The sequence below is a fragment of the Salvia splendens genome, chromosome 3, assembly GCF_004379255.2.
Source record: "Salvia splendens isolate huo1 chromosome 3, SspV2, whole genome shotgun sequence".
Lineage (NCBI taxonomy): Eukaryota > Viridiplantae > Streptophyta > Magnoliopsida > Lamiales > Lamiaceae > Salvia > Salvia splendens.
The window spans coordinates 14,368,104-14,487,565 of NC_056034.1; the positions used below are offsets into that span (position 1 = coordinate 14,368,104).

At 37.7% G+C, this 119,462-nt stretch overlaps 14 protein-coding genes and 1 pseudogene across 20 annotated transcripts; 7 read left to right on the forward strand and 8 right to left on the reverse strand.

Moving 5' to 3' along the window:
- Positions 1 to 10,484: 10,484 nt before the first annotated feature.
- On the forward strand, positions 10,485 to 13,190 carry LOC121796625 (annotated as a pseudogene).
- A 264-nt stretch (positions 13,191 to 13,454) lies between these two features.
- LOC121795128 (auxin-responsive protein IAA27-like) lies at positions 13,455 to 15,600 on the reverse strand. Its single transcript, XM_042193578.1, has 5 exons — positions 14,909 to 15,600; positions 14,209 to 14,435; positions 13,993 to 14,131; positions 13,778 to 13,839; positions 13,455 to 13,670 (listed from the first exon to the last, which is right to left on the reverse strand). Exons 1-5 carry the CDS (start codon positions 15,346 to 15,348, stop codon positions 13,633 to 13,635), a joined length of 906 nt encoding a protein of 301 aa, XP_042049512.1. The 5' UTR covers positions 15,349 to 15,600; the 3' UTR covers positions 13,455 to 13,632.
- A 16,734-nt stretch (positions 15,601 to 32,334) lies between these two features.
- Positions 32,335 to 35,438, forward strand: LOC121795137 (transcription factor bHLH68-like). Of its 4 annotated transcripts, none has more exons than XM_042193590.1 (8): positions 32,335 to 32,797; positions 32,902 to 33,145; positions 33,472 to 33,534; positions 33,693 to 33,758; positions 33,995 to 34,060; positions 34,257 to 34,312; positions 34,480 to 34,521; positions 35,078 to 35,438. In XM_042193590.1, the coding sequence occupies exons 1-8, from the start codon at positions 32,658 to 32,660 to the stop codon at positions 35,100 to 35,102; spliced, it is 702 nt and encodes a 233-aa protein (XP_042049524.1). In that variant the 5' UTR covers positions 32,335 to 32,657; the 3' UTR covers positions 35,103 to 35,438. The 4 variants fall into 4 exon arrangements, with proteins under 4 accessions (XP_042049524.1, XP_042049521.1, XP_042049523.1 ...); XM_042193587.1 differs by having other exon boundaries at positions 32,339 to 32,797; positions 34,257 to 34,304; XM_042193588.1 differs by having other exon boundaries at positions 32,340 to 32,797; positions 33,475 to 33,534; positions 34,257 to 34,304.
- A 2,476-nt stretch (positions 35,439 to 37,914) lies between these two features.
- On the reverse strand, positions 37,915 to 43,020 carry LOC121795102 (probable CoA ligase CCL8). Its single transcript, XM_042193549.1, has 17 exons — positions 42,659 to 43,020; positions 41,729 to 41,898; positions 41,280 to 41,453; positions 40,866 to 41,022; positions 40,709 to 40,797; positions 40,427 to 40,496; positions 39,975 to 40,027; positions 39,761 to 39,868; positions 39,585 to 39,683; positions 39,348 to 39,440; positions 39,174 to 39,251; positions 38,976 to 39,074; positions 38,791 to 38,881; positions 38,631 to 38,704; positions 38,368 to 38,547; positions 38,219 to 38,272; positions 37,915 to 38,138 (listed from the first exon to the last, which is right to left on the reverse strand). The coding sequence occupies exons 1-17, from the start codon at positions 42,963 to 42,965 to the stop codon at positions 38,097 to 38,099; spliced, it is 1,938 nt and encodes a 645-aa protein (XP_042049483.1). The 5' UTR covers positions 42,966 to 43,020; the 3' UTR covers positions 37,915 to 38,096.
- Positions 43,021 to 46,745: 3,725 nt separating this feature from the next.
- On the reverse strand, positions 46,746 to 48,397 carry LOC121795148 (protein PLANT CADMIUM RESISTANCE 8-like). Its single transcript, XM_042193605.1, has 4 exons — positions 47,730 to 48,397; positions 47,566 to 47,637; positions 47,260 to 47,472; positions 46,746 to 47,063 (listed from the first exon to the last, which is right to left on the reverse strand). The coding sequence occupies exons 1-4, from the start codon at positions 47,881 to 47,883 to the stop codon at positions 46,990 to 46,992; spliced, it is 513 nt and encodes a 170-aa protein (XP_042049539.1). The 5' UTR covers positions 47,884 to 48,397; the 3' UTR covers positions 46,746 to 46,989.
- LOC121795109 (probable plastidic glucose transporter 2) lies at positions 47,905 to 52,893 on the reverse strand. Of its 2 annotated transcripts, XR_006049403.1 has the most exons (16): positions 52,695 to 52,893; positions 52,190 to 52,343; positions 51,790 to 51,892; positions 51,649 to 51,716; positions 51,432 to 51,564; positions 51,188 to 51,287; positions 50,975 to 51,087; positions 50,655 to 50,748; positions 50,270 to 50,426; positions 50,028 to 50,171; positions 49,884 to 49,957; positions 49,659 to 49,747; positions 49,373 to 49,487; positions 48,886 to 49,242; positions 48,462 to 48,552; positions 47,905 to 47,931 (listed from the first exon to the last, which is right to left on the reverse strand). XR_006049403.1 is itself a non-coding variant. In XM_042193555.1 (14 exons), the coding sequence occupies exons 2-14, from the start codon at positions 52,308 to 52,310 to the stop codon at positions 49,060 to 49,062; spliced, it is 1,494 nt and encodes a 497-aa protein (XP_042049489.1). In that variant the 5' UTR covers positions 52,311 to 52,343; positions 52,695 to 52,893; the 3' UTR covers positions 48,752 to 49,059. The 2 variants fall into 2 exon arrangements, 1 of the variants encoding a protein (XP_042049489.1); XM_042193555.1 differs by lacking the exons at positions 47,905 to 47,931; positions 48,462 to 48,552 and having other exon boundaries at positions 48,752 to 49,242.
- A 3,402-nt stretch (positions 52,894 to 56,295) lies between these two features.
- LOC121795150 (30S ribosomal protein S17, chloroplastic-like) lies at positions 56,296 to 56,903 on the reverse strand. Its single transcript, XM_042193608.1, has one exon. The coding sequence runs from the start codon at positions 56,831 to 56,833 to the stop codon at positions 56,384 to 56,386; it is 450 nt and encodes a 149-aa protein (XP_042049542.1). The 5' UTR covers positions 56,834 to 56,903; the 3' UTR covers positions 56,296 to 56,383.
- Positions 56,904 to 57,844: 941 nt separating this feature from the next.
- LOC121795151 (photosystem I reaction center subunit VI, chloroplastic-like) lies at positions 57,845 to 58,859 on the forward strand. The gene is made up of 3 exons (XM_042193609.1): positions 57,845 to 58,018; positions 58,117 to 58,243; positions 58,570 to 58,859. Exons 1-3 carry the CDS (start codon positions 57,894 to 57,896, stop codon positions 58,747 to 58,749), a joined length of 432 nt encoding a protein of 143 aa, XP_042049543.1. The 5' UTR covers positions 57,845 to 57,893; the 3' UTR covers positions 58,750 to 58,859.
- A 40-nt stretch (positions 58,860 to 58,899) lies between these two features.
- LOC121795146 (rho guanine nucleotide exchange factor 8-like) lies at positions 58,900 to 60,889 on the reverse strand. Its single transcript, XM_042193602.1, has 6 exons — positions 60,772 to 60,889; positions 60,538 to 60,692; positions 60,150 to 60,224; positions 59,803 to 60,069; positions 59,335 to 59,655; positions 58,900 to 59,160 (listed from the first exon to the last, which is right to left on the reverse strand). The coding sequence occupies exons 1-6, from the start codon at positions 60,884 to 60,886 to the stop codon at positions 58,900 to 58,902; spliced, it is 1,194 nt and encodes a 397-aa protein (XP_042049536.1). The 5' UTR covers positions 60,887 to 60,889.
- Positions 60,890 to 61,337: 448 nt separating this feature from the next.
- LOC121796626 (vegetative cell wall protein gp1-like) lies at positions 61,338 to 61,829 on the reverse strand. The gene has a single exon (XM_042195436.1). It carries the CDS (start codon positions 61,827 to 61,829, stop codon positions 61,338 to 61,340), a length of 492 nt encoding a protein of 163 aa, XP_042051370.1.
- A 14,904-nt stretch (positions 61,830 to 76,733) lies between these two features.
- LOC121795133 (hydroxyphenylpyruvate reductase-like) lies at positions 76,734 to 84,761 on the forward strand. Its single transcript, XM_042193584.1, has 3 exons — positions 76,734 to 77,147; positions 77,869 to 78,283; positions 84,730 to 84,761. The coding sequence occupies exons 1-3, from the start codon at positions 76,734 to 76,736 to the stop codon at positions 84,759 to 84,761; spliced, it is 861 nt and encodes a 286-aa protein (XP_042049518.1).
- Positions 84,762 to 86,625: 1,864 nt separating this feature from the next.
- Positions 86,626 to 88,620, forward strand: LOC121795126 (hydroxyphenylpyruvate reductase). Its single transcript, XM_042193576.1, has 2 exons — positions 86,626 to 87,161; positions 88,020 to 88,620. Exons 1-2 carry the CDS (start codon positions 86,739 to 86,741, stop codon positions 88,536 to 88,538), a joined length of 942 nt encoding a protein of 313 aa, XP_042049510.1. The 5' UTR covers positions 86,626 to 86,738; the 3' UTR covers positions 88,539 to 88,620.
- Positions 88,621 to 89,128: 508 nt separating this feature from the next.
- Positions 89,129 to 92,590, forward strand: LOC121795124 (glyoxylate/hydroxypyruvate/pyruvate reductase 2KGR-like). 3 transcript variants are annotated; one of them, XM_042193575.1, is made up of 3 exons: positions 89,129 to 89,628; positions 90,115 to 90,655; positions 91,887 to 92,590. In XM_042193575.1, exons 1-2 carry the CDS (start codon positions 89,188 to 89,190, stop codon positions 90,631 to 90,633), a joined length of 960 nt encoding a protein of 319 aa, XP_042049509.1. In that variant the 5' UTR covers positions 89,129 to 89,187; the 3' UTR covers positions 90,634 to 90,655; positions 91,887 to 92,590. The 3 variants fall into 3 exon arrangements, with proteins under 3 accessions (XP_042049509.1, XP_042049508.1, XP_042049507.1); XM_042193574.1 differs by lacking the exon at positions 91,887 to 92,590 and adding an exon at positions 90,746 to 90,965; XM_042193573.1 differs by lacking the exon at positions 91,887 to 92,590 and having other exon boundaries at positions 90,115 to 90,965.
- Positions 92,591 to 95,161: 2,571 nt separating this feature from the next.
- LOC121795153 (dynein light chain 1, cytoplasmic-like) lies at positions 95,162 to 95,934 on the reverse strand. The gene is made up of 2 exons (XM_042193611.1): positions 95,654 to 95,934; positions 95,162 to 95,560 (listed from the first exon to the last, which is right to left on the reverse strand). The coding sequence occupies exons 1-2, from the start codon at positions 95,789 to 95,791 to the stop codon at positions 95,420 to 95,422; spliced, it is 279 nt and encodes a 92-aa protein (XP_042049545.1). The 5' UTR covers positions 95,792 to 95,934; the 3' UTR covers positions 95,162 to 95,419.
- An 11,498-nt stretch (positions 95,935 to 107,432) lies between these two features.
- LOC121795129 lies at positions 107,433 to 109,248 on the forward strand. The gene is made up of 3 exons (XM_042193580.1): positions 107,433 to 108,263; positions 108,497 to 108,682; positions 108,799 to 109,248. The coding sequence occupies exons 1-3, from the start codon at positions 107,826 to 107,828 to the stop codon at positions 109,078 to 109,080; spliced, it is 906 nt and encodes a 301-aa protein (XP_042049514.1). The 5' UTR covers positions 107,433 to 107,825; the 3' UTR covers positions 109,081 to 109,248.
- Positions 109,249 to 119,462: the final 10,214 nt, after the last annotated feature.

Sequence of the window (119,462 nt, forward strand, 5' to 3'; positions counted from 1 at the left end):
TGTAGTGAATCACGTGCTTCGGGTCAAACATATATTTCCGCAATTGCGACACATGAAAGACGTTGTGCACGTTCCCAAGGCTTGGGGGTAGCACCAAACGGTATGCAACAGGGCCCACTCCTTCGAGGATTTCATAAGGCCCAATAAATCGCGGCTTCAACTTTCCCTTGACACCAAAACGCGTTATCCCTTTTGACGGGGATACTTTGAGAAAAACCTTGCCGCCAGCTTGAAATTGTAAGTCGATTCGTCGTACATCCGCGTATGACTTCTGTCTGTCTTGAGCTTCCTTTATCTTCTCGCGAATTTGTCAGACGATTCTAACCATCTCTTCAACTGCATCGGGGCCAAGTACTCTTCTCTCGCCAACTTCGTCCCAGTAGAGCGGGGATCTACACTTCCTCTCGTACAAGGCTTCGTACGGCGCCATGTTTATCGTTGCCTGGAAGCTGTTGTTGTAGGCGAATTCGATCAGTGGTAGTGCGGACTCCCAACTTCCTCCTCGGTCCAACACCACGGCTCTCAACATGTCCTCGAGGGTTTGGATCGTTCTTTCGGATTGCCCGTCTGTCTGCGGGTGAAAAGCGGTGCTAAAATTCAAACGAGTTCCTAGCTCACGTTGTAGGCTGATCCAAAATCTTGATGTGAATTTCGCGTCACGGTCAGACGTGATCGTCACTGGGACTCCATGCAGTCGCACTATTTCCTTTATATACACTTGAGCTAGCTTGTTTGATCCATAGGTTATGGGTATCGGTATGAAGTGTGCACTCTTGGTGAGTCGGTCTATAATTACCCATATGGCAGTATTCCCTCTTTGCGTTTTTGGCAGTGCTGTCACAAAGTCCATGGCAATGTGTTCCCATTTCCACTCGGGGATTTCTAGTGGTTGCAACTTTCCGTACGGTTGTTGATGGAGAGCCTTCACCTGTTGGCAGGCTAAGCAGCGCTCCACGAATGCCGCTATATCCCTCTTCATACCGTTCCACCAAAAGGACTTCTTCAAGTCTTGGTACATTTTCGTACTTCCTGGGTGGGCTGTGTAAGGAGTCTCATGTGCTTCGCTCATCACTTCGTTTTTGAGCTCCTCGTTGTCCGGCATGCATAGTCTTCTTTTGAAGGTAAGAGCGTTGTCACGTTCTTCACTAAAGTTTCCAGATTCTCCGGTTCGCACCTCTACACGTATTTCCTCTAGTTTCGCATCCATCCGTTGTGCTTCAACAATTCTCGACCTTAGATCAGGTTCAACAACTAAAGTGGCAATTCGCGCTTCCACCGTTTCAGGTGCTCTCACTACTTCCAAACGCATCTTACTAAACTCGCGGACCAGGCTTTCTTCGTTGGTGAGAAAGGTGGCCAGTTGGGAATGACATTTCCGGCTCAAGGCATCTGCCACTACATTTGCCTTGCCAGGGTGGTAGTTGATGCCACAATCGTAGTCTTTCACCAATTCGAGCCATCTTCGTTGTCGCATGTTTAGATCCTTTTGCTCGAAGAAATATTTCAGGCTTTTGTGGTCCGTAAAGATCTCACATCGAACTCCGTAGAGATGATGTCTCCAAATCTTTAAGGCGTGTACCACTGCTGCTAACTCCAAATCGTGGGTTGGATAGTTCAACTCGTGCGGCCTCAATTGTCGGGATGCGTAAGCAATTACCTTGTTGTTTTGCATCAACACACATCCAAGTCCCACCTTCGAAGCGTCCGTGTATACCACGTAGTTCACTCCAGGTTCTGGCACAGCTAAGATCGGTGCACTAGTTAGCTTTTCCTTCAACAGTTGAAAACTTGCCTCACACTCGGGAGTTCAATTGACTTTCACCCCCTTCTTGAGTTGTTGTGTCATGGGTCTCGCTATCTTGGAGAACCCTTCTATAAACCTTCGATAGTATCCCGCCAAACCTAGGAAACTCCGAATCTCGTTTGGTGTTGAAGGTGCTTTCCACTGTTGCACCGCCTCAACCTTAGCTGGATCTACTCGAATTCCTTCTGCCGACACGATGTGACCAAGGAAATTTACTTCCTTAAGTCAAATCTCACACTTACTGAATTTGGCGTACAACTTCTCGCTCCTCAAAGTCTCCAAGGGGATTCGCAGAAGTTCCTCGTGCTCCTATTTATAGAGTTGAGTGGAAGAACAAGTGGGAGAGGAGATGAAAAGGTGAGAGTGGGCGTGTGGTGTGGGTGGCTAGGGTTAGGGAATGGTGTTTGTCTCTATTTATAGAGTTGAGAATAAGAATATGTCCCAATTAATTAGAGAATAATTGGAGAATATTTAAAATAAAGATTGGAGAGATGTGGGGGAAGAGTTGGCGTGAATTTGGGGAAAAAATAAGGAGGATTGGAGAGATGTGGGGGAGGAGTTGGCGTGAATTTGGTGGAAGAAATAAGGAGGATTTTCGAAATTTAGGGCTATTTAATTAGCCTCTAATATAATTTGGGTATCTTCACGGAGCAGAATAAAATAATACGGAGCAGAAAAATAAATAAAAATCCTCCCACAAATATAGGAAATAGCGTGTATTATTCCCCTCAATAAGGAATAATTTCAAATCTTTAATAAAATAAGATAAGACAAGATTTGCTAGGATATTCCAATTAAATCATGGAAAGAAATAATTAAGGGATCAAAATAAATAATGAATAATTTCCTTCTCCCACAAATTAGGAGATTTCGAAATCTCCCTAAGGAAAATAGTAGGGGCCGATTTTTATCAAGAAGGAAATAAGGTAATTAGGCTTTAGGATTTAATTTGGATAATTATCCCAAAGCAAATAATTAAATCCAAGAAATAAAATTCCTCTCCAATAATTGGTAGTGGTCGAAATTTCCATAATAAAAAGAGCAAGGTAATTATTTATGTTCCTAAGTAAAATCTCACTCTCCTTGGAATATAATTCACCGCAATATATATTATTCCCCATCAATTAATTTAAGCCACGTCATAAAAATCAACGAAATTGACTAGGTCAAATCAAATTAGGTCACCAATTCAAACACGTAGCAATTCATCAATTAATTCGACAATAAAAGAAAGTAAATGTAATCGTCTTAGGGTTAGAAAATTAGGGTTCGAAAAGTGGGGCGTCACACTATTCATTAAAAAAAACGTTATTTAGTTGAAAAACTTCAAGATTATATTACAACGACGGCGAATGATTTATTTCATAGTAGAATATTGAGAACAATTCCAAACTTTCATTATTTCTCATATGGATTTTTAGCGTCGCGGATTAGATCAGAATTCGACCAAACTTCATTTTATTTTAATTAACCTTTGAATATTTTATAATTTGAAACTTGTATACTCCCATTAAATGCATGGAATGCCGCTCGTTGAAGTCGTAAAAAAAATTCCTGACTTGAACCAATATCTGATCTCTCTCTTTCTTGTATAATTAGAATATCAAAGTAAGCATGACGATGACATCATGTATTTCTTAATTTTCTTCATTTATCGTGGAGCCGTGTTAATTCGAAATTCCAACTTATTAATTCAAGGGAAATAAATATGTTACCAACCAAAACACAATTTATCGTCGTTATACTTATAATATTTTAAGTTGTGTCATTGAATTTACGTTACATATATTAATATATACAAGTTGCGATGCACGCCCATCGCCCATCAGCCCATGCAAACTAAGGAGTAGTTAATTAGGCCAGCTTTGCACTATCTAAATGAATACTAGCAAAAGTTTACACTAAAAAAATATCACCTACAATACTTACTATGCATTATTAGTAGTTACTATACAAAATAAATGGTAATTTTCGAAACAATAAATAATTATGATATCATATTAAATAATGTTATATTTGTAATTTGATTTTAATTTTCAATCCATTATCCTACGATAGTACTACTACAATTGATTATGATATTTAACTTTATTTATAAGGGCATACAAGTCATTTACAATTAAAGAAGGGATCAGTGTCGAACTATATAAAAGTTTTGGGGCAGAAATGAGATATACCAATAAATCAATCACCATCAATAAAATCTCAGTACAGCGGCGAGCTGCAGCGGCAAAGGCACGGAAGCGCACACACAAAGCACGCAGTGAGCGTGAAATGACCACCGCGAACAAGCTGCTCGAGGGAGCCCTCTCCATACGGCGGTCGCCTCACGCGACGGACGGCCGCGTTCTTCGACGATGGTGCCGGCGACGAGTCGAAGAACCGCAAGCACATTTCAATCGCGATGCGGATCACACATTTCCTCACCCAAACCGGATATGTAGAAAATATCAAATAGGATTCATATGATCCAAGAAGAAATGAAATCAACTTTCATAGAATGATTCGTTCACATACAAAGAAGGAATGAAGGCTATTTATACAACGAGCTAAGAAAGGAAGTAAAATATCTTCTAACTTTCTAACTAACACTTCAAAATATCTAGTGCTGACTAGACGCCTACTCATCAGCTGACTAGATGCTGACGCTGCATCCATGAGGGGAACGTGCCACGCTGTCGACGTCAATGCTTCATCATCTTTCACGTGTCCCTTCAAGATGGATTGTACAAGCTCTCGAAATTCATCTTGCTCAGTATGGAACGAAAGGCTAACGTTCCTAAGGGTTTAGTGAAGATATCTGCTAGTTGAAGGTTATTCCTGATGTGTAGCGGCTTTATCACACCTTCTAAAAACTTCTCTCTCACTGTATGGCAATCGATCTCGATGTGTTTTGTCCTCTCGTGGAAGACAGGATTCGAGCAAATATGAATGGCTGATTGATTGTCACAGTACAATAGAACAACCTTCTCCACCTTTATTCCAAAGTCGCTTAGAAGAGCAACAACCCATACTACTTCACATGTTGCTTGAGCCATAGCTCTATACTCAGCTTCTGCCGATGAGCGGGATATGGTGTTTTGCTTCTTTACTTTCCACGATATCATTGAGGATCCAAGAAAGAGGCAATAACCAGTCATCGATTTCCTTGTGTCTGGGCATGCAGCCCAATCTGCATCAAATAAGATGCTCAAGCTCACTTTGCTGCTGCTTGAATAGAATAGGCCATATTCGGGTGAACCCTTCAAGTATCTGATGATCTTTTCAGTTGTTTCCCAATGTTCATCACTCGGATTTGATACATATTGACTCAGCTTATGCACTGCAAAGGTAACATCTGGGCTAGTAATGCACAGATACAATAGTCTTCCAATGAGCCTTCTATACTTTGATGCATCTTTCAAAGGTGTGCCTGAGTCCAATCTTAGCTTTTTCAGAAGGTCCATAGGCACAACAGAAGGTTTGCAGCCAAGCATTCTTGTGTCTCTCAACAATAAATCCATTGTGTACTTTCTTTGAGAAACCAATATTCCATTCTTGTTTCTTGCAATCTCAAGTCCAAGAAAATATTTAGGAGCTCCAAGATCCTTGAACTTGAAGTGTTGTGACAAGAAAAGCTTGAAATCCTCAGTTATTTCTGGATGAGTAGCAGCAACTAGAATATCATCAACATACACTACTATCCCAAAGAAACCCTTGCTGTCATTCTTAAAGAAAAACGAATGATCAGAGGCAGACTGTTGCAGCCCAAAACCCTTTAGCACTTCAGAAAGTTTCAAATATCATTACCTTGATGCTTGCTTTAGACCATAAAGAGACTTCTTTAATTTACATGCAGGAGTTGATTCTGAATTTGCCCCTTCAACAGACGGCCAAACAACATCATATCCTGGAGGCAAAGTCATATAAATATCCTCCTCCAAGTCACCATAGAGGAATGCATTATGTATATCAAGATGAGACAAAGACCAACCCTTGATAGCAGCCAAAGCAAGAAGCATTTTCATTGTGGTAAGTTTGGCCACTGGAGAAAAAGTGTCTAAGAAGTCCACTCCTTCAAGTTGAGTGAATCCCTTAGCAACTACCCTTGCTTTGTATCTCTCTACTATAGTATCTAGATTTTACTTGACTTTATAAATCCATTTGCAGTCAATGAGATTTTTCCAGGAGGTAGAACAGTGACAAACCAAGTGTCTATTCTTGAGAAAGCTGTCAGTTCATCTTGCATTGTTTGCTGCCACTCTTTGTGTTGGGAGGCTTGGTTGTATGTGGGTCCAGAGACTTTGTCCTTGCGGCAAGGAGTTTAGACATTATTGTATGAGGTGCCGAGTTCGAGTCCTCTTGACATCAGTTGTAATTTCCTCCTTGCTATAGGAGTTTATTTGTAATTTCCTCCTTCATATAGGATATATGAAGTTAATTTTTTTAAAAAAAGGCTTGGTTGTATGTGGTAGGTTCATATATGGCAGACATAAGCACTACGTATTTTAAGTACTCAGGAGAAAGTTTAGATAGGCTGAAGTAAGAAGAAATAGGATATGGAGTAGATGGATGCAACTGAGTTGCAGATGAAATCAGTGAGGTGAGATGGTGGTTTTATGGTTCTGCCATGTCTGGAAACATTTGGGTTGTTTGGAGGAGAGGTGATGGAATCTGTATGTGAGGTAGGAGAAATATGTGAGTTGGGTTCAGAAATTTTTGGAGTTTGAGGAGAAGTGGGAAAAGTTGAAGGAGATAGATGTGAGAATGAAAAAACATCCTCATGAAAGGTGACATTTCGTGTGACTATTTCTTGCATAGAATCCAAGTCAATGAGTTTATACCCCTTATAATCAGAGGGATATCCTAGCAGAGCACACTTAATGGCTCTAGGTGAAAATTTTTCCATTTCCCGTTCCAAAGTTGAGGCATAACAGAGACACCCAATGACTTTCAAATGGGAATAAGATGGTGGTTTTTGAAAGAGAATTTGAGATGGTGTTATATTATCTGGTAGAACAGATGAAGGAACTCTATTTATCAGGTATGAGACTGTGAGAATGCAATCCCCCAAAAAAGGATAAGAAGAAAAGACTGAAACAGAAGGTTGCGGGCAACATTTAAGAGGTGTTGGTGTTTTCTTTCTACCCGGGCATTTTGCTGAGGAGTTTCAACACATGAATGTTGAATAACAGTTCCAAAAGATGAATATAAGGAGGGTATATTTAGCTCTGGGGCATGATCACAATGAATGGCTTTGATCTTTTTAGAAAATTGAGTAAGAACGGTGTTGAAAAACTGTGGAAGTATGGCTCCAACATCATATTTGCTATGCATCAAGAAAGTCCAGACAAATCTAGAGCAATCATCTATTATAGTGAGGAAGTATTTGTATCCCTGAGTAGTGGAGGGGCTAAAAGGTCCCCAGACATCACATTGTATAAGATCAAAGCAACTGATGGCATTAGAATCAGACTTTGAGAAAGACAGATGTTTTTGTTTGGCAAGAGGACAAATATCACTTAATGAATGACTTTTACTGGGAAAATTAAGAACATCAGACATAGATTTTAGCTTTCCAAATGATACATGCCCCAACCTTTTATGCCAAACATCTATACTAGCAACAAAATTTGCATAAGAAACGTCAAAAGATGAAGTAAGAGATGAAGGAATAACAGAACCTTCAACTTTCTTGGAACTAGGAGAAACATCAAGAGTGTACAAATTTCCTAATCTGCTACCCCTCCCAATCACAATTTCCTGAGAACCTGCCTAGATTTTAATGGAATCATGAGTGAAAATAACAGTACACGGCAGAGATGGAGTTAAGGAACTCACTGAAATGAGATTGAAGGAAAAAGTAGGCACATATAGGACTGAGTAAAGAGTGATTGAGGAAGTTAGGTGTACAGTTCCAATATGTGTGACAAGAGCTGTAGCACCATTAGGCAAGTTTACAGAGGCATTTTGGATGGGTGAAGAGGAATTAAAAATGGACAAGTCACAACAAACATGATGTGTGGCTCAAGTGTCTAAGAGCCAAACAGAGTGAGATTTAGAAATAGAACTGATAGATGATTTGGTGAAAAAATAGTACTTGTGAAAGGGACATTATGAGGAGATGAAGGCATATTTGGTGAGGCAGAAGTGAAGTGAGTAGCTGAAGTAGATGGAGCAAAGGTGGCAGCAGCAGCAAGTTGAGATTGAAGCAGATTTATGAGCTGCTGACACTGCTCCTGAGAAGGCATGCTCATTGGTGGAGAGAAAGCAGATTTATCACATGAATCTTCAATGCAATCCTCCACAAAATTAACAGATTTAATCTCCTTAGCACCAACACCAAATTTGTTCTTCCCCTTCCCAAATCCTGGAGGAAAACCATGGACAGTAAAGCATTTGTCAATCGTGTGATTACTCTTACCACAGTGTGAACAAAGTCTCCCCTTATTGTAGGATTGAGATGTCGCAGCGTTAGCTGAATAAGGCTGCTCACTCATAGAAGGAGATATAATCGGAGAATAACCATCAATAGTTCGTTGCCTTTCCTCCTATAGAACAAGTGAGAAAACTTTTGATAGAGGAGAAATCGGAACCATAGAGAGAATACTAGATCAAATCTGAGAGAAAACAGGATTCAATACTATCAAAAACTGCATTGTGCACTCTTGCTCTTGATACTCATGCCACTTCGAGGCACTATTGCATCTGCAATTCGCACAAATGCACCAAGCAATCAGTTGAGAGTGCTTGAATTCATCCCAAGCGATTCGAAGATTGTTTAAGTAGGCATTGACATCATCTTTTCCTTGATTCAGAGACATGATGCGTTGCCTCAATTGATAAGCTCGAGCAGAATCGAGCTGAGAGAATCGGATGCGTAAATCCGACCAGATCTCATGAGCATCTTCAAGGTACATTATGCTGGAGCAGATCTGGGGAGATAATGAATTGTGAAGCCACGATACAACCATACTGTTGCATCGCAACCACGCCGGAAATAGCAGTGTTGACAAAAGCGATCTTATTCTTCGCCAAAAGTGCAGTGTTGACCGATCTACTCCAATTGATGTAACTGGAGCCAGTGAGCACATGAGGAACCAGCTGCAAGCTCGGATTGTCGCTAGGATGAAGATAGTATGGACTGGAAGTATCTACCATTGGAGGAATTTGAATGACATTCGCATTCGCATTGTCACCACGCGACATGATGAAAAGAAGAAAAAGTTATTGATCAGCGGAAGGAAAATCAAATCACAACTGATACCACGTAGAAAATATCAAATAGGATTCATATGATCCAAGAAGAAATGAAATCAACTTTCATAGAATGATTCGTTCACATACAAAGAAGAAGGAATGAAGGCTATTTATACAACGAGCTAAGAAAGGAAGCAAAATATCTTCTAAATAACTTTCTAACCAATGTTTTAAAAACCGGACCGGACCGGCCGGTTTGACCGGTCGGTAGTCCGGTCCGGTTCATCCCTTTAAACCACCACTGCATTGAACCGCCGTGAACCGGTGGAACCGGCCGGTCGGACCGGTTGGACCGTGAACCGGAAACCGGTTTTCTATTTTTTTCAAAATTTTTTAAAATTTGTTGTTGGTAGGGGTTGAACTCATGACCTCCCTTCTAGTTAAGAAGAGCTCTACCACTCCACCACATGGGCTCATTGAACAATTTGAACATTAAATATTTTTATACATTAACCATTAATTTTCTCTACAAAAACTAATAATTCATTTTAATTTTATTATTCTTTAATATAATTGTTAATTATAATATATATAATTATCATCCTTTATATTTTAATAATACTCTACTTACCACCTATATTATTATTAGTACCATATAAGATTCATTATTTACTATAAATAAATTTTTTATATTACATACTTAATTTATATACCCTAGCTATTGACATTAATGAATAATCTTATCTAAACTAATTAATAAGTACTTAATTCGTATTTTATTATATATTATTTTACGAAATAAATTTTCTTAAATTAATATAAACATTATCTATTTTAATACATGAAATATTAAATTTTTTTATCTAGACTAACTAATATTAAATATATATATATATATATCTGAATATATTTACTAAATTTTAATATTATTTATATTCATACATCACTAATTATCTATAAGGTTTAATGTTTTGTGATATATTATTAATTGTAAATCATTTACTAAATTTAATATATTTTTATATATATTTGCAACAATAAAACTGTTGGAATAAGGAAATTAATTAATTGGAGAACAAGAAGGCAAGGGATGAAGATATGACAAGAATAAAGAAGGAAATCAATAAAGATTATGGAAAATCAAATAAAAAAGATATTAGTATAATTAGAATATATTTTCCATGTTTAGCTAGAATTAGAGTCTATATATAGTTGTGTAACCATGAAGAGAATAGAATTCAAGTCATTCACAATGTAGTCTTTAAAGTTCTTCCCGTCTTTTACTTTCTGCAATAATCTTTTATTTTCCGCATTTAACTTTTCAACAAAAACAATTAGACTGGTGGTTCGACCGGTTGGACCGGTTGAACCGTGAACCAGTAACGTCGCCGGTTCGCTTGCCGGTCCGATTTTTAAAACATTGTTTCTAACTAACACTTCAAAATATCTAGTGCTGACTAGACGCCTACTCATCGGCTGACTAGATGCTGACGCTGCATCAATGAGGAGAACGTGCCACGATGTCGACGTCGATGCTTCATCATCTTTCACAGGATATCTCTGGCCCGTTCTCATCATCGCCCTGCTAATCGTGATTATCGTCTCCGTCATCATTGGTTCGCGCGATTTGGTCTGCATCTCGGCCTCTACCTCCGATCACATCTCGCGGCTGAGTTTTTTCGGATTTGATGCGCGGGAGTCGGATTTCGGATCTCTAGGTGTTCCTTGGTGTAAGTTGCTATCTCTTTAGCATCCAACATTTTTTACTTCTAAGGATTGGGAGTTTGGAAACCGAATGTTCACTGACCTATTTCTGAATCTAAATTCTTCTATATTTTTATTTTATTTTTTTGTTGTGGCAAATGCACGTCATTGTCCTTGTGCGTCTCACATTTGGAGAATTATATTTATGTTAGTATCTGGAGTAGATTTGCATTGGTATATGAGGGCTTGTATTTGTGTGGATGGGATGGATAATCACCTAGATTCATAAATTAATGTGTAGGTATATTAGTCGTTGGAGGACTCAAATCTGAGAATCAGATAACCGCAATATTCTTTGTTTGTTGTGAAAGCAATGGTTTTTATTTACTTATTATTTGAAAATTTATGCTGTGCGCAATTGGTGAATGGAATATTCTGAAAAGTTGCTAGAAGTTGTGCCATTTTAGTTTTGTGGGTGAGGTTTGCATCATCACCGGAGTATTAGTTACCGTATTTGTCTTATTATTAGTTTTAATTAGTTACCAAAGCTGTCCTAGCGATAGATTAGTTAATTGTTTATTATTTATGTTCAGTCGATAGTTAGGTAGGATTGCCATTCAGAAAATTGTATTGTAGAACTATTCAAAGTATTCTCATGTTTCTTGAGCAATGATCATGTGTTGCTGATATCTAATTTTGTGATTTTAGAGATATTTTATAGTTGTGGAGGATTTTGTACTCATATAATACTTCTCTTTGTCAAAAGGCACATGGAAAAGATGTAGAATGGACATCCAAGGATTTGCTGATTGGACTTGAAGAGTTCATACCAATATATGAAACCCGGCCCATTCAGAACAACATGTATGGAATGGGTTTCGACCACAGTTTCGGACTTTGGTTTGTCACGAGATCCTTGATGCCACACTTGGCATTCAACTTGGGTTTTGAGGCAAGCAATGCCAGATAAACCTATTGTGTCAATTTCGCCTCGCCATCCTGAGAAGTACCTTAAGAAGGGACCTGCTTATGTTGATGGAAATTGCACATATTTTGCTGGGAAAGACTTTGTAGATTTTGGAAGCATGGATTGGGGAAAAGTGATGAGAAAATATAGGATCAAAGACCGCAGTCGGGTTCTTGTCTTCTTCGATGACCACCAAAATGAACTGAAGAGGTAAGATGTAGTTCCTTAATGGCAAGATTATAATGAATAGCCCCATATAGTGATGTTGCAATTGTGTTATAGCAATCAAAAGAATAGCCATATAAATTCTGATAACTCTCATGTTTTTATGCAACTCATTGATGAGCAGATTAAAACAAGCGCTGAAAGCTAGTTTCAAGCATCTAATTTTTTAAGACAACTATGATACTGGAACTGGAGATCATTACTCACTCAGACAAATATGTGATCAATTTTATATAAGAGGTATATTTTCTTTCTTCTACAGCTTTATGGCCTCCACTTCCTCCTAGGATACATATCTATTTACTTGAACATAGTTTTATCTCTTCCTTTTTTCCTTCTTATTTGTTATTGTCCTTCGTATCAAAATAAAGTTTTAGGGAATCGGTTCAGTTACTCGATGGTTACTTATTCTGATGGGAGGAGGTCTTTTAATCTAGGGTAACAATTAAATGTCTGTTTGAATCTAGTTGGTGTTGGAGATGATCATGAGAAAGGTTATGATAAACTGTGAATCAGTAATAGTAAATTGTGGAGTTGCGGAATGTGAGACTCTTGACAAGCTGGGCGAACTCTCGAGAATCTATATTCAGTAAATAGAGCCAATTGTTATTTGTGCTACAGCAGCAAAGCAAATGTGGTGGTTGTTTTTGTTGCTGTCTAAGGGAAAATTAATGGAGAATATTAATCTTGGAATCTAGAGGAGACCTTCTGGTCTTAAATGTCCATCTGAGCAAAAGACAAGAAGCCAACTGATGTTACCTATATTTTTCTTTTTTCTTATCTCTTTTATCTGTTCATGCTGTATGCCTCTTCAGTTGATATGACTTGTATAGATTGATATATACAGTTAGAATTGTTTCTGTCCTATTGCAGGCGGTGGGCATAGCTGCTTCAAAGATAGTGATGAAGCTAGAATAAGATTCCGGAGGAGGAAATTCTGGGAGAAAGCAGCTGACATAGATGAGCTATGTGGGACAGGAGAGGCATGGCGGGGCGTGAGAGGGCAGATGCGCGATGATTTCAACCACAGCAACAAGGCAATTACATATGGCGAGCATTTTTAAAATAGCAGATTTGTGGAGTCGGTTCTGGACGTTTACTGGGAGCTACCCCCAGTGGCTGGCCCTTCACTTACGCATCAGACGAGATACGATCCAGTTTGTTCCAGAAGCTTGGCTTATCACAGCTCGATCCTTCTGTGTTTAATGGATACACACAAATGGTATACCTTCAGGTATCTAAACCTGAAACATAATCTCTCAGACATGGTATGTTTTCTGCACTTGTTAATATGAATCACCATTTTCCCAACCTTTTTTTATTAGTAGTTCCAAATCATTTGGTGTTTTAGGCGTTCGTTTGTCGAGTGTCGAAAGATTGTAGTTTTAGCTTCCCTCTCTTCGCTCGCTTGTCTTTCTATCACTCCTGAACCTCTTGTATTCAAAGCTACTATTCGATCAGAGTCGTCTAGATTTAGTTGTGTAGAATCAAGTTGGAATTGCAATAGTGATTATATTAAAATATATATTGGTTAAGCAACTAATAAGATAAAATCAGTAAGACCAACACTTGGGATTTAAGAGAACTTAATTTATACATACAATTTTGGAAAAAAGACACATTAGTGGCAAAATATTATAGTCTGCAGCACTTCCATTACAAATCAACTAATAAGGTTAAAGCAGAAAGAAAAGAAGAGAGAAAACCCTTAGAAAATCCGATATTTTCAGTTTTTCCTCATTGCTTCTCTGCCCTAATTTTGACTCTTGCACTTCTGCATGGTTCTTGGAGCTGCACAAATGAGTCACAAAATCAATATATTGCATATTTCAATTCTGTAAGATGGTAATATTATGCTCTGTCAAATATGTTATGCTTTTGAGTGTTATCAGCCGTACCTAACCCGATGGCGTCCGAGCCTTTCATGATCCTCAGCCTCCTGCACGAATCCGTGAACATCCTGCAATCAAACATAAACGTCTAGCTTTAGCAATACCCCAACATAACATTCGTAACAGATGCAAGATTATAGACATTCTATTGTTTGGTAACGAACTTAAAACGTGCAAAGGCACATCTGAACAAGGCAATTAATTTGGGGAAGAGGACTCACTCCCACGGAACATCACCAACGAGCATCCAATCCCCGTCCTTATCTTCATAAGTCAGCACGTATTCAGAACCGTGGAGAAGATCCATCAAGTGGCTCTCGCTGATATGCTCTTTCGCTGCTAGCCCCTGCCCGCATTGTCCTGCAAAAATGTATTTAAGAATCAAATCGTATAGACCAAACGAGAAACCATGAGGACGAGCATTGACTGCACCGTACCTATGGTGAAACAGCTGAACATCTTCTCTAGAGCAGACGAAATCTCCGTGTAGCTGCAGTAAGTTTTGAGATCGATCTTCCTCAAGTATGGAGCACCATCCATGCTGACCTTAACGTACAGGCAGCCCGTCCCCGACTTCCCACCAACATCTTCCTTCTTCGGTGTATTCGTGGCTAGGGAGTTCTTCCGGAAAGATCGAATTGGTGGCCATCCTACTACTTGTGCCCTATTACACATCAAGATAACATCTTATTAAGTCTCTAATTGTAGAACTCCCAAGAATCATAGATATAGATATATATATATACCTAACACAATAGTATATACTATATATGTATATCTAAAATCCAATCAAAGGCCAAAAACCCATCTTCAAAAGCATGTGAGTGAGTGCATAACGACACAAAAAAGAAGGAATCATCCATCAAATAATGCTCAAGGGCATCCACTGATATACAAAGATTCCAAAGCAGAAATTCCAAAATTCCAATTTTCAGACATTAAATTTGATAAAAATAAATAATTTAAGAGTAGTGGAAGAACTCATCAGCCACAAGAGAACAAAACCAAACCTTATCATGGTCCCAAAACAGAGCTAAATCAACATCCACACATTTTCAACTAAAAATAAAATAAATAAATAAATTCCAAAATTGGTTGAAGAAGAAGAGACATGCATGAGGAAGAAGATGAACTCACTTTGAAGCAGGGGCAGTGTTAGCAGCAGCTTCATTCTTCCTCTCCTCAACAGGTGGAATCTCCTGCTTCACAGAGCTCCCATTCAAACCACCTTTTTGCCCTAAATCAACCTCAGATCCGCCATTAATCGACAATCCCCATTTCCCAGCACCATTTATAGCGTCGGCGAATCCCCTCTTGGCGCCGCTTTTCACGCACTTGCTCTCATCCTTCCCAAAGAGGGAATCACCAATTCCAATTCCGATTCCGATTCCGATTCCGCCCTTCCTCTCCGGCGCTTCCGACCCCGGCAATCCCAGCCGGAGCTCGGTCTCTTTTAGGCTGAAAACACCATTTCTCTCCACATTCGAAGCCGCCGCCGCCGTAATTTTATCGGAGCTTTTCTCCGATGGCAGCGGCTCCGATAGCCCTATGTAATCATGCTCTTGAGGTATAGACATCAAAAAAATTCTCAATTTTTTCAGAGAGGAACGAAATTAAAGTGGAATTACGGCGAACAAGTATTTCAGAGAGTGAGCTACGGGTAGCTAGAGAGAGATGGAAGAGTAGAGAGAGAGAGAGAGTATTGTTTGGAAAGGAGAGGTTTTGGGTTGGGTGCCTGAGAAAAGAGAGGTCTGGTTTTTGTTGAAGCAGAAAAGAAGTTTCTTTCTATCGCCTTTCTGTAGCCTTTTCTCGTTTTTCTTTTTTCTTTTTTCTATTTTGGGAGGGATTTAATCATGGCTTTTAAAATCTTGAACGGCCAAATTGCATGAAAAATTATCTAACTTTGTTTAATTTTTTCATTATGAGCGAAAATATATGACATGTTATGTGTTTTAATTTATTGTAATAGCGCATGCATGTTATTATGTGTGTTTTTGGAACAAAATAATTTGTTTTGCTTTTCTTAAACAGTAATAACTCCTCTATATTCTTATTCTACAAAATAAAAATTCTTTGTTATCTGCTTTTGTCTCCTAAATTTGTATTCATCGTCTTCTTTCTAGTACTACTAGTGGTAAATAATTTGTGGAAGATTCGGTTTTTCTCTTAAAACTAATCTTATCCGAATTTTAATTCATTAGTACTCTAAGGGGGTGTTCGGTTGGCAAGATTAAATCTCATGATTAAATATGTATCATATTTGGTTCATAAGATTGAACCCTTCAACTTAATCATAGATGGATAGCCTCATGATAATTAGTCAATAGCCTCCCCTCCAACTAAAATAATTCTATAACTTAATCCTAAATGTATAGTCTCATGATATTAGTCATGACAACCGGACGCCATCTAATAGTACATCATAACTTAATAGTTTCTTTCCCCACAAAAAAGTGGAAGACAAAATAGACATTTAAGTTATGCTATGGATACAATTCTCAAATTAAAATCAAACTAACACATCATTTGCTTTTGACAATTTCGGCAACTGTATTAATCGCACTAAGTTCATGGTAAAATTTACTCCCTCCTTCAAAAAAAATTTATGACATCTCTAACTGAAACATGCACTATTTTACTTTAAAAATAAATAAAATAGAACAAAAATATGTTATAGACTTTGCATATTTTACTTAATATGTTAAATGATTAGAAAATAGTATTTGGATTAATTTTGAGTAACTTAGATACTTGGTTTAGATCTCAGTTAAAAATATATAATATGTAGATATTATATATATGTAGATATGCTGATGCAGTTGGCTAAATAAAATATTTAGATTTAATTTGAATGATATATATATATATATATATATATATATATATATATATATATATATATATATATATATATATATATATATATATATAGGGGTGCATTATAATGATAACCCCAATTTCCGTAATAACCATATAACTAAATCTGGACCACACATTTTTAAAATCACGTGGTCTAGATTCAAACTTAGATTCAAATTTGGGTAAATATGGCATTTCGCTCATGATAAAATTTACGTATCCAAATTTCGCTCATATAATTTCTGAATTTCGCTCATTTTATCATTTTATCAGTCAGTCAAAAGTATCATTTTATCAACTCAGAGTATCATTCTATCCAGCAAAACTATCATTCTATGCAATAAACCTAACATATATCATTTTATCAGTCAGTCAAAAGTATCATTTTATCAACTCAGAGTATCATTCTATCCAGCAAAACTATCATTCTATGCAATAAACCTAACATATATCATTTTATCAGTCAGTCAGTCAAAAGTATCATTTTATCAACTCAGAGTATCATTCTATCCGGCAAACTATCATTCTATGCAATAAACCTAACATATATCATTTTATCATTTTATCAATCAGTCAAAAGTATCATTTTACCAACTCAGAGTATCATTCTATCCGGCAAAACTATCATTCTATGCAATAAACCTAATATAATCGGCACAATACATAATATACAAACCTACAAAGCAGTAAACGTATCATTTTATCAACTCAGAGTATCATTTTTATAAGGTTACTGTCATTTTATCCGCTTAGATTATCATTTTATCAGGTAAAAGTATCATTTTATTAAACAAAAATGTCATTTTATACACCAAAAATACCTATCATTCTATCGGCTGAAAGTATCATTCTACCCGGCAATACTATCATTCTATCGGCTGAAAGTATTATTCTATCCGGCAAAACTATCATTTTATCAGTTTTATGTCATTTTGTCACGTTAAAGTATCATTTTATCAGCTTATATGCAATTTCTTCAGCTAAACTATCATTTTTATAAGCCAACTGTCATTTTATCCGCTTAGATTATCATTTTATCAGGTAAAAGTATAATTTTATTAAACAAAAATGTCATTTTATACACCAAAAATACCTATCATTCTATCGGCTGAAAGTATCATTCTACCCGGCAAAACTATCATTCTATCGGCTGAAAGTATCATTCTATCCGGCAAAACTATCATTTTATCAGTTTTATGTCATTTTGTCACGTTAAAGTATCATTTATCAGCTTATATGCAATTTCTTCAGCTAAACTATCATTTTTATAAGGTTACTATCATTTTATCCGCTTAGATTATCATTTTATCAGGTAAAAGTATCAATTAATTAAACAAAAATGTCATTTTATACACCAAAAATACCTATCATTCTATCGGCTGAAAGTATCATTCTACCCGGCAAAACTATCATTCTATCGGCTGAAAGTATCATTCTATCCGGCAAAACTATCATTTTATGCAGTAAACCTAACATTTATAAGCTAAAAGTATCATTTTATCAACTCAGAGTATCATTCTATCCGGCAAAACTATCATTCTATGCAATAAACCTATCATTTTATCATTTTATCAGTCAGTCAAAAGTATCATTTTATCAACTCAGAGTATCATTCTATCCGGCAAAACTATCATTCTATGCAATAAACCTATCATTTTATCAGTCAGTCAAAAGTATCATTTTATCAACTCAGAGTATCATTCTATCCGGCAAAACTATCATTCTATGCAATAAACCTATCATTTTATCATTTTATCAGTTAGTCAAAAGTATCATTTTATCAACTCAGAGTATCATTCTATCCGGCAAAACTATCATTCTATGCAATAAACCTATCATTTTATCATTTTACGTGATATTTGGCAAAATTCAGAAATTAAATGAGGGAAATGACAGTTTTACCCCCGCTCTTTTTTTTTTATGAAGTAAATCTAAGTTTGAATCTCAAAACTATCATTCTATGCAATAAACCTATCATTTTATCATTTTACGTGATATTTGGCAAAATTCAGAAATTAAATGAGAGAAATGACAGTTTTACCCCCGCGCTTTTTTTTATGAAGTAAATCTAAGTTTGAATCTCAACCGCATGATTAGAAATATGTGTGGTCCAGATTTGGTTATAGGGTTATTACGATATTTAGGGGTTATCATATGATCACGACTATATATATATATATATATATATATATATATATATATATAGGGGAGCATTATTCTCTTATTCAACACTAACATCATTTGTTCTTCTTATTATTAGGCGTTGGATCTTATGCAGCAACGGTCCAGATTGATGCTACCAATTTCTATCCGTGTTGCATTATTGAACCTGTGTGTATGCATTATAAGGGTAAAATTGTAATCCGGCAAAAATTGAACCGCCAGAATTTGGAAAGGCCGAAATTATTGGGATTTGAAACTTCCGTCTCTTCATTCTCTCTCATTAAATGCTGTAAAACCACTCTCTACTCTCTAAACCCTAGATCTCGTTTGCCGCTCGATAGTCAGCGAAATAATCGACATCAATCGTCCAAGATTACGGCACCCACCCTCCACCGTTGCTAACACCGAACCGCAACCGGCGACAATGTACGTGACTTCGCTTTAATAATTTTGTAGGCACAAAAACTATAAATTGGAACATCGATAATTGTCACGGCTCATGAAATTCAGACGGGTTGTTATTGTTTTGGGTATAAATGCATGGATTGTGGTATCCGACTGGGTTTTATTGTTTGTTCTGACATTTCTCTGCATTATATGCCTATATGAATGCATTATACTCACTGGTACAACCTTCAAGCAACTACCGTTGGACATTGGAAAAATAGTAAATGCAATAGTTTTATGTTCATTACTTGAATGAATCTGCACATTATGTCACTATTTTTATGTATTACATATCCTGTATTATGCATCATGTCACTGCTGTTTTATATTGTCAAAGAGTACATGAAATATTTGTTTGTTCATTACCTGATATAATCTCTGCATAATTTGTCTATATGAATGCATTATGTTCACTGGTAGAAACATCAAGTGACTGCTGTTGCACATTAGTAAAATAGTGAATTCAAGTTTTATGTTCATTAATTGATAGTATTTGTATATAACATCAAGTGACTACTGTTTGATGATTGAGGTATTGTTCTTGCAATCCGAGTCCATTATTTCTGTTGTATTGTTGCATTATTTGGTTGGTGTGGTACATTATTGTAGTATGAGTGAAGACTGAATGTTTATTTTCTAAATGTACATTATTGGGTTAATGTTATGCATTATTAGGTTGATGTTGTGCATTATTTAACTATTTCTATGCATTATATACATGTTTCATGCATCAAGTGCCTGTTGTTGTACATGGGTTAAAGAGTGAATGAAATATTTTTTATGTTCATAACTAGCCTGAATCTGTACATTATGTAGCTATTTCTATGCATTATTTATCATGTTTTATGCATCATTTGACTGCTGTTGTACATGAGTCTAAGAGTGAATGGAATATTTTTATATGTTCATTACTTGAGTGATTCTGTTCATTATTTGGCTATTTGAATGCATTATTTATCATGTTTTATGCATCATGTGACTGCTGTTGTACATGGGTCAAAGAGTGAATGGAATATTTGTATGTTCATTACTTGACCGGATATGTACATTATTTAGTTATTTTAGTGCATTATTTATCATGGTTTATGCTTTATGTGACTGTTGTTGGACATGGGACAATGGATGATTGCAATATTCATGGTGCATTTGTTGATTTATTATGAACATTATTTGATTATTAAAATGCATTATGTATCAGTTTTCAGACATTATTTTGATGCTTCTGTACAAGAGTGTATAAGTGAATGCAGTATAACTGTCCACATTATTTTATTCAGTTTGTACATTATGTAACTAATTGTATGTTATTATTATGTATGGTGTACAACATCAAAGCAGCTAAGATTAGACATCGACGAGGCGGTCGATGATATACTGCCAGTAGGAATTGCCCAGAAATTCCGGGAGCGATTATCAGAGGTTGGGACTAGTACAACTCCTGAATAGACGGAGGATAGGAAACCAAGGGGTAGGAACGTCGACCATCTGTATTGTCGACGAACCCCTACCGAGTTTCTGAATTGTATAAAGAGGTTAACTCCACGGCAGAAGGAAGCCGTCACGGAACTTGTACATGAGTCTAAGAGTGAATGCAATATTTGTACATTATTTAGCTATTTCTATGCATTATTTATCATGTTTTATGCATCATTAGATTGCTGTTGTACATAAGTCTAAGAATGAATGCAATATTTGTATGTTCATTAATTGAGTGGTTCTGTACATTATTTGGCTATTTGAATGCATTATTTATCTTGTTTTATGCATCACGTGGTTGCTGTTGTACATACTAGACCCTAGCCCCTAGGCTTGTTAAACCCTTAGGGAAAACAAGAAACGTGCGCCAAACTTCAAAACACGGCACAACTTAAATTAAACGGGTCAGGATAAATATTCATTCCATATTACAAATAATGCATTACAGAAACTAAACTACGCATTATACTATACTAAAATGTACATTATGTATGTCTGTTTTAAAAAATACCTACGCGCTATGCATGTGCAACCCGAGATGAATTACTGCAGCTCGTGTATTTGGACAACGTTTTTTAGACTTAGAACATACTACACCCTAGCCCCTAGGCTTGTTAAACCCTTAGGGAAAACAAGAGACGTGCGTAAAACATCGAAACACGGCACAACCTAAATTAAACGGGTACGGATAAATGTTCATTACTTACCATAAATAATGCATTAATGAAACTAAACTATGCATTACACTACACAATATGTACATTATGTATATCTGTTTTAAAATATACCTACGCGTTATGCATGTGCAACCCCAGACGAATTACTCCAGCTCGTGTATTTGGACAACGTTTTTTAGACTTAGAACATACTACATCCTAGCCCCTGGGCTTGTCAAACCCTTAGGGAAAACAAGAAACGTTCGCCAAACAACGACAGAAGGCACAACTTAAATTAAACAGGTCAGGATAAAAGTTCATTACATATCACAAATAATGCATTATAGAATCTAAACTACGCATTATACTATACAAAATATACATTATGTGCAACCCCAGACGAATTACTGCAGCTCGTGTATTTGGACAACGTTTTTTAGACTTAGAACATACTACACCCTAGCCCCTAGGCTTGTTAAACCCTTAGGGAAAACAAGAAACGTGCGCCAAATATCGAAACAAGACACAACTTAAATTAAACGCGTCAGTATAAATGTTCATTACATATCACAAATAATGCATTACAGAAACTAAAATACGCATTATACTATACAATATGTACAGTATGTGTACATTATGTGGATCGACGACCGAGTTCACGTTCACCAGCACTTCAAAGTCCCCGAGTTGAACCATTAAACTCACCAGCGCAACCTCTTCTACCGCCGCGTTTCGCTCTATCTCACCTCCCTCCCGTCGCTCGAGGACTCCGTTTCACCAACCTCTCCGCCGGCAAAAAATCAAACGACATCGTTTTATCGCTCGACGACAATCAGACGATCCACGACGATTTCCATTGTTGAATAATCAATACAGGAACAACGCTTTTTTAATAATCAATACATAAACAAATAATCAATACAGGAACAAATAAAAACGAAAACAAAACACGAATGCTACAAGAACAACGCTTTTTTACGAGAGAAAAAATCGGAAGAATTTTCTTTCTAATGTCTTCAACAGAGAATGTTTTCAACGGAGAAGAAAGAATTAAAGTTTTGGAGAGGGAAGAAAGATTCGATTAACTCCAGTAGAAAAACTGCTGAGATCTTTTGAGGGAGAAAATCAAGCAACTTACCATAAACTGTAGAAGGCGATGATCACCGTAGGAGAGAGAGATTAAGATTGTCGTGTACAACTACTGACTGCTATATCTCTCAACAAATGGTTATGGGACAAGAAAAATAATAGTGCAGACGTATAAACTGTAAAAAAAGATGATCATTGTGGGAGAGAGACATTAATATTGGCATGTAATCTTTGAAGAATATGCAGAAAAGTTTCAACGGATTTTGGAAAAAGATTGATAGAGGTGATCATGGAAGATACCATAACAGAAAATCATTCCTATACCAAAATTAACCTTTTCCTATTATTTTAATAATTTAAATAATCATAATCTGCTTAATTTTCGTCCATAAGATCATCAAAATCATGGGGCTAGGATTTAGAAGGAAAAAGAACAATAATTAGAAAAAGGATATGAATACATCCCTGTATATACATAAATACGTGATTTGAGTAGATATAATATGCATTGACTCAATAAGTACTAAACATAAAAATAATTATTATTAGAAAGAAAATAAAAACATGAATGGAAATAGTCGGTTTTGCCTAATCTATTATTTATATATTTTAAAGTTACTCTCTTCTCATATCATATAGACACATGCAGGCAACGTGTCAATTTGTAAAATGCCACTTGGGTAAATCAGCTTACATGATGCTAGTAAATAAATATAAACAAAAGATCTCCTCGTAAGGCTAGGGATAATTTACACACATTAGTAACAAAAATATTCGAAGGATGGGTGGTCGGACTTTTCGTTTAAAGAGGAGCAATAACTATAGATTGTAGAGTGGAATTGGGCGTTCAGACAGATTATATATTACACTTTTAATTTTACTAAGTGTTATATGGTTAATTGGAGTGAATATTTGGATTATATGGTGGAATATGATATGAATATATGATTGGTATAAGGGATATATCCGTATATTGTATTGAAATTATTTGGTGGAATATGAAATAGATATGTTATGGATGCAATGAATAGATTTTTCATATGATTTTAGAATTATTTGAATCATTTGATTAAAGAGGATCTGTGATGGTCTTGTCCTGGATCTGGAATCACAGTGGACCTATTGGGACCTTCGGGTCAAATCATAGTGGGACCTTCGGATCAAATCATATTGGGATCTACAGGTCAAATCATAGTGGGACCTTCGGGTCAAATCATATTGGCATATTGAAAATCCCGGGCAGATAACAGACTTGTTCCGTCACAGAATAATAAAAATGAACATAGAGGTATATGCATATGGATGTGAAATTATTTATAATATTTAATGCTTACGGTTATATGTATTGGTGAAAGAATATACTTGATACTTGTGTGATGTGGAATTACAGTTATAGTTTATGTACATCGAGTTGCAGCTCATATAAACTGCTAATATTTTTCTAGAGTAAGATATCAATGATGTGTTGGATGTCGTGAGTTATAAAAACTCCACGTATTATTAGGGTCGGCGGCTAAAATATTTTGGCAATTTTCTTCTCATCGTCATTTTGAAAATAGAAAAATGTATAGCATATTATAGAGATATAAGAGGGGTTGGGACGTGACAAAAATACTAGTAGTTCTATTTGTGGACGGCACTGGTTTTAACACGAAACAAATAGAGTATTAAAAGAGAGAAAAAAAGTGATAAAGTAAGAAATGGAGGTAGAAAAGTGTGTAAAGTATGAGAGAAGAGAAAAAATATTGGTAAATTATGAGAAAAAACTTTTCATTTTTAGAAATGTGATTATTTTTTGTAGACATTCAAAAATGGCAAAAATAAGACTATTTTTCATGGACTGGTAGAGTACTATTCAATGGTGCATCCAATTATCATCGGGTTAGTCGACCGACTCCACTGCATGCCCATAAAAACCGAAAAATTCTATTTGATTCAATTTTTTAAGCCGTTGTCGACTCAAATCTCCATTTCAATTATTAAAGGTTTGAGTTCATTTTCATTCTTCGTATGTCACGTTATTGCTAGTGATGGCATGTCACCTTATTGCTAGTGATGGCTATGCCGCTGCACATCTGTTATCCAATGTCAATAATAACCTTTTTTTACTTTGTTCCATTCCAAGATTGACAAATATTGGGAATTTATAGATGGAAAAAATTATTAAAAAGAAAATCTCTAAATAAATATATTGTGAATTAATGTCATCATCATTAAAAAATGAGAATTAAATGGTAGGTGTTGGCAAACTAGGACCAAAAATTGTGAATTTATAGATGGAAAAAATTATTAAAAAGAAAATCTCTAAATAAATATATTGTGAATTAATGTCGTCATCATTAAAAAATGAGAATTAAATGGTAGGTGTTGGCAAAGTAGGACCAAAAAGAGGAGACAGGATGATGTGTGTTTGCAACGTTTTCCAAACCAGAGAAATACTAAACTCACCCGACAAACCCCACCCGCACCACAGTCCTTTTTTCTTTCTCATCATTATATTTCCTCATTTAATATAATAACACAAATTAAAAGCTAAGCCTGCGCCGGGGACAGAGCCGCGCAGGTTAGCCGAAAAATGCCAAAACCGCACGGCTTAAACGACAGAGAAATTAGCAGATCGAAAAGCCTAGATAGTGATTAATCGGTAAAAACAAATTTATCTATATATGAATTTGCTGAAACAATAAAATTATAGTATTCGAATTTTCATGAAATTTGAGCACCCAAAAGACAAACATTCTCTTCCTTGTTTCAGCACTCGAAATTCACCTGTCCAAATCACATGTAGTATTATTTTATTTTATTTTTTATTTGAAAATATCTACCTTCATATTTTGGGGTGGTGGGGAAAGAAAAGACCCATACATATCTATGCATTTTCATGTAATAGTAGTAATTGGTTTTAAAGTGTTCACTTCATCTACTTGTGTGTATTTCATTAGTAGGTGCCTGATTTAATAAATGAAACTAGAGGCTTGAACAGTTGTTGTTGATAATGAATGTTGAGCATGGAATTGTCACACCACATGGTCGGCAATAGCTAGATTTAATTTAGTTTTAAAGTATCCCATGGGTCACCAGTGAGAATCCGATCCCTTCACCCCAATCTGTGTGAATGTTTATAAATACTTCATTTCGTCTCAATTTAAATATAATATTTTTGACAATTAAGCTATAAGTGTTAATTGCTTCATGCACACTTTTCTCAATACCCAACTTAGGAAACAAATCTCATGGGACAGAGTAGGACACAATAAATAAGATTTACCCGTGCATTAAAAGGTAGAGGCATTGCAGTAATCGTTACTGATAATGCATGACAGACGAATAACAAAAATAAATAGGATTAGGCGAAATTATCGCACTGTGAAATCAACAACAAATTCAAATACTGAATTTAATATATTTTTCGATCCTGATGGGCCAACAATGAATTCGGTTGATCCCCAATTCTGTCAGATCCGGCAAACTAATTATGCACCTCATTTGTATACATTTGATATTTGGATATGATGTTTCTATTTGTTATTTATTCTTAGACCATTCTATTTCATATGGTTAATGTTAATTTATTAACCTATGACATTTAATATATTTGATAATGCACTATGGAGACTTATAAGTAAATAGAATAACTGGAATAAATATTTCACCGCCGACGCGATAAGAAAATTATTTATAAAAGTATCTTCTTTTTAATTTTTTTTAACAAATAAATATATTGGGGTTGTCACATGTATGATGTAGATATGATAATATGAAAATTTAAAAAATAAATGCATAAAATAGGGGGAGACAGTATTGAAGAAGACATAGACTCTTGGAAACGAAACCCTAAAAATAATTTTTGCAAATGCAAAAGGCTGACACAAAAGCTCAAACCAGTATAGAACAATCAACACCACACTTACTGCCCCACTTCCATATTTTATTTATATTTATACATATATTACTATATTAAACACCAGCAGAATAATGTGTCATCCCTCTTTATGTCCCCACCATACCAAAATCTAACATAAATCCTTCTTTACAATTATTTTCTCTATCCAGCATTAAATATCCTTGAGCTTACATTTAATTTATCCACTCAATATCAGTGGTCATACTAATACGTAAATCAATATAATCTCACTTAAAATATTCGCATTTTCTTTTTAATTTATCCAACTCAATAGTTTTAATCAATATTTATAGTTTCCATGAATTAATAGTTTTAATTAATAGCACCGATTGTTATTGATTCATAGACACTATAAATATTGATTAAAACTATTAATTCATGGACACTATAAATATTGATTAAATTATTATTTTTTGTTATTTAATATAATATTCAGCTGAATTGAAGAAGTATAAAAAAATAATATTAATCATCATGGAAAAATAAGAGCTATTCAATTTAGCCTTCGTTCGATTGTTATAATTGCTTGTGAAGTTGACTAAAAATTTGATCCTACTAAACATTTTATATAGGAGTATTTTTGTTGAAATTTTCTAGTAAATTTTGATTGTTTTCAAATTAATAAACGAAAATTATATTAGTCTTACATTATATGCATATTTATTTCAGAATAAATCGTGTTATATGATCTATTTATGATTAAATCTATTAAATATTTATTAAAACTAACGTGTTGTCATACCTTATTGATTAAATATTAGACACTATCAAATAGTGATTATGATTATTAATTTTTGTTATTTAATAATTTTTATAATTAAAAAAATTTATTGATATTTAAAAATTGAAATTTAAAATTTAATATTGTAAAATTAAATCTAATATTGAAATAAAGAAACAAATCGAAGGATGACAAAAGGGAAGAAGAATGATAATTTTGAAATAATATCATATTTAGTACATAACTGAAATAATATCAGATTTAAAATGTTAAAAGTATAAAAAGACCAAATTGCCCAAACCCCCAAAAGGGTATTTTCGACCGAAAACAGTGAAAATAACCATTTTCGAGATAAACTCTTAGTCCAGAGATGTCTGGCGATATTTTTAAAGTCCAAGGACTATAGACGAGATAAACTCATAATTCATGGACCATTTTTGTAGTTCAGTCTTATTTATAAGATCAAATAGTTGATGTGACTTTGTTTAAGTGAAAGTATGAATCGATTTAACAATTATCATTTCTTTGTGTAAAGCATGACAAGATTGGCATGCATAAATGATGATATATTTAGCTGGAACAACCTTTCCATGTCTATTCAATACTATTAAAATTACCATTGAGAAGATCTCACCACACATTGCCCACATTCTCATTTTTACATTACCTCACTCTCTCTATAATATTGAGGAGATCTCACCACTCCACTACCTAGTACCCACATTCTCATTTTCACCTTAGCTTGGTAATATCCACGTTTTTTTTTAGTTTTTGTACACATATGTTCTTATATGTTTGAACATTAGAATGGTTAATGTTTAAGGCTAAAAATTTTAGACTCAATCCACTAGCACAATATATAAATTTAATGGGTTACTAATGACAATGGTATTCTTATGAGTGAATGACAAAGTGTCCGTTGAGTATAAATCCATTCCACATCGGAGTCCGGGGGAAATTGGAAAGTGTATATAATTCATGTACAATCCTAATCAGTTTGAGGTCTTTTGAGAGTGACCCAAAAACAATCTGCGCGGGCTTGATCCAAAGTGGACAATATCAAACGTCTATTGCAGTCGACAATCCGAACAAGTGATATCAGAGCCAGATCGAGTGGGGCCCAGGATGACTCAAGTTCGAGTCGGGCCCGTAAAGTCTCGATGTGTTGTAACAAATCATTTTCATTCAATTTAACCAGCTTATGCGTTTTCTACGTAGGAGTACATATTATTATTTTATTTTTTAGGAGTACATATTATTTCTATAGCTATTTATTTCACGTAAATAGACTTTATTTAATCAATATGCACCTCAAACAAAAAAGTGTGCTACCATCGTTGTAAAAGAACAGAGAGAAATTTCAAAATATTTCTCTTAACTATTAAAGGTGTGACAAAAGAAGATGGAAAAATTGGTGGACAAAAACTTAAGGAAATGGATGATTTGAATCTAATCTTTGGTGACCCACAAAATGACTGAAAATTGACAAGACAATATTAGGTGCGCTTTTAGGCACAAAATTTGGCTGCTATGTCAAAATTCTCATCCATTCAAATTCTTGTATAGTAGCAAATGTGTTTCGAAGTATTAGGAAATTAAGAAAAAAGTAAAAAGAAAAAGAAATTAATAAAGACGTGTTTGTGGGTGTATGTTTATTCAAATCGCAATCAATGTTTTTTAGTACTAGGATATTGATTAGAAATGTTTAAATTTATGTGTGTTTAAGACACGTGTCACCATTTAACTCACATTATAAATGATCAACATTCATCAACCACGCACGAGAGGGAAAAATATTCTCAATTTTTGTGTTGTTTGATATGAGAAGAATTATCCAAAAAAGGATAATTAACTTGCTCAAACGGGAGTTCAAATATAATTTATTCACAAGGGTTACGCACAAAAAAAACGTAATAATTCAGTATAGTATATTGTCCAAAAGAGAATATGAAGAAATGAAGTGCTCTAATTTTCTAAAAAATAGTAGTTGATAGAAATCCACGTGTTTCATTTAAAATCCCTTATGATAGAAGGAGTGATCTATGATATTTATATAGTGGTTTGAGTTTTCTCTTAACTCGAATGTAAGATATATAATTATATGTTATTGTATTTTTTAATTTTAATTGCCAACAATAGTATTGATTTTGTGCAAAAAAATCAGAGATGAGCAAAACAAATTCTGAATACTTGTTTTACAGAATTTCGTTATAAGAGAATTGAAACGTACTCAATACTTATAATTTTGCGATATTATTATACTGATTTAGAAGTTCTCAGAAGAAATCTAATGGAACAAATTTCAAAATTCTAATGATGTGAGAAAATGAGAATATTTTTCAAAAAATAATAATATATGGAAGTAGGAGTGGAATGAGCACTAAATAAGTTATAATGCCTATTGGATTGACTTGAAAATATGGAATAACTGTCACTTTTTTCTAGTATTTAACAGTCAAGACATTCTCATTTTCTTTCAAGTTTGTAGTGCCTTTGCAACTTGTAGCTTTATTCTTTTAGAACTCAATTTTTTTAATAGTATATGTCTTAATAATTTGCACATTTTCACTTTTAAGTATAGCTAAATTAGGGTACTATGACCCATAAAGTGCATTGATATTGAAATTATAGCAAGAAAAAAAAATTATACTCCTACTTCAGTTTCCCACTAGATATAGGAAATATTTAAATATAGAGTTTGTTGGGATTTGACTTTTTTTTCCTCCCCCACTTAATTTCAACTATAAATAGGAAATTTTAATGTTTTTATACATGAAATGTATTTGGATATTAATAGACGATGTGAAAACAATAATCAAACACTAATAACAATATTTGAATATTAGTTTGAAAATTTCAAATATTGAAGTCATTGGTGCATGTGTGTTGCACTAGTGGTAGAGTGATTAATACCAGATATAAAATATTTAGAATTCGAGTCCACCGTGACACGAACTTTAAATTTTGTTTATTTATCAAAATTAAAATAAACGTTGATTTCTGTTTAATCACCAAACGAGAACCTATTCAATAATCACTTTATTTAATTGAAGAAATGAATATGAATTTTATAATTTTAAGAAAAAGGTCGTTAGAGAGTGAAGATAATCATGTTGGAATAGCAAGTTTAATTTATTTTGAATTGGGCCGGCCCACCTGATTGACGGCCCATTTAATTCGCTTATATAGTTTGAAGCGGCCCATACTGGTAGAGCAATTCTTGGCCCTTTTAGGTAATGGGAATATATCCACCACATTTCAATTTTCACCAATGTTGCTATTCCTCAACTTAAAAGGTTACTCCATCCATCCGTGATAAAATGTCATTTTGCTATTTTAGTACGTTCACAATTTAAAATCAATCTGTAGAAGTGAACCTGAACCCCCACATTCTACTATATTTACTTACAATCACATTGCATTATAAAAGTGAAATCCGCATCTCCTTAATATTTTTCATCCAATATCTTTCATATTTCTCAAATTCATACAAACTAAAAAGCAGTACAATAAATCACAAAGGAAGTATTACCTATTTCTCACAAAGAAAAAGCCAATGTTTAAAGTCAAATGGGTGTATTTGCTTTATTACATACTCAAAGCCCAAAGGGAATTTTGCGTAAAATTTTTATTTTATTGTGTTAAGATATAATATCATTATGACACGGTCTAGCTCACAGAAGTTTGTATAATTCTTTAATAGTGTACCTAACATAATCCAACTTTATTACAAATGGTTAATTAAAATGACTAGAAAACCATTAAGTGCTACTTCTAAACTTGTGACTATGAAGTTCACATTTAATGTTGGAATTGACATGAAATATATATCTTTTTAAATTTTTTTCTTGAATGGACTAGCATGAAACTCGTGACACGTTAATTACTATTTGCCCAATTCGGAATTTAACTTATATTGCAGAAACCACTCTTGTTTTAGAAATTATAAACCGATTTAGTCTATAGATCTTAATCGATTGTATGATCGACTTTCATGTTGAAGAATAAATCTTTATAATTAATCAATATATACCGACCATTTATATAATGAATTTTAGTCTCTTCATAATGATTTGAGTAAGTATGTTATTTTCAGTATATTTTTTGTTGTAAAGGAAAAAAAGTTTCCCTCCTTTGACCCCAAATTCTATGAGTACACATTAATATTTATTTTTCTCAAAGATAGGAATCCAATGAGAGACGCCCACGCTCCAATTTTCGATCAAGACAATGATTATTATTATTATTATTATTATTATTATTATTATTATTATTATTATTATTATTATTATTATTTATTTTTTATTTTTTTTTATTATTTTCATTTTGGATATGATTATTGGTCTTATTATATTATAACACTATACTAAATATATTACTATCAATGATCAAGTAGCCAGGTGTGGATGGCTTTAATTCAAAATCATAAATTAGTCTTCCAATCCTTCCACAAATGGTATGCCTTACATATAAAAATCAACACAATAGATTACCAACAACTTTTTTGTACTTATTTTAATATGCATAAGGTCAACAAGAAAATGACTTCCACCAACATAGAAAATATGTACAGCCAAGCTTTTCTTCAATTTTATTAATACTAATCTTAATCCATTACGAAATTCAAAATAATTACTACTATGATTTTTTTTTCTCATCTCTCTTAATAATTACGTCCGCTTCTTGCTTTGCTTGGCTGTTAGTACTGATTTTGTTGCAACATTTTTCGTGTGTGTTCTGGGCTTTGGTTTTTGTTGGACTTTAATTTACTCACAAATACTTTCTAAAAAATCAAATACTAATACTAATCATTATACTACAATAAAAGATGCAGAAAATGTTATTTTCTGTATCAATAGGTAGAGATATATTACCAAAGAACGACCTTTCGTAGTAATAATTAATAAATATTAATATACAATATTTTGTCATTTACACATTTATACTAAGCTGTGTTTGGTAGATTTACTATTAGCCAATCTGCTTATCATTATAGAGAAAGAAATTGGCAATGTATAAACATCACCTAATAAGCCTATCTAGAACAAGTTGTTAAATCCATTCCCTTTAAATATTAGTAGTTACTTAATTTCATTTCTACAATTGAATACAATGTACTCCTATATATTGCTAATATTGTTAAAAATAGAAATGAAAATGGACAATCAAACTCACCATCCCCAATCCCAATTCAAGGAATTTAAAATCCCCACAAGCAATTTGTTTTCTGGCCTCAAAACACTCACCACCACCTTCCTTTGTCATACATACATTATTAAAATAAAGCTAAAGCAAGAATACTAAAATCATAAAATGGCCATTAGTTTCAATGAAGAAAAGAAACAAAAGAGTGGGCTTAATTAATTAATTAACCCCACAAGTATAAAATACTCACACTGGTTTTCTTCTATACTTCCATTTCTAGGAAACCAAACACAGTTTTGAGAGCTTCAGCAAACCCTTGTTTTGGTGTGCAAATAAGGAAATATGACAAAGTTTTGAACTTTCTTATATAATTACATAATTCAGAGAAGGCGGAAGAAAATCTTGATTTCAATTTTGGAGTAACAAATGATGGCTGGAAACCCTAATTGGTGGAGCATGCATCCACAGCTCATCTATGGCGTCTCGAACTCCACGAATCCTTCGCCTTCCGATCTTTACCACCCTAGCCTCGATTTTCCGGTTAGGTCTTGGAGCCAACTGCTTATGTAAGTTACATTTTTTATTTGACCTATTTATTTAAATGCCCTAATTTTGTTGAATAATGTAAATACTAAATATGCATAGTTATATACATTTGTTGAGGGTGTAGGAGTGGTGAAGAGGAGAGATTTCAGCAGCAAAAGAAGATTGAGAAGTGGGAATTAGAAGAAGAAGAAGAAGATAATCAAGTCTTGAATTTGAACCAATCTTTCCCAAGAAACAATATTGATATTGGTGATGTGAAGCCACATATTTATGGCCATGATCAAGATCAATTTCTCACCACTGTCTTGAACTTCTCCGGCGCAGCGGAGAGTAAGAATCAGCAGCACAATAAGGAGCATTCATCTGAGGTGAGAAAGAGACAACTTTTTTTTTTGAAATATTTAAAATAAAAGAAAAGGGTAAAGGGAGCAAGATGGGAAAGAAAGTGAAAAAATTGAGAATCATTTCTTAGGATAATAATTGATGTTTAAAGCCACATTATTACTCTTTAGGAAATTAGCAACAAATAAAAGGTGATTTGATGTGTTCTTTTCATGCCAAACTGGATTAGTCATCATAAAAATTAGCCCTTTTCCTTCAAATAAGGAATTTTATTTGAATTTTTTCTATTGATATGAGCTGATTAATTTATATGATTATGACAAATTAAATTTTATGTGATTTTTATTGTAAGAAGAGTAAAGGTGGGGTATCTAAGAAGGCTAGGGTTCAACAGTCAGAACAACCAGCTTTGAAGGTGAGGAATCTCTCTTTTCTCTTTTTGATGAAACTGACTGCCTTCTTTCTGTCTGCAATTTTTTTTTAATTTTTGCAGAGATTCTTAGACATAAATTTATGGGCATGAAATTATCAATTTTATATTTTATTTTTGTAATTGTATTGGCATTGATGCAGGTGAGAAAGGAGAAGTTAGGGGATAGAATAACAGCTCTTCACCAACTTGTTTCTCCATTTGGGAAGGTAAATTAATTTGTGGTTTTCATTTAATTGATTTAGGAAAAATCCTTTGAGATATAACTATAGCACATTTATAAACATAACTTTTTATAACACAAATTCCACAAAAGTAAAACCATTTTATATCGTGATTAATCAGATAAACATAATGTAGGAATAGAGAGATAGGCTCCTTTAGTTTTTACTTTTTAGAGATTAAAAAAGAGTTTGAAGTGTTGTGTTATGTTTCTCTTTTGCAGACTGACACTGCTTCTGTCTTGTCTGAAGCCATTGGATACATTAGATTCCTTCAGAGTCAAATTGAGGTAACTCTTGCCTTCATCTTTCTCTCTTCCAACACCACAATTTAGGGCACATTTGGTCTGTTCCGCAATTTAAAAAAATTAGTTCAAAAATTGTGAAATGTGGATTTTTTTCAAAAAAGTGATTTATAAAGGGGATATTAGTAAATTAAAAGAAAATCAGAAAATAAATCCAGAATTATGTAATTTTCATGTGCAGGCACTGAGCTCTCCATACATGGGCAATGCAGGACATCACCAACATTCTGTAAATAAGTACCCAATATATAAATGTTTTCTTACACAATTTCCAATGCACGACCAAGATTTTGCACACACTTCACATGTACTGGGAATGTGAATTTGAAAACAATAAAAAATCATTTTGATTAAGGAAAATATTTAATTTAATTTAATTTAATTTATCTTAATCTTGGCTGCAGGTTCAAGAAAGGAATTGTTTGTTTCCCGAAGAGCATTCTCAGGTATTTATGCAAGCTTTATTGGATCTATCACTTCCTAAAAAGAGGCTTTTAATTGGTAATGTGAATTTATTAAGCTATCACAAAGTGGAGTAGTAATTAATTTACTTGCTTTAGATGATTTTTGAAGTTCTTAATTCTTCTGGTACCAAGAAAGTGAGACAATTAGAAGTTACAATATGTGCATTTCTTATTTCTTTCACTATACATCAATTTATTTTTTATTTTGTGGTTCACAAAATTGATTGCGAAAACTTCAAAAATTAATGAAAGAGTGCACAAATAAACTAGTGTTGACATGCTCACATTATATTTATGTCATAATATAAGTCTCGTTAAATTAAATAGTAGTAATAGTGAAAAAATGTGGTAATAATTTCTGGTAATCAACATCAATAAACACAACAAATATATATGACGTTGTGACTGATTATAAACTCTTGCAATTATGAATTGTGTAAACTGTAAACCAATAAGTTTATTTATCAACTTGGTGAAATTAATCACAGATATTCTACTAAATATATATTTTGTTGGAAAAAATAAAAATAATGTTCAGGATTCACAAGGTCGATCAGATTTGAGGAGTAGAGGACTTTGTTTAGTTCCGATTTCATGCACTCAACATGCGGGAAACGAGAATGGTGCTGATTATTGGGCTCCGACGGCGTTTGATGGTGGCTTTTGATTTTTCGACAAACTCTGTCACCATAACATCAAAATCAGGCATTCTCCGAAACTAAGACCGACTACTTTTGATGCTACGGCAGCGGAGCTAGCTCTATATATGTTTATAATATATGCATGCAACTCATAAAAAATAGAGGAATTAACAAATGTTGATTAAATATGTTGTTGAGGTCCTCTTTGTAATTAACCTGAATAATCTACTTTCAAGAATTTATTTTTCTATCTTATCATATGTTGTGTGGACTGGCCAGTTCATCAATCATAAGAGTAGTTACGTTTTTTGTTATATATAATGTTCTATTGGATTTACATGTTGCAACGCTGTATTCGTATGAGATCTTTAGTCTCGATTGTGTGCTAGGATCATTTACAACTTGTGAGGTCGACGACATCTCAGTCCAATTTTCAACTTGTAACAAAAATAAGTGCAATAAATCAATTTACAACTTGTGTAACAGTTTAATTTCAGAGGAAACAAAGCACTCATTTCGCAAAAAAGTGCATGGATCACACGTTTCTGTTTATTTTCTCTATGTATAGTGTTCGTTAAATAAATGCGTATGCCTAACTTTCAAAGTCAACCAACTAACATTAAAAACACATCTTGATTTTTTTTAAATAAAAATATGTAGATGTAATTGAGCACCTTTTCCCCACCACCATCATACTAACATAGGAAATTTCACTAGGATTTGTCTTACGCGATAAGCAATAAAATTAACAAATAAATGTTGTTTATTTACACTCTTCTTAGATATTGCAGCTTAGACTGACGTACTAGATTTTTTTTTATTTATGCCTCGTAATTCATTTCAAATCCCATTTGGGTTTAGTTAATTTTGATAAATTATAATAATCTTTATAATAGTTGATTTTGTAAGTGAACGCATATAACTTCGTAACCACTAGCGAATTTGAGGGGGCAGGGTTTTAGATGAAGCCAAATAATATTATTTTTTATATATTTTTTAATAAATATATTGTGAAATTAATGCTACACATTATTTACATCCAACCAGTGATACTTCTCATTAAAAACCCTAATCTCCCAAGTAATAATGTGACATATGACTGAATAGTAGAAAAAAAAATAGAGCTACAAGATCCACCAACCACAGAACGACACACACAACTAAATGTATAGTGAAAATTAGTCGGTGGGTAGATGGGATAAGATAGCTCTTTGAGTGGACAGGACTCCCTCAGTTTCCTCATAGTTCAGGCGAAACTTTTCGGCATTGGGTTTAAGAAAGGAATGTTGAGTGTGTTAAATAAATAGATAAAAAGATAAGAAAGAGAAAGATGTAGAGAGAATAAAGTAAATAGTGAATATAGTATAAAGAATAAAGTAAGAGAGAGTAAAGTAAGAAAGTATAAAAGATACTATACATGAAAATGACTCAACTATGAAGGAATTTCCTGGAATGGAAAAATGACTCAACTATGAGGGAACGGAGGGAGTACCATCTAATTTGTCCTCTTTAATTGGCTCTACCAATCTCTCCACCAACAATAAAAGATAATGAAAACTTTAGAAATTATTGTAACATCATGACCTATCAAGAGAGATTCAGCGAATTAAGAAAATGAAACTCATGGAGTCGGACACATGAAGAAGATTGTCACCAATGTCAAAAGATAGAAGCTAGCAATGCGATGACTTTCGATAATGAATGACGACCAAAAATGACAATAGGGCCGATCGATCCGGACCACGTCTGGATGGCCATTGGAGACACCTATCCGGATGTCGAATTTATAAAACCTTTCAATTAAAAGTTATAAAAGCTTTATCTTTCGTAACCATGATGTCATAAAATCATCACTCCACATTCTACTGAAAAATACTTTGTAATTCTCTTTTGACATTCCACTTGCAAAAAAGGGTTACCTTTTTATTTTATTTTAAAGAGTGTATATACACACAGTATACTTATAGTACTATTTGTTTAACTACTGTTTAGTTTGTTGGGGTGGGGGATATGTGGCTAAGACAAAGGTCAACACAATCATCAATTCATCAAGTACTAAAATAACATACAAGATGGGCTGTCTGATTTTGCTTTTCAAAAGGGCTTTAATCTTTCGTCATTTTTATATTTTCAATTTTGTTATTTTGGAGAAGGAATAGTGTGACAGCAATGGTTAATGGGTTTGGATACGGCTTAATAATTTTTACTTTATCTAATTTCTTCTATTGATCAAGAATCACACCCCATCCATTGGATTTTACAAAACTCCCCACATTTGTAATTTTATTAAACATCAACCGATCCAACAAATTGAGCAAGCAATTTTGACTATAAAACAGGTCAATTTGGCAAAAGGGGAATATAAACGTCAAAACTTGATCGTTTAAAATCCTCAATATCTTACACCATTATTGCCCAACTAATTTATTAATCACAAATAATGTTAGATATTCGAACAGGCCGATATAATAACCAATGACAGCCCAAAATAGTTTATGTCAAGCCCATTAGGCCCATTTAACTGTTCAACATAATAAAGTTACTAATTTAATGTTTCAAAACCACATTATCGATTTCAGTAATAAAAATACATCATTTCATAGGTAATTCAAACAACATCCAAGCATTTAGTAAACTAATAGTGTTGCAAAAATTTAAAATATCAAAATTCCAATAAAAAAAATGCTCCAGTGTTTAACTGCAATGCCAACACGAAGCTTCAAGGATAGCCAGATTAACATCCCTAAATTATATTTTATTCAATGAGTTACATACCACTTACATATAAAAAAATATTCACCCTAAAATAAACAATTGGGATTTCAACTCAGATCATTCAAAAAAGCATCCAATGCAAATACATTTTGAACAAACCATAGTAAAATTCAAATTTTCACCTTGATTTTCTTCTCTTTATCACTCATCAGATAGCTTCTTCTTGAGCTCCTTCTTGTTCACCTGATATTTAGCAAGATTTCGGGATTAACGACTAATATTGGGGGTTCGGAAGAAGAAAAACCAAGTGAAGAATAGATCACCTTTCCCATAGCATTGCGAGGCAGCGATTCCCACAGCAATAGACGAGTCGGTATCTGTAAAAAGCACCAGCAGTAATAAGCACGGAACGATCCCTTTTAGGTTAAGACGTTTATCAATAGAAACGAGTGCTCTATCTATCGTATGATACCTTATATGGTGCAAGTTTCTCTTTAGCCCATGTGGACAGTTCTTCCAAAGATAGCGCGGGCTTCAACTCCTCGTCTCCTTTCCTTTTAATCTCTGCATCGGGTATCACTATAGCAGTTACAGCTTCGCCATAGGCTTTGTCTGGCAATCCCAACACACAACACTCTGAAATAGTTGGATGCTGCACAAGTAGAGGTGGTTTAACTGTCAAGAGAAATCACTTCAACACGTCCGTTCAAGTAAATAGATGAGAAACAAACCAACCTCTAAAAGAACTGCCTCGATTTCTAGAGCAGATAATTTGTAGCCACCAACCTTCAGAATATCAGCATTAGTACCTGAATTACGAGACAGCTCGTTATATAAGTCATATCATAGTAGAAACCGTTAAGGCTTGAATCTTTGAGACGTTAAATGTGCTTACGTCCCAAGATGATATAGTATCCGTCTTCATCCACTCTGGCGGCATCTCCAGTTTTGAAGAAACCACCATCGATAAACGACTCCTTAGTCACCTGGCAACATCTCATAACGAACTCAGATGAGAAGCCGGGCCCTCTTTTGATCCTTGTTAAATAGTGTTTAAAACTCGAGAGTAGTTCATAATACCTCGGGTAGCTTCCAATATTCCTTGAATAACGAAGGACTTTTTATGTAGAGGTCGCCAGATTCAGCATCAGTACTACCGTCTTCAGCAATGAGCTTGGCCTATCAAAAAGGAATGCATTTTGAGTATGTTTTTTTATTTCAAAGATATAAGCAAAGCATCAACGAGATATCTGTTTTTTCACAACTTAAACTACTAACCTGCACACCAGGAAGTGGATTGCCGACGGTACCCCCCTTCCGCTTGCCATGTAGGGGATTCGATAGTGCCATGACAAACTATAAAATTTGAGACACCAAAGTAAACCAGGAGCCGTTAATCAGGATCAGCAATTATATTCAACCTCAAGAAGTGTTTGTGAAGATTGCACTGACCTCTGTCATGCCGTACCGTTCCAGAAGGCAGTGGCCAGTGATAGATTCCCACTGTTGCATTACCGGAAGAGGGAGAGCTGAAGAGCCACACATCTGTCAATCAAGAGACTTTTGTTCAACAACTTGCAACGACAGGATAAAATAAAAAGGAAACGTCTAACAACAATATCTAGCAGCCGAGGTTTTACCAATATTTCTTTTTTCATGGTTTCACGTGAAAAGAGATAATTGACCTACCATAAGACGCAACTTTCTTGCAGCTGTAGCCGAAGCAGTTTGTAGTTCAGGTTCCATCGATTCATACCCTTGTATTAAACGTGTGTACATGGTTGGAACCTACAGAAGTGAAAGTCAGCTAATATAACATTATCAGAGCGCAATTTCAACTTGATGCTGTAAAATGCTTAACTTACTCCGGTGAACACAGTTATAGCATCGTCGGCTTTCGTTTGGTCTTCCGGGTAAGATTCTCGCCATCTCTGCCAGATTCCCCTTACACTGAATTTCGGCATGAATTCAACCTTTTACAGAAGAGCATAACCCACAACCAGCAGAAATCTCATTATATGATGGAATCATCAAAAAGAGGTTGCAAAGTTTATAACGACTGAATTTCAAGGGCTTTACCATTGAACCAGCGTACAACGGAGCAAGCAGCGCGTTAAACATGCCGTGCACATGTATAAAAGAAGTTAAGACCAACAAACAACACTTGGAAAACAGATCGCTTCACAAGAACTAGCCAACAAATGGAACCTCTCCAAAATGCTCCCTCCGTCCCATTAAAATATGGACATTTGGGATGCCGCGGGAATTAATGCATAATTGGTAAAGTAAGAGAGAGGATGAAACGAGTAGTTAAAATAGTGTTAGTGGATAGTGGGATACCCATTATTATTAGTGTTTAATGGTGGGCCCTAATAGTATAAGTTATTAAGTTGTAAATAAATTGATGTAGAACTTTCCATAAATGGAAATGAGCTATTTTTATGAGACAGGCGGAAAAGATAGGTGTCCCTACTGCTATGTGACGGAGGGAGTACAAAAGAGGTACTATTAAAAGACGCATTTAAGGATATGATGTAGTGGAAGGCAATGCAAGAACTTATCGTCAGATGTGTATCCCCACGCATCAGACAGCATTTGGACCTGATATCACGGGGATATTAGCATCAGAGATTGCTATCTGGAAGTTTATGCGCTGTAATTGTAAAACGAGATACAAAAAGTAAATCAATTTTGAGAAAGAATAATAGAACTAACTTGACAGTATAATCATGACGATAATCATGTCCATTCATGGATCAATAATAGCATGCCAAATTGATATCTTAAGAGGGAAACTGGCATGCAAGAAATACCTGTGATAATATACCTTCGTGTGTGTGCACAGCACCTTTAGGCTTCCCTGTCGTGCCACTTGTATAGATGATCAGTGCAGGATCATCTCCTACAATAAAGCATCGAGTAAATCGTAGCAGGCAGAATAAATACAGATGACCATGAAGGCAAACACACCACTAATCGCATGAGAAACTTCAGTTTCCAGTGAATTATTGTGATCATCTCCAGTCGATGAAACAGGGGGAAGGAGGGAGAATTGAGAAGAAGTCTTGGCAGCAACGGCTTTCATTAGTTCTTGATGATCTTCGGTACTCAGGATCATGATAATATCCTATATCAACACGAGATCCAGAATATTACTGATTGTATGTACACTACCTATCATGTAATTTTCATATTCTCCGGCGACAAATATGATTAAAGGACGTTGGGCCACAATACTATTAGAACTCCCAAGCTAAAATTATGCAAGAGTAAACAGGGTTTAGAGTTGTACTTCAGCGCCGGAAATATCTAATTTAAGAACACCTATCTAGAAAATGGGCGGAGCTAGCAACATGTGACAATACAGGATGAAGATAGACGAACCGCATCATTCATCACATGCAGAAGCTCTGCTTCCGGGTAGCTGAGTGCAAGGGGAACTGCAACACCTCCACTGAACCATGTTCCGAGCACTCCAGCAACAAACTCGGGAGAAGGTTTAGCAACAATTCCAATACGAGCTCCAGCAAGATGGTTGTTTTTCCCAGGGCCATTGACCTACAATATAAGCACGTGTACATCGTATCATAGTCATTTCACAAACTCCCACATCAATTAGAAAAGAAAATCAAATTATCAGACTCTAATAATAAATCCCCAAACACATTTGAAATGCTGTATTCAGAATCTTACTTAAATAACAAATAGATTTTCACCATTTCTTCAAAAAAACATAGAGAAAGTTACTTTTCCTCTTATAAATCCCTAATTACTTAGCAAAATCCATAGCCTGCAGACCGAGTGTGCGAAGTAGAAAATAAATTCGAACTTACAGTTTTTAAATCAGCAGTGGATAAAGTGTTAGATATGTTCTTAGCAGCTTCAACCAGCTGACGATAAGTATGGCTTTTTTTATCCGATTTTATTGCAATACTATCTGGAGATGTAGATACTCTATGGGAAACTTTCTTGGCTAGCTCCATGACTATACTCTTATGTGTAACTGCAAATTGATAGCCAAAAAATGAGACAAAAAACTTTAGTTCAAAAATTTCAGCTACTTCACCAAACAATTCAACAAACTTATACCAATTTGTCAAGAATGTAGACAAGTGGCTTATCTTTATAAAAAACAACCCTTGTCCCTTGATTATTCGACGCAAATGACGAGAATTAAGGATTTCCAAGACGCACTTTACCAAGTTTCATAGAGCTATGATCATGCTCAATTGAGAAGACACACAAACAACAATAGTTCACTATCCAGCCCAATCTCAACTTGAAACTAGAGTAGAATGTTCAGCTAAGTATCAAGTAAAAATTTTGTTTTTATTTTCCGTACATATACTCCCACATACATACAATTCATTAATTTATAGAGTAGAGAGTAAAGGTTCATGATTCTACAAATCAATTCAAGCTCAAGCTAGCCAACTAATCATGACACAATGATTTTAGCCAACTCAACATCTCTTCAAGCCGTTTACAAGTTCTTACACATCAGAGATTACAAAGCCCCACAAACAAAAGACATGCAAATCAACTCAAAATTCTCACTGCATTAACCAAAAGCTACAACATCCACCTATCTCAGCTCCCTCACCCAGAAAAACAAAATCCCACAAAACAGAAATAGCTTAAACAATCGAGAACCCTCTCAATTCCCAATTTTTCTTCCCAAGGCACAACTAGCACTGATCAAATATCACCCATTCCTCTTAAACCATCAAGAAAAGGGCGAGATAAAAGCAAAGAAGGATTACCAGAAGAAAGCAAGCGAGTCTGAGAGGTGGAAAAGTTTGGAACTTTAATAGACACAGAAGTCAAAGAAAGCAAGAATCGGAGAATTGAATGGGAAGAAGAGCAAGGGCAAGAGGTGGTGAGGCTCAACCGGACCAAGTGGTTGGATGTCTTAAATACCCCCATCCAATTAGGTGGTCTGAAATTAAGAAAAAGGTCAGTAACGTATTTAATTAGAACATTGTATCCCACTCCATTTCTTGACGGTGCTACGTGGGCGTCTTCAATCTGGAATCTTTTGTGGCGGGTGGTTCTTGATTCCGGAAGCATGTGTTTTCGCAATGGGGTTTTGAAGTGGCAATTTGTGGAGGCTTTGGAAAGGCGGAAGAACTTTCAATCTTGGGAATTTAATTTAATACTTATACAAATAGAAATAAAATGGAATTAGTGAATTGATATGATATTTAATAATCATAGTTAGGGATGTCAATGTAGCCCGCAACCCGTGGGCTGACCCGAATAGCCCGCCAAATTTATAGGGTTAGGGCTGGAAATTTCTAGCCCGATAAAATTAAAACCCGATTAGCCCGCACCCGATTAACCCGCGACCCGTTAGGGCTAGACCCGAAAACCCGATGGGCTGGCCCGAAAACCCGATAAAATTTCTATTATTCAATTTTTTACTCATAATTCGACATTTTATTGATTAATTTTATAATATAGATAACTAAAAAAATAACTTTCAACTTTATATTAAATATATAAATTATATATTGAATTTTTATTAATATAATAATTGATAAATAAATTAAAAACTTCAAATTCACTTAAAAAAATATTTAAATTTCTACAACATGCATTCAAATTTCTCGAAATATCTCAAATATTAGTATTTGATCATGTTTATGATTGAGTTTGACCATATATCTCAAATGTATCATAATTAAATATTTTACATTTTATGAATATAACTAATTTTCATCGTTATTTATTGGATTGATTGCATGTTAATCTTATCGCTAGCAACCCGTTTAACCCGCTGGGCTAGCCCGAAACCCGAGCTTTTAGGGTTAGGGTTGAACTTTTACAACCCGAAAAAATTCACAACCCGATTAGCCCGCACCCGATTGACCCGCAACCCGAGTAGGGCCGACCCGAAACCCGATGGGCCGACCCGATTGACATCCCTAATCATAGTTTCGGAAATATAGCCAATTTGCGTGTAAAATGAAAAATGTATTGTCCCAATTTATTTGATCTAATTAATGATGATGAATATTGAGAATCTTTCAAAATAATAGGACTACTATATAATTGTAACCTCAATCTATTAACACCGAATTAAAGTATAAATTACACCATAAAATAATAAATAAAAATAAAAATGAAAAAATGTGACCCGAAATACGAAACAATAAATCTTGAAAAAAGAATATCTTATATGTGAATAGCTAATTATCTAATTACACATATGACATTATTTGTTATGGCGTCGGCTGTCGAGTATACAATCTTTTTTTATGGATAAATAAAGATATTGCTTCTTTCCCATAAATATAAGCATCTTTATTTATAGAAAATGTCTCTAACTCATTAGTCATGTAAGATAATTTATTTACAAGTTATATTAATATGGCCCAACATTATAATTTCTTAAACATTTACAATAATTTTGGTCTCACCATCCACTAATATTATTTTAACTACATTTCTTTTCATCTCTCTTTATCAATTTTACATTAATTCTCGTGTCATTTCAAATACATACTATATTTTTATGGGACGGGGGTAATAAACTTGAACTCAATCTTTATCTTCTGACATTTAACTAATCCCTTCGTCCATCAATACAAGACCAAATTTGGGTGGACACGTGTGTCAAAAAATGTAGAAAGTGGATAGAAAAGGTGAAAGATGAGTGCTACTTTTATAGATTAGTTTTATAGTGAAATAAAAGTGAAATAAAGTTAGTAGAATATGAGGTTTAATACCTAAAGTAATAAAAAAGTAAATGGAATATTTATTGATGGATGGATGATAAAAACAGAACTATTATTAGTGAACGAGAAGAGTACTATTATTTAGTTGGGTCAATGCAAAACGCAAATATGCATTTTTTTGCACTCATTTTTTGGGTCAACGCAAATATGCATTTTTTTTGGCACTCATTTTTGAGAAGGTTGCAAACTGTAATAAATTTTTACTACTACCATTACTACTACTATTTACTTCATCTATTCTTTTTGTGGATAAATAAAAGAAAAAAAATTAAAGATTGGAAGATGATAAACTTGAACTCAATCTTTAGCTTCTAACATTTACTTCATCTATTCTTTATGTGGATAATACCTAATCTATTCTTTTTGTGGATAAATAAAGAAAAAATTTAAAGATTGGAAGATGATAAACTTGAACTCAATCTTTAGCTTTTAACATTTAACTATTTCTTTCTTCTCATAAAAATAAGAATATTTAGAAGATACAAGTTTTAATACACAATTAATAAAGTAAAAGATGGAAAGAAAAAATAATTGAAATATTGTTAGTGGATCATAAGATACATCTCAATATCTCATTAGAAAAAAAAAATTGCAAAAAATAAAAGAGATTATTTTTATATGACAAATTAAAATAAAAATGATTTTTACGGACAGATCAAGTACTAATTCAGTTGCTCAACGCAAATATGCACTCATTTTTTGAGAGACATGTTGCAATAAATTTTTCAACTAGTAGTACTATTTCCCTCATCTAACATTTTTGAATTCTTCGGTTCACAATAAATATTTGCAGGTAGTATCATTTATTATACAGGTGGCAAGTGGAAATGATCTTGAATTTAATAATAAATCTGTTTTATTACTATCTACATTTTCGGCCTCTTATTTATAATCAATTCAATAATTTCAATTTGAAACATTGATTTTTATATATGAGAAAAACTTTGGTGAAAGCGTGCACCATTGCTAATACTAATCATGATATTTATGACTTTAATGGTGATATTTAGATATTAAATACAATGATGATTTGAATTTTTGTCACATAGTTTTCATACAAGACGACTCTCTTTATATAATTTAGTAGAGTGATACTAAACAACCGCGCTATGGTCAACCAAGTTTTTCTCTCTTATTTTACCGTGTCTCCACTTTAACTATTCATTATTATTTTTATAAAACGAGTGCTCAAAAGTGACTGAGACTGCTAAAGCTGGACATATGACGTAGTATGCAATAAATTAAAATGATAATAGTGATTCGTGTCCTATTATTTTATTTTAAAATCATTTTTGCAGAGTTTTCTTAGTGTTATTAGAACTCAAGTAAATTATAAAATTAATTTAGTTAAATAATAATGTCATTAGGACTTCTCTAATAAATCAAAAGATTGGATGAAATTAAATCACTAATTGACTTTTGCAATATTTGATATTAGGTACATTAAAAAAAATATTCAATCAAATCATTATTTGATTTATCTATTTTACAACATTATATCCCAATCAAGACTGGATGAGAATAATTCAGTGTATTTACTTTGCAGTATTAAATCTTAAACACTAATGTCAGAGGATTTCTTTCATTGACAAAATAGCTCAAAGAGAGTAATTATGTTTGATCTATTTATTTACTGTGATATTAGAATTCAAGTAAACTAACAAATAAATCTATTCCAATAACAAATTCATTAGAGTTTCTCAAATAAGGTTCAATGAAATTAAATTACTTATTTAATTTGTCAATGTTAGATATGATCTCAAGTGTATTAAAAAATATTCAATCAATATTATAAGAATGCATGGTGCGAACGACCTAATCGAGAGAGGTGGTGGGGTCGGTGTAAGTGGGGCTTTTAACTTTTATGATTTTTTTTAAATTAATCTTATCACTAAAAGAGAATATAATTTATATGTTGCTAAGTTATCCAACTCTCAAAACAAGTATCAAGATGTATCTCATTTCTCAATACTAGATAACATTGAGAGTTAGTAGTTTGGGCTAAATGAACCCAAGTTGAAAAGCCCCAAGTCTTGGGCAGTTTCTAGCCACTTAATCTACTATCATTGTACTGCTGCAAATTGCAAGTGCCAAAAAAATTACAACTACATTAACAACCAAGCAAGAATACACCCCACAAGTTATGGGAATATGATTATTAGAATCGAGAGAGAACATTTTTGTATACTACATATTACAATAGGTAAGATTAAGAAAAAGCAAGAAAATGGGAAGAAAAAAAACAATACAACCTTACTAGAATAAGAAACAAATGCTTGCACAAGAACCATAATTTAGTCCGAAGATAACGAATGCAGATTCCCACAATATTTAAAAAACATTTATTTTACCAACTATTTCGACATAGCTTGAGCCGGAGGAGCCTCATTCCCATACTGGTGCTGTTGAGCAACGATTCCATTCCATCCTGCATTCCATTTCATCACATCAAATACCATTATTCAATTAGTATATTATTAACATCAATTTTCCCACTTCACCTATAATAGATCATGTGAATTGCAATAAAATAAAATAAAGTTACTCCCTAAGGTTTTTTAGACACATACTGTATCACTTTGAGTGGGATAGAAAGAGTTAAAACTGTAGGATGAAGTTATTACCAAGAGTCGGGTCGAGGCCTCTACTCTTGAGTTCCCTCGACTCTTGGCAGAGGGCACAGCAAGGGCAGAAAATGTGTGAAACGACGTCGCTGTAAGGCGCCTCGACTAGCCCATATTTGTTCCTCAACTTGGATCTGTACTTGGATCCCATGATCCATTGGGAGCAAACAGCAGGCATCATCAACATGTATATGAAACTCCCCAATGGACAGGCTGCATCCATTCACCATCACCAAATCAACTCATTTTCTAGCATTTTTTCACTATAAATCTTTCCAAACTTAGTACTATACATAAAGGGCTTACTCATTTCTCCTTCGTCCAAAACCTCGGCTATCTGTCCGAACGTGACACATGGTAATAACGCCGTCATCACAGCTGCCAAACCAAACATATCAAGCCATGTTAACACCACACAAGAATCAAATGATGAAAATGATTAAAAAAAAAAAACATTTGCAATTTATTACCTTGGGTTTGGTCGAGATGGCAGTCAAATAGTCCAGTGCTCCACGGCCTTCCAACGGGCTGAGGCTGCATTGGATGATGAGTTTGAGGGTACGAGCCCACAGCGACGCCCTTCACCGGGCTCTGGACTTCCCCAGCCGTCTCGATTCTTCCCATGATGTGCTAGTACTTACTACTCTTTCTTGATTTGTGCAATGGTATTTTCTTGACCATATATAAAGATGGCAAAAATATTATAGTCAACTAGGGAATTTGGTTTGTGATAAATTTGAATATGTTACAACTTGCAAGGGCAAAGGGTCCCTTGATTTGGATGACATGGTTTGAGTCATCGTCTGCGGCTAATAATCCAATCACATATTTTTTTTATTCTGTCTATTTTCTTTGCAGAAAGCTTACTTTTCACATTAATATCATTTTTAAAAATAATTAGTGATATACATAAGGTCAAAGTCAATGGGATATGAGCTTGCTAGCTTATCCATGTGAAATGAAAACAGAAAATCATGCTTTGATTTTGCGCAATATTCTAAAATCATTTGTTTTCTCATGGAAACTCAACTGCTCTTTCCGAATTCAAACATTGACTTTGAAGCGTACACAACTGTTATTAGCAATAAAAAATGATGAAACACATGCTTCAATGCAAATTATGCAATGAATTAGTATGAAGAAGAAGAAGAAGAATAATTTTAACCTTTTAACTACATGGTGTATATGATAAGTAAAGGTACCTCCAAAAGGATTGCTTCTTCTCTCTCTATCATCTGGTTTGCAACGGGATCCAACGTCGAGTCATCGAGTGGAAGCCATTTTCGCCACCATCTAGTAGAAGGTCGCGTGAGAAACTCGAGCATTGCCAAATTTAACTTTAAATCGTAGCTTTTGGAAACTCACTCTTTCCCAAATTTGGAAAACTTTACATTTTCAACTTGATCCACCGCGACAACAAAATCCAACTTAGTTGGAAAGAGTCATCACAGATATATTGAGAAATCATTATTAATCACCTTTTAAACAATCATATTATAAAAGAATTCATTCACATAGTAGATGTGTTGATTTAATACTACCATAATACCATTATTCAAGTCTAAAAAATAAGAAACTAAAAATGCTATTTATAAAAATAAAGAATTAGTACTAATATAATTTAACTTGAAGTTTCTTTTTCTTCCCCATCAATCTGAAATGGCTGAAACTCTGAAGTTCAATTAATGCACCATGTTTGCTCCATTTCTTCTCCGCCCAAACCCACCTCGCTCCTCCGTGGTCCAGACTCCAGTGTCCGCTGGGGCGGCAGCTTGGCTTACGCTGGCTTCTGCGCTGCTGCTAATCAACCGGAACAAGTGCCATTTCAATTTCTTGCAGTGACTTCCCTTTAGTTTCTATAACATTCTTTTTCACAAAAACTGTAGCCATCAAGCAAAAGGTGCCAAAGATTGTGTACAGAATTTGTGGCCCCAGCATTTCCAGCAGATTCAGAAACAATAATCCAACAAAAAAATTGATCACCTGTACATGCAGAGAAATATGGTATAGTTATTTAGAGTCATCAATTTATACTTATATGCATGCGAAAGAAATGTCTCATCTTAGATAAAGTAAGAATGGAAGATAACATTAATGTGTCAAGTCCATTTACCCAGTGTACAGACATGCACACAGCCATCGCCTTAGCCCTAATCCGGCTCGGTAGTATTTCTGATAGGAGCAGACCAGGGACAGGCCCAGCACCTAAAGAAAATGTCAAGACGAACCTGTATCAACGAAGAAAACAATCGTCAGACGACCACATAAGCTATTCGTGTTTCAGTCCTTTATGTTTGTTTGATATTTGTGATTGATTTCGGATATAGATTGGGGAAGGGAATTTTTGGTCAATGGAAGAATAAAATTTTTGTGGAGTTAAAAATGATGATCATACTCACAGCAGCATTCCACCAACAGATAGATATAAATTTGTGGAGGCAGACATAATATCACTTGCAGCAATAACTTGTAAACCCATAGCTACTACCTGAAAATAAAAATAAAGTAAACATCAACAACAAAAATTACATAGTTGGATAGTCTAAAAAAATGCAATTTTTATCGAGAAAAAAGGATGGTTCCGATTTTTCAAATGAGGATCTGAGGGGGAGAGTTTTACTTGCCATGCCCAAGAAACTCCCAACAAGAAGCAGCTTCCTTCCTAATCTATCCATCAGAATCATGGCAACAATAGATCCTGAGAAAGTGATAAAGGTGACGCGATGGTAATAGGAATAGCCGGAATATATTTGGTGCCACTACTTCACCTGATAAGTTTACAACTCCAATACATATGTTTCCACTATCAGAAGGCACTCCAGCACTCTTAAAAACAGTTGAAGAAAAAAAGAATACAGCATTGATGCCCGATAGCTGCTGAAAGGCAAATAGGGCGGACCCAATGAACACCACTGCATGAAACATAAAAAAGACAACGGTGTTTACAATACAGGGGAGGGTTCAAGTGACAGACACAGAGAGAGAGAGTATCGTGCTGATAGAAATTTACCTTTAAAATGGCGTCCATGGAGTAACTCTAAAAATTTAACAGCAGCCACCTCATCAGCTCTATTATCTGATTTTGACAATTCTGCCATTGCAGATTTAACATGTGCTGCTCCAAAAAGCCTGTCGAGTTCCTCTTCTGTTTGAGCAATTCTTCCTCTCTAAGACAATAAATAAAAATATAAACAAGCAGAAGAAAGACAGTGAGCACAAGCCAAATGATAAGGACAATTGTACCGCACAAACGCAACTAGCAGGCAAAGTTAAAAGAGTTTAACTGGAACCACATCATTAAGCACCCAATTAGGCTATTCTCACTTTATGCAGAAGCATTACATTACACACCGAAACTTTTAGCAGTAACAAGCAAAAGGATGAAATCTAAACACCTTGTAAAGCCAGTGTGGAGACTCTGTAGAGAACTCCATCAAAAGAGCCAGCAAGGCAGCAGGAATAGTAGATACCCAAAAGCAAACTCTCCACCTGCAGGAACCATCATTAAATTAAAATGCTAAAGAATAGGCATGCTAGAAAATTTCTCACACAACACGGTGGAATTTTATTGCAAGAAACAGAATGCATTTGCTGCATCATAACCACTTGAAGTAACTAACTCATGCTGCCTTTTAAGCAGGAAACATTTCAAGGAATAAAGAGGAGGGGGGGGGGATTTAACTAAACTATTACATTCTTAAGTCATGCCGGTTACCAGCTAGTGTCATTTTTAGCAGGAATCCCGATGAGGAGAGCTGTCATAAGTCCAAGGCATGTTGCAATCTGGGTGAAACTCCCGTAGGTGCCCCTCACATGAGCTGGTGAAACCTGCATACGAAAGATGATGCATAGTTAAGGAACGGTTCTGAAGATGACAGGCAGTATCTAAGTATCTTCCGAATGCAAAGGGGAGTCACGTTGTCTGTACCTCTGACACATAGAGTGCTGCAACAGGAGGACCAAGACCCATACCAGTCCCGACAAAGAACCTCCCAAGAAGCATACCCTCCAGACTATTAGTTGTGGCACTGAGAGTATATTGCATTTACAAATTAGAAATAAAATATAGCGGAGAACTGCATCAACTCAACACATAAAGGTGTCATTGCCTTAGTAGATTAAGTTTCTATACCTTCATCTTTACAAGATGAGATGGAAAAAAGAAAGTTCACCTCATGGAAGCACCAATAATCATTGGAAGAGCACATAATTGGAATGCTCTCCTACGACCAAGCCCATCGGATATCCATCCACTGAATAAAGAACCGAGAAGTGCACCAGCTAGACATGTACTCACTACCAAACCTGATCACCGTAAAGACTCATCAGAGGGGGATTTAACGGGCATAGCTGATAAAATCGCATTTACAATATAGGATGTGGGAGCACCTTCAGCCAGCGTACTGCCACTGAAGCCTAGTTCCACAGAGATGCTCTCCAATGTGTCATTAACGACCCTGAATAATGGCCCAGTATGTCAACAAATATGAAAAGGTCCTGGGAGAAAGACTTCAAAGAGATCACACAGACCCGAGATGATAGCCAAACAAGAACGATGAGATAGTTGCCACTAGAATATGTGGCAAAGGACGCTGCCATGAAGGATTGCTAATGTGACCACTTTGCGAGTGACCTGAAATTCCATGTGAGAGGGGAGTAAAACATTGTACATGCTTTTGTCACATAACCAACTACATGTTGACTACTCAATCAACATCAGTGATTATAAACTTATTACTATATCGTAAGAAGCTCATAAAAATGTAGTTTCTCTTGAACTACATGTCTTATCTATACTCAGTTAGCAATGCTTAAAATCACAGATACATAAATCTGTAAGAGACCATTCTATTAGCAAAAACATATGCCAAATTGCCAATCACAGATTGCTATAAAACAAACAGAATTCCGAATATTTGAAGTGGCTTACCTAGTAATCCTTCTCTATCATAATCATAATCATAATCATAATCATAATCATAGCCATTGAGATGTTCCTTTGACGATGTGCGCTTGTGCACCAACACAGTTTCACTGTGGCGCCCTCGCATACCTCAATTCTACTGTAGAGATCAAATTGGCCTCTGCTTGATAAAACAAATCATTATATCAATGAAAATCAATTAAAAATACGTTACACCTAATCACCTAACATTTCATGAAAGAAATCAATCACGCAACATAAAACTTAGAAAAGAAGGAATATCATTTCAAAACCTAACATTCTACTCGAACACTTTTTCGTCAGCTGATCAATATCCATCTCTTCATGAATCTCGAAACCGAAAACTTCAGATAGAATCGCATCAACAACTAAAGACAACGGATCATACATCCAACCGTAAACCTATACGAATACGCGTATCTGAAATATTACATCATATCAACAAATTGGCATGCAAATACAAATACTATTCCGAAATCAGCTCGATTACCTCGCACTGTTCGGCCGGTTGGCGGAGGAAATTGGGAATCAAGCGGCTGAATGATCGTGAGTGAATCCAGAAGAAGAGGGGGGAGAGTTAACGTGAATTTTCAGGTTATTGAGCGACAATGCGGTGGACAACAGCGCAGTTGGAGAGGGAGAGAAGGGAGTGTAGTTTAACGAAGAAACAGAAATTATAGGAGAACTTGTTTAGCGTAATCCCACCTTTTATATTAAGCATACCTTTTTATTTAATTCTATAATGAATATAAAGTTATAAATTTTCATTTTTTTGCAATTATGTTATGGTATTCAATTGAAATTAATATTTCAAAACCAAATACTACATTTCGGAAAAATGGATTAAATTCGCAAGCCTTTCGAAATTAGGGATTAAATTCGCTGACCATATTCAGAATATGGGATCGAGGCATGCGAAAATTTAGAAAAAAAAACAAAATCCCTTATTCTGAAAAATTCGCATGCCTCGATCCCATTTTCTGAAAGGTCTGCGAATTTAATCCCTAATTTCGAAAGGCTTGCAAATTTAATTCAATTTTTTCAAAATCTCTAACAATGAAATCATGTTGTTTTATATATACCGTCATGTTTTAATTAAGCCTTAAAATATACTAATGACATCATTTGGTGGAAAATAAAATATATTATAATCAATTTTTACTTTAGCTTGACCATTGAAAAAAAAATGAAAACTTATAACCATATACTCCATTACTCCTATTATAGTTTTAAAAGTTATGCAACTAAAATTTATGATTTAAACCCGACACCCGCGGAAGACTTCCGGCCTTAATCCGCAAACCTGGTCGAGCAGGATTAGTCGGATTCTGTCAAAGGCGTGTTCGGTACACCTATGGTTAAACCAAGAAAAAAAATTATGATTTAAATGACAACTATTGTTAAAAATTACTGTAGTACAATATAATTTTAATATTTTTCTCAAATTTTCATTTTCTTGGCTGTAAGAGCATCCGCAACGGTGGCGCTGCTCGCCACCGCCGTCCGCGCCGCTGGTACGGACGCCACCCGCCGCAGCTGCGCTCGCGCCGCTGGCACGCCGCTGGCATAGCCGTTGGGTTTAAATAATTTTTTTTTTAAAAAAATCGGTTTTAAATTAAAAAAACCGATAAAAAAAAAAAAAAATTCATTTCCCAAAAAAATTATATCCGTTTATAAACGTTTTTTCCCACTTTTTAAATTTTTTTTTAGTTTTTTTTACCCCAAAAATACACACTTTCATCTATAAATACCCTCAATTTCACTCCCAAAAATTCACATCAAACTACATAATTCTCATCATCATTCTCTCATCTCCATTCTCATCTTCAATCTCTCATATCCATTTTCATCTTCATTCTCTCATACCCTACAACATCACTATGTCCGGCCAAGGCGATAACCCTACGGGCTCCCACGGTTGGAACCCCGAATGGTTCGGTTCACAACCGTTTCCTAGTCCGGAAACGGAATATTCGGCCGTTCCGGGTGGCTACCGTCCATACCCAATCGACGACCAAGGTGCCTCCGAAGGACGATACGGGTGGACACCGGAGCCTAGGCCGACCGCCCCCTCCCAACCTCCGCAAGCTCCTACTCGCGGCAGCGGTGTCCGCACACCGTACACGCCGGCGGAGATGGATAAATTGTTCAAGGCGTACTTCGAAATCTCCGAAGATGCGGCGGTTGGCACGAACCAATCGGGCGATCACTTTTGGTGGCGCGTATCTCGCCGGTACAATGCAAACCGGCCGCCGGGAACGATCGAGCGCAACGAGAGTATGGTGCGCAACTGCATCGGCCGAGCCAACGATGAAATTGGCAAGTTCAATGGCTATTTCCTCCAGGAGTCGCGGAATGCCGGGAGCGGCCGGAGCGAGGTCGACATCATCACTGCGGCGCTGAGCACATACCAATCCATGAACGGTAAGTCGTTCAAGTACCTCAACGTTTGGCAGGAAACGCGGTTCCACCCGAGGTATCTGGGAGGCGTAACATGCTCCTCTAGCGGCTCCTCCAAACGGTCAAGGTCGGTATCCCTATCCGACTCCGCCTCCTAAGAAGTGGCTAGCCAACTCGCCGGAGCTAACTTGGGTAGCCTCGACGCCGGACCAAGCGGTTCCCAACGCCGACCGCAAGGAAGGAAGAAGGCGGCGGCCGAGCGCCGGCGCTCCGCGACTCCATCGGCCCCCGCCCCCGAACCCGCACCCTATGTTCCACCTCCACCCCCGAACAACTCGTTGTGGGCCCTTTTGGCCCAACTCAATATGGCCGATAGGTCAACTATGACCCCCACGCAACTTCAAACGCACGAGGGCATGATAGTGGGTCTCCAAAAACAATTGGGGTTGTTGCCGCCGGATGAGTAGTCTTCCTCGGGTAATATTAGCCAATAATTATGTAATTTTTAATTTTTAGTATTTTAATTATGTAATTTTTAATTTTTAGGATTTTAATTTTGTCTTTTTTATTTTATTTGTATTTTGTAATATTTATTGTGATTTTTTAATGAATTTTAGTATTATGGAAATGTTTATGTTTAATTGAATATTAAATTAATTGTGCTCGTCTTTGCGGAAGAGCACAGTTGTGGTTGTTGTGCTCTTACCAGAGAGCAGGCATGAATAGTACCGCCCGGGCCCACAACCGTGCCTCTGGCAAAAGCATGGTTGTGGATGCTCTAAAAACTCTGGTGATTTTTTTGTGTTTTTGAATATTTTTATGGTTCGAAGAGATTCTTAATTTTCTAGTGTTTATTAATTTAAGTTTCCATCACAATGTAACACAATTAGTAAGTATATAAGCTAATGTGGAAATTTTGGTTATTACTACTACATTCTAAACAAAAGTATTATGTACCAATAATACAAATGACTTTCTCTATCAGGCCAATGTACATGAAAATGTGTGGCCCATAAACACCACTTTGCATTGTGAATAACTGAAGATTGAACACAATTTTCTCTTTTTTTTTGGGTTAAAAATTGGCAGATTCCGATTACAAAATAAACTACCCTGATCTATGATTCATCAACCAAATACTACTCCATCACGTCCACAGTGCAAGAGAAGAGAATTTGGCTGCTAACTTTCTGTCACATTACACATATAGGGAACACATTTTTCGATTTACTCATGAAACAGAAACAGAAACAGAGTAGGAGTATTACGTGTATTAACATTCTTTTTTATTTTTTTGCATAAGTAGCAAGGTAGTGAGAAGATAGAGAACGTCATCATATGCTTCTGTTTCCATTTTTCAAAATAAAAAATCAAGTACTCCTACTGATTAGCAACCATTAACAAAAATTTCTAATAGGCATTTTCATCACAAGAATCCCCAATCAAACCCCCCAAAAAACAGAGCGAAGTCAGAGCAAGTAATCCATCCCCACACTCCCACGAAATCAAATTCAACACAATAATCACCTAAAAACCACACTTCCTAAAATCAAGAATTTGTTAATGATTGCTAATCACCAAAAATTTCTATACTATTTAGCACTTTCATCACAAGAATTCCCAATCAACCCCCCAAAAATTCAAACCAAAATCAGAGCAACCAATCCATCACACATTCCCACAAAATCAAATTCAACACAATAATCACTTAAAATTGTACTCCGTAATTCCCCAAATAGCAATTACAAAAACAAACCCTTACAACCCACGATACAAAATTCAAACTTGGTTCAACTCCGACTCCAAAGGAATGCCGAGACCCTGCGGCGGCGCCCCCTCCTCGTCCGCCTTGGGCTTGAAGGAGGGGCGGGCGGGGACGGGGACGGCCCAGAAGGTCTTGTTCTTGCTGACAGGGCGGCCCTTCTCGAGCTGGACGAAGTCGCCGACTTTGAACTGGTTTAATGGGTCGTGTGCCTGGTACTTCTTCTTCTTCCTCACGCGCCGCTTGTATTTGGGGTGTGGGGCAAGGCGCGTGACCTCCACTGCCACGGTTTTGTCGCTGGTGGCGCACACCACTCTGCCTTGCAGAGTTCTCATTGCCCTGATGACTGGGACGACGGAGGGGGGAGGCGGAGCGATGGAGGCGGCGGCGGGCTTGAAGGGGGCGGTGGCGCCATGGAGGAAGGGATTGGCGAGGGTGAGAGATTTGAATTGGGATGTGAGAAGCATTGTTGATTGATTTTTGGGGTTGGATAACAGAAGAGTGGTTTTTGTGTGGGAAAAAAGACGAGACAAGATAAAATCGCTTATTCTATCCAGCGATTTCACTTGCTGAGCTGAGCTGAGCGACTCTTTCATTTATTTCACTTGGATTTAATTAGTTTGAAATTACTAGAGATTAATTTATCATAAGAAAAGACAAGTCTCATGAACCAAGATTAATTCTAAATTTCACTATTCTAATCTTAATATTTTATCTTGTCTAACCTATGGCCATCTCATATATTCCATTTATCAAACATAAGTTCTTGTGAATTTATTTTAGGCTGAATTTATCATTTTATTCAATTCTATGATCTGATTAACAATTAGTTCCACTTAGAATTTTCGCAATGAGTTTGATTCGATGATTACGCCTGATTAATACTACTATCAAATTATTCTAAAATTATGTGAGACTGAATTAATTAGAGATTATTTAAGATTAAGTTTAATATGAACGAAAGACCAAAAACTCATAAGTCATAAGTAAGAATAATCTCTAATGATATAATCTCATAATTAAGTATTGAACGATATAATTCATCGAAACCATATTCGTAAGACTCAATTTTATCTAATTCATCAAACCGAACATTATTATAGTGAATAAATTGGATAAGACTAGTTGAATAGCCGAACTAGTCCACCAAATTGGATATTGGAATCCAACTTATCCAAGAATTTTTCATTTCAATTAGCCTACATTACATTACTTTGAGTGATTAAATTGATAGGAGGTCATTGAAAATAGTCTAAACTAATCTACTACTACAACCATTTACTTCATACAATACATATACGTATATTAAATTCCAACGAATATAAAAGAAAATAATTTTGAAAAGGATTGGGTTATCCAAGCCGAACCCAAGTGGCACCTCATAAGTGGATCCCAAATCTCTTGAAGGCAAACCATATTCCCACGTGGCATAACGGCATCCAATCAAGACAATAAAACACAATCAAATTGCCAAATAAGAATCAAAGTAGTTTTTTCAGTTGCGTTCGTCTAAACCAAGAAAAAAAGATGGCTTCATTAGCACTTGCCGCCGCCCAGCCCACCGCCGTAAAGGGCCTCTCCGGCAGTTCTCTCTCCGGAACTAAACTCCAAGTCAAGCCATCTCGTCTCACCTTCAAGCCCACCAACTACAGGTAAATGTAGTCACTCATTACTTGAAAGTTTTCACTCATAAATGGTGGATTCTCTATTTGGAAAAAGTGGAAATCTTGAAACATAAAGTTGTTTGTAGGAGTGGTGCTGTGGTTGCAAAATATGGTGACAAGAGTGTCTACTTTGATTTGGAGGATATCGGCAACACCACCGGCCAATGGGACTTGTATGGATCAGATGCACCTTCACCATACAACTCACTTCAGGTTTGTGTGTTTAATTTCATATAGGTCGAATTCCCGAAAAAATCATGAAATTTGATCACACTGTCCGCAACTTTTGAAATTGGGTGGAAAAAACCATAAAGCTTAACATTATTCGCAATTATTACACGGCGAAATATTCAAGTCACTTACGTGTACTATTGTTAATGCAGCACATATGTGTCTCAAATTGTTGACGTGGCTGATTAGGTGTTAAGTGTGTCGCAAATTGATAAAGATCCCGAATACGAAGATTTAGACCAGATATTAAAATTTGATTGTGTGATTAGGAAGTTTGTTCAAGAATCTCCTTTTTTTGTGTTGTGCAGAGCAAATTCTTTGAAACATTTGCTGCCCCTTTCACCAAGAGAGATTTGCTTCTCAAGTTCTTGATATTGGGAGGTGGTTCCACTCTTGCCTATGTGAGCTCCCAAGCAACCGGAGACGTTCTTCCAATAGTCAAGGGCCCTCAACTTCCACCTAAGCTCGGCCCGCGTGGCAAAATCTAATCTTGTGGTATCCCAAAAAATTCTTGGATAGTTTCATGTATGATTTCCACATCTTTGTAAGTGACATCTTAAATCTACTTGTCACAATGTCAATCATCATCTTCATCAAATGTTGAGTTACTATTTTAGTACAAATCAAATGTTGAGTTACTATTTCTTCGCCTCTGCATTCTCGTCGTTGGCCTTCTTCCCATCCGCCTCGCCCTGCTGCTCCGTATTCGTCTCCGCGCCATCCACCAGCGTCTTCGAATTAGACTCTGTGTCCACCTTTATGGACTTCGTCTTCTCCATATTGGCCGAGCCCTTCGCCTGAGCGTCCGCGCTCATCACGTCCTCGATTCTAGACAATACGGTGAACGCCAACGTCTCCAAGATCCTCGAGTAGCTCTCAAGTATCGCGTACCCTACATCCTACAATAATCACACAACTCAATCCGAGAAAAACCCTAGTGATATTAATTCAACACTTTCTTAGATAATGAAGTGCTGGTCAGTTGGTAAAAACGCTAGTGATAATTCAGACATTTTCTTAGACAATGAAGCGCAGATCAGCCGATAAAAACCCTAGTTGAGTCACTTTCTTACTTTGTTGGACTCGATTTTGCTTATGTCGAGATCTGATTGAGGGGTCCCGGGGAAGCGATGCTTGAGGATGAGTAGAACGGTTTCGGCTCTATCTTCGAGAAGCTCCCTCTTCTCCACGCTCACAGCAGATCCCCACGGGGCCTTGGTGTCTTTAGCATTCATTTTCCTCTTCCATATCACGACAGACGCCTCGATCTTGTTCTTGAGCTCGACGATCTTGTGCTCAGACGTTAAGTCCAACGACGACAGCAAGTTGTCCGGATCGAAGAAGTCCTCTTGGATCATCTTGTATATTGAGTCTCCAAGACTTACTCTCCCATTCTATGATCAAACAGACACATAATGACTTGAAATTCACAGATAATAAATTATGTTTAAGAAATTAGGTTTTTTTTTGGCGATATTCTCTCTTGGTTCGGTCGTTCTTGCATAGACGAATCAAGAATGAACGGGCCGCCTCGTACGTACCTTAGGGAGAGCATCAATGTAGGCATCTGGGATCTCCATTTCAGTGAGGACCTGAGCATTGATGGCCATGGCTGCTTTGAGGACTTGATTCACTGAGTCCTTCTGATACTGCAGCCATTTTCTGTTGCTCTCGGACAGCCCGTTGGGGGGCACCTTAGGCACGGGGATCCACCATTTGTCGTCGCTTCGTTGGGCCTTCTCGCCCTTGTCGTCGTCCTTTGATCCGTAGTAGAACTCGTGTGGCTCCTTGAAGTTGTCCAGACAATCCTGCCCATGCATCCATAGTGAGTTCAAAAACCCTAGTGAGGAAATGAGAAAAAAGGTGGAGAAGATGATGGGGTCTTAACAAGAAGCATTGTGTCGAGCTTCCGCAGAGCTGGAATGTTCGCCTGAAGGTCGTTTCTCTGTCTCGTCGCCATCACCTGCAAAACGGAGGTTACTCGTTAAACCACGATTTCGAATTAAAAGAGAGATAATTACAAGAAAAGACCGATCTATTCACTTTATTAATAACCGAGCCGGATTTGATGTATCACAGAACTATAATAAATACACCAACATTTATCATCAAATTTGAAAAGAGATCACCAACTCTACTTTTTATGGGTAAATAAACAAATTTTGAAGAACTTGAACTTGAGACGTTTGACCTCGAGCATTAACCATTTCACCACTAAGCAAACACAGGCACACACAGATCATTAACTCTACTCGGTTTCTAAAGAGAGAGATTACCTCAAAGGTGCTTCCATCCTTGTTCTTTTGTATAACAGCAACGAATTCAACGATGGAATCTGTGACAGAGAGCAGCCAGTCTATCTCCTTCTTCCACTTCACTTTTGTATCCGGCGCCATCGGCTCCAATTTCTTCATTTCTCCATATGCAGAAGCTGCATTTTCTCATAGTTTAATTAAAGAGATGATCACCAAGAAATTTTAAGATTTCCCTTTTGATTATTCAATTTATACCTGCTAAGTTTGTGATTGCATTCGACAATGCCAACGCGGATGAAACTCCTTTCCCCCTACCGGACATGTCCTCGCCGAGTAGCAACTTGGCAAACTTCTCCTTCATCATATCCATATCTATTAACACCAATTAGTAAAGTAACCGACAAGATTAAAAAATGAGTAAAATATAAGAACAAAGAGAAAAAGAGAGTGAAGTAAGAGTATCTATTTTCAAAAAATGAGACTGTTTTTTTTTTGTTGAGACAAAATGAGTATTATGCTTGCAATGTCGACTTTAGGTAACAAAATGAAATTTGAGGAAACATAACCATCTTTCAATTAATGCACTTATGCACTCATTATTCTCTGACGTGTTATAATAACGTCACTATCGTTAATATATTTTGTTAAAAAGTTGGCGTTACATGCATATTTTCAATTCAATAACTATTATGCTCTAAATCCTAATTTTTGGTTAACAAAAAAAAATTGAGGGTGTTAATTTTGCAACAAATTGAAAAACGTGATGACATTATTGCAACGCAATAACGTCATCATCTTTTATTTCGTTAAAAAATGACATTTCACGCATGATAATTTTTTCGATTCAACAAATCGAAAAAGGTGGCGATGTTCTTGCCTGTAGGCTTCTTCCTCACCGGCGGCGGCGGGCTGGGCGGGGGCGCCTCTTTAGCGGCGGCGGGTGTAGGGGGAGCGGTCGTGGCCTGGGAGGCGGTCTCCGCCGGGGGAGGGGTCGTGGCCGGGGCGGCAGCCGGGGCAGTTGCTGGGGTGGCATCGATGCCGCCAGCCCGGGACGGCTTGACGTTCTCTGTCCGGCTGAGGATGCCGCCGAGCTTGGGGCGTACCTGGACCGGGGGCAGAGGCTCTTCGGGCAAAGGGGCGGAGGCGACGGGGATTTTGCTATCGTCGTCGTCGGAAGGCAAGAGCGGTGAGATTGTTCCGTTGTTTTCGTTGAGGCTGCGGCGGAACTTGCTGGCGCCGCTCTCGAGCATGCCCCTGAACCTCCCTAGCTTCGATGATCTCGAACTTTCCTGATCTTCTGCACCCTCCTCCATTGCTCTTACCATTTTATGTATAAATCTCTAGCCTCAATTTCGAATCAATGCATTCATCCATGTGATTTTGTTGATGATGATTTCTCCTTTCCAAACAATGTGAAGATTTGTTTTTTCCTACTAAATATAGGGTTTTTTTTGAAACATGAAATTTTGCAGGAATGATGGAGAATGGTTTTCTTGATGTTGTTTTTGGTATGTCTTGTGTGTGTGTGTGTTTAATCTCATTCATGCATTAGCCACTAACACCAATATGCCAAAATACACACACATATAAAAAATTGGTTGTATTTGGATGGCTATTATTATACTCCATATATATATATATATATATAACACATAACTCAAAACTAAATAGAAATAGTTTATTATATGAACCATTAAATTCATTGTTACTTCATTATATTGTTAGTTTAATATAGGAAATATATGACCTACTTCATTTTAAAATCTAAATTTCCTATAATGAACTAAAATGATATTGACCTTATGTAGTTATGTGTTGTTTTATAATGACCTATTTTATTTGGAGTTCATTGTTAGGTAGTTTTTAGGTCATTTTAGAAAGGATATTGGTCAAAAATGATCTCCACATTTTTCCAATCCCAGTTTTATAAAATAATCTAAAAACTATAACTAGCAATGACTTCTATGTTACATAATAGTTTTATTGTTCAACATTAAAATGCATACTTGTTAATTTTGATCTGTATCCATAGTTATATTTAGCTACTTATATTTTAGTAGTATGATTTATTTTCATAGTTTTTATTACCCACATTATCCATCCACCAATGGCGAAAGCCAGAATTTTAATGATGGGGGCTCAATATATTGTTAATAATTATGAGATATTTTTAGTATTAACTACAACATAAGTTGTTGGGGCTGCGATAATGGGATTGTCATAACAACTATTAATAACATTATTCTTTGATTACTAATTACGGATCAAACCAATGACGTCGTCAACTAAGGCGAGTTGGATTGCCAATTGCGCTACTGCATTGCGATGTTTGAACCTCGATATGCATTATATATATATATATATATATATATATAGGAAAATGATCAATACAAAACTTGATCTCAATACAAAATCCAGACTAAATCCTGGCCATGAGATTTGACAATCCAATGGTCAATAATTAAACAAAAACACGGAGGGTCATTGTAAAGCAGTTTTAGGTCATATTATAAACTTTGGGTTTGAGGTCATGTTAAGATCATTTCATGTCATCCTTACTATAATGACGTAAAAATAAGCTTACAATGACCTAAAAATGACTTTTGTATGCTTGGTTCTGCATTTTTGTATTAAGAATGGTTTTGCATGGATCAAAACCCAATATAGGAAAATGATCAATACAAAACTTGATCTCAATACAAAATCCAGACCAAATCCTGACCATGAGATTTGACAATCCAATGGTCAATAATTAAACAAAAACACGGAGGGTCATTGTAAAGCAGTTTTAGGTCATATTATAAACTTTGGGTTTGAGGTCATGTTAAGATCATTTCATGTCATCCTTACTATAATGACGTAAAAATAAGCTTACAATGACCTAAAAATGACTTTTGTATGCTTGGTTCTGCATTTTTGTATTAAGAATGGTTTTGCATGGATCAAAACCCAATATATATATATATAGGGGAGCGTTATTCTCCTATTCATCCCTTAGATCATTTATTCTTCTTAATATGGGCCGTTAGATCTCATTCATCAACGGTCCAGATGATCTGCATTATTACACTATAAGGGTGCATTATTCAATTGAAAATTTGCATTATTACACTATAATGGTGCATTATTAGTCGGTGTGCATTATTCAACTGAAAATCTGCATTATTAAATGACATGTGGCACCAATCTAACCGTCGGATGACAAAATCGTGGGGCTGAGATTAAAAAGAACAAAGAACAAAAGATACAAAAAGGAAATGAATACATCCCTATATATATATATACATATATATATATATATAGAGTAGTAATCTATGGCAAATGATCATTAACTACATAACTAGAGAACAAATTACAGCCACAAGATCAAGAAAATCAAGGGTTGGTATTAATACATGTAATTTTTGAATTTAAGGAGAAATTAGTTTCCTCAATTACAAATTTACTCCATAATAACAAGACGGGGGTATAATGGTCCTTGCATCCAAAATTACGAACCGAGATCACATATTCTTTTCATTTGGAGTTTAATTACGACTCGCAGATCAATTCAAGCTCAGCTCACTGTACTCCAATGGCGGCTGAATCCCCAATCGATTAACACTGAATTAAGCTGGTCTCGGTTTCAATTCACTGATTTCAATAAAATTTATCGATTCAATTCGTCGGAAATCGGGTTTCTGTTTGCTGTTTGTTTCTCTCTTCGATATGTTTCAATCGAAGTGAGAGAATATAGCGATTGGCTCCATTTCAAGTCAGCAGCAGGTGTTTCCGACCTCCATGGTGCTGCAGGAGTTGCGGCGCGAGAAGAGAGGTTACGAAGATGAAGAGCAGCCATGAATTAGGTTTTCATTCTGCATTTAAATGTCAGTGTAAAATTAGGCGCAGAAGATGAACAATATTGCCAAAATGGATGAATTAGATTGGAAATAGCATCATCTCGGTTTTAATTCAAAAGTTGTCGCATGTTTGTAATTAATTAAAATTCATTTTACAACAAAATGCTTCAGCGTCATTGAATCCAATACGAAACCTAAGCAACATACAGAAAGAAAACTCATATACTCCAACACGGCTCGATTATTACAAAAACAACAGTAAAGTAAGATTATGCTAAGAGTGATGTGTTTTGCAAACAAGAGTGAAGTAAAATCATGCTAAGAGTGATGTGTTTTGTTAACAAGAGTGAAGTAAAATCATGCTAATAGTGATGTGTTTTGTTAACAAGAGTGAAGTAAAATCATGCTAAGAGTGATGTGTTTGTTAACAAGAGTGAAGTAAAATCATGCTAAGAGTGATGTGTTTTGTAAACAAGAGTGAAGTAAAATCATGCTAAGAGTGATGTGTTTTGTAAACAAGAGTGAAGTAAAATCATGCTAAGAGTGATGTGTTTTGTTAACAAGAGTGAAGTAAAATCATGCTAAGAGTGATGTGTTTTGTAAACAAGAGTGAAGTAAAATCATGCTAAGAGCGATGTGTTTTGTTAACAAGAGTGAAGTAAAATCATGCTAATAGTGATGTGTTTTGTAAACAAGAGTGAAGTAAAATCATGCTAAGAGTGATGTGTTTTGTAAACAAGAGTGAAATAAAATCATGCTAAGAGTGATGTGTTTGGTAAACAAGAGTGAAGTAAAATCATGCTAAGAGTGATGTGTTTGGTAAACAAGAGTGAAGTAAAATCATGCTAAGAGTGATGTGTTTCGTAAACAAGAGTGAAGTAAAATCATGCTAAGAGTGATGTGTTTTGTGAACAAGAGTGAAGTAAAATCATGCTAAGAGTGATGTGTTTTGTAAACAAGAGTGAAGTAAATCATGATAAGAGTGATGTGTTTTGTAAACAACAGTAAATGGTTTTGATAGTTTTAATCGATGGATTTTTGTAATTTTAGATTTCATAAATAGTTTAATTTTGTAAATAATAACAGAACATTTCTTTTAAATCATTCGAGCTATTGGCTATTGCCCATTAGTTTTAAGGAAAATTCACGTCATTTTTTCATTGGAAAAATGCACCACATGTGATTAGAATTCAATGAGATACATGGTAATCACTTATTTGATAAAATCTTATGGAAAAAAGTGGCAATATTGTAACTTTTCTCAGTATTTGATAATTACGTGGCTTCACAGAAGATAACTGAAATCAACGGATTTCTACAACCACTAGTCTGTTTTCTTCCTCCTCCCCTCTCTCTGCAATCTCTCTGCAAAATCTCTCTCTCAAAAATCACAAACACACGCAGAGAGCTGAATTGAGTAGCTCCGCGTCCATGGCGTCAAGCAGCTACACTTCTCTGTGTTCTTCTCCCCCATCTCTCCCCACCAGACTCTCGCCATCCCCAAAACAAAGCGCCACATCTCTGAAGCTCAATCACACCAAAACCGCCTCATTTCTCATCGCATCACCCCTGCCAAGAGTCTCCAATTCCTCGAATCCCAGCTCCAGAAATTGATCCCATATTTAATTTTCATAATATATTTTACGAAAATACCCTTGGCCTATTTTATATTATTAAAATAAATAATATTTATTCCATTAAGATGTGTGGCTGAGATTTGTTCTCTAGTTATACACTTAAGATTAGTTATATGTTGATCACTACTATATATATATATATATATATATATATATATATATATATATATGGTCTTCATCTACCAAAATAACTCCTTAAGTATAGAAATACAGACTATATATATACTGTCGGATCTGGAGATTAATGACTAAGATTTGGAGTGACTCCTCATTTTTTATGGGTCATAATAAGACCGATCTGTGTCATGTGCGGGGTAATTTAGGAATCGAAAATATTAGGAACCGTCGTTCCGTTTTTTAGGCGCTGGTTAATTGGGATTTGGGAGTAATTACTGCACACGCTTAAGTTGGTGCTTGGATTCCCACGCCATTCAATTTCACTCTCATTAAACAAAAACTCTCCAATTTCCCTCAAATCTTCTTCTTCTACCGCCAAATCAACAAAAAATCCTCCAACAAAAAATTGTCGCGGCTCAAAATCGACGTCTCGTCCACAAATTCGTCGTCTCCTCCACAAAAACGTCGCCTCTTCCAGAAAATCGACGAAGAAGGGGAACCAAATACCTAATTCAACAATGGTCAACACTCGAGCAACTGGATCTGCTAGTCATGACGAAAAAGGTTAGTAAGTTTTTGTTACCCTTGACTTAAATTTAACAAAATCAGGCCAAACTTTAACTTCAGTTCGTTGTTCGACACGTAGTGTATCAGAGAACGAACGCGAAGAAGAAGATACATCGGATCCCAAAAGCACCGAAAGGTAAGTCGATTTCACATTCTGGGATTTGGATGCATGTAGTTTTGTTTTGATTTTGGAACTTTTGTATTTAATTGTGGTTTTTTGTTTCTTAAGCAAAAGGCCAAACTTCCACAAAACCCTCAACTGAAGTGATTCCTGCTAGCCATGACATAAATCAAGGTTAAAGTTATATATTTGAACACTGTTGTGTATGAGAATTATGTAATTTGTAATGGTGCAGTGACAATGTGGAACCCAGGGCCAGCTTATTTTGCACGATGTGTAACCATATATTTCCATGACCCAAATATCCGTTTAGTATGACCCAAAAGCATAGCTGATAGTTTTTGGTTATTGTTAGTGTATTCTCCGGTCGTATGACCTAGGGCTTGCTTATTATGGCCCAAGTTAACCATATGTTTCATGACTCGAATATTCGTTTAGTATGACCCAAAAGTCGTTGTTGATATTTTTCGTTATTGTTAGTGTATGCTTTGGTCGTATGACCCAGTTTTAGCTTGTTATGACCTGATTTAACCATATGTTCCATGTTTCAAATATTCGATTAGTATGACCCAAAAGCATATTTTATGTTTGTGGTTATTATTAGTGTATTCTTCGATCGTACTAATATTTGGAACCCATGACCAGCTTATCTGATATATTTCATATAATTGCTCTTTTAGTTTGATGTTTGATACCATTATCCAAAGTATTCGGTTCGACAAACATAGTGAATTGTAGGGTGGTCTCGCAAGAAGAATCGGTGTGAAACAAGGAAACAGAACTAACATAAATGAATTACAAAATTTTGTTGTTACACCACAGGCTGGAGTAAACAAGGTAATTCTTGTGTAATAATTTTTACGTTTATTGATTAATGCTATAAATAGGGTTCTATAATGGTATTATCGTACGATATGTAGAAATTATTATTGCAGATCTATGACATACGTAAACAGATATAACATATTGCATGTTTTACAGAGGACGTTTTTTTGTAAGTATTTAGCAATGATTGGTTGTCACAATCAATGCAAATCAGTGATCAACGTACCTATTCAGAGGTTGAAGATGAGTTGGAGAATGACAAACAATGTTGATGACAACGGGGTTTATTTGCTTAGACACCTTGAAGTCTACATGAGTGAAAGAGAGGGTCAATGGAATTGTGGACTATCGACTAAAAACAAAGGTGTGATTCAGTATTTAAGAGCTAAATACAACCGTGTGTTGATGGTGGCATGAAATAATCATAGCGCGTTACTGAATAAAGAGGCGGCATCTAAACATTATGCAAAGGAGAACAAGAAAAAAAGATCAACGTAGAAAATATGATAGCTAACTATGGATCTCGCCAAATGGTTATGTCGTAACTTAAATTAGTGAAACATTTTGTTCATTTCTTTAAAGATAGTATTTCTCTTGTTTTTGAATAATGTTTATACGGCGGCTGGATGTCATTGGTACTATATATTGTTTCATCTATAAGATGAGAAAAAATTCCATTACAATGACCTTTGAATGCTTTCCTCTTGTTTCTTGTAGACGATAGCCCATGCGATGAACATTAATCGATACATTGGGTCATAATAAATGAATATGTGTGTCATAGAATTGTTAGGTTAATTTGTGTCATAATATACCAACAGTCGAGGCATGGCGTAAAACTATTGAATACCAGAATGCCTCATATAATTTGATAGATATGTTTGCATGAAACAAACTGATTAGTAGTACGAACGAAGAATATTCTCGTGTTTTGAACATATTAAAAAACCAAATACGCGATTCTACTCATGTTTTAAACATATTAATAAAGCTAGTACGATTGAAGCATGCAAAAACAATTATTAAAAACAACAGTTATGCTTTTGGGTCATACTAAACGATTTTATGTGTCATAAAAGTATGTGGGTATATTGGGTCATAATAATGCAATATTAGAGTCATGACGTAAAACTACTGTTTTATATGCCAAAACTTAATCTATTCTTTTGGGTCATACTAGATGAATATATGGGTCATGAAAACTTAAAGGTAAACTGAGTCATAATAATCCAATGTTCCAGTAATGACATAAAACAACTGAGAAACAGAATGCCTAATACAAATATGAATGAACTCAGTAATTTCTAACACGTGACATTGCAAATAAAATGGTCTCCAAAAAAAACTTAAACTGACGTTACTTCAAAAAACAGAATACATTGTATCAAACTTCAGAATTTCTTCTAGACCGCCGCTTTTCTTTCTCTTTGAATTTGTCGCAATTCCTTGAATTGTGGTGACCCCACTCCTGACATTTCTTGCATTGACGCAAAGGCTTCCTCTTAAGCTTCAAAGCCTTCTCCACTCTTGAGGGGAGTCTACTACCACATCCCTTCGTGCTGACGACTTCGGGTGGTTGAACATCTACTTCCTGGTGTGCCTCAGCCCCATAAAATTCCTCAATTAGTTTATTCTATAGGGCATTCTGGTGTATTTAAATCTGTAATGATTCATAATCAGAAAACACCGAAAAACTAACGATTAAGAAAAGACAAGTTTCCATCTACTGGATGTAGAATGATAAATAGGTCATAATATGAAGAAATCGTGGCATACAACTCATACAACTATCTTATACGAAAATGGGTCATCCTATACACAAATCGAAGCATAGCGGACAAATCGATCAAATAATATAGTTGAAAAGATTCATACAACCGAAGACGATGACATACACAGATACAAATATGTGAATCGGAGCATAACAAACAAATTAAAATAAAAAACATAACCATAACCTGTATTCCCAACAACGTCATCGTGGTGTGATTGATTATCTACGGGCGAAATAGAATGTGCGTCGGATTCCATTTTTGGAGGTGCGATCTACCAACATGGATGATATAGAATTGAAAATGGAACAGATTAATTTGGAACACGGTTGGAGTTGGGATCTTCCAACGACGATGATATAAAATTGAGAATGGAAAAGATTAATCTGGAACAATTGTAATGGAAGTTTGATGGTACAGAGGCTGAAGAAGATGAATATACGAAGGAGAAGAAGTTGAGTCAATTCAAATCATAATTGACGCATATGATTTGTTAGTGGAAAGAGAAATGGCAAAATTATAGGAGATGCCATAACCAACGAAATGTGGCTAATGACTTAATTAACCTTATTGGATTTTTAGTGAATAAAAGAATAAGATTTAAGGAATTAATTGAGTCATTAGATCTTTTAATATCAAGATGATCTCGCCAGATCCTAAGGCTGAAAGTTGGTCTGTATTTCTTTGTTTAAAGCCATACTTGTTTTGATCAACATATATATATATATATATATATATATATATATATATAGGGTTTTGATCTATGCAAAACCATTCTTAATACAAAAATGCAGAACCAAGCGTACAAAAGTCATTTTTAAGTCATTGTAAGCTTATTTTTACGTCATTATAGTAAGGATGACATAAAATGATCTTAACATGACCTCAAACCCAAAGTTTATAATATGACCTAAAACTGCTTTACAATGACCCTCCGTGTTTTTGTTTAATTATTGACCATTGGATTGTCAAATCTCATGGTCAGGATTTGGTCTGGATTTTGTATTGAGATCAAGTTTTGTATTGATCATTCTCCTATATATATATATATATATATATATATTATTCTCCTATTGCCCCCTTAGTGCCTATTTCCTTCTTAATATCAACCATTAGATTAGAGAAATGGACGGTCAAGATCAAAATTGGGTAATTAATCCCGTGTTACATTATTGGTCTTATTTTGTGCATTATGAGGGTACAATAGTAATCCAATAATGGCTGGAACGCGTTTCAAAACGGAAGTTCCGATAATTAAGCGGGAGACCTTCCATCTACTCACTCCATCCCATCAACCCACGATCAAACCTTTCTCCCCTAATTCAAAACCCTTGAAACCCTAGCCGCCCCTCAACACCGAGAGAAACCACCTTCACCATCGATTCTCACCATGAAAAGCTCAATCAATCGCCGATACAGACTTAGAAAGCTGTGTTCTAAGTTCGCGCGCGCCGTCGGTCGTCGATTCAGTTGATCTTAACCAAAACGGTGTGCCTCTAAAGTCCAGATTTTTAGTTATAAATACTCCTATTCGCCGATTGTCGAGTTCTAGGAGGCGATATAGTAGACGATTCACATTTTTTAGTGTTTATTTGAAATAATGCTCATGAAATTTGGTTGATGTTTATAAAAAGTTGAATTTTTTGGCGTTTGATTTAGGGTTTTTTACATTAATGAAGTATTTAGTTGATTTTGGAGTTATATTTGGTTTTCTGTGCGAATATTGTGGTTGAAATCTTACTGATGTGGTCGATGTTCTTGTAAATCATGTGTTTCTATGCATTTTATTTTCGAATTTGTACATTATTGACTTTTGCAGTTGATTTTTGAGGTAAACCTGTTTTTTTTGGTCGTTTTGGTTGATGAAAATGTACTGATTTTGGTCGATAAGCTAATCGGTTTTTTTATTTTGGGTTGTCTTGCAGATACAGAATGTGGATTTAATGCATTTTTATTCTATTCCATGTTGCAATGTGGATTTAACATTTTCCCCTTGGTTGATGCATTATGTGACTTGTGTTGTACATGGGTCAAAGAGTGAATGCAATATTTGTATGTTCATTACTTGATCGAATCTGTACATTATGTAGCTATTTCTATGCGTTATTTATCTTGTTTTATGCATCATTTGACTGTTGTTGTACATGAGTCTAAGAGTGAATGCAATATTTATATGTTCATTATTTGAGTGATTCTGTACATTATTTGGCTATTTGAATGCATTATTTATCATGATTTATGCATCATGTGACTGCTGTTGTACATGGGTCAAAGAGTGAATGGAATATTTGTATGTTCATTACTTGACAGGATCTGTACATTATTTAGTTATTTTAGTGCATTATTTATCATGGTTTATGCTTTATGTGACTGTTGTTGGACATGGGACAATGGATGATTGCAATATTCATGGTGCATTTGTTGATTTATTCTGAACATTATTTGATTATTAAAATGCATTATGTATCAGTTTTCAGACATTATTTTGATGCTTCTGTACAAGAGTGTATAAGTGAATGCAGTATAACTGTCCACATTATTTTATTCAGTATGTACATTATGTAACTAATTGTATGTTATTATTTTGTATGTTGTACAACATCAAAGCAGCTAAGATTGGACATCGACGAGGCGGTCGATGATATACTGCCAGTAGGAATTCCCCAGAAATTGCGGGAGCGATTATTAGTGGACGGGACTAGTACAGCTCCGGAAGAGACGGAGGATAGGAAACCAAGGGGTAGGAACGTCGACCATCTGTATTGTCGACGAACCCCTACAGAGTTTCTGAATTGTATAAAGAGTTTAACTCCACGGCAGAAGGAAGCCGTCACGAAACTTGTAAATGAGTCTAAGAGTGAATGCAATATTTGTACATTATTTATCTATTTCTATGCATGATTTATCATGTTTTATGCATCATTGGACTGTTGTTGTACATGAGTCTAAGAGTGAATGCAGTATTTGTATGTTCATTACTTGAGTGATTCTGTACATTATTTGGCTATTTGAATGCATTATTTATCCTGTTTTATGCATCACATGGTTGATGTTGTACATGGGACAAAGAATGGTTGCCTATCCCCCAGACGAATTACTGCAGCTCGTGTATTTGGACAACGTTTGTTAGACTTAGAACATACTACACCCTAGCCCCTAGGCTTGTTAAACCCTTAGGAAAAACAAGAAACCTGAAGCAAACAGCGAAACACAGCACAACTTAAATTAAACGGGTCAGGATAAATGTTCATTACATATCACAAATAATGCATTACAAAAACTAAACTGCACATAATATTATATAATATGTACATTATGTAAATCAGAAAAAAACCTACGCGCTATGTATGTGCAACCCCAGATGAATTACTGCAGCTCGTGTATTTGGACAACGTTATTTAGACTTAGAACATACTACACCCTAGCCCCTAGGCTTGTTAAACCCTTAGGGAAAACAAGAAACGTGAACCAAACATCGAAACACGGCACAACTTAAATTAAATGGGTCAGGATAAATGTTCATTACATATCACAAATAATGCATTACAGAAACTATGGGTGTCGAAATGGGTACCCGCGGGTACCCGTACCCGGAGAACCGGGTACCCGTACCCGTTTGTAGCAAAAATCTTTGTCCCGTTACCCGACCCTCACAGTGACGGGTACCCGCCTTGTCGGGTACGGGTATCCCGTATTCGACAGGCGGGTACCCGTACCCGACCCGTTTAAAATATATTCATCACGTTGTCCTAAAAATCATTTAGATTCGAATTCGCCCAAACACTTACCCTACCTCATTCAAAACTGAAATTCAAAGTTAGCACCAACAACTTCTCACTAATAATATTACCCAATCAATCAATATATACATAACACCGAGGTTCATAACACATATTATAGTTTCCCATGATATATTCTTATATTAACATAATAGTATCAATTGCTGACAACCAACTCACCATGCACCAGCTTGATAAAAAATTAATTTATCAAATACTCATCCAGCAGATAGGTTACGTGTTATAATTCTAAAACTCATCCCCAAATACTTGCCACCTAAATCTATATTTTAATGCATAAAGAGGTAGCATGAAAGAGTATGCAATATTTTGTAAACACAGAACAACATCTTGTTTCAGTTTTAATAATTTCCAACGCAATTTCTTAGGAATTGGGGCAGCAATCTGGAAGTTATTGACTTGAGCCCTTACCTTCTTCGCGGCAGGGGTCGGCGGCTGATGTGGGCGGTGGCGGGCGGCGGGTGCGGGTGGCGGCGCGGGTGTGAAGAGTAGACAATTTAGGGTAATGGACAAAAGACTTCAGAGTTAATCCTAAAACGTGTATTAATTAAAATTACGGTAATGGACAAAAGACTTAAACAGATATTAATTAAAAATTTAATACAATATTTATATTTAAACCGGTACCCGTACCCGAACCCGTTCCCGCTTATGTAGGGTAGCGGGTACCCGAAACCCGACGGGTAATGGGTCGGGTGTGCGGGTACCCAATACCCGCTACCCGTTTCGACACCCCTAAACTAAACTACGCATTATACTATATAATATGTACATTATGTAAATCAGTAAAAAAAACCTACTCGCTAAGAATGTGCAACCCCAGATGAATTACTGCAGCTCGTGTATTTGGACAACGTTATTTAGACTTAGAACATACTACACGCTAGTCCCTAGGCTTGTTAAACCTTAGGGAAAACAAGAAACGTGCGCCAAACGTCGAAACACAGCAAAGTTAAATTAAACGGGTCAAGATAAATGTTCATTACATATCACATATAATGTATTACAGAAACTAAACTACGCATTATACTATACAATATATAGATTATGTATATCTGTTTTTAAAAAACTCCAACGCATTAAATTCCAACGCGATTAAACTCCAACTCGATTGACGATCTTCACAAACTCGTTCATAATTACTCATCGTCGATTGGCCACTTCAATCCGGCTAATGTGCTAAAAGAATGAGGCATACTCGCAGTCATTCTTTAAGTCCTCCAACCTATACATTGCAGATCACGTATTATGCATTATACAGACAATAGAATCCATTATGCATTATCATTTGGTGCATTATATGTATCCGGTTAACGCCAATAAGGTATGCTTCATACTCGCGGGTAGTCATTGTTTCCTCCATCCTATACATTTCCGATCACGTATTATTCATTATATACTCAATACAATTCATCATCCATCATCACTTGGTGCATTATTTGTATCGTTTTAAACTACTACCCTAGCCACGCCGAGAGCTAAACCCCGAAGGAATGATTCATAATCGCGTTCCCTCATTATTTACTCTATCCTATGCATTGCAGTCCACATATTACGCATTATATAGTCAATAAAATTCATTATCCATTCTCATTTGGTGCATTGTTTGTATCTATTTAAACTACTACACTAGCCACGCCGTTATCTAAACCTTAAAGGAATGATACATAATCTCGGGCTTTCAGAGTGGTTTTGTCTCTCACCCTAAACTACACCACTAGCCCCCAGAATTGGGAAACCTAGACCATAACATGAACCCCAAACGACAACAAATCAAAACTGGACATCATGTTTTAACATGTTATCACAATACACGAAATACGTGCTCAATAAGTAGCAAATACAAGGACTGATCTGAATTGGTATAGAGACCTCCGATACATAAACAAATACACGCATACGGAGAAAAAACGATTGCACTACCTTTTTCCATTATTGAGAGAAAAATGATTGGTACAACGCCGGCGATAAACGATTGTAATACCGAGGATCCGGCAACCGAGAGGTGAGAATTTCAATGTGTGAAATACTAAAACGAAAATTGCAGAGATAGTTTACGGAGAAAATGCGTCTGGAACGCATGAGAATAACACAAAAACTGCAAGATCTTCAAGGGAGGAAATCAAGGAAATTTCCATAACCAACAAATTAGTGTTTCCGTATTATGACCTTCCTCGAATTTTGATTGAATAAAATGTACTGATTAAATTCAATATTATCGGCCATATGATGGAGGAAATAAACGGATGAGATCAAGAAGGAAATAGGAGGAATGGAAAAATGAAATGAATACATCCCTATATATATAATGGTTTCGGAATTGGTGGGGGACCATGGGCCCCCCTTAATGGCGAATCCAGGAATTTTAATTTGGGAGTACGAATTGTACAACAAATTAATACATAAAATAAGTACTATTAAAAATATAAAAAAATTAAAATAGCAAGAATTTGAGGTGAAAGTTGGGCTACAAATGATACTCACATAAAATAATAAAAAAATACTTAATAAAGTATAATATAAAAATCAAAGCAATTTAAAAAATAAATAATAGAACAAATTTGAAAAACAAGAATAATTTTGAGGTACAAGTTGCACTCAGTTAATGTTACATAAATTTACAAAAACAACAGCGTATAAATAATAAAACCAATGCAATTAAAATAATTAAATAAATAATAGAATATAATATAATATGAAATATCAAAACAATCAAAACATACTACGACTACTCCCTAAACAACCTAATAACTGAAAAATGTAAGTGCATAAACAGAAAATAAGTGCAAATAATTACTATTGGATGACTAATAAAAATATCTATATAACTTAAAAGGAGTCTAAACATAATTAAAAAATTATTAAAAAGAATGGTAAATAGTTGAAAAGATTCTTTGTCTAAACATATCTAACACATACCGAGAGGAATGATAGAAACAGTGAAATTACTTGCTACTCCCGTCGGGTTTCAAACACGGGGCAGAAGCCATGCACTGAGAGCGTTTTACCATTGGACCACCAATGTTAGATGAAATCAAACACAAAAAAATAGTACTCCCTCCGTCCCAGGTAAGATGACACATTTTTCTTTTTAGTTTGTCCCAATTAAGATGACACATTTCCTTTTTTGGAAACTTTCTCTCTCCAATTAATACACCCAACCACTTTTTCTTACTCCTACTAATATATACTCTCTTTATTTTAATACTTACACTCACGTTTTCTCTCTCCAATTAAACACATTAACCAATAACTCCTAAAATTTCGTGTCGGCCAAGAAATTTGTCATCTTAGCCGGGACGGAGGGAGTATTAGATTTGTCACGTTTGGGGGTACAATGGTACCTCTTGTTCCCAAGTGCGTCTGCCAGGCCCACTTGGACCCAACGCGGCTTCGCCACTGCCACACAGAAATTTTGGAGAATCATCTCTATAACCACCACGTGAAGCCATACTCTCTATACTCCATTAAATTATCAACCAAACCGCCACGACAATCTCTCAACAACCACTTAAACACCATCTCCTCCGCAGTGGAAAATGGATGGAATCGGTGTTTTGATGATGCACCCCATGAACAACTACCTGGAGCAAGAGCTCGACAAGCGGTTCAAGCTCTTCCGCTACTGGACCCAACCCAATCCGACCGAATTCCTCGCCGACTCGATCCGCGCGGTGGTCTTGAGCTCCAGAGCCGGCGCTAGGGCCAACCTGATCGACGCGCTGCCGAATTTGGAGATAGTCTCGAGCTTCAGCGTGGGATTGGATAAAATCGACTTGGCCAGGTGTAAGGAGGAGGGGATTAGGGTTACCAACACGCCCGGTGTGGTGACAGATGACGCGGCGGATCTCGCCATCAGGCTGATGCTGGCTGTTCTCCGTCGGATTCGCCAGTGTGACAAGTATGTGCGGAGTGGGGATTGGAAATTCGAGGACTTCAGGTTGACTACTAAGGTGGCATTGCTTTCCCATATTCTTCGAGCGCTTAAAAATAAAAACTATTTTTATTTTGATCCATCCTTTAAATATAAAATAATGTACTGTTGTATTGTTATGCATTTTCACATCCTATGCATGCTTTTGATGCTGTTGAAGTTTAGGGTTTTTTACGAATTTTATACATTTTCCTTTGGACTGTGTGCCGGTGTTATCAGTTACTACTTTCGTCTCACACTCATATTCATTTTTGGGATGTTATTCAATGGCGGATCCAGAACCCAAAAATAAAAGGGGTGGAATTTAATACTAATAATATTAATATAATTTAAATGGTTTTTTCTTTTTCTTTTCCTTATGTTTCATCTTTTAATTTCAACTCAAAATAAGATTATGATGATTTTTTTAATGAGATGTATAAACCGCACATAGTACATAGTATTATTCATCTAATACTTGAAAGACTTATTACTAATTACTAAACCATTAATATGACTACTTGAAAGACTAATAAATGAATGGGGGCTAATATGTTATTTTCGGCTCGACTCGAGGAGATTTTAATGCTCTTCAGACGGTCGGGAGGGGGTGGCCGACCCCTCCCACTCCCCCTTCAATCCGTCACTAATGTCACTAACTGTTTTTTACTTTATTCTCTCTTTATACTCTCTAAACATTGTTTTCTTAAATTTTGTGCTCAAAAGAAACGTCTCGTTTATGGAGGCTTTTTGTGATGCAGTTCAGCAGCAAAAGAGTTGGCATCATAGGATTAGGCAGGATCGGTGTAGCAGTCGCTGAGAGAGCAGAGGCGTTCGGCTGCCCCATTAGTTACTACTCAAGATCGAAGAAAGCCGGTGCCACAAGCTACACTTACTATGGCTGCGTTGTCGAACTGGCATTAAACAACGACGTCCTAGTGGTAGCTTGTGCCCTGACTCCAGAGACGACCCACATTGTGAACCGGGAAGTACTCGATGCTCTGGGTCCAAAGGGAGTCCTGATCAACGTCGGGAGGGAACCCCACGTTGATGAGGCCGAGCTAGTGTCAGCTCTTGTGGAGGGCCACCTGGGTGGCGCTGGACTTGATGTCTTCGATAAGGAGCCTAACGTGCCAGAGCAACTTTTTAGGCTCGATAACGTAGTTGATAAGGCTCGTTTCATGCATTGGTTTTAGATCAAAACTCTGTGTTTTCGGTGCACTAATGTATGTTTCTAAGTTCAGGAGCATGAAAAATCTGCCAGACCTAGGAAGCGCATATAAATTACAAGGGGCCAGGGAAAAGGAAGAAAATGAAGTGAAAAACGCCAGCAATTTACCTGCCCGAGGAGATGAAAATGAACGCTGGCAGAATACAAAAATGGAGCAAGGAGCAAGGAGCAAGTATAAGGATGAAGGGAAAAAAAGACAAATTATGAAGAGAGAGTGCCCTAGGGATTGCTGCCTAAATAAAGGGACGACCCCTTTTGGAAGAGGAGCCTTCTTTATAGCATTTTTTCGATCTTTTCGCTTAGTCTCCTTAGTTTCACTCTCCAATCACAGTTCACTTCACTTCACACGCACTTGGCACTTATGGGGTGACTTCCGGCTACCGTGGTGGTTCCTAGCTAGTTTCTGTGGTGTAACACCATCCTCACGAGGGCGAAGATACAATTTGCTTTTATTTTCCGTTGTTTATTCTCGCCGTGAAGAATGCACAACCACTGGAAGGAACGGCAGGAGAAATGTCAATGAAGGCGTCGTCTTCAAACCCTATCGCCCAGAAACCGCCGTTGGTACCACCACCAAAAATTGTCGAGCCTGCGAATGCCCAAATCACGGTGCCTGCAACTGCTCCAACGTCAATGCTAGCACCAACCGCAGTCCCTCCACTGCCAGAAACCAGTTCGAGCACCTACCGCTACGGTCACTCCCACCTCCACCACGATGACCGATGAGTTCGACCCAAAGCAGATTATGAATGAATTTCTCCAGAAATTCGGTCGTGGAGTGAGGGCGAGTGATCTTTTCGCTCGAATGGCGGCTGCATGTCAAGAGGAAGAAGCCACCTCAACCCTCACCCCACTCGAGATTCTACCCAGACCCCAAACCTTGATTGAGACACCTACTTCTCAAGCCCTATGCACACTAAGAAACCCAAGACCCTACCGAACCCCCATATCGAATCCACATCCCAAGAAATAACCCACACAGTACCAACCCCCATATCGAAACCCAAGACCCTACCGAACCCCTTGTGGAAGAAACGAGAACACTAAAGAGGGGGGGATAAAATCAAAGATGAGGAGGGAGTGAAACTAACTGAGGAGGGTGATGAGGGCGATGAGGGTGATGAGGAATGGGATGAGAAGGAAATGAAACTGACCGAGGAAGGTGATGGGGTGATGAGGGTGGTGAGGCAGGGAATAACTAGGAAGTCGAATCTGAGGGCGAGGGGGTAGGAAAACAAACGGAAGGAGGCAAGAAGGATAACGAGATACAAGAGCAGGTTGAGAGTATGGTAGGTGAGGAAGATGAGGGGAATGTTGAGAGCGATGTGGAGTCTGATAGGGTTGATGAGAAGGAAGAAACAACACCAGTTGTCGAGGAGGAAACCGGAGATCGAGATACAGAGATAGGGAACCCCAGTTGACTAGAGAACGGTTAGGAGACAGTCACGTCGGGCTAAGAATTGGGAGAACCCAGTGCCGGCCAAACTGCAATGGGAACTGAGGCTGAGCGACTCCGAGGAAACAGGGGACGATATTCCCCAGGCCCAGGAAACTCCGGAAGGTGCAGAGGATGTCTCTCCAGAGGCCCTGGAGAAGAGGTACGAAGCAGAAAGGAAGCGTAAGGGGAAGCAAGAAGCTAAGCCCCATAAGAAGACTGTGTTGGTCGATGAGGCCACTCCAGAGACAATCCTAGTTCCGTTTGCCTCACCGACTGAAGAGGAAGAAGCACAAAAGGAATCTGAAAATGAGACCGAGGACCCCCAGGAGGAAGAGGGTGTGTTCAAAAAGATGGAGGTCCTTGTTACTAGAAAATTGTTGGAAGCGATGGTCCACTTCGAGGACCCCAAATAGAGCATGGCGTGCGAGGGAAGAGTGTCGAATGGGAAAGTGGCTAAGTCAGGAAAAAGTCTGTGTTTCTCAGACCTGAGGGATCTAGGTGTGGAGGAGAAGTTCATCTCCTATTTCAAGAGCATCGGGTTCGAGTGGTCTGGACCACTGCATGGAAGAGGTACCGGTGGCTCTGGCAAAGGAATTCTTCACATCCTTCAAATTCAAATCTACCACAGATCCCGACGCAGACTCAATTACATTCCGACTATTCAACAAGGAGATGGTGATGAGTATCAGAGAGTGGTCACTGAGGATGGGGCTATTTACGCCCGAAGAGGATGAGGAAGGGGCCTGGAACGAAAGAGAGATTGAACCACCCAAGAAGACAAAGGGCTTCGTAACTGAGGAGGCCTGGACGATGATTGCCCACAAGAAATGAGGAAAATTCAAGACAAGCTGCTCTAAAAGAATACATATCACTGACCAAGTCCTCCGCCTGGCGCAAGTATACATCGGATACAATCTGCTGGGTCAAGTAGGCGCAACTCTCACCACTCCAGAGTTGTACTTTATGTGGTGCATGCTTAAGGGCGTGAAGGTGCATCTAGGTTATTGGATGGCCCAAGCATGCCACCTGGTCAGGACCCACTCAGATCGCCATCTCTACACTTGCAACCTCCTAGGAGCCTTCATCAAGAGGAACGTGGCCATAAAGATAGCTGATTCAGTCACCCACATGCCCCTGTGCGATGCCTCAGGGAGTTTCGATCTCCCCTTTCTTCAACAAGGGACTCACCATAATTAAGGATGACGAAGTCCGATTCTATGAGGTCGGGAAATAGGAGGGGGTGACAGTGAAGACCGAGAGAGAGGAGGACGAGGCGCCAGCGAAGGTGGCTGATGATGGGTGGAAAACCAGGATGGAGGAAATGATGTTGAAGCAGGGCGAGAATGCAGTGGCTCAGAGGGGACTGATGGAGGTGCACACAGAATGACCCAGGCCGTCGATGTGATAATGAGAATGGTCGTTGTGGTCGAGCAGCACATCCTCTCGGCCCAGCAGCGCATGATTCCTAAAGTGCATGTAGAGCCCAAACAGCAAGCCCCAGGAGCCACCCCAGTGAAGCCAGTTTCCAGCTCCCCAGCAACTACTCTAACCAAGAAGAGGAAGGATGATGAACCAGCACCACCACCACTTAAGAAAACAAATATGGTAGTGAGGAAGTCTGTCCCCTTAGGGACCAGAGTCAGAATTGATCGCCCCCTATACACCACGTAATTTTAAGTTTCCGTTTTAGTTTTTATTTTTAATTAAGTCGTATATATGTTATGTGCCATCTCCCACTTAGGCCATTGCTGGGCCTAAGTGTGAGAAGTTTGTGTGTCTATTATGTGTTTTGTTAGTCTATATGTTTTAGATATACGCTCTGTCAAGGATGTTATGTTTTTGATTTCTGTTGTTCTGTGTCTTTTCCCACTTAGCCCAATGTTTGGTCTAAGTGTGAGAAGTTTGTGTTTTTCTTGTGATTGTTTCTGTCTGTTTTTGCGTGTGCACTAACTGCCATGTTTTCCACTTCATCGGGAATGCTTGGGAATAAGCAAGAATGAAGTGGGAGGGGGGGTTTGTGTGATAAGTGTCTGAGCATGCATGTTTCTACTAGGTCTAGGAGTCGGTAGATTTTTTAGATTCTATGTTTATCCATAACTGGTGAAATAAAAAAGCAAGTGCCCCTTAATGAGAGTGATTGAAGAGAGAATACATGTCAATTTGTGAAACCCTCTTCTTTAATAAATTGAAGTCATTTTGGACGAAGTGAGGATGATTGAAAAAGCCTTAATTTAAGCCAACTGTGAAGCCCTCTAAGAGTGAGTTAGAAGCGTAGAGTAGAACACTTTCTACTAAACACTAAAAAAACAAAGTGGCTGCCATTGATGCTAAGAGAAAAATGACACAGGTAGTAAGGACTAAAGGCAATAGGGATAGCCATTTGAGCTCAATTCTTTCGAACCTGCTGAACCTGCCTCATTGGAAAGGCACCCTTTAGTGAACACTTTGGGCCTACACTGAATTTTTCCTATTTTTTTGGAACCATTAGCCTTCATGCCATGTGAACAAGGGGACATGGATGGAGCAGCTCACCATTTGGGGTACGAAATAGGATGATAGAATAGGGGAGAAAAAGAAAAAAAATTAAGAAAAGAAAACGGGTAGGAAAAGTTGTCACTTGACCCAAGAAAAAAGAAAAAATCAGAAAAGAAAATGGGCAGGAAAAGTTGTAACCTGACCCAAGAAAAAATATATATGTATATAGAAAAAATTAGCAAAAAAAATAGAGAGAAGAAAAACAAAGGGCAGAAAAAATTTTATCTGACATGGTGGAAAAGAGTAGAGAATAAGGCTAATTAGCCAGGGAACATCTCCAAATTTTGGGAAGTTAGAATTGTACATAGGGAGGTTGTTTCCAATTTTTTTGTCCCAAAGTTCACATGTCCGCAGTATGTTTTCACTTATACTTCTTGAACTTATGACCCATAGGACTCTCACCTATATACATTGTAATCCCCTAGCCCCATTACAACCTAATGAAAGACCTTAAGGAACTATTCTGTGTCAGTCGATCTCAAGGCATTAAAGTGGTATGGCAAAATAATGAGTGAATGATCCTAATATCCCTGCTGAGGAATGAGTGATCGAGTGAATCCAACGGATGGTAAGGACTAAGGCTATCTTGACGAACTGACAACCTGACCAGATAGAAGAAGGGATGGGGATGAATCTGAGGTTGTAGAGGCTTGAATTGACCTTAATCTTGTGGGGACGGCTGCTAGAAATTAAACCAGTTTATGCATTATGTGTCGATGTGATTTTCTTTGTTTTGTTGTTTTCTGTATGTGTTTTTGTGTCTGTTTTCTTTGTCCAAGTCTTTTTGTGGGTCTAGGAGTTTATATCTTTTTCTTTTCCGTAGGGTCGGTTAAAAGGGGAACCATGCATCGAAACTTGCCTTATTTCTTTTTTCTTGTCTTTTATACTTGAGGACAAGTATGGTTTAAGTGTGACCAGTTTGATAAGGCTCGTTTCATGCATTGGTTTTAGATCAAAACTCTGTGTTTTCGGTGCTCTAATGTATGTTTTTAAGTTCAGGTGCTTGAAAAATCTGCCGGACCTACGAAGCGCATATAAATTATAAGGGGCAGAGAAAAGGAGGAAAATGAAGTGAAAAACGCCAACAATTTATCTGACCGGGGAGATGAAAAGGAACGCTGGCAGAATACAAAATTGGAGCAAGGAGCAAGTATAAGGATGGATGAAGGGCAAAAAAGACAAATTATGAAGAGGGAGTGCCCTAGGGATTGCTGCATATATAAAGGGACGACCCCTTTTAGAAGAGGAGCCTTCTTTTTAGCATTTTTTCGATCTTTTACACTTATTCTCCTTAGTTTCACTCTCCAATCACAGTTCACTTCACTTCACACGCACTTGGCACTTATGGGGTGACTCCCGGCTACCGTGGTGGTTCCTAGCTAGTTTCTGTGGTGTAACACCGTCCTCACGGGGGTAAAGATACAATTTGCTTTTATTTTCCTTTGTTTATTCTCGCCGTGAACTTCCTTGCCGGAAGCTCAGCGACTGCTTTGTGTTTTGGAATTTGTTCTCGTGGATATAGTAGTTTCTACTTTTTGTTTTACTATGGTTTCTGATGTTTGATGTTGTTCTACTGATTTTGGATGCTTTTCGCAATTGACTGTTGCATTGGAATTGAGATTGGTTGAATATGAGGTTGTTTGTTGAGTGGTTGTTTGAATCGAAGTTCATGTTCCTGGATCTGAAGGTTGTTGGGTTTGGATCGGTTGGATCTGGAAGGGATTGTGAGTCGGAGTTGTGGATCTGATACGTGGTGAATTGAATCTGCATGATTATGACATTTTTACTATTGTTCTCGCATCTGCTAGGCCCAGTAGTTTAGATTTGTTGAGTTTAGCCTTTAATTCCTTGTTTAATTTCAGATCTGGAACTTGCTCTATTTTTATGATATTTATTACTCTGTTTTATTCTGTTTTCCCGATTGGATTCCTGAAGAAGATGAAGTTTGTTAGTAGTTAGGATCAAATCTGCGATCTGTCTGTTTTCTCTGCCTTGTCCTTTACTTTTCTGTAGTTTTTTCAGAACCTAGACACTTAGGGAAATTTGGTCCCCACTTTCCTGAACATGCATGTGCCGTACACACCCGTTTCCTGGACCCAGTAGATAGAGTAGTTAGCTTTCATTTCCTAAGTCCAGTAGTTTAAAATTCTCGACCCACTTGTTGCGAGGCAGCAGTCGAACCCTCCCAAAACCCTCCAAATGTATGCTAACTCATCTGTCCTCGTGGGATCGATTATTTACTTCTCTATACTAGCCAATAGTGTAGTGGGTTGAGGTTTTTGAAGCGGAAAAGTGTGTGTCCAACGACCGAATTCTGAAGGTTCCACGATCTCCTAGACCAGGATCTAGTAAATCCTCGGGACCTAGGGGTTTGTGATATATCAATAGCACATCGCACTATTCTTCTACTTCCAGTAGTCCTGTTGCCGCATGTTGGGAGTGGCACCTAGGAAACGCGTAGAGCCATGGCTGACCTTGTTCTCGGAAATTTGGAAGCTCAGTTTTCCAGCAAAGCTTTGTTAACACCTGTGGTTTAGATTTTAGCTCTATTTATAGTAGTGCAAAGGATGATCTCACATTTGGGGAATTGTTCAATTCAATTGGTAATGAAATTTGGAATAATTTATCCTTTCTCAATTCTTTTATAAATTTTATCTTAACCTTTCGAATGTTTATCTATTACACTCTGATAAATTCCAATGAAGTTTAGTCGTGTACTTTTTTAGTTATCTAGTTAAATGACTATGTATTTTTAATGTTGCTTTTGGTATACTATTGTTGTTGTTTATTTGTGTGTGTGTGTGTGTGTTTAATCTCATTAATTAATGCATTAGCCACTAACACCAATGTGCCAAATTACACACACATACAAAAAATTGTTTATATTTTGGATGGCTATATACTATGGATGTTTGTGTTCCTTCTATTTGTATGGAGTAGTTTGTATCCTAAATCATCGGTTCTTGAAATGAATACTATAAAATAAACGAATTATTTGAGACCAAGCAAAAAATTTCAAAATATCATATTATTGGAATCTGAAATTCAAACCATGACAAATATTGCATGTGGTATAAAAAATTAAAATGATACATGTTGGAGTCACATCTCAAAAAGTGGTCTTAAAAAATTGAACAACAGATACATTTGTTAATTTGTTCATATTATTTGAGACCAAGCAAAAAATTTCAAAATATCATATTATTGGAATCTGAAATTCAAACCATGACAAATATTGCATGTGGTATAAAAAATTAAAATGATACATGTTGGAGCCACATCTCAAAAAGTGGTCTTAAAAAATCGAACAACAGATACATTTGTTAATTTGTTCATTTCATTATCCATGCCTCGGTTTTACTGGTTGAATCTTATGAACTAAACACACTATAATATTTAATCTCGGGATACAATTTTGCGAATCGAATACTCCATACAAAATTGACTACGTCAAAGAAAGAAACGCTTGCGTTGAATATCTTATTTTCAACCAAGTATTCTACTAACTTCTTTTTTTTCAAAATCCTTTTCAACTATCTTAAAATTAAAATAAAAAAAATGAATACAACTACGAGTGGTATAACATTTTGGTTGGTGGCCACCTAACCCAAATTCTTCATCACCAACCCAAAATCGGAAATACGAAGTACTCCATCAGCTATATATATATAAAGTGCAATTATACATGTGATCATTGACTCGATTCAAAAGGAAATTCATTTTAGCATAATGGAGTATTTTAGTTTTTTTAACTACTGGAGTACTATATATTAGTAAAAAAAATATAAGAATTTATGTTGCTTGTATTTTTGATGTTTTACCCTCGAAAAAAAAGGTGTACCGATAAATTATACTACATCCGTCCCACAATAATGGTCATTCTTTTCCATTTCAGTTCGTCCCACAATAATTGTCACACTTCATTTTTATTTTAAATGATAAGTAGGTTTCACATTCCACTAACTCATTCTACTCACATTTTATTATAAAACCAATATAAAAAATGGGTGTCACATTCCACTAACTTTTCCAATCAAATTTTCTTTACATTTTTTAAAACTCGTGCCCACAATAAGAGTGACAATTACTGTGGGAGGGGGGAGTAATTCTTTATATTAGAATCCTCAATGATTTCTTGGAGTATGAATATGTGTGAATCGTAACCAAACCAATTTAACCAATGCACTAATCTAAAAATAATTCCTTGATTAACAATGTGAAGGTCAAATAATGGTTTATTTATTCAAAAAGTTTAATACTAATGATAGGTTTACTAACCTAAATAACAGTCTTTGTTCTTTGACTCACAAACAAAACCGAGCCGAGCCGCATTTCCACGTGCTGCCATTTCTACATAAACCAATCGATCCCGAAGTCCTTCAACTACCACTCAAACACCATCTCCCTCCTCCTCCTCCGCGGCTAAAATGGATGCGATCGGCGTTCTGATGATGGGCCCCATGAACAGCTACTTGGAGCAAGAGCTCGACAAGCGGTTCAAGCTCTTCCGCTACTGGACCCAGCCGAATCAGACCGAATTCCTCGCGCAGCACGCCGACTCGATCCGCGCGATGGTCGGGAGCTCCGGCGCCGGCGCTAGCGCCGACCTGATCGACGCGCTGCCGAAATTGGAGATAGTCTCGAGCTTCAGCGTCGGATTGGATAAAATCGACTTGGACAGGTGTAAGGAGAAGGGGGTTAGGGTTACCAACACGCCAGATGTGTTGACGGATGACGTGGCGGATCTCGCGATCGGGTTGATGCTGGCTGTTCTCCGCCGGATTTGCCAGTGCGACAAGTATGTGAGGAGTGGGGCTTGGAAATTGGGCGACTTCAGGTTGACTACTAAGGTATTGCTTTCCCCTAATTTATCTTGCTTTTGATGCTGTTGAAGTTTATGATTTTGTTAATTTGATGCATCGTAGTATTACATTTTGGAATTGGATGATTGATTTCACTTTCATTAGGGATTGAGAGCAGTTTTCTTCATATAATGTTCATGATTAATGATTTGTGTGAGAGCAATACTTTCTTAGCTTGTTTGCTTGTTGTTACTGCTCTGCAACTGCAAGCATTAGATAGTATGGGGTAAGATGCTGATTTTGGTTTATATGAAGATTTTCAATTCTGAAGAACGATGCTTTATTCTTATATGGATTTTGACAATTTTTTGGATGAATCATTTCATATCTTTCGTTCCTCTTTGCATAGGGTGAACTAGGAGAAACTTATGTATCCTTCTTGAGCTCTTATTATGTGAGAACATACTTATGTACTTCCTTGGTTGCTATTCATCTGCGTATCATTCCGTATTCGAGTCTAGGTATCCATAACCGGTAGAATGCATTGCCCCGAAACTCTCTCTATTCATTGGATGGAGGTCATGACTATATCCCGTTGCATGCTTTGTTTACTGATGAAGTAGAATGAGTCTTGGTGCAATCTTTCGTTTGTAAGTTTTTATTGAGCTTCTTCATTACGTAGTGATGCTTCATGCAGAACTGCTTCAAGCATTAGGAGAAAGGCACGCATTAGTTTGCGAATTAGTGTCGTTTTGGGCATTTTTTTCGGATGCAAGTGTTTATATATGGTCTTTATCATTCAATTGGACCACATTACCTTTTTGGGCTTGCTTCCGTTGGTGGAGTGTTGGTCTTTGACGGTGATTCACAGTCGCATTTTCTCAATTAGTCCATCTTTTGATGCAGTTCAGCGGCAAAAGAGTTGGCATCATAGGATTGGGCAGAATCGGGCTAGCAATTGCCGAGAGAGCAGAGGCATTCGACTGCCCCATCAGTTACTACAGAAGATCCAAGAAAGCTGACACCAACTACACGTACTATGGCAGCGTTGTCGAACTGGCATCAAACAGTGACATCCTAGTGGTAGCATGTGCCCTGACACCAGAAACAACCCACATTGTGAATCGGGAGGTGCTCGATGCTCTGGGTCCAAAGGGAGTCCTGATCAACATCGGGAGGGGACCCCATGTTGATGAGCCCGAGCTGGTGTCAGCTCTTGTGGAGGGCCGCCTGGGTGGCGCTGGACTTGATGTCTTCGAAAAGGAACCTAAGGTGCCGGAGCAGCTGTTTGGCCTCGAAAACGTAGTTCTGTTGCCGCATGTTGCGAGTGCCACCGAGGAAACTCGGAAAGTCATGGCTGACCTTGTTCTGGGAAATTTGGAAGCTCACTTTTCCAGCAAAGCTTTGTTAACACCTGTGGTGTAGATTTTACTCTACTTATATCAATATCATAGTGAAAGGGTGAAGTGAACTCATAAAATTCAATCGAAAACATCCTTAGTCATCATTGTTGAATAATTTCACATTTTCAATTCTTTTCATTATCAATAAATTTTATTCTAATCTTTTCAAATGATTATCTATTATATTCTCAAAAGAATATACATTTTGAATAGAAATCAGGGTTAATTGTGGGTAAAATTACAAAGTTTCACTCAAATTCAAGCATTTTTTGCATCTTTTAAAATTTGAATGACAAAGTTAAAACTTCCAATTCTCTACTGACGATGTTTTAGGCAAATGCGATGTTGAATTGACGCACACGTATAAAATTTATTTTGATAATATGTATGAATAGTACGTATGTGTATTAATATTATGACGTCGATGATTTTCATATGTAAATTTTTTATAAATTGATGAGATGGCACAATTAAAAATTTACAAAAAATTGTGATTAGCTCTTTAAAATTTAAAAAAAAAGATATTAACTAGATATAATTTGTTTTACATGGTAGTAAATTTTTAGAGAAGAAATTATGATTAATCATTATTTGTAGATATCACAAGTCATAACTAATCCCTCTCTCAAAAACCCGCGAAACCCAACTGCAATCCGCCAAACAGAGTGAAAATGGAGACTGCTTCAAATCCAATCGGCGTTCTCCTACTCCGGCCGCTGTCGCCGTACATCCAGCAAGAGCTCTCCAAACGCTACGCCCTCTTCAAATTCTGGGAGTCTCCGCCGCATCTCCGCCGCGATTTCCTCGGGGAGCACTCGAGCTCGATCAGGGCGGTGGTCTGCAACGGCGTGCAAGGCCCCGACGCCGAGATGATCGACGCGCTTCCGCTCCTCGAGATCGTGGCCAGCCACAGCTCCGGCCTCGATAAGATTGATCTGGATAGGTGCCGGACGAGGGGCATTAGGGTAACTTACACCCCCGACGCGTTGACGGATGAGGTGGCGGACATGGCGATTCTGCTGATTTTGGCTACTTCGCGCCGGATTTGTGCGGCGGACCGGTATGTCAGGAGGGGCGAGTGGAGGAATTCTGATTTCAAGTTGTCCTCGAAGGTGAATTTTGTTTTTCGATTTATTTCGATTGCTATTGCGATAGGATTTGGGGATTTTAGGAATAGGGTTAGCTTGATATTTTGATTTTATTTGCCGTGTGTTATTTTTTCCTCGAATTTTTCCCTTATTGCACTTTCCTATAAACATGTACTACAAATCATTCTGTTATTTACAGTCACTGGAATTTAATTAACATTGATTGAGATTTTTGTGGGAAATGAAAAGCAAAGGATGAATTTTGAAGCTTCAAATAGAATGATGGCTTTGAGATTTTACAATGTTGAGATGATATTTTCATTACTGCACGAATGAGTTCTGCTTAGGCGATTGGATTTGAAAATGAGGCGTTTTTGAAACTTTTGTTGTGATTTTTAATGGTAAATCGGCCATTTTGTGTTCGAAGTTTTCTTGGAAGGTTTATGATGATTATTATGTTAGATCAATGAAGTAGTAATCTTGGTATCTGTTTCCTTCACATTTCATTAGTTCAGTGGGAAATCAGTTGGTATTATTGGATTGGGAAGGATTGGCTCAGCCATAGCTAAGAGAGCTGAAGCTTTTGGGTGTCGAATCGGATACCACTCTCGTTCACCAAAACCAGATTCAAGATATAACTACTACACTTCTGTCACTGACCTGGCCTCGGACTCCCAAATCCTTGTTGTGTCGTGTGCACTAACGCCTGAAACTCACCACATTGTCAACCGTGGTGTCATGGACGCGTTAGGTAGAGATGGGATTATCATCAACATTGCAAGAGGCTCCCACATTGACCAAGCTGAGTTGATCTCTGCCCTTGCTGAAGGCAGGTTGGGAGGAGCCGGTCTAGATGTGCTGGAACACGAGCCTGAGGTGCCTGATCTATTAGCTCAGCTTGACAATGTAGTCCTCTCACCACATGGCGCAGCTAGCACATATGAAACACGCAAGAGACTGGCGGACCTCATCATTGGACACCTGGAAACACATTTTTCAAACAAACCGTTGCTTAATCCTGTCATCTAAGAGTCGCACCACAGCTGATAAGGTATGGTTTCAGCTAAACTCACTTAACATTAGACAAATGCATGCTTTTTGTTCATGAAATATGTAAGTAAATTATAATTCTGTTTATTAGTTCGTATTGTATACGTGGTCGGGACTCAATGGTGATTGAAGATGTGAAGATTGGATCAATAATGATAGGAGGTCGGTCCATACGACTACTGATTTAAGTAGGTTGTATGATTCTTTAGTCACACTCACTACTTCTGTCATCATCCAAAACACAACATTGAGGGGATTTGTTTTATGCTACCTCATGTGCTTCTACTGAAACAACTATTGATTTTCAAGTATTCTATGATCTTCTTGACTTGGTCCCCCCCCCCCCCCCTCGTTTTGCTATGAACTCCATTGACACCAAAAACTTTTTAAAAAGTTAATGGTTTAAGATCAAACCTAATAGATCACTTTATCCCATTGTCGTCTTAGTTTACTCTAGAGTTAATTGTTGGAAATAACATTGTTTATTGCCACTTCCACGAGATTCTAAAAATGTCGAAATTATAATAGATTTTGGGCATCTTTATAGTGGTAGTTTTAGACAGAACATGATGGTAAAAATTTTGTGTTATTAATAAAAGGATAAAACAGACAAGTTGTAACTAAAACATTTTTAAAATTCATTTAAAGGCCTGCATATTCAGTTGAACATGGTGTTATCTTGGATAATTAATCATTTCCTTAAAGAGACAATAGTAAGTTTGCCAAACAAATTTGTTGAAGATTTCTTCTGACAATACAGTTAGTTGTGCCACGTGAAGCTTTAGAGCATCCGCAACGCGGCGTGATATCATCCTGCGTTCCGTGCCGGAGGGACGGAACGCCCGCGAGACGCGTTGCGGCACTCCGTCCCGCCCCGGAACCGTACCCATCTCGTCTCGTAACCCGTCCCTGCGAGACGCTGGACGGGCTGTCACGCCACGCGCCCCTGCGCCATGCGTGACGCCCACTAGCCGGCCCGCGGGTAGGCGTCGTCACGATGACGCAATAAATCTTTTTTTAAATTCGAATTAAAAAAATAATAATTTTTTTATTAAACGGTAATATTACCTTTTATATCCGTTTTTTCTCTTTTTTTTAAATTTTTTTCTTTTTTTACTCTATAAATACTCCTAATTCATCCTCATATCACACACAACTACACATCTATTCTTCCTAAATCAATTTCATTTCCTCTCCAATTTTCATCTAACATCTCATCACAAAATGTCCAGCGACAGCAACTCCGGCGGTGGCGGCTCCGGCGGGTGGGATCTCAACACGTTTAACGATTGGGAGACCATGTACAACACACTGGGTGGTTCCGGTTCGTCGACGTCGGGCACCCAGGGTTCGGCGACGCCGGGTGGGTACCAACCAGTGTTGTTAAAATCGCGCCCCGAGCGCGCTTGGGTCGCGGGTCGCAAGGGTCGAGACCGACATCGCCCCGATGCGGCGGGGTCGTGCGAGATCCGTGGAGCGACGGTGGGGCGCGCCTTGGTCGCCTGGGTCGCCGTGGGTCGCTTGGGCCATCTGGGTCGCCGTGGAGCGAGCCGATTTTTTCTTCTCCTTTCTTCATCAGCCACCACTCCTTCGACGTGGGTCTTCTTCAGCAAAAGCAAAAATCACTTTATTCTTCAGCCACCACTCCTTCGACGACTCGACGTCCAGATTTTCAAGGTTTATCTATATGTACAAGCATCAAAGTTTTTTTGTATTCTCCTATTTTCCATCGTTTTTCTTGGGTGGACTCAAATTAAAGTTTGGCTTTTTTATCTTTCTTGCATCGGGGTTTGTGAAAAAAATGAGTGTAGAGGTTGAACATGATTTGGCAAGAGGAGAATGAGAGTTGGTACAGGTGTAATCTTGTCCAAAATCCCATAATCAGCTTGTGGAGTTTTGATTTGAATAATAAAAAAGGTGTCAGGATTAAATATTCTATAAATTGTGTCAGCTTTCGTGAAGCAAATCAAGAGAGAGATAAAAATTTACAGAGGCTTCCGTGAAGCAAAGCAATTATGTGTTACTTTTTTCCAACTTTTTTTCTCTCATATTCCATTTTTTACAACATGTTTCTTGGCCTTTTTGTTTTTTTAAAGCACTTGTTCACGAGGTCATGTCGGATGAATAAAAATAATTATTAGTTTTATTAGTTTTTCTATCAATAGCAATTTCATACATTGTGAATTATCATTAATTATAAATAAATGATTGTTTCTTTCTACATATCATTTTTATACAAAATGTCTCAAGACCCCGCTAGGAAATATGCAAGAGCTGATCCGAATACCAGATATAAACTTACATGCAACTTTCTACATATCATTTTGGAACTTTGATGATTTTTTATAATAAAATTCAGTTATTTAGTTATGTTATGTTGTTTAAAATTTTATATTTTTCGTCTAATCTTCTTTTTTTAATATGGAGTAATGATGTATGTAGATTTATTTGATGTGATAAACATTCAAGCAATAAACTTATAAAAGAGATACAAATATAATCATCATTCGGCTATTCTGGCGCCCCGATTTGTGGGTCTCTCGCCCCGTCGCCCCATTGCCCCGCGACCCGGGGTCCCCCCTCATCGCCCCGGGGCGCCCCGCGACCCTAACAACACTGGTACCAACCACCCACTTTTGACGTGGATGCATACGCACGTCCCTCCGCCCCGCGGTATTCGCAGGGATTATCCCAGATTCGGGAGGATTTCCCCGTTGAACCCACTCTGGGAGGAGGCCGAGGCGGGCGAAGCTCCAGGGCGGAGTCGGAGGCGGGCGAAGCTCCAGGGTGGAGTCGGAGGCGGGCGAGGAGGAGGATCTAGGCCGGCATCCGTACAGCAACAACGAAACGATGGCGGTGTACAACGCTTGGATCACCGTCTCGTACGATCCCGTCGTCGGGAATCAACAACCCAACAAGTGCTTATGGGAAAAGGTCACCGAGATCTACCACCAGATGAAGCCGAAAGGGTCTCGGAAGCGCACATATAAGATGCCCCGCTGTCACTTTGGCCGAGTCGACAAACAGGTCAAAAAATTCTGTGGCATCTACTCGACCGAAGCGGCGCACTACCAAAGCGGAGCTTCGGGAGCCGACATTCTGAGGGCGGCTTTGCGCTTCTACAACCAGGACACCGGTAAACAATTCAAATATGTTGATATTTTGCAGGTCGTCAAGGACGAGGAAAGGTGGGCCGGCGGTGTCCGCTCCAGCTCGGGCTCAACCTCAAAGCGCACGAAGCACACGGCGAGTGGCCAATACGCATCTGGTGACAGGGGTGAGGGCAGCGGCGCACAAGAGGGTGCACCGCAGGAGTTTGTGGGCACGGCCAGCGATGCCGCGGTATCCAGCCATGGGCGCCGTCGGCCGCAAGGGACCAAGGCGGCGAAGGCGGCTAGAGCGAGGAAGGGCCGAGGCGAATCAAGCCAGGCGGCCCCGGGATCGGGCTCGGGGGTCTCGAACACCCTTATGGCGGTGTACATGACCGCCACAATGGCGGACACTTCCCGTTTCTCGCCCTCCCAATACCAAGCCTGGTGGAACGGAATTGTGCATATGGCAGCACAACTTGGTCTTCCGCCTCCTATTGCACCTCCACCGCCTTCAGGGGATGATTCGCCGGCGGAGTAGTTTTTTTATTTTCTTTAAATTTGTATTTTAAATTATGCAACGTTTAATTTTTTAGGATTTTAATTGTGTGTTTTTTATTTTTTAAAATTTTAAGTTGTAATTTTTTTTATGTTGTGTGTTTTTTAATGAAGTGTGTTTGTTTTAATTGAATTGAGTTGGAAATAAAAATAAAAAATGAAATTGAATTAATAGTAATTTAAGGAATGGTTAAGGAACGGATAAGGAACGGAGGGTTGCAGGTTCCGTTTCTTAGTTAAGAAATGAAGTAAAAAAGTGCATTGAGGTTCGCAAATAGTAGTTTAAGGAACGGTTAAGGAACGATATAGCAACAGCGCCGTGGATTGCCATAGGGACTAGCTAAATATTATACTACCATTTCCCACAACAGAGTTCATTATTCTATTGCAGACATAAAATGGCACTTAAATCTAGATTTTGTCGTCATTTTTTAAAACCGTGCTCCAAAAAACTAGTAGCTAGGAATTAGGATGGGCACTTAGATCTAGATTCTTGTTGTCATTTTTCTAATCGATTCTCCAAAAAACTAGCTAGGATGCTAAGTTTCACCTTCTTGAAACTTAGTTTTTACAAAGAGAATTGATGTCTGTCTTGTATTCCACTCCACTCCACTCCCCCCACTCAGTCACAGCAATTGGTGATTTGGAATCAAATTAGATGCCAAGTGTAAACATTTTGTGTTGTGTTTTTGTGTCGGCAAAACAGAATATGGAATCACATCATTTACAAGTTGAGTTGTGGTGCAATGTGTGCACAATGTAAAAGATGTAGGTAGGAATAGGAATATAGGATGCAAGAGAAGAGACTGATGATTGCAAGTGTTGAGCTTATCCACAACATTCATCTTCTAGATAAAACATTCCACAAATATTTTCCAGATAAATGATTTATAGAGCTTCAAGACCTTTCTGATCATACAAACCTCAGTCAAATTTCTTCTCATGAACATGCCCAGATCATTATATCATATTTTGTTACAGCCTAAACTTCTGCATAAGAGGAGTATCAAAAGGAGTTCCTCAACAGCAGAAAAAAGTTAGAAAAGGAAATGAACACTTTGTCTTCTTTCCTATAGTCCTAACACACATTCCACAACACCCTCTGTCTCTCTCTACCACTAGGAAGCACCTTTGAAGATGAGGAAGTTGAGAGTCTCTAGTGTGAAATATATGAAGCTCCCTTTAAAGTGAGTGAAAAAACACCCAAAGTTGGATCCCACCACACACTGCCATCCACTCCCATACTTCTTGTCGAACTCCTGCAACCAAACAGACCTTCAGCCCTCAGCACCCAACATAAAAAAAACTGAATCTTGAAATACCCAAAAACAGAAATTAGAAAAATATCTGACCTTCTTGATGTGGGCAGCTATGGATTTGCATTCAAGAACATCGTAGAGATCCAAAGCCTGAGAAGCAGATGCCATTGCCTGGATCTGCATCTTCAATGGCATATCTGTGTCCTCAATCAAAGCTTTCCCTTCCAACATCTTCCTGCAAAACTTAAATCCCTCTTCGACAAAACTTTTCTTTGTTGGTGTTTGAATCTCTCTCACTCTCTCTCTGTGTTGCAGAAAAGAAGAGTAGTAATGATTTTATAGAAGGTATTGCAGGAGGATTGATCATAATCTACTCAAAGCCTTGTAAGTATTAATGCATTTAAAATATGTGTGAGATATTGGAGTGATTTGGCACATTTCCCAATTATTTTAAATGTCCTTTTTCTCCCCTCTTTAAGGACTTTATTGGCTTATTCTATTCTGGGACTCTCTTTTATGGCGTCATCCATCAAAGAGGATAACGATGTTAGGGATAAAGCTGGTGAGGCCCAAGAGCATCTTTAACGCAAGGGGCCGGGCCGCATCTCGCGAGTCCCGGCCCGTCCCGAGCGTTGCACGGAGGAGAGTCACGGCCCAGGCCCGTCCCGGGGCCGCGTTCCCGGCCTGTCGCGCGTCCCGCGTCCCGGCCTGGGACGGCGTTGCACGGTGACGGGCCGCAACTGTAGAGTCCCGGCCCAGCGTTACACGCTCCTCGGGCCGGGCCGCAACCAATTTTTTTTTTTAAATTCGAAAATTTTTTCTATAAATACTACTCCATTTTCATACACATTCAACTTCATATTCAACTTCAAATCTCTTCCTTGAATTCGAAAAAATGCCTCCACGTCAAAGAATATTCGAAGATCAAATGTCTCGGTCGTTAGCAGAGGCGCTACCGGCAATCCAAGAAGAAATCAACAACGAAGTTGAACGCTACCAAGCTGTTATGTTTTTCTGTTTTTATGTATTTTATTTTCAGTTTTAAAATTTCTATGTTGTAATTTTGCAGTATTCGATGAAATTAAATTTTCCGTGTTATAAATTTCCAGCGTTTTTTTATTTTACGAGTTAAATAGGTTGGAGTTGTGAATAGTGTCATTTATTAGTTGCGGCCTGGGCCGCAACCTGCAGGGTTACAGCAGTTGGGTCCTGGGCCGCAACTGTAGAGGAATGATGACGTGGAGGGGACTTAGGGCCGGAAATGGGGACGGGGTTAATGATGCCCTAAATCAATCCTACCTCTCTTTTTTTTGTTTATTAATTTCTATTTTATTGCCACTATTTTGGAAAGATCAAGAGCATCTTCATAAAAATATTTCTTGCTTTTTGTTTGATTTATCTCAATTGCCATAATTTTTGAAAGATTAGCTGAAGATGACTAGAGTGAGAAAGACAGAAATTTGGCAACTGCCAAGTCTCCTAATGAAACAAGTCTTGCTTGAAGACCACGGGTGTGGAAATGCGACTTCAGAAAATCTTATAAAAAGCACAAAGTTGGTTAGGATGGTGTTCTCGTAAGATTGAGTTTTATGAATGTTGTTCGATATTGTGGATACGGCCTTGGGACAATATTAATCTTGGGTCAGCTTAATTTTGAGTAAACTATGAATTTTTTTTTATCTTAAGCAGTCAAACCAATTGTATCTTAAAAGAGTATATTGTGGAAAGGGAGAATTTCATTCATTCAACGTGTTCGATTTACAGAGGCATATACACGGTATTAAGTAGTGGAAGAAATAGCTAAACATGGTAAAGATTTACCCTAACTAATTTCCCCTTCTCCACGGTAATTCCCTAATCTCAGGGATCTTTCCTTGATTTTATTTTATTTACTTTCCAATATTCCCCCTCAAGTTAAGTAATGAGATCACTCATTCTTAACTTGCCCAATACTTCGCGGAAGCTTCTTGAGTCCACAGCCTTTGTTAGGATATCGGCTAACTGATCTTCAGACTTTACAAAGGGAAGTTCTATGTTAAGGACCTAATTCCTTAACGGAGATCGGCGGTTGTCTGCTCGGCGATCAAGGGATTTTTCCGGCGTCTCGAGAGGAGATCGGCGGTGGTTCTAGTGTCTTGCTGTGCGCGGAACTCCTCCATCGGGCAGCAAGACACTAGAACCACCGCCGATCTCCTCTCGAGACGCCGGAAAAATCCCTTGATCGCCGAGCAGACAGCCGCCGATCTCCGTTAAGGAATTAGGTCCTTAACATTCTACTATTCTGGCCTCTATGTTGTCTTTGATGAAGTGCATATCCACCTCTACATGCTTCGTCCGATCATTCTAAACTGGATTCTCAGATATACTGATTGATGCCTTGTAATCGCAGAACAACTTACACGACTTTTGCGAATTCATGCTTAACTCCATCATTAGCTTCTTCAACCATAGGATCTCGGTTAGGCCACTCCTAATCCCTCGAACTTTGCCTCGGCACTTGACAAGGCAACCACTTTCTGCTTTTTGCTCCGTCAAGTGACAAGATTCCCTCTTACAAAGGTAAAGTACCCCGCAGTCGACTTTCTATCTTTTGGATTTACAGCCCAATCAGCATCCGTGAAACCATGAATCTTTATGTGCCCGTGGTTTTCAAACATAATCTTGTGTCCAGGTGTCCCCTTTAGATATCAGACTATCCTCAGAGCTGTTTTCCAGTGAGCTACTTGAGGTGCATGCATGAGATACCTTGTTCGAGGAGTTGGCTCAGCTCCTTCAACTATCTGTAGTCCATGATTCTACACCATGGGAGTGTCATCCGGCTTACAGACTAACAATCCTGTTTCTGCCAATAAGTCGAGTACATACTTTTTGTGGTTGATGAAGATTCCCTTGCTTGGCCTCAACACCTCTATTCCTAAAAAGTACTTGAGTAGACCCAAATCTTTCATTTGAAATTTTGCAAACAAATTTTTCCTTAACTGATTGATTTCCTCTGCATCATCTCCAGTAAGGATCATATCATCCACATAAATAATTAAGCACGTAATCTTTCCTTTCCTTTTCTTCAGAAATAGCGTGTGATCAGAGTTACTTTGCTTGTACCCATACTTCTTCATCACATCTGTGAACCTCTCAAACCATGCTTTGGGCGACTGTTTGAGTCCATACAAGGTCTTCTTCAATTTGCAAATCTTTCCTCCTTCAAATTCCCCTGTAAATCCAGGTGGTGCCTCCATGTATATAGGTTTTGACAGCTCCCTGTGTAAGAATGCATTTGTCACATCAAACTGGTGTAGTGGTCACTCTCTGTTTGCCGCTATCGAGAACAACACTCGAATAGTACTCATTTTTTCGACAGGTGAGAAAGTTCCAACACAGTCAACTCCGTAGGTCTGAGTGTACCCTTTTGCTACCAACCTTGCTTTATATCGTTCAATGGACCTATCTGGCCTTCTTTTGATGGTAAAGACCCACCGACATCCCACAGTGTGGATTCCCTCAGGTTTCAGGAAAACTTCCCATGTTTTGTTCTTCATTAGAGCCTTCATTTCTACCAACATCGCTTCTCTCAAATGGGTAATTTTCATGGCTTCCTCTGCGGTTCGAGGGAGCTCCTCCTCTTCATAAAGGGCTGTTGCGAATGCCCTTGCCATCTCACTCAAGTTTGCTTTAGCCAAATTTGCCATCGAGTACCGGCTTCTCGTGTTAACCTTGCTGGGCTATAACGCTTAGGCGGTACACCACGATTGACTCTTGGAGGGAGTATGTATCATCCAGTGTCACCATCAATTGCTGCATTCTCCTCTTCACCAGAATTGTTAGAGGTAAGAATTGTACTATCTGAGCTAGTTTCAGGAATTACCTCAGATATCACTGGAGGAGGACTTAACTGCGGTGTAGGCGGCTGAGGAGGCTCTACAGCGGACATGATCAGCTCGGCGGTGGCACTAGCTTGCTCTGTTGGTTCCACAGTCGAGTCGCATGAATGTGGTAACACAGCCCAAGGAAATGGTCTAATACAATCTCTCGGATTCTCCCCTGACTGATACAACTCTCTCCATGACCCCGAGTTTGGGTGTAGAAAAAATACTCACATTCTAGAAAGTTACAGTTCATGGTTGTAATTATTTTTCTAGAAACTGGATCATAACAACGATACCCCTTTGATTAGTCCCATACCCCCAAAAAACGCACTTAAATGCACAAGCAGAAAATTTACTTCTTTCATGTTTAGGAATATGAACATACACGGAGCATCCAAAATTCTGAGCGAAAATGTAAGAGGTTCTACAATTTTTGCTAGGGCTGAAAGTACTTGAAGAGGTGTTCGCATACCCAAAATTTTGGTACGAAGACGATTAACTAAGTACACAGCAGTAGCTACAGCTTTAGGCCACAAGAATTTTGGAACAATTGAATCAAAAAACAGGGCTCGAGTAACTTCTAGGATTATCCTATTTTTTCATTCTGCTACTCCATCTTCGGGGGTATATGGACAAGTCGTTTGATGAACCAAGCCTTTACTCCTATAAAACTCTGTCATTTCTTTATTAACAAATTCCCTACCATTATCAGATCGAAGTATCTTAATAGTGGTTTGGAACTGCGTTTGAATCAAGGTGAAGAAAATAGCAAATTTTTCAAAAACCGCCGACTTATCCTTCAAAAAATATATCCAAGTTAGTCTAGTGCAATCATCCACAAATATGAGAAAATATTTAAAACCATGATCACCAGTAATAGGCGCTGGGTCCCACACATCAGCATGTACTAACGGGAAAATATCCTTAACCCGTGTCTCACCAGACTTGTAAGATTGTGTGTGGCTTTTTGCCAAAACACATGATTCACAAGAAATATCTTGAAACTTAGAAAAATTGGGAAACAAAGTTTTAAGATAATCCGAGGATGGAGTCTCAATCTGCGGTGCCACAACCAGACTTCTCGATTAGCAAATCTGTGAGCAAGCATCGTTGTACCACCTTGTAGAGTAATCTCATCCACATAGTAGAGGCCTTGACGCTTAGTGACACGCCCAATTATCCTACTCGTCATGATATCCTATAATACACAGAAATTGGGATGCATCATTAATGTACAATTCAGTTCTTTGGTCACATGACTAATGGACATAAGCTTATGGGACAATTTTGGCACATAAAGACAATTGGAGAGTTTTAAGCTCGGTTAAATCTCAATAGTCCCACTCCACTAACAGTCATGAATTCCCCATCAACAGTTTGAATTGAGCTTTTGGTGGCCTCATTAAACATAGAAAAATCCTTTTTATCATAGGTCATTGTATTCGTAGCCTCACAATCAAATATCCACCCATTTTTCTTAGAATTAGTTTTACTCTGGGCCATACATGCAATAGAAATTTTTTCTAAGGGCGCAAACGGGTTCGGAGTCACAAATGCTGTTTTTGGCAGTTCTGGGGCAGAATTATGATTTATCACATGTTTAGGGCTAATTTGAACACATTTATCTCTATAGGGGGCAGATAAGGGTATAGGCGTATGATGGGGTATGTTTTTTGAAACATAATAATTTGAAGGACCTTTCTGCAAAAATATTGGTGGATTAGGATTATCAAATCTCAATCCAATACCTCCATGAGCGGCGCCCCCTTTTCTCTCGGCGAATGTTGCCCCGCCGATTACCTCCGTCAATTCCCCACGTCTGCCGCCCCCTCCGTTCCGGGAGTCTCCATCTCCGGTTCTCGGGCGAGGATTGGTGGCCTCGCGGTTGCCTCCTCCTGTCGGGAACAATCCACCGCCGCTGCCATCGTCCATCCCGATTGCTAATCGGGCTTTCGCCTTTTGATTTTCATCCCACCATTCGGGAAATCCAACCAAGAGAAAACATGATTCTCTGGTATGTTTATGTTTACCGCAATGAGAGCACCACAACTTGGATTTGTCCGGTTTGAATCCTCGTCCCCTGCGGTTGTGTCCGGCGGCGCGTTGCGGTGGTTGTTGGTTGATGCGTTGTTGCTGTTGGGGTTGGTTTCGGGCAGTGAATCCTAGCCCCACTCCGCCCGATGATGAGTCGTCACTGACTGTTCCGGTCGAGGGATCTGAGTTTGCTGCCGGCGGCATGATTTTGAGCCGGGTAGCTTCTCGTTTCACCCACCCGTATGCAGTTTTGATTGAGGGCAGGGGTTCTCCTTGAGGATATCGTGTCGGATTCCGTCATACCGGTCATTCAGTCCGGTGAAGAACTTAAACAAACGCTTTGTTCCTATGTAGGTTCGGAATTGCCCAACCCCTTTGTCACAGCAATCAATAGGGCGATTCTCGCATCGATCTATCTCGATCCAGATCCCATGGAGACGACGCCAATAGGTTTCGAGCCCTTGTTCTCCTTGCACTATCTTACTTGCTCTTTCCTCCAAGTCGTATAATAGGTACGGATCAGCGGTGCTCGCAAACGTGACAGACAAGCTTTCCCACAGGGCCTACGTTGTTTGGTTGTGTGCGAAGTCGACGATGATATCGGTTTCGATATTGTCGATTATCCAAGAGAACACAATCATGTCGGTCTCTTCCCATTCGGTATAGCCTTTCGCCCCTAGTTCCGGAAGCACAGGTATACCCGTGAGGTGCCGGAGAGCTCGTCTGCCCACAACGGCTATCCTCATTAGTTTCTGCCAGAGAAGGTAGTTGTTTCCATTGAGTTTGACCGCCAGAGTAACATTCTTACTCATTCTCAATCTTGAATCGTTGTTGTTGTTGGGTTTCTCTTCATCGTCTGAATGATCTACCATGGCCGAGATTTGGTATTCTCAGGTTGTGATGAATCTTATTCTAAGCCTTGCTCTGATACCATGTTAAAAGAGTATATTGTGGAAAAGGAGAATTTCATTCATTCAACTTGTTCAATTTACGGAGGCATATACACGGTATTAAGTAGTAGAAGAAATAGCTAAACATGGTAAAGATTTACCCTAACTAATTTCCCCTTCTCCACGGTAATTCCCAAATCTGAAGGATCTTTCCTTGATTTTATTTTATTTACTTTCCAACAATTGGAAATGAGGAAAACAATACTGAGTTCTTGTTGTATGTTTTGTCTATGTAGTATTAAATGTAAATAAAGTAGAAAAATTAAAAACAAGATTTTTATTGAGGTTTTAAAATAAATAAATACGACTACGTGATAACATATTTCATAATTAGAGTTACAATTTGTGACGTTTAATAATAAAATGGACAATATTAGAGGATAATCTAAGCAATGGATTTAATAAATCATCAAAAATCATCAACGAATGAGTTGGAAAAATTTTAGAACACTTGGATATTTAGGTTTTGATTTGTAATTACAATTATCTGAATTTTAATTGGTAGAAAAGTTAGTACACTGGTCCATGAAAATTGAAGCCAGAAGAAACAAAAGGATGATAAAGAGGTTATGGACGAAGTCAGATTAGATTAGTCATTTCAATATTTGCATTTCAGAATATAAAATTCATTCTCTCACTAATTATTGGGCATCAATGATTGCACAATCTTCTTTACTTAATATCTTATTCTGTACTACAGGTCATTCTTACATAGTTCATCGGTCTATTGAGATTATTTTTTTTAAATTGAATTCAATTAAGATAAATTTCATCATAAAGTTAAGAATCACATTAAATCTAATTTAAACTCTATCTACAACTGAAATAATCTAATTTAATCTATTAAATCGAACATTTTAGAACCTTCCAAGGATATATTAGACTCATGTGAAAGTGTACGATAATGTCTATATACACTAGGTTACTTTGAATTGATGATTAAACTAATTATTAGTCTATATGAATTGGATTTTTGCTAGTAAAAGGCAATGGTACGTTTAGGTGGGGCCGGAGTCTACTTACACCGGCACATAAAACTAAAAAATTTCATTAAATTCAATCTTTGAAGCTATTGTCAATCACGGGATATCACAACTCCACCTAAATCCATCTTGGGGTTGACTTGCATTATTATTTGTCATTTGTTATTAGTGACGACTGTCGCACCGTATTCGCCTTCCAATCACAACGATAATCTTGTTCATTGTGTCGGGCAGTTCACATGATTTCCTTCATCCGTGAATTGCAGAATTACTAAAATTACCATTGAAAGCAATCCGTCTGTTTCGAGTTTATGTGGGGAACGGTGAATCATTGTTATGCTCTTATGCCAGCTTGAAGACGGAATTGGTGATTCAGGAAACTACTTTTCACATCGACTTGCACATACTGCCGATCCACGGTCCAGATATTATTTTGGGAATGGCTTGGCTGAGATCCCTTCATAGGGTGACGACAGATTATGACGGGGGTACCATCGAGTTCCTGAGAGACGGGGCTCCCGTCTGCCTAAAAGTGGTGTCGCCTGGTCCGCGGGAAGTCTCCCTACGGATGTTTGCTTCGATAATGATGCATCAGGGGGACGCGGAGCAGGGAACGTTGTACCTGCGTCGTTGATGGCATCGAAAAAGACCCAGCCGCCGAATACACCGGAATCGTGAGAGCTGCCGAGGACACCACTAATTGCGGAAAACGATACTGAGGGAATTCTGGTAACTGTGCACTCGGCAAAGTTGTGTGCGGCGGTTCGGGATCCGGCCGTGGCGGCGGGCGCTGCAACGCCGATCGCCGATTCAAATCAGCGAGTTCCGACTCAAATCTTGCCATGGATGCCAAAATATGTTCGAACATGGTTTTCGTCGGATCCAACGGTTGAGTCTCCATCATCTGCGATATCACCGGGTCTGCTGACACCGGAAGCGAAGATAACGGAAGGGTTTCCGGTCGGAACTGCGTCGAAACTGTGAGGGACATGGTTCGAGATAAAGGCACCAAATTTAAAGGGATCGGTTCCCTTAATCGTTCAACCATCAACGAGGGCTGCTCGTCGCTGAGACGGTGATGCTGTCGCTTGCGAGATCCGGTGATCACGCTGAAGTAGGGCTTGCGGAGAAAATAAAAGATGCATAAATAGGGTAAATTATGATGTTATTTCTTGGATCTCAAAAATAACATAATCCTCCCCTTTTATATCTAAGGGCCCTAGGGTTGATTCGACTCTACGATTCGGGAAAGAATCAACAAAGAAAACCCGAAAATGAGCTTATAGATCCGCTCGACTCAAAATAAATATTCTAATGTTTAAAATAAAGAAAAGTAAATAAAACATAAATAAAATACTAATCTAAATAATCTTCACTTGATCAGCGTGAGACATACTCTCCATACCACACGGGCAGCCGTGACTCCCTCCTCGGCCGTCCGTTCCTCGCGTCAGCAGTATCCTCCGGCGGTTCTCTCTCCATTGTCTCGAACACCTGATACTCTTCCCTTCGTGACTGCTCCGGCACCTCCGGGGGTTCTCTACTCGGTGTGTTCTCACCTTGTGAAGAAGTACTCGTATCACGGGCTCTACAAGTTATGCCATGTAGATCCACCATCGGTGGTAAGTCGACATTATAGGTGCATACTTTTATAGAAACAAACATGTTGGATGGTGAATGGGCCGAAGTTCCTAAACAGACTGGGCTTCAATTTTGTTTTGATTGCGGGCTGAATTGAATTGGACCATCATTAATCATTTGTCGCATTATTCAGTATCATGTTTTGTATGTATACATTTTCCTTGCCGATTTGTTCATAAAAATAAAAATTCTATTTTCCATGACTCCATAAGTTGAATCAATAAACTGTAATTGAATGTAATATATTTAGATTAAAATTGGTCATTTACATCAGCCGTTTGAAAGGTTTCCCTATTCAGTAACCTTCGAATCTATGCTTATTTTCAACTTCCCAGAGCATTGATCGTTAATTCGTTATAGACTAATACCACGATCGAATCCCAGAAAAGCGGATCTAATTGAACATCTTGAGTAACAATACCTTGTTGCCTTTTATTGAATACCAATATTGTTTTTTATCCTATTATAGACATCCAGATCCAGTCTATAGCAAAACAACAAAATGCTGTCGGAGGAATAAATGAGAACGAAAAAACAAAAGAATGTTGTGGAGGGTGTCCTCATAGGTAAATGTAGAGGGTTTATAAGTTTTTTTTTAGATTTTATTTAGGATTTAGAATTTAGGGAAGCTAAAAGCTTATAAAGAGGGAAATTTTTTTTAAGTTCTATTAACAAGAAATTATTGATTTAATTTTATATATTTATGTTACTAATATAGATATAGGGATATAATTAAATGCAAACTTTAAATATTGTACAAACTTCAAACTATAATCTTGACCGTTAAAATATGTCAGCAGATGACCATATAATACCAACAAAAAATGTCAACACAATGTCAACGGTTGATGTTGGGTTGACACTGTGTTGACATTTTTTTTGCTGTTATTTTGTCATCTGTTGACATTTTCTAACGGTGCAGCTCATAGTTTGAAGATTGTACAATATATATTTTTATGCATTTTATATCAATATGGTGATCTATGTGTGTACGTAAATAAATACTACTACTTCTCCCGTCTCATGTTACTTGTACTTTTCTATTTCAGTCCATCCCAAACTACATATAATATTTCTATTTTATGTAAGAATTAGGCTATTTAATTAATATCTTAGAAATTAAATATTTCATTATTAAATAATATCTCATATTACACTTAAAATACTAATTTGATCACAAAGGGAGTGAAATATAAGCATTGTGAAAATAAAATTAAGGTGACATGGACGTCAAAGTGGCGTAAATGGCTTTGCGTCACCAAAATTCAATTACTGACTCCACCCTACTATATACATTTATTTTATAGTAGTAGGACTGTAGGATGTGGTCTCCAATCCAAGTTCGTAATATAACAACAAAGGTGATAACTACACTTACTTCATGAGTTATTATTTTTTTTATTTTTATACTAAACACAATAAATTGAAATAACGATATGACAGGACATATGTTATGCCAGCTAGCAATATTGAATTATACAGAGAAAAATATAAGCAAAGAATACATATATTGCGTAGATGGAAGATGCAATCTTCAAATTGATGGAATCGTAGAAGAACGAGTAGTTTCAAGGTTGAAAGTGAAATCAATTTAAATTTAGAATGGAAGTTTGAAAGTACTCCTTAAATTTTGTAGATGGAAGATGCAATCTTCAAATTGATGGAATCATAGAAGAACGAGTAGTTTCAAAGTTGAAAGTGAAATTAATTTAAATTTAGAATGGAAGTTTGAAAGTACTCCTTAAATTTTGTAGATGGAAGATGCAATCTTCAAATTGATGGAATCATAGAAGAACTAGTAGTTTCAAGGTTGAAAGTGAAATCAATTTAAATTTAGAATGAAAGTTTGAAAATACTTAAATTTTGTACTATACATTAGTACTCCATATAGTAAGAGATTTCATGGAGTTATGATATATTGATATTATTAGACATTAGTAGAATACTTCTTTTTTTATTGGTTCGAAAGGAAATTATGATCAGAATAATATAGTCTTACGTGATGTGATTATAGTGATTTTAAGCATTATTGCTCGGTGCTGAGCTTGGGAAAGGACTGTTAGCAGATTTAGGATTGGGGATCGATCATCTGACCGTTTGGTTAAAGATGCACGAGTCCCATGTCATTCGATCACATCCCTTGGATTCGAACGAGACATTTGTAGTGCTAAATGATCCTCAAAAGAGTGTCGTAAATCTATTACTAATAATACAGTAATACTACTAGACGATAAAATGAGATGGGATTGACCCTGTCTCGTATTGTTGCCGTCGAAACATAAACCAGCTAAATCAAACCATGCATGAGGGCCCCACTTTGCGAGAGCGACTCTTTGCTGCCGACACTCATTTCCAATTCTAAGCAAATCGCTTAGGCTCGGATCCAGGCTCAGCCTCGGAGCTCCCTCTTTCTTCCCCATGTAAAACCACACCACTTTCCATCTCTGCTTGCCGCCATGCACACACACTACACGGCACACGCACTCTTCACACTCTGCTTCTTCCATTCCTATTCTTTCCTTTTTTTTTCTTCTTCCTCACATTAAATTACACGCTTCTGTTGATCCATTCCTCTCTCTCTCTCAGTTGAACGCTCAAATTCTCTATTTTGCGGTTTAATCCAACAGAATTGTGCCTTTTTTTTAATTAGGGTTTAAGCATTCAAAACCTTTTCATCAATTCCGACTAATCCGATCTCACTAGTTAACCCTCTCGACTGATTTAAACCCCAATTGAGATCGTATTTGAACTGACACACACTTCTCACAAAAAAAGGGGGAAAGGAATTTGCAGAATGCAGCACACAAAATCAGAATCCGATCTAGCAAGCTTAGCTCCGTCGTCGCCGTCGCGATCTCCGAAGAGGCCGGCGTACTACGTGCAGAGCCCGTCGTCGTCCATGCACGCGACCCCCAATTTCACGAGCCCCATGGAGTCCCCCTCCCACCCCCACTTCGGCCGCCACTCCCGCAACTCCTCCGCCAGCCGATTCTCCGGAATTTTCCGCTCCTCGTCCGGCCGCAAGGCCGGGGCCGCCCGCACCAAGCCCAACGACAAGGGCTGGCCCGAGTGCCATGTCATCGTCGAGGAGGGGAATTACGACGATGACAAGGCCTGCACGCGCCGTTGCCAGGTGTTATTAGCCTTGTTCGGCTTTGTTGTGTTGTTTACCGTCTTCTGTTTGATCATCTGGGGCGCCGGGAGGCCTTTCAAGACCGAGGTTTCTGTCAGGGTAAGCTTTTGCCCGTTTTTGAATTTGGGGATTTCTGTTGAAATTGAGAAAAATGTCATGTGTTTAACCTTGTTGCTTTTGTAGTTGATTAATTGCAACTATTGAACTTCTTCGACTTAGCTAAGATATCGAATCTTTTACTATACGATTCGACTCTTTAATTACTCGATGGAGTTATGTCCAATTGATGTGATTTGTAGCTGAAGCGCTAACACTCTGGATGCTGTGTGCAGACCTTGATGGTCAGCAACATGTACATGGGCTCGGGTGCAGACTTCACTGGTGTTCCAACGAAGATGCTGAATGTGAACGGCTCCTTGAGGATCAGTGTGTACAATCCTGCAACATTCTACGGCATTCATGTCACTGCTACACCGGTCAATCTCTTCTACTCGGAAGTCGTTGTTGCAACAGGGGAGGTAAGGCATCTGCGAACATCCTCTGTTTCGCTTCACAGTTTGGTAGCTATGTGTCTACTCTGATTGTGTGATCCTTCAAATACTCTACTATATTTTATTTACTGTTTGTGATGCAGCTGAAGAAATACTATCAACACCGGAAAAGCCACAAGAATGCGGTGGTGCACATAGAGGGAACCCGAGTCCCCTTATACGGGGCTGCATCGAATCTGATAGTTGAAGATGGTGGTGCAGTTCAGGTCCCACTGACGTTGGAGTTTGAAGTGAGGACGCAAGGCGATTTGGTCGGGAAATTGGTGAGGACAATGCACCGGAGAAGAGTGTCGTGCCCACTGATCCTCGATTCAACGAGGAACAAGCCCATCAGGTTCAACAAGGATGATTGCACTTACAGCTGAAGTAACCTACTTGAACCACATTTTGTATACTACTACTATTCAACTTGTAACAGTGAAAGCAATATTCTTTTTTTTCAGTTGTGAAAATAGGAAATGTGAAGGTTGTGGTAACAGTTGTATCCTGTATAATGATTAATGTGCCAACAAATTCAGTTTAGTTGAAAGCAATGATCAGCTCAAAGTGACCATGAGTATAGGATAGTAAAATCCTAAATGAGATTAGTACATGATGGTTGGGCGAATTTTTGATGGTAGTAAATGCAGGTAATGAATATAGAACACGACACAAGGAATTACGTGGTTCGATTTACTGAGGTAAATCTACGTCCACGGGAAGAAAGGAGGGCAAGATTGTATTGCTTGATCTGGTTTTCCAGCTTACAAATACAGACTTGCTAAATAATATTTGATGTCTAGAGCCTTTCTATCTGATCTAAGTTCTATTTATACATTGAACTAAGATCGTGGCTTGCATCACCACTAACTAGGTCTCTAACTAGGTAGTGGATGTCGTGGAGGTCATGAGATCCTGCATGGGTCCACTATCTCTTTGTTTGGTCCGCTATCCTGCATGAGTTGACACCACTAAATAGATCGTGTAGTGGAGGTCGTGGAGGTTCTGCATGAGTCCACTATCTCCCAGTTCGGTCGAATACTGAGACCGAACTGCTGAACTATTGCCGAGCAGCTTTTGCCGATCTGAGAGTAGAGCTTGATTGGTCGGCTTTTACCGAGCTGTAGGCTGGGGCCGAACTCTTTGGTAATGCCGAACCGATTGGTTGGCTTTTACCGAGCTGTGCTTTTACCGAGCTGTAGGCTGGGGCCGAACTCTTTGGTAATGCCGAACTGATACTCTTCCTTGGGCTTTGGGCTGATGGGCCGTCACTGCTATTGGGCTTGTTTAGTACGTACCCCATCACTACCCCCCCCGAAAAGCGAAGTGAATCACTTCGGCGAAGCGAGTCACTTCGGCATTCTGGATAAAGGTACGGGGGAGGCTGACGTCAGGGGACGTGCCTTGCGCGTGACTGCATTAAATGCGACAGTAAAATCCGGCCGTTGAATCCTGAAAAGGTGGGATTCGAAACGGTGCGATGATTTTGAAATCTTCTCCGAATCTGATAAATACGTCCTTTCTTCATCATTTGAACACTTTTGCTATTGCTTCTTCTGCATTCTCTCTCTCTTTTGCGTAAAAATTTCCTTCCACTTTCAAGAATTTCTTCAGAATTTCTTCAGAATTTCTTCAGACTTTCAAAGAGTAAGAACCATGTCTTCTTCTTCTTCTTCTGAGTCAGGTAGCGGTAGGAAAGGGGGTAAGGGGTCTTCTAGCCGGAAAGAATCCGGGGAGAAAACCGTAGAGTATTTTCACAGCATCTTGAGTAAGGATACTGTGATATCCTTACACGAAAAATATTTTTTTCCTGGGGGGAAGGTTGCGATTCCCGACGACCTTCATAGGGCTGACTCGCCGCCGGAAGGTTACGCCACCGTTTACGAAGCCGGCTTGGAATGCGGGCTTCGTTTCCCTCTTCCCCCTGCCTTTGTAGAGCTGCTAGATTTTTTTCAACTCCCTTTAGGTCAGGTGACTCCGAACTCTTGGAGGCACTTATCGGCCTTTGCTGCCGAACTGCGTAGGCTAGACAAGGATCTGTCTCTGAGGGCAATCCTTAATTTCTTCCAGTTTAAGAGGAAGGGATCTTGGTTTTACTTGATCCCTTTACAGCCCTTTAGAGCCTTTTGTAAAACCAAATGGCCGAAATGGCAAAATCGCTTCTTTTTTTATAATAGGACTTCGGCTTCGGACTTTTCCTGGAGAGGGCCGAAGTCCGTTATTCCTCATCCTCGGGTAGAACCGTTGGACGAGCTCGAGGGCGAGCTCAATAAGATTCCTATGATTAGGAAGCAGTACCTGGAGTCTGAGCTCGTCAAGGGCGACTTCGTGTTCGACTCCTCGTCTTCGGATGAAGAGACCGAGGGTGAGGAATTCTTTTTTGTGCCTTACTGCTTTTGTGGCGAAAACTAACTTTGCTTTCTTGCTTTTTGGCAGTGTACATGCTGAATAAGATTAGCCGCAAATCCTCCGAGCTTAAGGAGCCGGAGAAAGAGAAGGCTACCAGCTCGGCGCCTGATGCCGAGAAGAATCCGAAGAGGCAAAAGACCTCTTCGGATCCCAAGAAGCCGGAGTCGACTTCGGCAAGTAGGAAGGGGAAGACCCAGAAGCCCCCAAGAGCGCCAGAGAAAGACGTGGTCTTGGCGCCTCCTTCGGAGCATATCTGTGAGCCATTTTTATGGCCCACGGACTTCGCCGAGGTGAATTGTCTTCTTGATTTTCTGGCCTTGCTTTTTTCCTGTATTTTTTGTGGCCCCTCGGTTGACTTTTTCCTTTTTCCATTTTCAGAGGAACGATATGCTCTCCAAGCTCGTCGCCGTTGAACTCTCCAAAGCGTCCAACGATTATGCTGAGATGCAGAGGAAGTTGGCGGCTGCTCGTCACCAGGCCGAACAGGCTAAGGCAGACTTTGAGAAGGCCAGAGCTGCTAGGATCTCGGCCCAGGATGAAGCCCAGTTTGCCAAAAACCAGCTCGTCATCCAGCGAGAGCAGACGAAACGGAGGGATGCTGCCGCCGTGGTTGCCCAAGGGGAGGTTCTCCGTGCTTTCGCGGAGAAACTCTTTCTGAGCAATCAATTTTCGGCCTTTGTCGGTGATCTGCTGAAACTGATGACCGATAATGCCGAGCAGGGGCACGAAGTCGTTCTGCCGCTGTACGGCCGAGAGATAGCAGCTCGTCTCCAGAGTCTGCCGCTCCTTGAGGAGCTTGCTTCGTCCTCGGTCCTGCTTTCTGCTGACCGAGTTCGTAGTTGCCGAGCTGACCGGGACGAGAATATGGAGGCTATCTTTGCCTCCTTAGGGCCAGTTTCACCCGCTCCAATTTTCCACGGAAAGGGTGAGACCGAGCAGCTTGATCAGCAGACCGGAGACAGGCAGGCCGAGCAAGAGGTGCTGCTGATCGGTGATGGGGGCACCGAGCAGGCTGGGGGGAGCAGGGAGGCCGAGGCTGAAGCTGAGGCAGACAAGGAGAAGGAAGCTGAACCTCACCGAGGAGCCGGAGACGAAGCTGGCGAAGTATGATTTCGTCTCCCTTCTCTTAGTTTAGTTTCTTCCTTCTTGTAAAATGGCCTTGAAGCCCTCCTTGTGTAAAAAATTTTTTCTTATGAATGAAAAAATTCTTCTTTCTGCACTTGTGTCTTCGTATAGCTTTTCGTACTCTCTTTTACTCCTGTTGTGGTTTACTACCTGCTCAGTAAACTGAAATGCCGAACTGACATAGCTGCTTTGTATTCTTAACTCTTTAAGGAGCTGGAGGTACTTCACTGGAAACGGCTGTACTCTTCCGCTTTAGACGAAGCTGAGAAAAAAGCCATAGCTGACCAGATGAAGAATGACGAACTCTTGGCTTGTTTAATGAAGCTGGAGGCCGACAATAAGGACTTAGAGTCCGAAAAGAAAGATCTGGAGGCCGAGCTGAACACTGCCGTCGCTGAGAGGACTGCGTATGAGGATTTCATCTGCAGGCGCGGGGGAATGACCATCTCTGAAGTTCAGGAATGAGTTGACGAACTGTGGGAGGAATATCATGTACTCCGGAGGAACAATGCGCTGGAGAGCTCGGCTTGCCAACAAGTCGTGAAATCATTGCGGCGCTGGGCTTCTCGGTACGACATCATTCTTTCCCGGCGTCCCTCAATCGAGAGATTCCTGAGGCATTTCCCGCCAACAGATGGTCACACTCCAGCTCAAACCCCTGATTCACTTGCTCAAAACCTTACTCCAAGTCAGCAACGAACTCAGGAACAGCCGGAAACGTCAAGACGAGAACGGACTCAGGAGCAACCGGAAACGTCAAGACAAGGACGGACTGAAGTTCGTAGAGGAGCTGTGATTATGAGTGAGCAAGATCAACAAATGCTTCGTGAAGAGACTCTTCGCCGCCGAGGCATGGCGTAAAACTATTGAATACCAGAATGCCTCATATAATTTGATAGATATGTTTGCATGAAACAAACTGATTAGTAGTACGAACGAAGAATATTCTCGTGTTTTGAACATATTAAAAAACCAAATACGCGATTCTACTCATGTTTTAAACATATTAATAAAGCTAGTACGATTGAAGCATGCAAAAACAATTATTAAAAACAACAGTTATGCTTTTGGGTCATACTAAACGATTTTATGTGTCATAAAAGTATGTGGGTATATTGGGTCATAATAATGCAATATTAGAGTCATGACGTAAAACTACTGTTTTATATGCCAAAACTTAATCTATTCTTTTGGGTCATACTAGATGAATATATGGGTCATGAAAACTTAAAGGTAAACTGAGTCATAATAATCCAATGTTCCAGTAATGACATAAAACAACTGAGAAACAGAATGCCTAATACAAATATGAATGAACTCAGTAATTTCTAACACGTGACATTGCAAATAAAATGGTCTCCAAAAAAAACTTAAACTGACGTTACTTCAAAAAACAGAATACATTGTATCAAACTTCAGAATTTCTTCTAGACCGCCGCTTTTCTTTCTCTTTGAATTTGTCGCAATTCCTTGAATTGTGGTGACCCCACTCCTGACATTTCTTGCATTGACGCAAAGGCTTCCTCTTAAGCTTCAAAGCCTTCTCCACTCTTGAGGGGAGTCTACTACCACATCCCTTCGTGCTGACGACTTCGGGTGGTTGAACATCTACTTCCTGGTGTGCCTCAGCCCCATAAAATTCCTCAATTAGTTTATTCTATAGGGCATTCTGGTGTATTTAAATCTGTAATGATTCATAATCAGAAAACACCGAAAAACTAACGATTAAGAAAAGACAAGTTTCCATCTACTGGATGTAGAATGATAAATAGGTCATAATATGAAGAAATCGTGGCATACAACTCATACAACTATCTTATACGAAAATGGGTCATCCTATACACAAATCGAAGCATAGCGGACAAATCGATCAAATAATATAGTTGAAAAGATTCATACAACCGAAGACGATGACATACACAGATACAAATATGTGAATCGGAGCATAACAAACAAATTAAAATAAAAAACATAACCATAACCTGTATTCCCAACAACGTCATCGTGGTGTGATTGATTATCTACGGGCGAAATAGAATGTGCGTCGGATTCCATTTTTGGAGGTGCGATCTACCAACATGGATGATATAGAATTGAAAATGGAACAGATTAATTTGGAACACGGTTGGAGTTGGGATCTTCCAACGACGATGATATAAAATTGAGAATGGAAAAGATTAATCTGGAACAATTGTAATGGAAGTTTGATGGTACAGAGGCTGAAGAAGATGAATATACGAAGGAGAAGAAGTTGAGTCAATTCAAATCATAATTTACGCATATGATTTGTTAGTGGAAAGAGAAATGGCAAAATTATAGGAGATGCCATAACCAACGAAATGTGGCTAATGACTTAATTAACCTTATTGGATTTTTAGTGAATAAAAGAATAAGATTTAAGGAATTAATTGAGTCATTAGATCTTTTAATATCAAGATGATCTCGCCAGATCCTAAGGCTGAAAGTTGGTCTGTATTTCTTTGTTTAAAGCCATACTTGTTTTGATCAACATATATATATATATATATATATATATATATATATATATATATATATATATATATATTATTCTCCTATTGCCCCCTTAGTGCCTATTTCCTTCTTAATATCAACCATTAGATTAGAGAAATGGACGGTCAAGATCAAAATTGGGTAATTAATCCCGTGTTACATTATTGGTCTTATTTTGTGCATTATGAGGGTACAATAGTAATCCAATAATGGCTGGAACGCGTTTCAAAACGGAAGTTCCGATAATTAAGCGGGAGACCTTCCATCTACTCACTCCATCCCATCAACCCACGATCAAACCTTTCTCCCCTAATTCAAAACCCTTGAAACCCTAGCCGCCCCTCAACACCGAGAGAAACCACCTTCACCATCGATTCTCACCATGAAAAGCTCAATCAATCGCCGATACAGACTTAGAAAGCTGTGTTCTAAGTTCGCGCGCGCCGTCGGTCGTCGATTCAGTTGATCTTAACCAAAACGGTGTGCCTCTAAAGTCCAGATTTTTAGTTATAAATACTCCTATTCGCCGATTGTCGAGTTCTAGGAGGCGATATAGTAGACGATTCACATTTTTTAGTGTTTATTTGAAATAATGCTCATGAAATTTGGTTGATGTTTATAAAAAGTTGAATTTTTTGGCGTTTGATTTAGGGTTTTTTACATTAATGAAGTATTTAGTTGATTTTGGAGTTATATTTGGTTTTCTGTGCGAATATTGTGGTTGAAATCTTACTGATGTGGTCGATGTTCTTGTAAATCATGTGTTTCTATGCATTTTATTTTCGAATTTGTACATTATTGACTTTTGCAGTTGATTTTTGAGGTAAACCTGTTTTTTTTGGTCGTTTTGGTTGATGAAAATGTACTGATTTTGGTCGATAAGCTAATCGGTTTTTTTATTTTGGGTTGTCTTGCAGATACAGAATGTGGATTTAATGCATTTTTATTCTATTCCATGTTGCAATGTGGATTTAACATTTTCCCCTTGGTTGATGCATTATGTGACTTGTGTTGTACATGGGTCAAAGAGTGAATGCAATATTTGTATGTTCATTACTTGATCGAATCTGTACATTATGTAGCTATTTCTATGCGTTATTTATCTTGTTTTATGCATCATTTGACTGTTGTTGTACATGAGTCTAAGAGTGAATGCAATATTTATATGTTCATTATTTGAGTGATTCTGTACATTATTTGGCTATTTGAATGCATTATTTATCATGATTTATGCATCATGTGACTGCTGTTGTACATGGGTCAAAGAGTGAATGGAATATTTGTATGTTCATTACTTGACAGGATCTGTACATTATTTAGTTATTTTAGTGCATTATTTATCATGGTTTATGCTTTATGTGACTGTTGTTGGACATGGGACAATGGATGATTGCAATATTCATGGTGCATTTGTTGATTTATTCTGAACATTATTTGATTATTAAAATGCATTATGTATCAGTTTTCAGACATTATTTTGATGCTTCTGTACAAGAGTGTATAAGTGAATGCAGTATAACTGTCCACATTATTTTATTCAGTATGTACATTATGTAACTAATTGTATGTTATTATTTTGTATGTTGTACAACATCAAAGCAGCTAAGATTGGACATCGACGAGGCGGTCGATGATATACTGCCAGTAGGAATTCCCCAGAAATTGCGGGAGCGATTATTAGTGGACGGGACTAGTACAGCTCCGGAAGAGACGGAGGATAGGAAACCAAGGGGTAGGAACGTCGACCATCTGTATTGTCGACGAACCCCTACAGAGTTTCTGAATTGTATAAAGAGTTTAACTCCACGGCAGAAGGAAGCCGTCACGAAACTTGTAAATGAGTCTAAGAGTGAATGCAATATTTGTACATTATTTATCTATTTCTATGCATGATTTATCATGTTTTATGCATCATTGGACTGTTGTTGTACATGAGTCTAAGAGTGAATGCAGTATTTGTATGTTCATTACTTGAGTGATTCTGTACATTATTTGGCTATTTGAATGCATTATTTATCCTGTTTTATGCATCACATGGTTGATGTTGTACATGGGACAAAGAATGGTTGCCTATCCCCCAGACGAATTACTGCAGCTCGTGTATTTGGACAACGTTTGTTAGACTTAGAACATACTACACCCTAGCCCCTAGGCTTGTTAAACCCTTAGGGAAAACAAGAAACGTGAACCAAACATCGAAACACGGCACAACTTAAATTAAATGGGTCAGGATAAATGTTCATTACATATCACAAATAATGCATTACAGAAACTATGGGTGTCGAAATGGGTACCCGCGGGTACCCGTACCCGGAGAACCGGGTACCCGTACCCGTTTGTAGCAAAAATCTTTGTCCCGTTACCCGACCCTCACAGTGACGGGTACCCGCCTTGTCGGGTACGGGTATCCCGTATTCGACAGGCGGGTACCCGTACCCGACCCGTTTAAAATATATTCATCACGTTGTCCTAAAAATCATTTAGATTCGAATTCGCCCAAACACTTACCCTACCTCATTCAAAACTGAAATTCAAAGTTAGCACCAACAACTTCTCACTAATAATATTACCCAATCAATCAATATATACATAACACCGAGGTTCATAACACATATTATAGTTTCCCATGATATATTCTTATATTAACATAATAGTATCAATTGCTGACAACCAACTCACCATGCACCAGCTTGATAAAAAATTAATTTATCAAATACTCATCCAGCAGATAGGTTACGTGTTATAATTCTAAAACTCATCCCCAAATACTTGCCACCTAAATCTATATTTTAATGCATAAAGAGGTAGCATGAAAGAGTATGCAATATTTTGTAAACACAGAACAACATCTTGTTTCAGTTTTAATAATTTCCAACGCAATTTCTTAGGAATTGGGGCAGCAATCTGGAAGTTATTGACTTGAGCCCTTACCTTCTTCGCGGCAGGGGTCGGCGGCTGATGTGGGCGGTGGCGGGCGGCGGGTGCGGGTGGCGGCGCGGGTGTGAAGAGTAGACAATTTAGGGTAATGGACAAAAGACTTCAGAGTTAATCCTAAAACGTGTATTAATTAAAATTACGGTAATGGACAAAAGACTTAAACAGATATTAATTAAAAATTTAATACAATATTTATATTTAAACCGGTACCCGTACCCGAACCCGTTCCCGCTTATGTAGGGTAGCGGGTACCCGAAACCCGACGGGTAATGGGTCGGGTGTGCGGGTACCCAATACCCGCTACCCGTTTCGACACCCCTAAACTAAACTACGCATTATACTATATAATATGTACATTATGTAAATCAGTAAAAAAAACCTACTCGCTAAGAATGTGCAACCCCAGATGAATTACTGCAGCTCGTGTATTTGGACAACGTTATTTAGACTTAGAACATACTACACGCTAGTCCCTAGGCTTGTTAAACCTTAGGGAAAACAAGAAACGTGCGCCAAACGTCGAAACACAGCAAAGTTAAATTAAACGGGTCAAGATAAATGTTCATTACATATCACATATAATGTATTACAGAAACTAAACTACGCATTATACTATACAATATATAGATTATGTATATCTGTTTTTAAAAAACTCCAACGCATTAAATTCCAACGCGATTAAACTCCAACTCGATTGACGATCTTCACAAACTCGTTCATAATTACTCATCGTCGATTGGCCACTTCAATCCGGCTAATGTGCTAAAGGAATGAGGCATACTCGCAGTCATTCTTTAAGTCCTCCAACCTATACATTGCAGATCACGTATTATGCATTATACAGACAATAGAATCCATTATGCATTATCATTTGGTGCATTATATGTATCCGGTTAACGCCAATAAGGTATGCTTCATACTCGCGGGTAGTCATTGTTTCCTCCATCCTATACATTTCCGATCACGTATTATTCATTATATACTCAATACAATTCATCATCCATCATCACTTGGTGCATTATTTGTATCGTTTTAAACTACTACCCTAGCCACGCCGAGAGCTAAACCCCGAAGGAATGATTCATAATCGCGTTCCCTCATTATTTACTCTATCCTATGCATTGCAGTCCACATATTACGCATTATATAGTCAATAAAATTCATTATCCATTCTCATTTGGTGCATTGTTTGTATCTATTTAAACTACTACACTAGCCACGCCGTTATCTAAACCTTAAAGGAATGATACATAATCTCGGGCTTTCAGAGTGGTTTTGTCTCTCACCCTAAACTACACCACTAGCCCCCAGAATTGGGAAACCTAGACCATAACATGAACCCCAAACGACAACAAATCAAAACTGGACATCATGTTTTAACATGTTATCACAATACACGAAATACGTGCTCAATAAGTAGCAAATACAAGGACTGATCTGAATTGGTATAGAGACCTCCGATACATAAACAAATACACGCATACGGAGAAAAAACGATTGCACTACCTTTTTCCATTATTGAGAGAAAAATGATTGGTACAACGCCGGCGATAAACGATTGTAATACCGAGGATCCGGCAACCGAGAGGTGAGAATTTCAATGTGTGAAATACTAAAACGAAAATTGCAGAGATAGTTTACGGAGAAAATGCGTCTGGAACGCATGAGAATAACACAAAAACTGCAAGATCTTCAAGGGAGGAAATCAAGGAAATTTCCATAACCAACAAATTAGTGTTTCCGTATTATGACCTTCCTCGAATTTTGATTGAATAAAATGTACTGA

Coding starts and splice junctions, on each gene's coding strand:
- LOC121795102 (XM_042193549.1), bottom strand. CDS start 42,965: ATGCTTCCGGAATCAAGAACCACCCGCCACAAAAGATTCCAGATTGAA. Junction 39,684..39,760: donor CTATAACTGTGTTCACCGGA/GTAAGTTAAGCA, acceptor TCACTTCTGTAG/GTTCCAACCATGTACACACG. Junction 38,139..38,218: donor CTCGCAATGCTATGGGAAAG/GTGATCTATTCT, acceptor GCTAAATATCAG/GTGAACAAGAAGGAGCTCAA.
- LOC121795109 (XM_042193555.1), bottom strand. CDS start 52,310: ATGCGAGGGCGCCACAGTGAAACTGTGTTGGTGCACAAGCGCACATCG. Junction 50,749..50,974: donor GCTAAAAATGACACTAGCTG/GTAACCGGCATG, acceptor TGGTTCCTGCAG/GTGGAGAGTTTGCTTTTGGG. Junction 49,958..50,027: donor TGGAGTTGTAAACTTATCAG/GTGAAGTAGTGG, acceptor TCACTTTCTCAG/GATCTATTGTTGCCATGATT.
- LOC121795148 (XM_042193605.1), bottom strand. CDS start 47,883: ATGGGAAGAATCGAGACGGCTGGGGAAGTCCAGAGCCCGGTGAAGGGC. Junction 47,473..47,565: donor TTTGGACGAAGGAGAAATGA/GTAAGCCCTTTA, acceptor GAATGGATGCAG/CCTGTCCATTGGGGAGTTTC. Junction 47,064..47,259: donor AGGCCTCGACCCGACTCTTG/GTAATAACTTCA, acceptor AATGGAATGCAG/GATGGAATGGAATCGTTGCT.
- LOC121795151 (XM_042193609.1), top strand. CDS start 57,894: ATGGCTTCATTAGCACTTGCCGCCGCCCAGCCCACCGCCGTAAAGGGC. Junction 58,019..58,116: donor TTCAAGCCCACCAACTACAG/GTAAATGTAGTC, acceptor AGTTGTTTGTAG/GAGTGGTGCTGTGGTTGCAA. Junction 58,244..58,569: donor CACCATACAACTCACTTCAG/GTTTGTGTGTTT, acceptor TGTGTTGTGCAG/AGCAAATTCTTTGAAACATT.
- LOC121795153 (XM_042193611.1), bottom strand. CDS start 95,791: ATGTTGGAAGGGAAAGCTTTGATTGAGGACACAGATATGCCATTGAAG. Junction 95,561..95,653: donor TAGCTGCCCACATCAAGAAG/GTCAGATATTTT, acceptor GTTTGGTTGCAG/GAGTTCGACAAGAAGTATGG.
- LOC121796626 (XM_042195436.1), bottom strand. CDS start 61,829: ATGGAGGAGGGTGCAGAAGATCAGGAAAGTTCGAGATCATCGAAGCTA.
- LOC121795129 (XM_042193580.1), top strand. CDS start 107,826: ATGCAGCACACAAAATCAGAATCCGATCTAGCAAGCTTAGCTCCGTCG. Junction 108,264..108,496: donor AGACCGAGGTTTCTGTCAGG/GTAAGCTTTTGC, acceptor TGCTGTGTGCAG/ACCTTGATGGTCAGCAACAT. Junction 108,683..108,798: donor TCGTTGTTGCAACAGGGGAG/GTAAGGCATCTG, acceptor TTTGTGATGCAG/CTGAAGAAATACTATCAACA.
- LOC121795146 (XM_042193602.1), bottom strand. CDS start 60,886: ATGGATATGATGAAGGAGAAGTTTGCCAAGTTGCTACTCGGCGAGGAC. Junction 60,070..60,149: donor AGCTCGACACAATGCTTCTT/GTTAAGACCCCA, acceptor ATGCATGGGCAG/GATTGTCTGGACAACTTCAA. Junction 59,161..59,334: donor GCAAAATCGAGTCCAACAAA/GTAAGAAAGTGA, acceptor TGATTATTGTAG/GATGTAGGGTACGCGATACT.
- LOC121795124 (XM_042193575.1), top strand. CDS start 89,188: ATGGAGACTGCTTCAAATCCAATCGGCGTTCTCCTACTCCGGCCGCTG. Junction 89,629..90,114: donor ATTTCAAGTTGTCCTCGAAG/GTGAATTTTGTT, acceptor ACATTTCATTAG/TTCAGTGGGAAATCAGTTGG.
- LOC121795137 (XM_042193587.1), top strand. CDS start 32,658: ATGATGGCTGGAAACCCTAATTGGTGGAGCATGCATCCACAGCTCATC. Junction 32,798..32,901: donor TCTTGGAGCCAACTGCTTAT/GTAAGTTACATT, acceptor TTGAGGGTGTAG/GAGTGGTGAAGAGGAGAGAT. Junction 34,522..35,077: donor TTCCCGAAGAGCATTCTCAG/GTATTTATGCAA, acceptor AATAATGTTCAG/GATTCACAAGGTCGATCAGA.
- LOC121795150 (XM_042193608.1), bottom strand. CDS start 56,833: ATGCTTCTCACATCCCAATTCAAATCTCTCACCCTCGCCAATCCCTTC.
- LOC121795126 (XM_042193576.1), top strand. CDS start 86,739: ATGGATGCGATCGGCGTTCTGATGATGGGCCCCATGAACAGCTACTTG. Junction 87,162..88,019: donor ACTTCAGGTTGACTACTAAG/GTATTGCTTTCC, acceptor CTTTTGATGCAG/TTCAGCGGCAAAAGAGTTGG.
- LOC121795128 (XM_042193578.1), bottom strand. CDS start 15,348: ATGTCTATACCTCAAGAGCATGATTACATAGGGCTATCGGAGCCGCTG. Junction 14,132..14,208: donor GTTCAGCTGTTTCACCATAG/GTACGGTGCAGT, acceptor ACATTTTTGCAG/GACAATGCGGGCAGGGGCTA. Junction 13,671..13,777: donor CTCGGACGCCATCGGGTTAG/GTACGGCTGATA, acceptor TCATTTGTGCAG/CTCCAAGAACCATGCAGAAG.
- LOC121795133 (XM_042193584.1), top strand. CDS start 76,734: ATGGATGGAATCGGTGTTTTGATGATGCACCCCATGAACAACTACCTG. Junction 77,148..77,868: donor ACTTCAGGTTGACTACTAAG/GTGGCATTGCTT, acceptor TTTGTGATGCAG/TTCAGCAGCAAAAGAGTTGG. Junction 78,284..84,729: donor TAACGTAGTTGATAAGGCTC/GTTTCATGCATT, acceptor TACTTCCAGTAG/TCCTGTTGCCGCATGTTGGG.